Source organism: Phoxinus phoxinus, assembly GCF_949152265.1.
Source record: "Phoxinus phoxinus genome assembly, chromosome: 4".
In the NCBI taxonomy this organism is placed as follows: Eukaryota; Metazoa; Chordata; class Actinopteri; order Cypriniformes; family Leuciscidae; genus Phoxinus; species Phoxinus phoxinus.
In genome coordinates, this window is record NC_136879.1 from 34302465 (window position 1) to 34446643 (window position 144179).

Below are 144179 nucleotides of genomic sequence, written 5' to 3' on the forward strand. Positions count from 1 at the left end.
TAAGACACATTTTGAGAAGCAAGGCAATCTGGGGCACTTGCGTGTGTGTGTACTAGGAAAAAAGGATCGGGCTAACAAAAAGACTAAGAGATCATGAAATATATAGGATCTCGTGGCTCATGGTTTACACAAAACCAGAAGGCAGCACAATTCCATTGCTTAAGCTTTTTGTGCTTTGGGAATGTTTTAAAACCTGCTTGAAAGGGGAAATTGGTCAGCGTTATACTCATCATATGATGATGCACAAGAAAAGCTATTTATTTGGTGAGACATATTTAATGCACCCTCAACTAAACATTTCTAAAATTGACTCTAGTAACAGGGATTCTCAACATTTCCATGTGTATCAGTCGTACAAAGAAGAGAAAACTGTCATAGAAATTGGTGCCAATAAATGATGGAAAAGTGGGAATGTAGAAGATCATTATATGCCGTTACTTTGCAAATAGTCAAAGCTAATTTCTGATGCATTAAAAACAGACAGGGGAATTAGTAATAAAATTGCCCTTCAACGAGGAGGCAAAAACAAACATCACTAAATAATTAAGCACTTAGTGAAAAACAGCACTTTTAATTTAATGTCTCCTACGTCATGCTCTTTGTTGCTGTCACACATTCACAGACTCAATAGAGCATAGATCTTTTCTATTAATTTTGAGAATATATATATATATATATATATATATATATATATATATATATATATATATTAGCATGTTTTACCTAAGTTAAGTTGCTGAAGTTTAAATGTTTCGTGTTTGTTGTCGATTATGAATGAAGTAATCAGGTTTTAAAATAAAGTTTGTGAATATGAATGCACTTACGGCATACAATCATATTTTTGGAAAGTATTTTTGTTATTTTTTTCCAGTAAAAATATTCAAAAATATCCTTGAAGACCTTGTGTGTGTGTATGTGAACTAGAGCAAAGTAACTCAGTGTTAATGTCATTGGATGAACAACTCAGGCAGTTTTCAGTTTCACAGACAGATGTTAGATGTCACAGGGGAAGAAGAGTTTGAAATCTTAGGTGCTCAAGTACAATCCAGAAAGACACTATTGGTTGATGTTTTATTTTACCCATCCATAAAAGCCCAGGTTAAAGCCCCCATGGGCCAGCACTTAAGAAGCATTAACTGGCAGTTAAACAAATAAGTGGTCAGATATGGCACACTTCAGTTGATTAAATGTGTTTTGGCCGAGTCTGAATCATTGCCTTTGTACCGATCCTACAAACTAAGACTTTAGTAAGACTTATTTAGGAACAGTTTTCTATCTTCAAGTCCTGACAAATACAATTATTTGGGAGGGAGATGAAGTACGGAATCAGATTTGACTTACAAACGCACACAACATTTTGGAGGAAAATACTATTAATTTATTAAGATCATAATAAAATGGAATGCACTGTATTATGTGAAATGTCACATGTTTTGGATGAGTAAATCAAAAGAAGGGATGTACACAAAATTATAAAAACTTCAAGGAATAATCAAACCATTTTTTATTCTATGTTTTCATTTTAAAAGTAAACCTCTGTTGTGGAGGAATTGTTTACATTTAATTTGATTACATTTTAATAGATTAAATAAATTGTTCATGATTTAGTCCATATTATTATGATCATATGATTAACACACATAACTAAACTAATAAATGAACAAACAAATAAACAAACAAACATTTTTAAAAACAAACACTGTTTTTAAAGTTTTATGAATTCACTTGGTTAGACATGCTTTATGATTATTAAAGTAATTAAACCATTCAAATGGAATCCAGAAAAAAATCATTATAACCAAAAATATGGCATTTGAGAAAAAATAAAACGTATTTCACAGGGCCCTAAACATGTTATTTGTTAAACTATTAATAAATTGTTGTAAAATTGTGTAAGTTTCATGATTTTAATTAATTAGACATGCTATTTGATTACTAACATTTAATTTAAACCTTAAATCTGAGTCCAGAAAAAAAAAAATGTTATGGATATAATTCAATTAAAAAGAAGCATATCTTAAGGATAAATATGGCAGACCGTATATCTCATGCAGTTCTGAGGGGAAGTTCAACTCGGTGAATGTGACTGGTGAAAATGATATTGAAATTATAGCTAAGTTTAGTTTTGATGTGTATATATTTAATGCTATTCAGCAGAAAAAAAAAAAGAAAAAAAACATCCTGAGGCATCTGTTTACTCCTACTTCAAACATTTTGCTGAATGTTTCATAAGATACGACAGGTAAATCACAGGCTCCGAAAACAGCATCCCTAAATATGTATCTGCCCGAGTCGGGTCTGTCATTTCTAATGATGAACTCAATTAAATCTTCACCTTTGACTGGAAAAGTGAAGGGACAGCCTGAAAATGTAAAATTCAAATGAATATTTGGGTTAGTTAGTTATTGTTATGTGAACATCAGTGTGTAAACCAGGGAGTAACATAATCAAAGTTTTAAAAAATGGGTGCATATTTTGTGTACTATTGTTTAATGTGTGCTAATGCAATATATAAATACACGTGGAAAACAAATTGCTTTTGTATGTAATGTTGAGTGCTAGCACCGATTCATCTGTCTATTTAAATTCCTCCATATGCTCTATTCTAACCTGTATAGTGCATGTGGGATCCGGTAGAATCAGTGACACATCTTCACAGTTCTAGGCAAGGAAGAGCTTAAAGCAGGCAGTATACAGCACAAAACTGACTGCAACAGACTAAAAATAGCGCCTGAAGACTGCAGAAACTGTTATAAAGGGCAAACAGAGAAAAAGCAATTGCAGGGTGATGAGATATGTGGTGTAAACCTTGTGGTGTTAAATTCCCATTGGAGTTCGGCGTCATTCAGGGGAGATTAGGACGTTTTGCCACTGTTGCCTTATTCCCCAAAGCATTCAGGAAAAACTGTTTACCCTTCTATCCGGACAGAAGCAAGGTTTTTGTTATTATATACATGAAATTTCAACAACAACAAAACAAATTATAAAAAGGAAAAATTATAAATGAACAGGACTGGTCCTCGAATCTGATTGGCTGAGAGGTCTTTCCAGCCATGCAATATTCTAGCACAGGAACCGTCTCACCGTTGGTATCACTCCGCTTGCGTGAGTTTCATGGCGGAAGCGCAAACCCACCATCATTTTACAAATACTATGTTGTTGTGTCACATAATGTAGGTTTAAGAGTTTTTATAGGATTATGTAATAGTAAATGTACTTCAAATATGTGGTTTATTTATGAAGATAGCGCCCATTTGAACATTTGCTGGGATGTTTTCGGAGATGTGAGCTCCAGGCCATCAGCAACCGTTCAACGCTCATGTACTCGCTGAGAACAGCCTTACCTCCACCAGTTCTTCTGGAATTTACAGCTGGCTCTGACGCAAACTATAATAAAAGTAGGCTAGTATTTAATACTATGATTTGGTTTTGAGAAACGGTCCGTGTTAGTGATTTTGACTAGTGCAGGGTAAATTGTTACGCCATTAGATGGTGGCAAGAGACTATAGGTGAGTCAGTAACAAATACTTTTTTATTGAAAGGGACTGAAACAAGGATATAAACAAGGATTTTTTTTTTTACTTGTCATGGGAAATCCCCATAATCGTTGAAACGATACTACGACAAAGAAGCGTATTATGAATGACATTGACCTGAAGAATGAATGCTGTTTGTCAGATGCAGGTAATGTTCATTTGATCTCTTTCTCTACTCTACATAATAATTTTAGCATAGAGCTTATAGAATATAGCAGTTACATACCAGCTTTTAACTTCAATGAAGCAACTCAGCGTTCCTTCACATTCTAGTTCTAAAGTTCACTTAAACCGTTAACTTGAGATTTGAATCTATGGTGGAAGGAAGTAGTTCCACGCAGGGTTTTTTTAAGACACCCCATTGTCATTTCTTATTTATTTATTGTGCCGTCAAACTGATGAATAAACGCAATCACACTCGAAGCCATGCGACATGGTTCTATATCAGCTAGCTATCGGCCGAATCACAGCCGTGCTGATATAGAGCCACATCACACTCCTACTCTTGTGATATTGCTTATATAAATATATGTGTTTACGTATTTATTCTCAATTCATTAGATGTCAAAGCTGGGATAATCAAATAGGTATTTGGGTTAATGAAGGTTTAGTGAAGGTTTCCTCTATCTGCAGGCTGAAACTGTAGGGGGTTGTTAAGAACACCATGGCTAAGTGGTGTCTTGGGTACTCCGGCTATGAAGAGTATTAGGTTAGAGTAAAGGGTTTTAACACAGCGCAGCAAACATGAAGATGCCTTAGTGAAAGCAAAGGCAAAATCCATTAAGTTAAAAGTAAGTTGGCACCGAAGTCATTTTCCTCTGTGGGGAATAAGCCTCGGCTGAGTTAAATTGCTTTGCGCTGCCACCTTCATCCCTAATGCTGAGCCAGATATTGGCATGGTATTGATATCATGTCTCTTTGTAGATTTTAGTTCAAAAGCATGCTGTGGAGAGGGGCTATAATCTTCCTATTTGGTCTCAATAGTCAAAGATTCAATGCGAGTTGAAAGATTCAGGAAGAGAGACGTTTGACCACGTGAAAGGGATGATGCATTTTGAAGGATGGAAGAGGGTGGCACTTGCGGGTGGGATGTATTTGAGTTAAAAGATAAACCAGGAGAGAATGTCTGCTGGTTAAAAATAATAGTCGGTGGTGTAACCTAGTTTGAATTAAGAAGTAATATTAAATCATATTTTTGAGATTTTAAAACCAGTTGAAATGTTGAAGCACTTTTTGGTTACCTAATAAAAAAAATGTTAGTGTAGTCAAAAAAGCTTGGATCCATGTATTTTATCTTAAAGTGACAGCAGCCTAATATTCCTGCATGCTGTCTGTGTCTAATGTTAACTAATGTTAACCAAATAACAAAAGAAGAAGAAAATCACTCACTGCTCTTGACTGAATGACTTTTGTAACTTTAATTGTAAGGACTGCTCTGTATTAAGATTTTACAGTAAAGACTATCCAGTGTTATTTTACATTTTATGATTTATTACCTGAATACTACACTGTTGAGCTAAAAAACGTAAAGCTTAAAGTAAAGAAGCATTGCTACTTCTGCGGAGTGATTTTCTCGCAGCGCCTGAGAAGCCCCGTGGTGAGGAGCAGAGAGAGTGTTGCGCTAATCACTCCGCCCAAGTAGCAGTGCTTCGCCTTCTGAGAATATAGTTCTCAGTATGTATACGGTTAGAAGATGGCTGTGTCTCATGTGACCTTGTAATTTGTACACGATGTGACTATACAAATCACAACATGTAAATAGGAAAATGTTGGCGTTATTTTAGTCACTTACTGGGAGCAGTATGCTAGCTGGAACCGTTTACCTCCAGTCTTTGTGCTAAGCTAGGCTAGCGGTGGGTGCGTTACAGAGCGCAGACAGAGTTACGGTACGCACGGAGATGAGAAGGGTATGTATGGACTTATCTAACTCTGGGGGATACGGTGAATAAGCTAAAGTCCTAAAAAGTCGGCATTGTCCCTTTAAAGATACTTCTTTGTGATTTACATTATCAAATACATTTACATGATCACCTATCCCTATGGTAAATATCAAATAAGCAACTAAACACAACTACTTAGGCCTGTGTGTGATTGGCAGTTGCATGCACAATAAATTTTGTCAAAAAAAGATCCCAGACCCAATCTACACTGTAAAGGCAATGCCATTAAAATCAGTGTGTAGTGTTGTTTCTCTTCATCAAGTGTTTTGGGACCATTTAAAAGACTTTTAACCCAAATCAAAAAGTTTTCTTTTTGATGAACCTATCAAAAAGACATTTTGAATCAAAGAAAAATAGTGCAGAACAGATCCCACCCAACTGAACTATTAGGATAGTGCAACACAATTAAACGTCATTTCGGTGTGTCTAACAATAATTAAAATAATAAGCATTTCCTAATCTTAAATCTCTTCCCTTGATGCAGACAGTATTAACAGTTTAAATCAAGTCAGGCTTTATTTTAAGTACAAATTAGTTCGTTTTTCTGGTAGCCTGAAGCTGAGATTGCTTTTTCGACGTGCCTCGGATCACATTCTCCCCTCTTTCTCTCTATTACAGCGATGTTTGAAATAATGAAATAAATTAGCAACAAGATCCCGTGCGGCAAAGCCTCAGGAATAGGTATGTGTATAATGTGTTCCATGTCTTTTGGTTTCTCTTACTCCCTGTATGCTTCTTCTCATTGGGAAAACACTAAAGCTGAGAATGAGGTTAGACTGGTTTATAGTAGATCCACGACTCCTCGGAGAGATATTTTACTCCCCTCTCTGTCTGCTTCAATCTTTCCTCACCTCTAAATGAAAAAAAGTGTGACTATTTCTGTGGCAAGTTGCTGAGGGGATACATTTATAATTCAAGCTGCACTCTCGCAGCCGGCACAACAAGTTGAGAATACCGGTTTGGTTTCCTCATTGAACACTGAGCTAGAGCAACATGTTATTTCCGTCAGTGGGTCAATGACAGATCAGAATGTACAGGATAATGTAAAGGAAAATTGTACTCTTGGTATTCATGTTGGGTTCATTTGGTTTAAAAAAATAAATAAATAAACGTTTTGGTAATACAACTTTGGACACATTGGTTATGTAGATATAACCAATGTGGACAAAGAGAACAATCTTAATGTTAATTTCAACATTTGCTAATAAATTAACACAATCAAAAGTTGAATCTGTTAATATTATTGGACCCGATTTAACGTGAACTAACAATAAACGGCTGTAATTTAAATCATAATTAACCAAGATTAATAACTACTGTAACAAATGTAGCTATTGCTCATTGTTAGTTAATGTTAGTTCATGCATTAACTAAAGGTAACTAATGGAACCTTGTTGTAGTGTTACATTTTAATGAGTGTTTCAATTTAATGACTCTAAAAATGTCATGTGGTGTAACCATCATGTAAAAAATGTATAACATATTTTTCATAAACTTTTAATACATAAGTGTACTGTACAATTATCATTATATATATATGTGTGTGTGTGTGTGTGTGTGTGTGTGTGTGTGTGTGTGTGTGTGTGTGTGTGTGTGTGTGTGTGTGTGTGTGTGTACATACATAATAACACTAAAATGTAACTATTCTTGTAATGAAGCATCATCATGGGTCTTTTCTTTCTCCTCTATGTTAACGGGACCGTATATGTGTTATGATCGACATAAGAGTAAGTAAATGAAAATCTTTCCCTTTAATAAATGTACTGTATATGGGAGGTGAATACTTAAAAATTCGATATGAATCTCAATATCCAAGTACCATGTAGAACACATGTTTCATGATGCATAATAGTTGAAGTTGACAAGGCATTTAAAATGGAGTGGGTTTAATTTTTAAACAGTCTCTCGGCCAGCTCCTCCAACTCCAGGCTGGATCACATCTGTCAGAGAAGTGTATGTGGAAGGAGAAGTCTGTTTTCTTTTCATCTGACTTGAAGGTCACCCTTCTGGTGACCTTTAATATATCCCTCGAGTGACAAAAGCACAACTCTTTTACCCTCAGAGTTCATTCGTGTTTGTGGGACTCTCTGGCTATCAAATCTTCTGGATGCTATTCCCGCCAACGTTTCATCTTTCAGAAGTGTCATGTAAAATGAGACATGGGCCAGATGCTGGGAATGTTCAGAAGCCTTCTTGAAATCTACACTCTATAAAAATGTCATGTCAGTTAAAAAAGAAATGCTTAATTTGGTGTGTGTAACACCAAGTTAACTTCTTCTGGAAGATGTAGTTGTGAAAGTGTTTCCTCGTCTGCAGTGCTTGACTCTTTCCCTGCCGTTAACGGTATTTTACATCATTTATGACACAACGCTTCCCTGCCTTTGACAAAATTTTCAAACAATCCATGTTTTCACTGTTATATGGTTGAGGGTGCTTTTATAATAATGCGTATACGCATCTTCTGTAAGAGTACTGAATCTCCAGGACAATGCTTGAAAAACTTGATCCTTGGACAAAAACGCAATTTTCTCAGATAAAAAAAAAAAAAAAATTTTGCTTTTTATGAAACTTGCCCACATTCAAGTGTTAAAATATAAAGCTTTATATTTTCTTTATAAAAAAAAGAAAATATGAAGCTAAAATAAAAGTTGTTGTATTTTTTTTAAAGCAGAGGCTATGTTCTTTATTTTGATATAGTGCATGTTCAGATATTCAAACAAAAAAAAATATTCTGGAGGCCATGAAAGTTTAATGAAAACGATCAGTTAAAACTCTAAAGTACACTTGAATGCCCTTTAGTTCATTAATATTATATTCTCTGCAACCATTAAAACAATACTCGATACGATTTCATTTTAAGTGTCAGATAAAGTAGAAAAACAGACAGTGGTTTGTTAAGCTTGACTAACTTCTAAGCTAGAAGCATTGTTTGCTCTGACTCTAGTGTTGTATTCTGTCTAGTGCTTCATAAAGAGTGTTTTCACCTGACACAGCACTGTGATTATCAATAACATTAATTACATATATCATGTCTTCTGCACATGGCCCGACACAAACGACTACAACGCAGCAAGCGTTTCTCATCGAGTTGCACTCCTTGCCCTTTTCTGCTATTATATTCTTTTCTCTGTTTTCACAGGAATTAAATTGGAACTGACAGTCTGACAAGAACTGCTGTCCAATTGTCCATGTAGGCTACAGCAGAGACTGGGGATGTCTTTTTTTTTTTTTTTTTTGGTGCCAGTTTCTCAGTCTTTTTTGTCTTGTCATCTTTAAGTCTTGGTTTGGGATTACGGATTTTTGACTTTCCTAGCAGACTGCTTTAGCTTTAACCGGATACTGGTGCATATAGGCGAGTTTCACAGAGACAGACTTTTGGTCAGCATAAAGTCTGATCCACTTTGCAGCTTTATTTTGCTCAACAACAAGCCTATTCCAGGCACAAATGCACTGTCTGAAATGACTGATCATAGATTTAGTCTTTTGTTTGTTATTGTTTCAGACCAAGAGAGCCCTGATGAGCAATTACATTTATGTCTATTCATTTAGCTTTCATTCAAAGCAACTCACATATGTGAAATATATACACAGCAGATGTAATGTTACCATACCAAGTTCTCTTCAAACTACTAGTTGCTGTAAAAGTTGCTGTTGTTTGTTTGTTTGTTTATTTACGTGGTGAAGAAAAAGCTAGTTACTGTAGTTTATGGGTTTGCATGTATTTATGTTTTAGTTTGTTAGCATGTATTTTTTATTTTTTTGCATATTAGTTTATTTATATGTTATTGTTTGATTACTTTTTTAAGTGCAAAAAGCTTGGTTTATATAGGCGTTTTATGTATTTATTTAAGGCATAGCTTGTTAGTTAGTATGGGGATTTTTATGTAATTTTAATTCATTCATTCATTCATTCATTCATTCATTCATTCAGTCAGTCAGTCAGTCAGTCAGTCAGTCAGTCAGTCAGTCAGTCAGTCAGTCAGTCAGTCAGTCAGTCAGTCAGTCAGTCATTAATTAGTTCATTCTATCATTCGTTCATTCATTCATTCATTCAGTCATTTTTTTTGTTATTTATTCATTTACTTCAGATCAGTGCGTGCATCTTTCCAGAAAGTGCTTGCCGTCTTATGTGCAAACGAGTCTGATACTACACGCAGGCATGCTTTATATCTCATAGACCAATGATCATATTTCTGTCTCTTTCCTTTTCTTCATTAAGCCGCAACCAACACTGGAGATCTGAGTGCTTTCCAGCATGAAGAGTATAATTTTGTGGATTTTTCAACCCCATCTTTGCAGTATTACACTATTATGGACTTCTCAAGTGACTATTTAACCATTATCACACAGACGTCTCTGTGTGGCCACATGCTGCCTCATTAGCATGAACATGTTGATCTCAGCCCCTTTAAGCACTCGTGTTGGATCTCTATGCGAACGAGCAGCGCTACAGTGGTACGTGACAAAAGGGATTTGTGAATGATGGCTTCTAATAGGAGAGCCCATTAGGGGTGTACTGTGGTCTCCTCACAGTAATGATGAGGAGGCTTGCTGGGGGGTCCCGTCTCACGATCCCTCTTAGCCTCCATTAGCATGACGGCTCACAGCTCGTCTTAACACTCAGTCTACGCTGAGTTCCAAACATTGACGCTCATTGAGCACTGGCCTTTTCCCGTGGCTCTGTATAGAGACGTTTTGCATAAAGAGATGTGGCGGTACCTACTTGCCACGTATGTGTTATTATGCAGCATAAACAATACACTGAGTTGCATTTTTCTTTATGGATGCCCTGGGAAAGATGTGCACTTTAAAGGTAGACGTTTGAAAGATTTTGCAGTGCACAAGAATGTATTTCGTGAATGTTGTGCTCTCTTCTCTGTTTATCGTATGGAGGCCTTTAAGAGCATGGTGCCTTTTGGAGTCTATTTTTTTTACATTTATGAATATTATTTTTTCTTCTGAGTATAACAGCACATAAACACCAGAAGACAAAAATACACATTTCCAATGGTGTCACTCTAAAAATTCAAACAGTTGATGTAACCCATATAGGGCAACAAAAATACTATAGAAGTCAATGGGGTACATCAACTGCTGACATTCTTCAAAATATCTTCTTTTGTGTTCATACAGGTTTGGAACAATTTGAGGGAGAGTAAATGATGACAGAATTTTAATTTTTGGGTGAACAAGTCTTTTTAATCCGATGGTAAATGTGAGTGGTATATATTAGTATCAGGGGAAGATTTGTGTACATTTTGTTTGTGATTTCACTAGAACGGATGGAGAGCTGAGGATATAGATAGTGTGTGGGAAAGAACATTGCCTGCCAATTTTAGTGACTGATAATGATCACAAGGAACTCTCTGCAAAATATTATAAGATGCAATTTACAGTGCTCGATAGACTCTTAAAACCAGGGATTAGAAACTCAATGTTTTCATTTTGATTCGTTTTTCTGAGCAGATAGCTTTGGCTCCAGTATTCCTAACGGTAATCGGTCAGAGCATTTGTATTTATTTATATATATATTTTTCCCCCTAATTCTTTACTTTACGTTACGTTACGTTACGTTACGCTGCGTTGCGTTGTGTTGTGTTGCGTTACATTGTGTTGCGTTGCGTTACGTTACTTTTTGTTGTATTTGTTCTCCAAACTGCTTGCCCTATGTCGGATCGCTGAGATACTGGAGCCTATCCCAGCATCTCGGACCATAGTCTTTCCGTTTCGTTTCTCTAGACTCATCATCGTGGTCTCGAAGTTACAATAGGTCTAACAAACAACCATAACTAGAACAAAAGAGTAACCGAATCAGTTAAATATAGCAGAAAATCTGCAAAATGGTGCCTTCGAGTGCAAGACTGCAAAGATGATCAATAATAAAACATGTTTTGTTTCCTGGAAGCATGCTGGAAAATGATTTGGAGTCCCCAAGTCGCTTTTGTGTTTGTTTTGAATGCATTTTTAGTTCACATATACAAACATTAGGAGGGAAAATGCATTCTGGGAGATTGTGCTATCTGTTCTGAGAAGTTCTTGATTGTGGTGCAGAGAAACAGAGCCTTTGGCACTATGTGCTCAGTGAATTGGGACACAAATGCTGGTGGCATTGTTGTTGTTTTTTTAAATATTTCGACACACGTATTCTTTGAGTCATGCGGTAAGCCCCTCGCGGTGAGCTGAGGTGGCCTTGCACCGATTATCCCCGCGATTGCGAAACATGACCACCTGCTGGCATTTTGCCCTTAGTCAAAATCCCTACATTGCCGAAGGACTTGTTTATTTTTCCTCTGGTGGTGCTGTTTTTACGAAACAAGTTTCACAATTACCGTGTGCCCAGGGATAAGGCTAAACACGAAGACATGGGCAGGCAGGCACAACTCCAGCTAAATATAGCGCAAATGATTAGCTGTGCGAAGAGGGAGTTTGGGCTTGGATAGACTTGGAGGAAGGCAGATGCTCAATTAGAGGGAGAAACTGCATCCTCCGAGGTTACAAAAAGACAAAAACTACACAGAACACATGAAATCTTACTGATATTTAGTAGCCATTCTACTCTGGATTTTCTACCCGGGTAATTACTGACAATGTTTAAAGAGGCCATATTATGCACTTTTAAAATGTCTCGATTTTGTGTTTGGGGGTCTACTAGAATAGGCTTTTGTGCTTGATTTTTATTTTATTTTTTCCCCACAATTTTTACTTCCCAGTCTGTCAGTAACTCTGGTATGAGTTTCCTGTACAAGGACGTAACTTTCTGCTAAATGGGATAAGGGATTTACTTACCCTCAAGTTGTTCCTAACCTCTATGAATTTCATTCTTCTGCTGAACACAAAAAATATATTTTGAAGAATGTTGGTAACCAAACAGTTGATGGGTCCCATTGACTTCCATAGTAGGCTTTTTTTTCCATACTATGGAAGTCAATAGGGCCCATCAACTTGTTTGGTTTGGTTTGGTTACCCATTTTCTTCAAAATTACCAAAATTTGGAGTGCTAAACATTCAGTGTTGTTAAACTAAATAATAGTACTCTTGAAATTTTGCGTGGCCAAACCAGATTAGGATTGTGACAATGAGAATGAGTATTGTTTTACTCTTGCACTCTACTAATCTGTAATTTCCATCATTGATTATTATCATATTTATCGATTTGCTTTTTGTCGTCCCATTTACTATATCTAGCTGAATCTTCCACAGGTTACTAAGAAAAGGTTCTAATACCGGAAGTCTTTCCCCTCCTCTGCTTAAATGCCATTAAAGCCTCTCTTTCATAAAGCGGGCTTTCTTATCTGAACAACTTTATGCCTATTACAGGCAGCCTACATCTACTGGTTATCAACCACAGCCCATCTGCTGCCTGGAACCAAAATAAATGAGAAAGAATGGACTTTTCAAATGCTGTTCTGTTCATTATGAGTGCTTTTAGTGTGACCTATTTGAAGGATTTGCTGTATAAGTTAGTGAAGAACTTTTAAGCCGAGAACAAAATCATGAGCCTCGGCAAGAGCACTACATTTATTGCGGCAGTTTATGAAAAGAATTGTTCAAAAAATGTGCAACACAGCACTGCATTGCAAAACAGATTTACCTTTGTAAATACTGCTTTGTCAGATGGGCTTTTTTATGCCAGGTTCAGACTACACAATATTTGTGTCTGTTACGATAGGCATGATTATGTGATTTTGACTCCTAAATTGTTGTTGTGTCGTGGGCAAGAAACATGTTAGACTCCACATTGCTTCCCAATCAATCATCGCCAGCTGCCTTTAATGACGTGCATGATGTCATCAAGAAGGCGGAACTAGTGACTGGCTTCACAAGAGCATAAACAAACAGTAGTTGTACTAGCCTAATGCTAATTCCAGTACTAGTGTAATGCTAATTCCAGTACTAGCCTAATGCTAATTCCAGTACTAGCCTAATGCTAATTCCAGTACTAGCCTAATGCTAATTCCAGTACTAGCCTAATGCTAATTCCAGTACTAGCCTAATGCTAATTCCAGTACTGGTGTAATGCTAATTCCAGTACTAGCCTAATGCTAATTCCAGTACCAGCCTAATGCTAATTCCAGTACTAGCCTAATGCTAATTCCAGTACTAGCCTAATGCTAATTCCAGTACTAGCCTAATGCTAATTCCAGTACTAGCGTAATGCTAATTCCAGTACTAGTGTAATGCTAATTCGGACACTTAGTGCTTCCGCTTTTGTATATTTTGTGCTTGATGTTTAATAATCATTTGAAATTTAGCAAACTGGCAGCTCCAGTAGTAATGAAAAGAATATTGAACTCTGTCATGGAAACTAGCATGTATACACCTTAATTAAACTATTTAATCAATTTAAAATGAATTTATACCTGTATGATATTACGCTGTAGCCACAATGGACCAGCGGATGGATGATTGATGGATGATTTTGGAAAATGGATGGATGATTGACTCAGCTCTGTTATGGGTATTCTCTAGCCATTGAACATCCATCGTTTGCACACTCATTATTGTGGTGCATTATGGGATTGAATGAGTGCACTCGATAACGTCCACTATTGTTTTGGACACCACTACAAATGGCTGTCCCCTGAAATAGTGCCCTATTTCAGGGTATAGGGGGCAATTTCGGACTCAGCCCGGGTATTTATGTTGTGACGTCGTGAAGCATTGCAGACATGGCCATCAGTCGTCCATTATGACTCACTATACGAGATCAAACGATCGATTCTTGTGTCCCGACGCCAGTTGTCATTTACAAATCACCACGGCATATGATGTCAAACGGATCGTGCCAAATTCGGACTGATATTGTGTAGTCTGAACTCGCATTAGAAGTCTGAAGGAATATTCTATTCTATTCTGTTCTATGAACTGTATTTAGAAGTCTTTGCTAACAGGTTGCTTCATGAATGGTTATTCATACTCATTACCATGGGTTAGTTAATTAATCCTGAGTATTCTGGTTTTGAGATTTCACACTGTAAATTAAGAGATAAGAAACACTGACTGGATGAATACGCAACATATTTTTAAAAACAGCTTGTTTATTTGCAAAACTGTTGCCATGTAACTATCCACACTAGCTGTTTTCAGTTCAATGCTGGAGCTATTCAGTGTTCAGTGGAACTATTGGTTGCAAGTGTCTTAACTCTGTTTTTCAATGGCTCTGGCATCCCCCAAATAACCTTTCTGTAAGAAGTTCTTAAAATATATATTTTTTCTTTCCTTAGGGTTAGGTTTATTCTGATATTACCTTGCATGTGTGATATACTGTAGCTGTTTGTGAATGTAAAAGGTCTGCAAAGTTCAATTCTGAACTGCGATATACTGTAGCTGTTTGTGAATGTAAAAGGTCTGCAAAGTTCAATTCTGAACTGCGATATACTGTAGCTGTTTGTGAATGTAAAAGGTCTGCAAAGTTCAATTCTGAACTGTGATATACTGTAGCTGTTTGTGAATGTAAAAGGTCTGCAAAGTTCAATTCTGAACTGCCTGAAACAAGTCGTCAGTAATTCCAGTCTTTTCCAATTCTTTTTACCAGACACTGTGAGAAAAGAGGTAATGCTTCAATGCATATTATGGGAAAATTAAAGTGTTTTCTGACTCTAGATGTGTCATGAACTGCTCCGAGACACGAAGGTTGAGGATCCACATGCAGTATTTATTTGAAAGGGTAATCCAAAGACATAATCCAAAATAACAGGCAGGAGGTCATAAACTCAAAGTAAGCAGTCCAAACAAACAAACAAACAAACAAACAAACAAACAAGGAGGGAGGGAGCACAGGCAAATGGATAATCCAGAGGCCGACAAAAAAATCTAAACCCAAGCGTAGGGATGGCTGATGCAAAACTGACGTCCCGAAGCGTTTCGAGATCCCGAAGCGCAGATGTTTCGAAACACTGATCCGAAGCGTGATTCAAAACACCCATTTCACGTGACTACGGCTAAATGAAGCTTCAGAGTGTTTCACTAGTGTTTCGACAGGTGGCATGGTCCGCCGAATCAGCGTTTGATTGACAGGATCGGGAACAGACCACACAATCGCACATCTGTATAAAAGTGAATTCAACGCATCTTGACCTCGTGGGTTTTCGTGGGAGGAGTTTGATTTTGAGATGGTGATATACTAACATTTGTAGTGCGATTTGTTAGTTATATTTAGGCTTATATTTAAATTGACACATTGACTGATGCTAGAGACAGACAGAGTATACATATAGCCTACACTCTAAAAAATGCTGGGTTGTTTCAACCCAATTTTGGGTCAAATATGGACAAACCCAAATGTAATTAATGTAATTTGGTTAAAAATGTAATTAAAAAATGTAACCCAACAGATGGGTTTGTACAACCCAGCATTTTTGATAGATAGATAGATAGATAGATAGATAGATAGATAGATAGATAGATAGATAGATAGATAGATAGATAGATAGATAGATAGATAGATAGATAGATAGATAGATAGAAATAACATTATGCACAATGAGGAGCCTACAGGTTACAAGCTTCACATAGGCTATTAGAAAAATACAATAATAAAAAAAACAATAATAAACAAAAATTTGAATGGCTCGTTGTCAAGGTTGTTTCTGATCAACACCTGCAAGAGACCACTAGGTGTCACCGTTGAGACGGGTGTCGGATTTTTTCGAAGCCTCGACACAATATGGCACATTTGCTTCAACTGTTTCCCTGTTTCACGAAGCCTCGATCTGCCCACCACTACCCAAAAGACATAAGACCAGGGGCCTGTTTCAATAAGCAGGTTCGACCAACTCTGAGTTAAAACTTGAACTCTGAGTTGACTTACCCTGAGATGGGAAACTCTGAGTTTTCGGTTTCAGATCAGCTGAAATGAGTTAGTTCAATCAACTCTAAGTTGACTGACTCTGAGTTAAGCGCGTGCACCACAACTATAAAAAGCCATTATCAATGGAGCGCAGATATTATGAGTCACCATGGCAACAGCGCCAGACACAAAGAGGAATTACTGTTATACAGTGTTGGGTGTAATTAATTACCAAGTAATCTAAATATTGTAATTTAATTAAAGGGATTACTCTTAATTCTTCTGTAATTTAAAATAAAATATGATGTAATTACATTAAATAGGCTACTGCATAGACTATAGAACAATTCTGTATAAAACAACAGTGGATTTAACATACATTTTTAAAAGGTATATTTTGAATGTAACCTTCTCCCTCTACACACTTTGGTCAATTCAAGAATAATTCATGCAATTGTATATTGTTCATTTTAAAAAAGCATTAAAAGTGCAGTTTCTTGTCTCTCCTTGTATTGTTCAAGTGGTTGAGGTTGATATGGGACTTAATAATTAATAATAAGTAGACCAATACTTTCTAAAGATAGTAATTATTACATTAATCTAATTACACTGTTGAAGATGTCATTTGTAGTTAGTAATTAATAACTATTTTAGAGTAACTGCTATAATATCAGGTGAAACTGGAAGAACAGTTATTCAACCTAATTTTAATTTTCATGAAGGCTAGGTGCAATCCTTCAGGCATTAAAAGAACGTGGCAGCAGCTGAAAATAAAAAATATATAAAAACAATTCAATCAGGTAAGGCTTGAGCATATCATGGGTAGGCTATCTGACTTATATGTTAACATTTGACATATTACATAACTAAATAGCATCCAGTGTCTAGCAGTGCAGCAGCATTTTTGGCTGAGGGAATTCCTTCATCAGAGTCAGTCACTCCCGGAGATCCTTCATAAAATGTAAGAGGTCTTAGTGTTTTTTTTTTATAGGGTATTTTTGATATTTCCATTTATTTTACTTTGGGTTGGGTTTTTCGTTGGTCCCACTCCCAATAGATTCTGATATCTATTGGGACTAATATCTATCTAGAGACTAATATCTGTCTTTTGGAGCCTCATGTCCCAACAGAACCCCAGACAGTTGTAAGTAGCCTACTCAATACACCAGAAATTATGACAAATAGTGTTATAAAGTGTACAAATGCTCATCTTCACAGGATGATGGGTATGAAGAAACAGTTTCTGCGCCACAGAGAGGCCTACAGGGTAATGTTAATATTATGTGTCTACACATCAGACAATCTACACATTCACATTTGTATATGGCGTAGCCTATAGAATCTAAGTTTATATCTAAGTATAAAAGGACATTCTTATCCCCCAAGTGATTTTCAGTAAATGCCACAGTTTAATTCTGTAGAATTTGTTTAGAACTACATGATGTAACTCTAATGTACTGTATTTTCAGTTGCCAGTTAAGGAGTTAACGTTACTTCATCTTATTAATTTCTTTTTTAAAACAGCGGGAAAAACAGCAATAAATAAATGTACAGAAAGAATGAATGAAGTGTTTAAACACCGCTTCCTCTTTAAAAAAGGGGAGGAGACCGCAAGAAACTCTGGGTTTACCGAAGAAAACCTGCTCCCGACCAGGTTAGGTTCACAGAGTAAGTTGCCATGGTAACTGACTCTGAGTATAAGTTACCCCTCTTTCAGAAACGGGCTTGACTTACTCTGCTTTCTCGGGTTTGATATACCTCCCATTCTGAAACGGAAAACCCAGAGTTTCCCTCATTTCAGGGTTAACATACTCAGAGTTTTCACTTAACCTCCTTTCTGAAACAGGCCCCAGGAAAACACTCAGAGATCCAGTGTAAACAACTAACAAGAACTAGTGACGAGTGACTGAATTAACCAGGTTTATATAGGCAGAAACTAACAAGCAACAGCTGAATACAATCAAGTCTGGGCAGTGGGTTATGGGTAATGTAGTCTTTGCTAGAGTGATAAAAGTCTGAGGTGAAGTGTCCTCTGGTGGTTCTCAAGGTCACTCAAGTTGGTGACTGTAACAGTATGCATGTAAACCTATTTTAGGAGACACACAAAACAGAATTAGGAACCTTTAAAATAGCATAATAGTGGCACTTTAATCTTTTGTGCAGTGAAAGGTTCTTGATTGAACAATAGATTAAACCTTATTTTTAAGAGGGTAACACCCACTTTTCACCATCCAATCAATTCCTGATTGAAAATTCAAATCTTGTCCAGCTTTTTTTATAGTTGAATATCCTGTTTCATCCCCCCAAGTACCCCTTTCTAAGCTGAGAAGCGACATCTATCTTTTCAATAGCAATCGACAAATCAAATTGTTCATGTACAATATGTCAGCCGTACTTGTGATTGCTTTTAAAGGCAGCGCGCTGACATCGGGACACGCATGCGAGTGCACACATCCAGAAACACTCTCTGAGATGACACAAGCAGAAGCACGTTCACACCCCTTCATCCTCACCCACTGTGTGGTATTGACCCAACCTCTAATGGACTAGTTTGGAGGGAGGACCACGTCTCCACGGAACACTTAGAGAAAAACCGAACTCCACGCGCAAGTCACAGCAGAGCAGCTCAGCCGAGGCCTGAAGTGTGGGTGGGAACGATAAAGCCGGAATATCTAAGTCAAGCTGGGATCATTATCCCAGCTTAATGCACTCTCTGTTTGGCTTGGTGTGCTCCCACTTTTATTTCCTTCGAGAGGCTTGAGTGCCGTGTTTACTCGCCAATTACTGCTGCTCCCTATCGTTAGAGGATGGATCCTCTCAATTATATATTTTCTCTCATTTCATAAAGAGAGAGATGTAAATGGCGTGTGCCTGGATGCATATCGTAGGCTGAGTTAAGCGCAGTCTCCTCGAATCAAAGCAGTTTGGCATTTGAAATCACAAACTGAGCCCACGTTCAGTCGTACGGCAACCCCCACTGAGAGTGTTCGTGCGATTTCCAGACTCTGCCGGTTGGGCGTGAGCACATGTTCCAGCATGTTAGATTTAGCATTGTCGAGTGGGTTGAACGCAGCTTAGAGACTCCGTGAAATCTAAATCGGAATTTAGTCTGTGTCTGTAGCTTTGAGGCCATTTATAAACACTGCAAGTTGATAAAATTAACTTTAAGCAGATATACACATTTAAAATGAACAGTCTCTCTCATATTGGAAAACAGTCCATCCATCCATCCATCCATCCATCCATCGTCTATCTATTTGTCTGTCTGTCTATCTATCTATCATTATGTCTATCATCCTATCGTTCTGTCTCATTATATCGTTCTGTCTATCATCCTATCTGTCTGTCTAGCCTAGATAACTAGTCAGGAAAATCTTAATTTCATGTTGTCTAGAATGATTTGCATCAAGTAATTAGTAAAATTATATTTATGGCTCAGATGATTGGCTCAACACAACATGGCTGCAGAACTAAGAACTTATTAATAACGATAAACGGGAGTAAATTCACGTTCTTTGGTAGCCTGGCTAACGCCAGACCCAATTCTCGTTGAGACTTGGGTCTGGGAACTACATGTACATTTTCTCGTATTTGAGGCGTGGTTTACGAATGCCCGGCGCCGTTTATTGGGTGCTAAGAATGTCTATCAAATGCGTCTGTACGTAGCTCATAGCCAATCGTTTCCATTATACCAGATGACGTATGTAGAGCGACAGAAATTAGACAAGGAAGAAGACGATGGGTAAGATATTTTTATATACTTAGAACAATATCTAAGGCTGTATCAAAAGGTAGCATCGCGTCTGCTGCCATGTTGAATCCATAGATATAAACAAACAGCTTAGTTGTGTCGCATAGATGTCGTCATCGTCTTGCTGCTCCATTCCCCGTTCTGTGATTGGTTCCCTAGATGAGGCGAAAATCTGGTCCATGGTATCCAGACTGCCTTTCAGCGTGAATAAAATCGCGCTGCGCAAAGGCAGTATGGGGAAACCCAGGCTAGTTCTTTGGGGGAGTCTGACATTCTCATTAAAACACACAAATATGGTTTGGAGTCTTCTTGTTATATATTTTTTCTTATTTTATATATATATTATAAATTTGGATAATTTAGCAATTTGCAATAATTCCGTAATGCAAAATAGTGTGTTGTTAAACAAGACTATAATGCATTTTCAATGTATTTTCTGTTTAATACATTTTAAGTTTAGTGCTGAGTTAATATGTGTGGTGAAAATAGACTCAGTGTACTAGTTGCATCTATTATGTCCCTGCTCCACAGCATCACATATGCAGGCAATGTGAATGCTTTTTCCTGTTAATATGGCCATCAAAATGAATGTGCGATGCCTACACACGAAACTTGCTCCATGATGAAAGAAATCCTGAAATGTGTCCCAGTTGGCCAAATTGTGGTAAAAACTGCACAGTGTGTACTCAGCCTAAGATGCCAGGGCTTTTTGTGAAAGAAACTTTCACTTCAAAGCAAAAGAGAGGAACTAACAGGAAATAACGACAAAAACCCAATCTACGGCAGCCATTAATACATAAGTGCTGCGGTGTGTAATGGAACGATCAGAGGGTGCCGTGACACCCCACTAGTATACTGGATACAGCTCTTTGCTCCTCTGTCTTTTTAACCTTACTCTGGGGCTCAACAGAGCAGGCGGATAACACAGAGTCACTGAGCACAGGCCAAAAGTGAGTCAGAGTCTTGACAAAGAAACGCCTGTTCTCCCCCGGCAGCTGGGCTCATTCTGATGATGCACTGAGGAGAGAACGGCCATGTACATAGACACTAATCTGCACCCTGTGTCATACTCGATATAGGGAGGGGGAGCTCTGTGATCTAAAGCCGGTGTGATGAGAGGATATTGCATTGTTAAGCTGAGCTTCTGCCCTATCAACTTTGGAGTCAGCACATATTCCTCTTGCAGGAGACATATACATATTTTGCATGTATGAGATCAATAAAGGCACACATTTTAGATTATGCAATATGATTGTGTAGCACTTGATTTTACAGTCCGGTTTCCCATGTCTATACTATGTATTTATTATAGTTAACACAATTACCGGGTAATAACTAGGTACTAACCCTGAACCTACCCCTAAAACTAACCTGAACCCATGTTGTTACCTTATTGCCCAGGGCCAGTATAGGAATGAACACTGTAAGTACACGTAAGTGCACACACTGTAAAATAAAGTGCATCCATTGTATATTTCCCCAATATTTAAAATGTGTGTGTGGGTGGGTGGATCCTTGTGGGGACATTTTTTTGGTCCCCATGAGGAGAACATCTTATTTATCATGTTAAGTCATGCTTTTTGAAAATGTAAAAATGCAGAAAGATGGGTAGGTTTCGAGGTAGGGTTAGGGAATATAATACACCGTTTGTATTATGTCTATGGAATATCTCTCATATCTCATAAAACTTAAAAACCCAATGTGTGTGTGTGTGTGTGTGTGTGTGTGTGTGTGTGTCAAGTCAAGTCACCTTCATTTCTATAGCGCTACAGCGCTATAGCGCTTTTAACAATACAGATTGTTTCAAAGCAGCTTTACAGAGATAATAGGAAATGAATGGAACAGAGATTGTTTTGGCTTTGATTGGATTGATTAACTTCCGTTGTAAAAATCATTAGTTATTAACTTAGGGAGGGGCCGCTTACACTACACCCTTTTTAAGTGTGTGTGTGTGTGTGTGTGTGTGTGTGACTTGGTATACATTACATTGTGGGAACCATAATGTCCCCACAAGGATAGTAAAACCTGAGATCACCTCCATTGTGGGGACCAGCCAGCGGTCCCCATGAGGGGAATGGGTTAATAAACATACTAAATTATATATTTTTTAAAATGTAAAAATGCAGAATGTCTCCTGTGATGGGTAGGTTTAGGGATAGGGGCAGTGTAAGGGGATAGAATATACAGTTTTTTTTTTATGAAGACCTTGAGAAGAAAGTTTAAAACATGTGAAAGTAGTCCAAATAACATTTGGCCAATACAATACATTGTTTGACATATGAGGGAAATCACATTTGTATGTTCAGAAAAAAAAAGACAGAATTCCCCTGTGACTGTTTGTTCAGTGGACATTGTTACATAAGCTAGTGAGAGCATGAAAGTGTGTTTTAAGATAATATTTTGTGCACAAGGCCAAAACTGCCCATAGTTGAAGAAACGTTCAGTAATAGAAATAGTTATGTAGGAACAAAATCTGCAAAATCTGCACAAAATCAGAAGATATCTGAGTAAGAGGATTTTTTGGCTTGGCCTTCATCAAAGTAAGGGACAAAAAAATGTCTAATTAAGAAGTTTTAATTAAGTACATGGAGTTGAGAAATCGTCAGGGAGAGTGAAAACGAGATTAGGAGAGAGAGAGAGAGAGAGAGAGAGAGAGAGAGAGAGAGAGAGAGAGAGAGAGAGAGAGAGAGAGAGAGAGAGAGAGAGAGAGGTTGGGGGGGGGGGGGGGTGTATACAATAGCACACAGCCTCATTGACCCTTTTGTTTTTGTTTTATATATTTATTGTTGCCTCCAGACCAAACAGCATTTTGAAACCATTTGGAATCACCTGACAGCTTGAAGTCGACATGTAGAGAGTGAAGTTAATACAAAGTTCTGTCATGAAACTCTAGATATCGCAGACTAATAGGTCCTTAACTCAATCTGCTTGCAATCACATCATTCTCTATAGGACACAGCTGAATGAGCTCGTTGCTCAACCTTCAAATACTTGGTCAGCTTTTGCTGTAGCAGTTTGCAGCACACTTTCAGAAACCCTCCACCTTCCCCAGCTCCACCTGTATAGATCTGCTACGGATAATTCATGAATGCTATTGTACAGCAGCAGCATGTCTTGGCAGTAGTAAGTCAGCAATAACCAACAGAACACCAACCAAATATATGAACATGGTCATATCCATTACCATGCCAAACACTCCGAGAGTTGTCATGACAGAAGCGTTTTTGGGTTAAAGATTACGAGAACACATTAATAAAAGAATGTGCATGTGCACTGTACGTAAATAATTTATAATGAACACTGAAATATTTCATAAACATTGAAAATATGTTAAAAATATATTCTTAATATCATTATTGTTTGTTTTTTATGTTTCAACTCATATATCTCCATATTAATAACAGTCTGAGTAATTCTGAGTCTTAACTCTCAAGTGTTGACTTTCTAATAAAAAAAAAAAGAAGATATATGGTTATGTGTCTATTCAGAATGACTTATGAGCAGTAAACTTTTTTATTTTGTGTATGTCATTTTTGCCCCACTTGCCAAAATGTGGGAAAAGGGGTTAATATGATAGACACTTCAACTAACAGAATCCCACAAAAATATTGTATTTTCTTTTATTTGCATCGTGGCATTATTTTCATGACCAACAATCAGTTATTGCATAATGCAGTTCAATTGGAGTCATCAGATTAATCCGAATTATCACGAAAACCGTGTCACAAATGCTAATGGTCCTAAAATATGACTCATATTTTTTGAGATTTTGTGAGATTTACTCAACAAACACAAGCGAAATTGTACATCACACCCACCGTCAGTTCACCCTGAAAGAAGTAATTAAAATGGTGCAATCGACAGAGAGAGAGGAAAAAAAGTGCTGGTTTATGCAGCATTTGTTTGTGCAGTGGCATGAATTTAGAATAAAACAGAACAAACTGTAATTGTGCCAACTGTCCAGTGGGACAGATACAAACACCAGCAATGCTAGAGGCAGACAACTGTAAAAGAAACACTTGAAATAATAACAAGGATTTGTTTTAAAAGAGAATGGAGCTAAATATATTGCGTATGGCAGCTATTATCAAGAGTGATGGTAGGGACGTTCAAACAGCGTGACACTTCTGGGTCGTTATTAATGTCCTCGCTCTTGCCGCATTCCATTTTCTTTTCGTTCCATTTGTTTTCTGAGTTCTTGTTTTTGTCCTGGAAATGCATTGGCCTTCTTGTCCCGAGAGGCGAAAAATCCAGACAGACATGCTTTGTGTCTCGTGTAAATGTCCCTCCTCCCTTTCTCCTTTCACAGGTGGATGGAGCTCCAAAATCGGCGACGCTGTCAGTCGTGGCTCTGAGCGGCAGATACTCTCATGTTCCCGGGCCAATGCCTCGAGTCTCTGCTCTCTGCCAGCCTGTCCACATGTAGCAGCCCGAGTCTACAGCTATACTCCGAGCTAACGCTGCCAGTGGAGCCTTCATGAGCATCTCCAGCCTTTCTACGCTTCTCAGATAGAGGTACGCTTCAAATCTCACAGCAGGGAGGTGTTCAAGGAATAATGCAACCACAAATCTGTCATCATTTACTCACAAGCCTGCAAAACTATGACTTTCTTTCTTTCTTTGAACACAAGAGAAGACGTTATGCACTGCTCTTTTATGAAGAGTGAACACAGAATGTCAAGCACCATAAAGCAAAATAAAGGTATCTTTACAGCAGTTCAAATGACTTGTGCACTAAATAGTCTTCTGAAGACAAGCAAACTGAAATTTAGATTTTTAGTTATTTATAGAAAGTCTTCCCGTAGGCTCATTTTTTGAATATACAGAAATGTGAATTAGATTTGAGAGCTGCAGTGGAGATTATCAGTGTGAATAATTTACATTTAGGACTTTTCCTCAAACAAAACGGTTCAAACGGTTTCAAAATACAAATATAGTTCATTGTAGGGATCAGTTTTATAGTGACTCGGTCAATGTGTGGAAAAGATCAGCTTGGACATTCTTCTAAATATTGCCTTTTGTGATCTGTGCAGGAAAGAAAGTCATGTGGGTTTGGAACGAGATGACTTTATTTTTCATTTTTGGGTGAACTGTCCCTTTAAAATTGTCCTAGATATGGAATTTCACACCTAAAATGAAAAAGCAGTAGAGATGTTGATGTTGGCAGCTGTCATGCCGTAACTTGATGAGACTCTGAGAGAGGAATCTTTATCAACATTCTGTGAGACTTTTAGGTTTTATTCAGGTAAACAGTATTTTTTTTTTTACATATTTGACTCAAATGTTGTTCATAGTATGAACCGCAAAAATTGGGTGAGTATTAAAACAATTATTAAAACTTATATTCAGCAATGCAAATATTATTTCAACAATAATGCAAATTTATAATTTAATCTTTATCATCTTTTGTATGCATCAATGAACCCTGAAAAAATCACAGTTTCCACAAAAATATTGAGTACCACCATTTACAACATTGATACTAATGTTTCTTGAGCAGCAAAACGACATATTAGAATGATTCTGAAGGATCATGTGACACTGAAGACTGGAAGACTTGGAAATCCAGACCTAAATATGAAAGATTAATGGTGGTGTCTGATTCATGAAAATCGACCTGCTCGAGGGGCGGCACCAAGCATGCATTTGAAAATCTCACTGCACGGAATTGGCTAACACTACGACCAATCACAACAATACACGGGGTGACGCATCACTTATGGAGCCTTCACGTGCTATGGTAATTATGGTAAATACCAATAGCTGACGTGGAAAATGCACATGAACACCCCCTCATGTGGCATTTTCCACAGGGCAGCTCGTAGAATATTTTGATGCACGAGTTGCCGATATGAGATAACCTTTGACCTTTTCAAAATGGCGGAGAGCAACGCAAGAGTCGTGAATAAGCATTGTACACAACTTAGCGTTCTTTTTTTGCTACTATAAGCGGATAGTTTTTGTAGCCTATACCATGTTGTGTCATTACCAATTGTAATATAATGCGTTAACACTCAGTGTCAGTTTTAAAAATACCATTATATACCGAAAATATACAGCATATTATTTACTGTTTGAGTTTTGATAAGTCATCTTCTTGCTGTGGCAGATGACTTAAGCAATCTAAAATTGTTTTAGCCAAATATCAGGTCTGGATCTTTTCCCTAGGCCTACATTACGACAACAAAAGCACTTGAACACAACACACTGGTAAATACCAGTTCACAAGTGGAAAATGTCATCTTTTCCATAGCACGTGAAGGCTCCATTAGCCCCATGCGCTTAGCTACCAGTAGTAGTGGGAAGTTCGGTTCATTTTACTGACTCGGATCTTTGAATCTCGTTCAGCAAAATGAACGAATCTTTTTTCGAGTAATTTCGTTCATTCCATCATAATATAATTAAATTATTCAAATATCATGTTAAATAGCCTAACACATCTAGTACTTAGGAAAATGTTGATTACATTTGAAGAGTTGGGTCCAACTTAAGTCCAGGCTATTGCAGTCTGTTAATTCACCTCACCTCCAGATCCACGACGTTCTTTCTTTTGCAACTTCAAATTTATCACGTCTACTCTGTTCCCCGGCCTCTCGTGTCCGTCTTCGGGTTCGAACTTGAGTGGAGCTAACTGGTAGATTATACTTTTTAAACAGCGGTATACAGATAAGTACATTTTGTGAAAAATACTGTGTTTTTTACACGCGAAACATGAACACATGTTATATTGCACACTGTAAACACAATCAAAGCTTCAAAAATACAGGAAAAATGGGACCTTTAAAATAGAAAAAACATTTTTTTTCGAGTTTAGAAAATAACGCTATGTATCGTTTGGAATCAGATTCTTGTTTTTGCACACGTTTGGACTTTCAGCTCGGATTTCAAGTAGTTCTTTATATGCCCAATGTCATATAAGCTTCATACATTACAAAATGCAGCATCCATTACTATGTAAACCATGTACTGTAACGGATATTGACTTCACTGTCTGAACAAACCAATCTGATTTCATTACTTGCGAAATGACTCAAAAGATTAGAAAACAAATCAGAACTAGATCTACCTGAATGTTTTTTTCTCCTCATTTATCACTTCATATCCAAAAATAACAGATCTGTGATTCAAAACACATCCATGTCAAGCACTGCTTTCTATTGTCTAATCATCTGGATATGATGTGTTTACATAATCAAGTTGTAAGGCACACCAAGCTCTCCATACATGATTCAATTTAGATTTTATGCGGCGTATGATGTTGTTTTTGAGTGGCAATATAATGGACAAAAAGACAAAGATAAGCTGTTAGAGTTTACTTTTTCATTAAAATAGGAATCTGTAAGTTAATAATAAAAAAATATTCTCCTCAGCTCATACTCTTATACTTAATGTTTTCCATCTTTTATATTTGCATGTCACAGAACAGGCGTGTATTATATTCAACTCAAACTGCAAGCTAATTTTCATATTTCTGTTATTTAATATCCTCCCACAGCTGTTTCTAGCTGTTATTTTGCCTCAGTCATTAGTCATAACTCATACGTGGTGGCATAGGGATTAATATTTTTACTGTCATAGTTGTATAAGAAAAATAAATACAGTTCTTGCTGCCTAGTAGCATTCGTGAAAAAAACCTGCAACCAGCACAACAAAGTCACAGCTAAGGTCAGAGGTCAACTAAAGGAAAAAAAAATGAAATACAGAAGAAGTAAGTATGTTCCTTCTGGAAAACAGGCCTGCCACGGTCTGGCGCATACCCTACCTGGCCTAATTCAATGTGAAGGGTTCTTTAAAGCTCCAGAAACATGATGCTTTCAGAGCTGACTGGTGAGGCCCTCTGGGTAATAGCCTCAGTCCAAAGCATTTCAGTGGCAGCTGACTCTAAATGTCGCATCAATAGTCCGAAACATCATTTTTCTTTGGGTATAATATGACCGAAATGCCACAGACGCACGTGAAACCGATGCAGGTGCTCTGAATGCATTGAGTGAATGAAGTCAGCTAAATGGTGCTGTCAATGTACCGTACATAGAGCAGTTGATTGTGTCTGCATGTCCTTAAATTGTTTTGTATAGGGCAGAAATATGATGTTTTGTGAGTAATGGTGCTATACTTTTTGGTGCAGTGCCCAGCATTGTTTTGTGCATTCATACCTTAAGGGGTGGAATACATAACTGTTACAATCCAAGTGTGTAGTGTATATAGGGCTGTGAAACTATTACATAAAAAAAAAAACGTTATATGTTTCCAATATTAATTAATATTATATATTATTACAAATTAATTAAAATATCATTGTGTATAAAAAATAAACAAAAAACACACTCAGCCCTGTACTTAGTTGGAGCTATGTGTCCACCAAAGCGTTTTTTTCACGCGCTGGTGTGTTTTTTCAGTTGTTTTCAATGGGAGCACCGCATTTTTAAAACGCCATGAGCTCTAACGAGGCGCTGAGCTTTTTTTTTTTTACGCTGAAGCGCTGATCGCCGCGAGTTGAAGGCGATCAGCTCGCGCGACCACATTACAAAGACAGCTCGATCATGCAGGTTTGCACTGCACACAACATCAGGAAGATCAGGCCTTTCCTAACTGAGCATGCAACACAACTTCTCGCCCAGGCCTTGGTTATCTCTAGGCTTGATTACTGCAATGCTCTTCTGGCCGGTCTTCCATCATGTGCAATTAAACCTCTACAAATGATCCAGAATGCTGCAGCCCGTCTTGTCTTCAACGAGCCCAAAAGGGCCCACGTCACTCCTCTGTTCATCTCTCTGCACTGGCTACCACTCGCTGCTCGTATCAAGTTCAAGACATTGACGCTTGCTTACAGATCGACCACAGGCTCAGCTCCCTCCTACTTTCACTCGCTACTACGAGTCTACATCCCTACCAGAAGCCTGCGATCGGTCAATGAGCGACGGCTCGTGGTACCATCACAGAGAGCCACAAAATCACTCTCCAGAACATTCTCATTCACGGTTCCTTGCTGGTGGAATGATCTCCCTACCCTCGTCCGGAATGCAGAATCCCTGACCACATTCAAAAGACAACTGAAAACTCATCTCTTCCGTGAGCACTTGACATAAAAAAATTAATAAAAAAAAACTCTTCCTTTAACCCTCCCTTGTTTGGCTAATGTTACTCTGAGCAATGCCTGAACTTTGTATTTTGAGCACTTCTTGCGTTATTTTTGCCTCTTCACGATGACTCGCTTGCTGTAGTCCTCAGTTGTAAGTCGCTTTGGATAAAAGCGTCTGCTAAATGACTAAATGTAAATGTTGAAGAATGTTCAACTTTGGGGTAAAACTCATCACTGTCACTTTTTACCCAACCGTCCAATCACAGTGGAGGAGAGGCGGGACTAATACCACACTGACCAACCGTCACATTCTGCTTGTACAACGTCAACAGATGACAACAACAATCACAATAACGGAACAAAATCATTCAAAACAAGAGCCAGAGAAAATACGTTACATTGTATCAAGCAAAGTGTCTCAACTGCCGAAACGCTCTCAAGCGCCCACAGCTAGGCATTTTCAGCAGAGCGCCTAGCGGTTTCAGCTGGCTAAAAACGCCAGACCCAACACAAGAGAATAGGAGTTCTAGGTTTGGAGAATAGATTTATTTAGTTTTGAGAATGGATGTTTTGTTTTGTCCCTCTGCCTAAGACACTAAAGACCCTACATAGGACAAGCGATTTGGAGAATGGATGTTTTGTTTTGGTTTTGTTCTGTTCGTTTTTGTATTCCTCAAAAAGACACTGAAGACCTTACGTAGGACAAGCGGTTTAGAGAATGGATGTTGTGTTTGTTTGTTTAGTTATACGCACATATACAGTAGGAGTTTGAAACATGGCGAGTTAGGGCAGCAACAGCTGATATAACTAACTTATCACAGTGTGGGCAATGAATGAATAGCAGTAGGGGTCTGAAAGGTTGTCTATGCTAACCAGCGGTAATGTGTCAAGACCACATCTGTCTGGCTGACCTCATTCAGCGGTAGAGCTTCACATGCTCGCCCAGACACCACGGAAGAGAGTAGACGATGACAGTATCTGGAGAGGATGGGCCGCAGAGCGTTTCAGGGTCATTTGGGCTGTAGAGCAGGGAGCTGACTGATATTATATGTTCACTGACTGAGAGAGGTTATCTCAGAACCGAAACCCAGTCGCTTCTCTGCCAAGTCTATTTTCCTGAGGGTATCCAGGCGGCGCTGCGCTAATTAAAGCAAACATCAGCAGAACGCCTAGCAGAATTTAGTCATTCAAGGGCACCAAGTTTTTATGCGCTGGTTACATTTTCCTTATGTTGAATCTCACTATGAAACCGACACATCATGAAGCATCAGACAAACCGAGAGGACAACGGCTGAACGCTGAGCATGTTTGTAGGGCAGGATTAAGCATCTTATGATGGATTATTGACTTGAAAAATACATCTTGAGTTCAAGACCTAGAAAAATAAATCACACAAACTGGGTCAGATTAAATTATCTCAGCATTTTTGATGAAGCCGTCGAGTTGATATAATTATCAGTCGGTATAGAGGCTTGTTGTTTGAGCGCACTTATATAAGCGATCAATCATAACAATGATGCGCTTCATGCAGTGATTTTCTCACTGTGCGAAACCTCTTGAACTCATTTGACAGTGATTTCAAAATGGAGTTTGAATAGACAATAGGTTTTGATTCAGATGCATTAGTATAAATCACTGTGGTTAGAATACATCCATTCAGGCAGTCTGTTATGTCTGTCCAACAAAAACCTCATATCAGTTGAATAAAAGTGCTTTTGAAAGGCATTAATGGACTAAATGGACTGGTGTTCATTCCAGGGCATTGTACACCCTTTTTTAGGCAATTTATGTGTCAGTCCACTTGGTCCCTTTTGCCAGATAATACTTTTATTAGACAATTATTACTATTATTGTTGTTTTTGCTACTGTATTTGTCCACTTTAAACATCCAAGTGCACATTATGTGTCCGTGTTAGATATTGGTGCATGACCCTTACATGGCTGTAAACATCAGTGATTTGGTTTTTGTTTAGGGAAAGATTACTGTGTTGGAAGAGGGACCGTTTGGGGTTTAAATCAGCGTGGGCTCTGGAGTGTTGAATTACTGTCTCAAGAGCTGATAAGATCGTATTTGTGTGTTTGTGTGTGCAACGAAGTTTGACCTTCATGTTTAATGGCTGAGAAAATGCCATGACTCTAACAGTTTAGTTTTCATTGCTAACACTACATCATCATGCCCATATGATCATATTCATACTGCATTAATATAGCTACTTTATTACATTAACATAATGTCTAATCACAAGCTGTTCCACAAAATAAGTACTTATATCGCATATATGTGTGCACAAATGTGGGGCCTGCTTTGCTTTATTTCACCGTTCCATGTATTATCTATCAGGTTTATTTAACAATGATGGATTTGCAGATCACATGGCTACAGCATTTATTGTTTAGTTGAAAAGGATGGAATTGTATAATCTCCACAAAGAAGTGATTTGGAGGACAGAATGAGATATGACAGCTGCAAACTTCCTTTCCATTTTGCTGAGTTGTTGTTTGGAGCTCGATGATGTCAAATTGTGAATCTTGTGTTCAGTGGCAGTTTTAGGTTTGTTTCTAGTCTAAATAGGCCTCTGTCTTTATTTTGCTATTCAGAATAGTGAGCTGAGGGAACAAGTTAGACATCAATGACAGAAAAATGAGGGCACATGAAATGTGCAGTGAACAGGATGTGGAATATCACTCCAAAACAACTAAAAGAAACATATTACAGGCAGGCCGAGTCCCATTGTATTACATGTCGCATTTGGAAGTTTGTCTTCAGAAAGTTCTTTAGAATTGTTGCAATGCAATGGGGAAGGAATTTGCATGAATTCTACATATTTAAACGCTATAATTATAAATATATATATATATATATTTCCAAGTTAACATATTGGAATATATGTTTAGGGCCTGGGGATGCTAGGATTGGCAATCAATGAATGCAGCTGCTACTAAAACCTACAGTACAAAATGTTGCACAGTCACAGCTTTCCTTCATTTAGAATTCAAGTGGTTAGATTCAAGAATTAGATTCAGGTAAACAGTAGCTTTTTCTTAGAGATTTAAAGACAGTGTTTTAAAAGGGCAAAGTCAATCCTGGATATATGCAAAATAAATATTAAATCTGGAATTGATGATAATATCGAACATCAGTTTTGACCTTAGATATTGCTTTCTAAGCCAAAGTGGCCCAATTTTTTTAATAATTTTTTTGTGGTCTGTGCGTCCAGACAACAAACCTATCTACATGGGTTGCTTTGCAAATTATGTACTGTAGGCGTACCCATGAATCTGATGAGGCTTTCAAAACGCGTGCAGGAAAAATATGTCGAGCCGCAGTGCAGAACTCACAAGAAAAACTCACAAATATATTGTGATGTTCCATGCTGTAGACATGGCCAAAATCTTTGGACATAGTGTACCGTTTGAATACCGTATGAATAATTCCGGCATTTCCGTCACAAGTTTTGACTTGATTGTTGTGTGTCGCGTTAAGAGTGTCGCGTTAAAAGACGTTTTGCGTGTCGCGCAAAAATCCACCTGGATAAAATCTGAATATGCAAAGAATCTGAATTTTGCTGGCAGATTGAACAAAGCCTAAATCAGATAAAAGTCGGATTGTTTTGCAATGCAGTCATAATGGAATTCATGCGACTTTTATGTCACTCTATATTTACCTTTCATCACAATTCACCCTTCACAGGGAGTTTGATTGACAGGCAATCTGACCAATCCCAACCCGCCGAATCCGCCATTTTGTCTCACAAAGCAGTCAGGAGAGTTAGTAGATTAACGTCGGTGGATTTGAACTCAAAAAACGGTGTGTACTGACATCTTTCCACGGTTTAAACAACATTCCTTCTGATGTTCATTAATTTTTATTTGATGCTATAAATTAACAAATAAATAATGAATGATCGGTTCAGGAGCAGCTTTAACTGAGCCACTACAGCGATCTGTCTCGACACTTTAAAGAGCCACAAAAAGGTATTTATTGTTTAAAATTACCAAATCTGAAAGTTGATTCTTTGATTCATATCAAAATTAAGCTGCTCTGTTCTGTCTGTCAGTGTTCCCTTTGCTCCGCGATGTATTCACATCATGAGAACATGATGTATGGCGTGAGAGCGGCATGGCTTGTCGGACATAGCAACAGTAACTAAAGGGGAGTGGGTCTTTGCGAACGGGTCTTTGCAAACGCTGACAGGAGTCACTACAAAGACTTTACATACCGGTAGTTCTTTGGTCACTCAGACAGCCGTGACGGTAGTCAGTGGAGGAACAGTGAGGTCTAAGTATCACAATGACAGCTCTATACAAGCAAAAATAGAAAAAAATAATGTCTAAAAAAGGATTTGGACAAAAGTGATGCACGCTGATATGACAACAACAAACTCTACGATACAGGGTAAACATATATGAGCTTAGTCATGGTTATACAATTCTACCCACAAAATAGTCATACATTTTTTTTTATTACTTTCATTCATTTTATTTATTTTATTGACCCGCTCAAAAAATAACATCGCAATTTTAGCTTTCGCCACTAGAGGCGCAGTGTGCCCCCTGGACTCCCTAAATGATCAAACCCAGACAGTTACAGAATCTTACAGTCACTGTGGAAAGCAACAAGAATATCTCTAAATGGAAAATGGCAAGCTATCTTCAAAAGGCAGTGTATATCTTTAAATAATTTTTCTTATCACATCAAAGAAAGTGGCCTAGAGGGACAGCTGCATGTAGGGATGCTGAATAGAAGCTTGTCTCAAAGAGTATGCCACTGCTTTCCTTTCTCCTTGAAACCACTCTTTTGAAGAGCTGCCCAGTTCTGCAGGAGCCCTGCGCAAAGGTCACGGACAATTATGTGTTTCAGTATGTGTTGTTTGTGTTTCCTCTTCCTGCAGCACTTTGTGTATTAAAGCGCTCTTTAAGAATGCCCTCTGTAATTCACATTAGGTCATCAAACCAAACTGCCACTTTTCCTTTTTTCCTCTTTTGATCCAGCTTTACATTTCCATGGCTGTGTGTGTTTTGACATCTCTGAATTAATGGAGTTTAATTCAGAAAACCGCCAATATCAGCATATTTTGACAAATTCAATGGCCAAACTTTTTTATATAGGCTATGTTAATCAAGGACTTTTTCTTTGAATTTTGAATTTTTATGAATTGGTTAGACTGCAAAGATGGACATAAATACAGACTGACACTTTTTAAAAAGATATTTGCTATCGTCTACAAATGACTGTTTATGCGTTCACCTTACATGTCAAACATTTTGCCAGTTACTGATGGGTGTCGAGTGAAAAATAACATTTTTAACCAGGCAATCTATTGGTGCTCTTAGCATAATTTTGCTAATCAGGATCCCAGCAGGAAGTAAAGATTCTTCGATTTAAAAATAGTGTAAGTTTTGCCTCCTACTGTCATTTCATTCTGCACTGTTTATGTGCACCTGGTTCCATGCTCATTTATTCTGTGTCCTACAGTGTGACCTTTACCAAACACAAAGTAGAGATAGAGATTTTCAGCATTAATATGTATGAATAAAGTAGGTTCAAGCTGTACTTATGTGTGTGGACATTAGCATATGAGTGTGTAAGTGTTGGCAACAACATGTCAGAATAGTTTAGTGTGACTCTTGAACCTTGGCCCTCTCACCCCCTTCCCTCGTCAGGAAAAAGTAAACTCAGCATAATATGATGTCCTCTTCTTTTGCATTAGTTACTTTTGACTAGAAATGCAACAAGCAGTCAGCGAAGTGAGTTCGAGGGTTATCACCAAAATAAACCTATATGTAATAAAATGCAAATCCTCATTACAAATAATTGCATCGTCACACAATCTCAAAGTGCATTTAAGCTGAATATGGTGACAACATGGCCAGGTTTCAAAATGCATGACGCACAAAACAAAATTTTATTTAGCGCTCAGACCAAAGCATATTAATGACAGGCATCATAGACCTTGAACAGCGATCGTGGCATTTTGGAACCAATGTTGATCATTTATAATACCATTAGACAGCAGATGATTAAATGTATGTAACAGACCATAATAAACGTATGGTTTATTTTGGAAAAATTTAACTATTATGCAGAATTACAGCAATTGTGCATAATGATTGCCGAGTTGGTAAATTTACAGATTGACCGGTATAATTCTGCAAAATTACTTTTCTCAAATGAAGCTTAACATAAATAAAACAGTGGCAGCGGTGGCCAAAATTGTATATTTTGGCACGTGACCTGTTCTATTTTAAATAACTTCTTAAATATCCTTCTTGGTTGATGCTGCCATCCTGGGGTTTCGCTTAAAAGCCGAATTGCCGGGGCGTACATGCTTTCACATGGCTTTCCGCACCAAATTAAGCTCTGGTGTGGGTCTTCCTTTGCAGATTAAATCCAGCTTTTCTTTAAAAGTTAATCTTGAAAATGACATGGATAATAAATTAGCAACAATGTCCGCCTCACTAATGCTATTTGCTCTATAGCGAATAGCACTAGCTATTTATGTTTTTTCTCCGATCATGTTCCTCACAGCGGGCATAACTTGTGAAAACAAGCCCCACCCATATAGAGAGCTGATGTGATTGGTACATTTTCCTGTCATTTAAAATGTGTCTCTCATTGGCTTGCAATGGCTTGGCCCTCTGTAATTCGACAGCTGGACCACCAATCATAGAGCTGAAAGCGTTAGGTGGAAAAATCCTAATATGGAGAAAATAGGCATGCAGACAACACAACATAAATTGAATAGGCAGATTTGAAAGGTTTTTTCCTCAAAAATATTTATTGTCTAAGTTTTTAAATATTATTTTTAAACATAGTTTAGCCCTGACTGTTCCCCTCTGATATAATACTATAGTACTAAAATAAAGTACATAACAACTGCATATAGGCATATACTGTACACACACACACACACACACACACACACACACACACACGCACACACGCACACACACATATGTGTGTGTGTGTGTGTGTGTGTGTGCACTACACAATGCATATATATAAATATGTGCAGTGCAAAATGAGTCATCAATGAGAACCGATACATTTTATCAATTGTAATTTTAAATAGCATTTTCAAATGTTTAGGAATACATTTGCATATGAACGGGGCCTTTAATGTTTTATGAACCATTTGTAAATTGTCCCGTTACTAATTAAATACATGTTCAGGGTTAAATACATATTGAGCTCTGTGAAATTAATGCTATGAAGTACCACAAACGAAACAAATGATTTTGTAAAGGAGCCGTGGGTTTTGTAGACCACCTAAAGAACTGCTTTGAACATTTGAAACAAGTCTGGAAGTTACTCATGCTCCAGTGCCAAGGATATCCAGGGCATCGTCTCCCTCTGAGACTTAACACAGAACAAACAATTAACAACCCATCCTGCATGAGTGTGCGAGCGTACAACGTCTCCACATTCTTCAATGAGAAGACTTTCAAACTGTGAATATATGAATCCACTGGAAACTCGAGCCATGTTAAATGGACCAGGGAACATCTGCAGTCAAATGAGGCCTTCAGTAACTAGGAGGATTGTGATGGATTCAAAGGCCATGGAATCAGTGGAAATGGCTAACTGCTGTTATTTGAATGCGTTATGTATTCGAAGCATCTGTTTTGGCTCAGAAAAAAAACAAAAAAAAACGCCTGTTTCTGCAGGTTGTCATTGTGTTGATATAATTCAGATCAGCGTTCAATACTCAGAAGCAAACCACAGGCCCACTGTTAAAATAAAATGCCTGATAATGGGGTGTGATTAATGCACTCTCTGTTTTGGATTGTCATAGCAACATGAACTAATGGGCATAATTTTACCCGGGATGAATGAGTGCTGGAGACAGCTGCATATCCAGTGTAAAAAGCTCAGGTCTGTGCCTCTGCTGGTCGCAGAGTTGTATTTTTACATTTTAACTCGGTTTCGCGAGCTAATTTGGTGCACCCCAAAGGGGTCTCCGTCTTTGATGACACCCGACTGGGCCTCCATTGTGCCAAATTAAATCCTTTGAGAATTTTTAATTGAAAAGCTCTATACAGTAGCCTTCGTTCAATTCATAATTCGGCGCACACTGTGAGTGACAGACAAGTATGACATCCGCCCTGCGGGTCACGTCTCGAGTCCCGAGGCAGCATGTGATTACTGTGATTGCTTGATTCTAGAGCTCTCCACTGGATGACACTGATTGAAGCACAAAGGGGGTTGAGTCATATGATGATACACGATGCATTGCAGCAAAGCAGTTGCAACTAATATGCGCCCGCTTTTGAATGGACGGACAAAAACAAAACAAGCTAAAAATAATGGTGCATCTGGTCAGAGTTCTGAGAGTCTGCAAGGCTATTTTTTCTCCATGCCTTCCAGGAAAAGGAAGTTCATATCGATTCACCACACTTTTACCTCACAGGGCCCATGGGCACTCTGGTAGAAAGAAACATGGACTTGGTAATCCATCTCCATTGCATCAGAGCTCTCTGGGCTAGGAATTCTGTCAGTCGCAGAGGCACGGAACGGTAGAAAGACTCCGGAAATCACTTACCGCCTCTCACTTACATCAGAGTAAAGTGGAGAAGTGTCACTCTCTCCTTCTACTTCAGGTAGTTTTATCCACCATTCGTTCTTTAAATATAAGCTGCTTACAGATGGAGATGTTTACAGTAAGAAGAAGGACTGGTTACTGTTCTGCAGAGTATTTAGGTTTGTATCTGAATTGCCATTAACTAATATTTTACTAATTCCGAGTGAATATTACAGTATTTTGATATTTTGATATTCAGGATTATTTGTCTGAATCATGACCAATATATACATTATACAATAGTTTGTCTTTACCCTTGCATTTCAACAAGTGTTAATTTTTTTTAAACAATGTACACTATTGTTCAAATGTTTGAGGTTTGTAAGCTTTTTTAATGGTTTTGAAAGAAGTCTCTTGAGCAAATACAGTAAAAACTGTGTGTGTGTGTGTGTGTGTGTGTGTGTGTGTGTGTGTGTGTGTGTGTGTGTGTGTGTGTGTGTGTGCGTGTGTGTGTGTGTGTGCGTGTGTGTAGTGAAATATTATAAGAAATGTAAAGAACTATTTATTTTGACTGTTTATTTTAACTGTTCTTTTTATATATAATTTATAGAAATAATTATAATATGTTGATTTTGGTCCTCAATAAACATTTCTTAAAATCATGTAGAAAAAATGCTGAAGACTTTTTTTGTGTGGAGATTATGCTCAATTTTTTTAAAAGATTTTTCAGTGAATAGAGGGTTCGAGTTCAAAAGATTAATTTCAAGAGTTATTTGAAATATAAATATTTTGTAACTTTATAAATGTGTCACTTCGCCCCCGAATGTCACGCAGGTGTTGCAAACAGAGACGAAAACAAAAGAGCTTGATCAGTTTGCAAGCAGTTTCTCTTTGTAATCAAAATAAACCCAGGGACACACTTCTTATGCTAATAGGAAACAAAACTCGAGAAACAGAAAAAAAAAGAAAAAAAAACACTAACATATGAGGACATCAGAACAAGACTAAACCTGTGTTCGAAATTGTGTTCGGAAAATGGATGGATGGATGATTCAGCTGTGAGCGCAATCTTCTGGCAAGATGCAGGAATTCATTCGGCACAACCCTCACAGTGCCTTGTGGGTATTTTCTAGCCTTTGAGTATCCATCAGTCGTACACTCGTTATTGTGTTGCATTATGGGATTGAATGAGTGCACTTGATAACATCATATGGTTTCGGACACCACTACAAATGGCTGTCCCCTCAAATAGTGCCCTATTTAAGGGTATAGGGGGCAATTTTGGACACAGCCTGGGGCTAAACAAAATAATTACCAAGACACAGGTGGAACACATGAGGGCAAATAAAAAACCATGGCAACAGAAGAGAATGACCAAAGAACACACCAAAGTAAAGTCCAACTCAAGCAAAACACTAACACGGATCAGATGTGCACTAAACTTTGAATGGTAGTTTAAATTGTGTCTTTTATACTGTTTTTGAAGCTGCCATCGAATCGTGTTAGTTAAATAAACCTACTTCTGCTCAGTTTTGAGCTTACAGACCTGTTTTTATAACTGCAAATCCGAGAGGAGCTTTGAAGAACAATCCAGAATCATGTCACATCATCAACAATTAAATCCAGATAATTCAGCAATGAAGTACAAAGAACTTCAGGCTTTTTGCTGACGCCAGTGGTGCAGAAAAACACACATTTAACTGGATGCCAAATCAGATGGGTACATCAGAGATAACTTTCTATGAAACAAGTCTTCAAACAAGTCCAATGAGAGAATTTATCTGATTTATCCGATTTATTTTTTGAACATGGATGTTGTGTTGTATGAGATGCAAATCCGTTTGGCTCACTCAAGGCAACTATAATTAAATCCATGGTTACATTGGATTGAATCTGTGTTCTAAATACCTAAATAGAAAAAATAAAACAATTAACTTATTGAAGACAGTGGCATGATTTATTCATTCAGTGTGGATGATTCCTTTTTCCAAAGTCACACACAATGTAATGGCCGATAACGAGTCTCACACAGACCGTTATGTTGTAAAAACCAACGGCCATAGCAGCTGAAATTGTCATCAATATTGTCAACAAGAGGAGCAGCTGAATGATGTCATAGCATAACCACAATAAAAAAACTATACATATTAAAGAGTTCACACAAGATGCATCTCAGCAAAATACTTTTTTGTTTTAGCAGGACAGATTTGCTTCCGTAATGTTGTGGTTTCAGTCCTGTCGCGTGGCAGCTTAATACAGAAAGATTATCTCTATTATACGCTTACCTTAAGACCTGCCGAGATGCACACATTTCATGAAGTGCAGATATTTGATTGAACGTTATCTCTAAAATGAAAACTGGTTGTATTGTGATTGAGAGGAGAACACAATTAAATGTGTGATTTTTTTTTTTTCTTCTGATATTTCTATGTTTGTACTCAAAGCAATCTAGTTTGATATAGGAAAACATGCTGTATTTCTTTTTTTGTTGTTGTTCTTTTTTGCAGTGCAGACTTGCTAATGTAGTTTGAAGGACTTACATATTTCTGCCACCTTGCATCATCTCCACACAAACTTACTTATGAGTTGATTTTAAATGACTGTGTAACCATAACATTGGAAAGCCATATTCTGCTTTTGCAGTGGTGATAGGATTCTTTCTTTTGACATTGTATCTTGTAAGCTGTGATGCACGTCGAAAGAAATAACCTATTTTTGTAACCTTTATAATGTATTGATTTTTTTTTCTCTCTCTCAGAGGCCCCAAAAAATTATGTCTAAAAACAATGAGAGCAATTTAAATAACTTATTATTTTCCCTTCAACTTATTTTAATATGAATCTCTGACTTAATCAAAGCCCAGAGCCAGATATTATTGAAGCCTCACCTCTCAGTTTTACTAAAAAGAAGTAGTGCACTATTTTGGAAATGTGGTTGCCATTCATTCTAATCACTTTTTTTTCTGTTTGGGATCTATTTGATTGTTTTGACATGTTGCCAATTGAAATTAAAGCAGTACATGTTATAAAGCCTTTCACAATGATGGTTAAGCACTAGTTTAGATATGCTGCCAGGGTTGGAAGTATTCCTAAAATAGGTATCTAGTGTTCTTTTATGGGTGTATATATGTCTGCATACATATGTATATATGTATTTGCAATGCATATTTCTCAGCTTTTGGCTGAAATCATGTTTTATGTACTGTCCCTATTAAAATAAAGTATTTAGTACATTCGGTATTAATAGAGCCTTGGAATCTCTAAGATCCCAGTGACTAAAACATACTTTAAAAACTATTGCCTTTACCCTAGGCCAGTGTTAGCAACGTGATGTTGTTGATTAGGGCTATTCATCCAATACAGTGCCATTGCATTTTACAAAGTCATTGGCTTAGAACTTCAGCTGTAGATTTACATGTTGTCACACTGGCACACTGTGTTTGCTTGTCTTGCAGTTCCCCCCCGAGAGATGGAGTGGCTGATCTTCTCCCTACTGCTGCTGGCTGTGTCTGCTTCGGGGCAGCTGTGCCCCAAGCGTTGCATGTGCCAGAACCTGTCGCCATCTCTAGCCATCCTCTGTGCCAAGACTGGCCTGCTTTTTGTGCCAACAGTCATCGACCGGCGTACAGTGGAGCTGCGTCTCACAGAGAACTTTATCACCGCAGTAAGGAGGAGGGATTTCGCAAACATGACCAGTCTCTTGCACCTGACGCTGTCCCGCAATACCATCAGCCAGATTTTGCCTTATGCTTTTGCCGATCTTAAGCGGCTGCGTGCACTGCACCTGGACAGTAACCGCATAAGCGTCATCACGGACGACCACTTCCGTGGACTCACCAACCTACGGCACCTTATCCTTGCCAGCAATCAACTGCACAACATCTCGCCACATGCATTCGATGACTTCTTGGGGACTCTTGAGGACCTGGATCTTTCGTACAATAACCTGGTGGATATCCCATGGGACACTATAGGACGCCTCACCAATGTAAACACTCTCAACATGGACCATAACCTCATAGAGCATGTCCCTCTAGGAGTCTTTTCGAACCTACACAAACTAGCACGTCTGGATATGACATCCAACAAGCTAAAGAAAATACCCCCTGACCCATTGTTCCTTAGGATACCAGTTTATGCCAAGTCAAAAGGGTCACCCCTTTCCTCCCTCGTCCTAAGTTTTGGAGGAAACCCACTACATTGTAACTGTGAACTACTCTGGCTAAGAAGGGTAACGCGAGAGGATGACCTGGAAACGTGCGCGTCACCTCCCGACCTTATGGCAAAGTACTTCTGGACAATTCCAGAAGAGGAGTTCATCTGTGATCCCCCTGTGATTACAAGGAAATCTCCCAAAACCTTTGTCATGGAAGGTCAACCCACCAGCCTGAAATGCAAGGCCAATGGTGACCCAGACCCAGACGTTCACTGGATCTCCCCAGAGGGCCGTCTAATCGCCAACACCTCCCGTACTTTAAGCTTTAGCAACGGGAGCTTGGAGATCAACATCACTTCCTTGAAGGATACGGGAGTCTTTACCTGCATTGCGTCAAATGCTGCGGGGGAATCTACAGGCACGGTGGAATTGGTGGTCAGCCCGCTGCCACACTTAGCTAACAGCACTAACCGGATCCGAGAACCTGATCCAGGTCCATCCGATATTCTAACCTCTGCTAAGTCGACTTCATCAGTCAGCAATGAGACCAGGTCTCAGGAAAGGAAGGTGCTACTTGCTGAGCTTACGGCAAATTCTGCACTCATCAGGTGGCCTTCGCAACAACATTTCCCTGGAATCAGGATGTATCAGATTCAGTACAACAGCTCGGCAGATGACACCTTGGTCTACAGGTAAGGTGTCTCATTATTTTGTGAAATCTAATTACAGTTATAAAAGGCTAAATGCTTGTGTTAACATAGCAATGTTAGTGTGGTGCAATTGGGCATCTAATAACATATCTAGTCTTCTCCTATATAAGTGTATTACAATGATATGATGTTCATGTGTTGTTAAGTATCTCAATTGATTTCATTACTGGGACTCGCTTTAAATATTGTTGCTGTTTATTTACTGTATCATTTAATTTAATAATCAATGGCCTTCATCTCCACGGACCTGCCTTATGCTTCATTTTTCAGTGTGACAAAAGGTGCAACTTTATCTGTTTTGCACTGCAGGATGTCTTTGTCACGATAAAAGAGAAAATCTTTGCTTCATCTGTCAGAAGTTGCACTGTTTATGGGCCATGTATTCCCAGAGCACTTTCTAAAGCTGTGGGATATCCAAAATTCAAAGTGTTTGTGCACAATGTTCTTTGAGCCTCCGAAATCCCATTCATGAAAGAAGACAGACATATCAGAGAAGATGACTCTATGGTCAGACTAACAGATGATTCTTTTTGACGTGAAAGAGAAAACTAAATACGTGCTGGGAGAGGTGGGCACAAACCAGGCTAATTTGTCTTTTTTTTCTAATGTTTAGAATCCACACCAATTGTGATATCTTCTCATTCACAGCTGTTCTGTATGTTTAATTAGTCTGGGTGCTGGGGAAGACCGTGAATTAGCATCCATCTCACAACCTTGGGCAATATGCTACAGTGAAACGAATGGCCATAAAAGCTAAACACATTTCCTGGAAGAAAAGAAAAACTGAATGGATGAAAGATAGGCTACTTTGGCTTTATGAATCATTGATACTGGTAGCTGTATTGTTGGGTCAGGGATACAAGAACATTCCGTACATGCTGGATTTGAAGAAAAAGGCACGGGGCACTAATGAAAATTATACATTAATCCAAATTAATTATACCAATGACATTCCCTACATTGCTATCTCTATGCAGATAATATAAAGATGGCTTAAAATTATTCAAGGGCCCTAAAATATTAAACTACACCCAAAGTGAAAATGCTGTCATTATTTATTGGCCCTCCTTCCAAACCTATATTATTTTCTTTCTTCCCTGTAGCACAAAAGGAGTCCAGAGGGGACGATTTTAGAAAAGGGAATAACAAATTATAATTTTGATTCATATAAAGCTATCATATAACTTCACACTGCATGCGTAAGTAGAGCATAAGCAGCACATATATATATTTTTTAGCTGAACTATTCGTTTAAGAGTGGATTACTATGAAATTCTGAGAAACTGGGTCATCCCAAGGAGAAGTCCAGCTTGCCAAACCTCATGTGCATTAAAACCGAGCAATTGATTCTAAAAAAGGCATCCAGTCACTTTTGCTTAAGCTTTCTCTTTTCTTTTTTGACCTTTTAACCAAATCTCCACAATGCTCCTCCTTCTGATCGAATAAGCGTGTCGATAGGTTTGTCTAGGCCACATTGTACCATATATTTCTCTATTAAAGTCAGAGTCATGATACGGGTAAATAAATACAAAAACTGTTAAAAATCCATAAAGATGCTGGATTTGGACAGGCACTTGTGCTCTTTTATCAGTGATGATACTGGCCAGACTTCCCTCTGACAGCATGCCACAGGAAGTACATGTACCACTGACAGCTAAGAGTAACATCTTGAACAGCCTCTCCGAAAGAACAGACGAATAGAGACATATCAAAATAGGTTTCTGCTTTCTTTTCACACTAGAGAACAGCTGGAGGGGACAAGAACACTCTGAACCAGCACATGTTACTTTATGCATTTTTTTTATCCCATAAATGAAAGGCTGCCTGTTGTAAGGCTGGTGTTTGGTTGGGCTCTTTGTTTTCAAGTGTCACGTGATGCCCATGTTTCCCTTGTGTTCATGCCATTTGCTTTTGTTTTCATTTGTGTAACATTGAGCTTTCTGTAATGGTTCCACTAAAGCGGCGTCAATTTTCTGAGCCCAAATGCATGATTAAAAAAAAAGTGTACAAACAAAGCAACAACTTGAAATTAAACATAACTTAAACTTGACTAAAGCATGGTGTTGACATGAAACTCACAGGAGTTGACTCCATCAAAAGAGGATAAAGCTTGACAAAAACGCATGGCAAAATCAGGGCTATAAATACACAGACTACTAATGAGCAATTGAGGAACACCTGAATGTAATGAAACTAATGAGAATATAATACAAATAATAAGAAAAAAACACATGGCATGAACAAAAGGGAAATATGGGGATCACATGTCACATGAAAACAAAGAGCCCAACCAAACACCAGCCTTACACCAAAAAGACTGCAGGTATGCGAGTATGAATATGTATGTTATGAATAGGCAAACATAGAGGTAACAACACTTTAGTAATTTGTTAAATGCATGTGTTTGCCAAGGTTGTGCATCATTCAGAAATGAATTGATGACCTTGAAGTTTTAATTATATTTCTGAATTTGAAATGAATATGAATTGAAAGTAAAATAGAGAGTAAATGAAAAGGCAACGTTTATCAAGGCAAACTTTGAATTTTACAATCACAAAGCCAAGTTTAAAAAGTCTTGGGGACAGATGGCTTTAGTGTGAAGTGGCTGCAGTAGAAAAAACTTTATTCATCCAGGCCAGTAGATGTCAGAATAACATCCAAGAACATCGGAACGAAGTAGAGGCAAAATGTGAACAAAAACGTAAACATGCGGTGTATCTGAAATTGCATGCTGTCTGAGTAGGTATTTGAATCTGAATTTACTGACTGTTAAGTAAAAGTATGTTCTATATAGTATGAATAAGAATAGCTACAGGGTTCCTTCACATTTTCCATTTCAAAATTATTGACAAAAGACTTGCTAGACTCAAATTGCTTCACTGCCATTCATAAATCCTCTCACGTGGCCTCATGGGATAGTAAAGTTTCATCGGAAGTAGGACATTCGGGTATTTTTTGCTCACTTTTTTCCGGAAATATTTGGACATATTACTTTTTTGGTGTACTTCGAATACTATATAGTAGAAAAGTATTTTATTTTGTAAGCAGTGAAAAAATGCACATTTAGGTAGGCTCTTATCTAAGTAATCCAAATCACATTCAATGCTATCATTTGGTTGAAAGTATCATGGTGCTAGTATAGTCATAAGCTAATGTGTACAGGAGAGTTAACAAAAATGTGCCTTAATTGTCGTTGAAAATCGTTGAAAGTGGCTTTGCTTATAGAGGTGTCTGATGGGAAGAAAGCACACATCTATCAGCGATCACAAATTAAGTTCAGTTGCAATTTGTCATTGTTTCAAAAGAATGCTCTGAGCAGCAGCACACTGTAAAATCCGATTAGTTCCGCTTACTCAAAAAAAGCATGCAAACCGATTGCACTTAAAAAACTAAGTACAGTGGAATCGGTATTGCGTGTTGTATTAACAAATCCTTGTTTAGTATGGTAAACTTACGCTTGAGTTTAAGTTACTAAAATAAATGTGTGCGATGTACTCCTGACTTAGTATAGTCTACTCAGAATTACTATTTCAAACAACTAAGTAATGCCATGTGAACTTTACTTAAAGCGATTCTGATTTACTTGTTAAAACCATGCAAACCGAAGTAACTGTTACTTCTGTAAATGAAGTACTTCAAACATTAATTTTACAGTAATCAATTGACATTGTTATTCTGAAGATATTCTCAATCACCAAATGCTCACCTATATGTTAACTCTGTTCTGCGAACTCACTATACACTTGTCACAAATGTACCAGAGAATAAGTATAAAGTATCATAAAATAGAAATATTTAACACACAACCACATTATAGTTGAAAAACAGGTTTATTCTTTGAACATTAACCATTGGTATTTAATTTCCAATGTTAAAATCAAAGTCTTAAAACCTTTTGAATCTGATAAAGTATACATTACCTTGACATTTTTAATTTTATTCTGATTGTATTTTATCATATTTGTCCAGATAAACCTTGTTATTTCAATCAATCAAATTTTGGCACAGGATTTCACAATTTTGAGTTCTTGACTTGGCTGATAAGTTAACTTTTTTTAACCGGATTATATGTATTAATATGAATTTTTGAGAAATATACTTGTTTTTATGAGTGTATCCAGTACAGAGATGTGTACTGGGAAAACAGTCAAATCTGTACTTTAGACAGCTGATAGAGATACTAATTGGTTTCGAAGAGATTAAAATGTTAGTCATTACTATAAGTGATCAGTACCACTTGAAGACAAAATTCAGACTAAAATCATCAATGTCAAGGTATTAGCGCCAACCCCAGAATATGTCTTCTTACAGAACTAGAATGCGCACACACGCTTATTACACTGCCATAAAATATAAAAATAAAAACATTCTTCAAAGTACAGAGTGAAAGCAACACCCAGGGGTGTGAACAACGGAACGGACAGCGGAATGTTTGCCTATCTGCACATATACAACGGTACCAAAATTGTTTTTCAATAATCTCCCAGTAATATACAGTACACAACATTGTCATTTGTGGAAAAACATCCACTGTGTCAAGTTTGTTCTGTCCCAGGCCAAGCATCACTCGTTGAATGTGTTTTTCATAGCTTTAGGGTAGTCCAAGTGTAGCGCATAGCCCAAACAAGAGGCAAAGTGCTTGAGGTAGGTTCTGGAGAATGTCCATTACAATACCTCCTTCAAGAATGATGGCAGTAGACACTGGGTCGAGATGGAGATGATTTGGAGAGAGAGGCGCATCTTCACTGATGACAGTCAGCAACCCAACAGATACCTGGGCCCAGGCCTCATTACTGTCAGAATCCTGTATACAACCAACGAAAAACAACATTACAACAAGTAAATGTTGATAGGCATTATCAATTGTCATCAAGTCATCTGTCCTGCCAACACTTCCCTCCAGCCTATTTTTATTTTAGTTTTCACTTTACACCCATCTTAAGAACATGAAGGAAATTAAGCTCTGATGTCTGTCCTAATATACAATTTATTCAGATACTGTATATCACTCTGTGTGCTGCATGCTGTGACCGTTCAAGGGATACTCCCCTTTAAAATGAAAATTCTGTCATCATATACTCACCCTCATGTTGTTTCAAACCTGTATGAATTTATTTCTTCTGCTGAACAGAAAGGACGATATTTAGAAGAATATCAGCTAACCAGACAGTTTCTGGTCTCATTGACTTCCATAGTAGGAAAAATATATACTATGGAAGTCAATGAGACCAGAAACTGTCTGTTCAGCAGAAGAAAGAAATTCATACAGGTTTGAAACAACATGAGGGTGAGTATATGATGACAGAATTTTCATTTTAAAGTGGAGTATCCCTTGAACGGTCACAGCATGCAGCCCATCTCTGTTCTGAACACACAGTGACATACAGTATGTGCTCCTTTAAGATGTGAGAACTTACAAAGGAGGTGTTGTAGAAGTTACAGGGGTCATCACCAAGAAGAACAGAGATGCTTGGAGAACAAGGGTACGCACTGCTGTCACATCTGCTTTCTACAAGTGGATAGAACAAATAAAGTTCAAAAGTTACAATACAAACATTCAAAAGTTACAATACAAACCCATTTTTAAAAGTGTATATGAAAAAGGTGAAACCATGTATGCTTAACAGTGCAGAGAACAGCACAGACTAACACGTCTGTAGTTTACTGACCCTTGAATTAATTTGCTGCACAATTTCAGCCAGTTTCTCTCCAACAAAGTCATTCTCCAAGTTTGTCGTAGCTATCCGGTTGAACTCAGCAAACACCTACAAGACAAAAAAAATTTAAGTGAGTAGACTGGCTTGAGCCAGAGTGGAAATTTTGGAAAACCTTTGGTTACCAGTCCTAAAACCTAAATACACACTTTGTCATAGGAGAAAACAAACAAAAAAGCATAGCAATATCAATACGTACTTGTCTCTGTAAATAGGGCTGGCCAGCGCTCCAGGGTTTTCACTGGAAGTTCAGCCTCCACAATCTCCTGTCTCCGCAGTGGGAAGGTCTGGTCCATCTTAGATCCAATGACAGTTTCACTGAGGTTCCGTTTTTTCATTTCTTCAACCAGGAGCTTTCTTTCAGCCTCTAGTCTATCTTCATTCCTCTTTTGTCTGTAGAAAAAATACACTGCTTACAGCTCCACTGCACCTGCAAAAAAATTATTTTAAGTGGAAATTTTAGGTGCAAGCTGTAAGTCTTCGGTCATCTAATGTGCATGTGTTATATATATATATATATATCCTCCAAAATGTTGTCTACTGTTATCCTACCTCCAGTGTATTGAGACCAACACTGACAAAGCAGCTGTGAAGAGTCCTCAAGCCAGTCGCCACAAGCACTTCTGTAAAGGACAAAGAATGTCTTAGTTAAAACAAAGCTCCACTTACAGTGATGAGATTTGTAGATCATAGACACATGTGAATAATTTACAAGCATTACAGAATAATGCTTGTTTTCCAATATAAATATAAGTATATATATATATATATATATATCCTCTTATATTAATATTTAAAGATTCAGATTGAGTTTAAATAATTTAAAAAAATGAAGAGTATAAACAATCCTCACTTAAGTATAATTACAGAACAGCAACCACATTTACTTAAAAAAATAATAGTACTTATTTGAAAGAAAGTGTTGTTTTTTTACTAACTTTATTATAGTTCATTAACCCTTTGTACTAAAAGCACAAGTATGATCTCATTTGAAAGCTAACACCTGGCAGTTGATTGTAAATGTAGAATTAATTATTGTCATAATGAAAAATAATTGCTTGAAAGTTTTGTAAAGTTATTAGAAATGTATTTTTTTATTAAATATCTTCATGAAAATAAAAATGTAAGTTGGCATTGTATCAATCTAGAAATGCACTGCTGCTCAAATTTCTGTATTGTTAATACCCAACATTTGACCAATGACCAACATCCACTGTGTCAACTCGGGGAAAACACAAAATTCGCTGTAGCTACATTTAAATTGTCACTTTCAGTTAAAATAAGATTTTTTAGGTGAAACCAAGATTGCACCAAACATGTGCTCTGGCTGTTATTTTGCTAATGTTTAACAAATGTTAGCTAATGTTGAGGCAGCAGACAGAAACACAAATTCACACACAAATAAAACATAACTTGATTGAAAACTTACCTTAATATTCCACAAGCAATGAAATCGGTACATTTCCAGCAAATGCGTCAGCACAGTCCGACAGGCACCACTGTTGTCGCGAGGAAATTGAACGTTGGTGGCTTCTACTGAGCACATGCTCACACCCGAAAATGCGCACAGAATCTATTACGCATGCTCTCACAAGTGCCGCTTCTTCTTCTTTGTTTTTTCTGCACATTAGGCATTCTTTATTTCACTGCTGCCTCTCAATGGTTTAGTAACGTCATTGCATTCTTTGTTGCTACTTGCTTATTTCAAGTAAGCGTCACTCAAATGATTGAGTAACTTGTTATTTTCACGCTGCAATTGCCTTTAACTCAACAAAACCTAGTAAGAAGTATGTATTTTATATTACTGAGTAAAGTTTACTAAGTATAAGTGAGTCAGGAAAGCTATTGGATTTTACAGTGCATATGCTTGTCTTTGTCTTTAAAGCACATCTTGTGAGGGTAATACTTTCATTCTCTGAGAATGAGTGTTTTATTTTGAGGAAGAAAAGAGCACAGCTGTGTTCCCTAAATAACGATCCTTAAGAAAGCCTTGTGTAAGACTGCAGAAAATAAGCTTATCCATGTAGCGCACGGTAAAAGTGGTTAAAAGCAGCTCCTCATAAATCAGAGACTGAGCACTTTGTTATTTAACAGCCACGACGCTGGTTTTTGTTCTGTTTCCATTCCATCTTGTAATTCTGAAATCCGATAAGCACTCTTCGGATAGGATTAATTTTCCAAACAATGTTTAATTTACAATTATTATGTGATTTGATTCGGACAGGATCGAAACCCATTGAAATGTGCAATACTTACATATGTGATGTAATTACAGCATTATGTGTATAATTAAGGGAGGAATTGAATCAAATGAGCACCATACTTGACTTTTAAAGTTGTTCAGAAGAGTTTGTGATCAGACTTTCCTTATTTCCTTATTAATTACATTTTTGTACATTGGATACAAAAATAACCACCAACTGTTATTTTACCCTGTCAAAAAGGTTGAAATATATAATTAAGGTGCACCAGGTAGTGAACTTGACAAGGTCAACATATATTAAAAGTGAAGGAGTAAAGAGTTAGCCGGACATGTTCAATTCGGATGGGATTAAAGAGGATTTTCTAAAAAACACAAACTACTCAGGGAAAACCTGTCTGAATAGGGGATAATAAATACAGTGTGACAAGCAAATAGAGTGAATGACGTGCTGCAATTCACAGTTGTTGCCGAGTGACAGTATGAGTATTGTGGGTATGTTCATGTGCATTATTGGTTATTTCTGCACTGTTTAACTGTGAATCACACAGTGGTAATGTCACTGAACATGAGATGCATGGATGGATAATGGATTTGAAGAAGAAAAAAAAATCTATTAAATTAGATAAAGCAGCACTTTCACTAGTGGTGAATTGCCATTTTGAATTACCATTATCAAAACTGTGGCAAAAAAACAAACAAAACAAAAAAATCATTTAAAGTTGCACTTGAATGGAAGCAGTGCTGTGCTGTAATTCTTAAAGGGATAGCTCACTTTAAAATTGAAATTCTGTCATCATATACTCACCCTCAAGTTGCTTCAAACCTGTATGAACTTATTTCTTCTGCTGAACACAAAGGAAGATATTTTGAAGAATGTCAGTAACCAAACAGTTAACTGGTCCCATTGACTTCCATAGTATTTTTTTTTTCCTACTATGGAAGTCAAAGGGATCAGTTAACTGTTTGGTTACCGACATTCTTCAAAATATCTTCATTTGTGTTCAGCAGAAGAAAGAAAATCATACAGGTTTGAAACAACTTGAGGGTGAGTAGAATTTTCATTTTAAAGTGACCTATCCCTTTAACTAAAGCTTAAACTATTAAAATTGTTTAATGATACATATAAAGCTAAAATAATGAGGGAAATATATAAATAATAGATTTTGTTACTGACAAGACCGTATAGCTACTATTTTAAAAACAGCCGAGCTACAGTACTTTCATGTGACTGAAAAATGAATCTAAGTAAGTAGTGTTGCTACTTTTAATTGGGTAGATGGGTGTTCTGCTAATACAAATGGCAGAAAGGTTTTACTCTTAGCAATCTGCTAATTGCTTTCTTAATGGATATTAAACCAGCACCGAAAAATTCAGGGTTTTATTTTCATTGGGCCCCCAGCAGCTGCTTTTAAAGAAACACAGCAATTATCCACTTCACAGACAGACAAAAGCAAAGTCCAGAAATCTTAATTAGATCAGATCATGTGTGCTTTAAAATCAGGCAATGTAAATTGTGCCTTTGGATGAAAAGGTGGATATGCTTGTTATTGAAACACCGGGACAGATGGTTGGTGCAACCTGCCTGTCTGGCACCCACTTGTGTTCAATAGCTATGTGATTGTAACCAGCGAAAAGCTCTTTTTAGTGGTGAAAAGGACACATCTGTTTGGACTATTTTTACTCATGGTTATATGTATTTTGGTCTATAATTTTCATGAACCCATCATTACGTGTTATATAGCTCACCATTTATGGAACTTTTGGAACCGATGGAGCAAGTAGGATCCGTTTGCAACAATCTAACTTTATTAAACTGAATAAACAGAACAAAACACACTGTCATAGGAAAGCACATGAGAAGTACACAGGAGCAAATCTAACATTGAAGACACCAGACACCAAACTGACCTGAACAGAGGGTTTAAATACACAGGAGTGATCGGAACAAGTAACAGGTGCGCAAGTCAATAGAAACCATGGTAACAAGCAAGGCACACAAACTCAGGCAACCAGTAAACAGTGAAAACCAACCTAAATCCTTAACTGGATACTTCCCTACTATAGTAGGCGAAAATGTAACTAAAGAAGTATGTCCAAATTCACAGTACTCATACAGTACCCAGACGACCTACTACCTGCGATGAGATTCTGAAGTGTGCATACGATGGACACTTTACTATCCCATGAGGCCACGGGAGAGGATCACATGATAATGACATGGAGAATGAAGAACATCCAGATTACATTCACACTACGCACATTCATACTTTATAAAACACTTTTTTTAGCGATTACAAAGTAATTACTTTCCTAAGTACTTACTCTAGAGAGTATTTCAAAAGATTAATAATTCAAATGAAAATGTGCCATCTAAAAGTAGCCTATGCAGATATTTGACTGGACCCAGATGTCCTGTTTGTTAGAAATAATAAGGCATAACTGCACCACCTGCCATGATTACATAAATAGTGATGCACCTGTAAAAAACATGCACCTGGTATATGAATGTTTAAATATAGTGCCATGATATAGCAATATTATATCGAGCAGACTACAGCTATATGTTGTTTTGAGTGCTGGTCTTTAGCATGGGGTCTTCCTACCAGGCTTCTAACCAGCCATAGGATTCTTTGCAACCAAACGCAAACAAACAAAGCCCACATACCGGTAATGACGGGATGCCGGCTGTGATGGAAAGAGTATACGGAGAAGGAAAGTATATGTCGTGGTCATGTTTCCCTGGGTGAACTTAAGAGTAGCCGTGCCCAATTAGTCCTGATTAGCAGATGGTTAATGTGTGAACTGGGAGGCAGAAGGGCTAATGTTTCATTCATCAGGAATGACTGATGAGCTGATTAAAAAGACTCCCAGCAAGGGCATCACTGGACTGCAGGAGAGAGCGTGAAGTCTGTGTTATCTGCACCATTCCTTCCATTGCTGATGCCAAACTCTGCAAGTGTGATACCACTGCCTCATCGTGATGAAAGGCCATTATCTGGGTAGATTAAAGGCCGTAATCTAGATTACTGGTGGTGTACAAATCCCCATCCAAATACTATATTTGTGCATACAATATTAGCAACTTGTCAGTGATCTATTAATGCAATTTTGCTATTGTCAATCTTGCTGATAGAGTGTTGCTCACTATACAAATTCAAAGTGTGCATTAACATGTTCTTGCCTTTATTCATTGGACAGTAGTCACATGTTTAACTATTAAATCTGATGTTTATGAAGTGTTTGCAGATCTGGAGAGAGAGATTTCTGGAAGGTTTATTTAACATTCACTTATACATTTTGTGAAAGTTTCATGAAAGGCCTATTGTCGCTAAATATATTAAAGCTCATCAACCAAGTAGAATGTGATATTTTCACAATCATTTGTTAGTAAAATTCTTACAATAAATGCATGTAAATTTTCATAAAGATCATGTCATTGGACATCTATCGTTACATTTCGGTTCTCGAGTGTATAAGATCATTTCTGAACTTTTTTCAGAAAATCAAAGTTAGTTGGTAAGTTCGATTCATTTCTGTGAATCATTTCAGTTCAAATTGTGTCTTTTGATTTTGTTGTTGTTGTTGTAGTTGAACAATTAAAACTTTTATTCAGCAAGGATGCATGTAATTGGTCAAAAGACAATAAAATGTTGTTCATTTGAACTTTCCATTCATCGAAGAATCCTGAAAAATAGTATCATGTTTTCCATAAAGATATTAATTAGCCCATTAGCACATTGATAATATTCAGAAATGTGTCCTGAGCAGCAAATCAGAATATTAGAATTATTTCTGAAGGATCATGTGACACTGAAGACTTATGTATGAGTAATAATGCAAATAATTCAGCTTTGAATCACAGGAATACATTTCAATTTATAATATATGAAATTATTATAAATTGGAATAATATTTCAGAATATTACTGCAATTTTTTTTGTTGATAAAATAAATGCAGCCTTGGTGAGCATAAGAGACTGGTTTCAAAAACATATTTTCGACCAATATTTTTGAGCAGTATTGTGCGTTTGTGAAAAACAGTGCAGAACACATACAATTATTTTTTTCTATTACTTTTTTTTTCTATTTATAAAACAAGATTTGTACAGTTTATTTTCCACCCAGCCCTAGTGCAGTGCATACCTTATATACCACCTAAAGGTGCAGACTGTCAAAATGTTGAGTTTGCATTTCGATCAACCAATCCTCCTCTTTTCTTCCTCCCTCCCAGGAATTCCATCATTCCTGCAGTGTCCCAGATCAATTTTTAATTATGGACGTCACTACGACTCCCCTCCCTCTATACCGGAGCAAGACGACACGCTTTAATTAAAATGAGGTGCCATAGCCCTGCAGATAAAACATCTCTCCGACTCTCCCTGCCCTAGATAGTGATTTTAATGACAGCCGACAACAGGTAGCCTTAAAAAAAAAGATGCTAATCTAGCGAAACAAAATAACTCGGAATCATTGTTATGAAAGAGAAGGATTCTTTCTGCCTCAGACCATGTTTTCTTCTTGAATACAAAGTGGTTTAATAATTTAAAAATGAAATTGTAGAACAGAACACATTCTAACCTAACATAATGGCAAAAGGAATAATAATAATAATGACTGTTTTCAAAGCATAACGTTCAATTATATCTGCAGAATGCTAACAATTATTTAAAACTAACTGTTAGTTTTAATATTTGGTGCCTGATTACAATACTAAAGCACTTGGCTGTTATTATTCAATTTCTTAATCATGAAAATATGTTAATGTCTTCAAAATTACATCACAAAGCACATTTAATTAGTACTACTAAAACATTCCCCTTTCTTTGTGTTTTTGAAAGTGTTTTAGAGAGAATTACACATACTAAGTAGAAGAAGGTATTTTAACATTGAAACGCTTTACCTTTCAGTTGTACAGTTAAACATTTCTGCACCTCGTCTTCATGGATCGCATTTATTTACCATTTCTGGAGAATCAGCCACCTATTAAAGATTGATTTTGAAAAATCTTTTGCTTCATTTTTCATGTCTTTTCCATCCCGGATCCCGCCGTCGTTCTAAACGAAGCATAAAATTAATTTTCCTTGTGGGGGTGTAATTAGCATGCATTAGTAAGCTGCGACACTGGGGATTTTTTTTATCTACTGTAGATATTGGGTGTTCTGTGTTATAGAAGAATGTATTTTAACTCTAATGTTCTGTTTGCCTTTTTTGCCTTTTCCTAATCTAATCATAAAGTAAATTTCAATTAAATTTTCCTGAAACATTATACATTACTTGGGTTCATGGTCTCAGGATATAATTTTCCATTTGGTATTGACTTCTATTTGCTTCATTGCATTTTTCTAATATGGGTTCTTGCAGGGGTCACTCTCACCCCACAAACCATGTTGCTGGATTGGATAGCAGTCTCTAGAGCTGCTTGATTCATCAAAATAAAATAAAAATCGTGACGGCATAGTGCGATTATTATATTTTAAGGGCTGTGATTAATTAAATAAATGTATGCGCTGCGTGTTTCAGTGTGAACCGCAGCACTGTGTTTATTTACACGTCAGCAACTCATGATCTGCTGTTCTCAGTGTCTCAGAGCGGCTCTGTTCGCATGAAATGCTCCACATCTTCTCATCTCTGCAACTGCTCTGAGTTTGAGTTGCTTATAACATGCTTTTTGGGAGCACAACATTTTCCCCAAACTTGAAATGAGACTAAATTATTTTATTTATTTATTTTAGTCTTCAGCTCATTGTTCTTATCTGATTAGTATTCTTATAACATTGAACATATTGTAAATACATTTTGTATATTGTATACAAAGTTGTATGTCATAAATGTGTCATCTCTGTATGTTTTGCAAAAAAAATTAATAATAATTAATAAAATGAAAGTGGATGACAGCTATAAGCAGTAAGCACCAAGCACCATAGACATGTATAGAAAGGCTAGATGGCTCAAGGCGGAGTCAGCTGTGTCGTCACTTGGCGGCCATCTTAGGTCAGGAGACTGCGCTGCTGCTCCCTGCTGCTGTGGACGGAAGGTGAGTGACATACGCCAACTAAAATGCTCGTAACTTGCTGAATTCTTGACGGATTTACAAACGGTTTGGTTTATTACAAATCTTATTAACGTGGCTATGATTTGTGCTGATGCCGATGTTTAAATTGTAGCTTCACGTTTTGAGAAACGCTTAACATTGCAGCGTAGCTGTGTGTTTCATGGCATCCCTGACGTTTATGACACACCAAGCCGTTTGAAAATCGGTTGAAAATTGAGCAAAATATAGTTATTTCAGCACTACATGCACAATAGACTTTAATGTTATAACTGGACGAGCGGTCCTGTCCTAAGATGGCCGCCGTGTGATGTCGTCGGGTCCCATTGGCTCTCAGCGCCGGTAAGCCATCTAGCCTTTCTATACATGTCTATGCCAAGCACGTCCCAGCCGGGTCCGTCACTTATTGAGTTCCCCGGAAACATTTCCATTGTGTTCTGTTCTATTTGCAGCGCTTTTCTGTATTTGTCTGTATTGTGAACTTTTGCTGCGCGTTTCTGTATTTGGTTGTGTTGTGAACTTTTGCAGCGTGTTTCTGTATTTGGTTGTGTTGAGAGTATTTGGAGCACACATGTGTTGTGAAACTGATGAAGATGTTTTCTTAATTTGCAGGTGTTTTTCTATTTGCATGTGTTTTCTTCAGTTGCAGTGCATTGAGCTCTCTCGGCCACCGTACTAATTGCTTATAAACCAGCTGTTGTCAACAAAACAGAAGCTTAAAGTGCCGCACACAGTTTGGACCATCTTGTTTGCCGTGGGAGGGTAAATAAAGAACTGGTTCTTTGAATAAGTACAGCATTTTCTTTACCCAAGAAACATTATGTAAATAAAGGCTAATGTTTTATGCATTTGAGGAGTGGAGAAGAGTGTCTACTCTTAGTCTAGCATTTGTCAATGCATTCTGTCTTAAATAGTTTTCAATAGCATGATATTTTGGCCATGGCAGAAACATTTGAGCGCTACAGAAAACTTTATAACCTGTAAGTTGATGAAAATGTAATGTGATGCATTCTAATGACAGACAAAACACATATGTCTGAAAACGTCAGGAATTCGCTGGTCAAAAACCTCATAACTCAATATGATATTGATTTTGGTCAAATGTTTATAATGACACATGAAAGTCTCTGGCCATATATAAATCCACAATATCATTGACAACGTGGTGTTTAATTATTTGAAACAATACAGTTATAATGTATATTAGTCATATTGATTTAGTTTTGATTAGTGTTGTCAAAAAGTACCGATTTCTGTACCATTTCGGTACTGGAATTTAAAAAATGTGATGATACCAGCATTTCCCTATAGCTTTTTGAGCGCTGTTGAACGGATTATTCTTAACCAATCGCTTACACAGACATACACAGGAGCGTTTGAAAGCAGGCATCTATCAGTGGATGTGTCTATTATTGGATATATTAGTAATCCGCTGATTTACGCTTGCTTTCAAACGCTCCTGTGTGTATCTGTGTAAGCGTTCGGTGAAGACAACATGTTTTTGAAACGTTGATCATTGTAGCCAATCACAGACATGTATGTTGAGCTCGTCAACACATTGGCCAATCAGAGGTGTTTAAGAATCCGTTCAACAGCGCTCAAAATGCTAGAGGGAAATTTAGTACTTTTAGTACATTTAGACGAAGTCTGTACTTTTGAAAACACTAATTGAGATACAATCATAAACTATTTAGTCAAATTATGCAGCCCTACTAACAAACCTACAGCTTTTTTTTTTTTAAGTTTAAATCCTATTCACAGAAAAAAAAGCAATTTGATTTTTCCCCCAAATAGTGTGGCCCTTGTGGCCCTAGCAAATACCTTTCTCAAAGAGCTTGTCTAAAATTGAGGGATACAGCTTCAGTAATATCTGTCTGGGCTTTGACCCAGAGGAACATCTTAAAAGATTCTGAAGGGAAAATAACAGTTTAGTTTCAAAACAACCATGGGGTCTGTGACCTCAAACAAAAACCGTAAAGTGAATTTTAGGGTGAAACAAATTTGATTGAGCGGTCCGTTTCAGAATTTGCCATGAATAAACAAGGTTGCGTTTCAAGGGTCTCAATACCAAATCTTTCAAAATCATAGTGCAGTTCAGCGATCAAAAGAACGCTATGTGGGACGAAATGCATCCGTTGTAATGAAAGTACACCCCCTCCCTTAAGCAAGACAGCAAAGCCCTTTAGCTAGCATGTGTGACTGAGGTTTCACTTTAATGCAATAAAGGAATTTCTGAGCCAGACCATCTCCTCCTAGAGCTACTTAAAGTCCCTGTGCTTACAGTGAAACCAGGCAGATTTGAAGAAGTGACTAGCACCACCATATTTTTCCCCGTTTATCAAATCAATCGATCCTCAGAAGGAAAGAGGAGAGATTTATGAGGCCACGCTCTTCTGTTGAACCAGCTTTTTCCTCTTTGCTCTCTCTCTCTTTCTCTCTCTCGGACCATTTTTCTTTTCTTTTTTTTCTCAGCATTTTGTTTATTGTGCAACTTTGGCCAGCAAATCTTTTTTTTTTGGTTGTGGCAGAAGAAAAGCCAGTCAACGTTCTGAAGAAAAAAAAGAGAGAGAGAGAGGTTTCCTTTGAGGACATTCATATAAAAATGTTCAAGGTGCCTGGGAATCTTCTTTCGGACTGGAACTGATGGATTATCCGGGCAGTTTGCGAATGAGCCTAGTTTGTTGAGTGTTTGATCTTGACCTGGATCCAGTAGGCCATTTATTTTCACTATGCTGTGTAAAATTATAGCTATTGCTTTGGCAGATGTGACTATAAAACGATGAAGCATCCTGCACTGCCCACCTGAGGCCTACGCAAGGTCTGCGAGTTGAAAAGCCATATTGTGAGACTTAACGAGTTGATTGTTGGACAGCAGCTTTGCTACAAAAGCCCTATCTATCCATACCACTGGCATTGAAAGCTGTTTAGCCGGCCCGGTTATTGTGAAACACAATCCAATCCTCTTCTCCTCCAGCCTGTCAGGCAGTTACCGCAAACAGTTTCCTCCCCTGGCTGAGCGCGAGATAGCATTCAGAAGTACAGCGAGGAGTCAGCAGGACTGTTTAAGCATGTACCGATTTAATTGCGGGAATGCATCTTTCCCAGCGTGGCCAGATCGCCCACGGCATTTACACGGAAAGATGAGACTGCGGTTTGACTCCCTATGTTCTCGTAGCTTTCTGCTTCTTTGCCTCTGGTATATTTTCCAATTTTGGCCGGCTCAAATGTCCATGGCTGATAGAAAAAAAAATGGAGACTCATTAGAATCCAGTACTGAGATGTGAATATGAAGTAAATATGAACTCCTAATATTTAATTAAGACGGTTATGTGGGATTTAAATATGTTTTGGGAAATAAGAAGAAACCTCAGTTGGAAGCCTAGCCCTCTGGCGAGGTTTAGTTTGCATTGTGTTGGGATAATGTCCGAATGAAGTTACATTTGAGGATATTAGATTTATAACATTTACATCAATAACAGGATATATATATGTTCGGAGCCCGGCCCAAAGGGACACGGTGGTGGGAAAAAAAATGTGATGGTGGAAAAATAATAAGTCAACAGGGGCTTTTCATAGTTCCTAGAATGCGTTCATGTGTTTAACGTGTTCGCACCGCAGGAACTAGGAACGATTTTAGTTCTAGGAACTCCTTTTGGAGGAACTAATTTAGCTCCTAGTTCAGAGTAGGGTCTAAACCAGCACTATAGGAACTACCAGTGACTTTAGTGTACGCTGATTGGCTGAACGCACGGGTAACACCAGCACCCGCCATTAAAAAAAAAGAAAAAGCAGTGTAAACATACAGATTATAGCCTGTATATTTACTCCAGAAACTATACGAACATGTAAAACAATGATAGATGGGCCTCTCAACCTTTACGCTAAAGAGAAAATACAACGCAACTTTGAGGGGACCAATCCAAACATGATTATGTATTTCTGCTCAGCTGGCGACACTGGACATCAACCACACTGCATACGCTAATACCTTTTCATATACTGTCTACTTTCTATGTACATCAGTTCTATCTAATAACGTATTAGGACTGTTAGACAGATCGTAAACTAATGAACACTGAAAATGCGATCACTGTAAACTCAAAATAAAGGTCAGTCACACCTTAAAAAATAAAAGTCACAACAACATGCGCGGCTTACGTAACTTTAGAGTTCCTACTGGCGGTGTGAATGCAACCAGGAAAATTATCTTAACGGAACTATTTGTTCTCGGGGAACCACCCTGGTGGCTAGTTCCTAGAACTACCCAGTGCGAAAGCTCCTATTGCTTTTGTGTTCCCCCCCAAATATCTTTGCGTTCACTCGCAAAACCTTTTGAGCTCTTTGTGATCGAGTTTCTTGGCGGAACGCAAGCGGTTTTGCGAGGGAACGCAAAACATTTGCGAGAGAACACAAAACCATCTATTTTTTCCCACCATACTGCTGTAAGTAGTGTATAGCAGTAAATATATTTATTAACATTGTATTTTTACGTGTTGATCTTTATACATCTATTCAAACTTTATACATTTTTTTAACCTTTATACATTTCATATATTATTTAATGAATATATAATAATTTTATATAATATGTTTACCTGGACCTACCCATCTGAGCACTACCTTCCCTGCACGTGCCCCAGCTTAAAGGACAAGTTCGGTATTTTACACTTAAAGTCCTGTTTTCAGATCGTTTCTGATTAAATAGAACGGTTAAGATTGAAATTTGGACACATACTGCTGGCTGGAGAATTTTCGGTTTCGGTCTCCACAGTGGCATAGGTGCACTGGAACAATCCTTCCTAAACTTTCGTTTACAAAGACGTGAAACTCACCGAGTGGTCAGGGGTGTTCACTGATATGCTCACACAAAAATCGCTGCAAAAGATGCTTTCCAACTGGTTTTATCGTAGTTTTTACGATAGGGGTACTACCACAGAAACCGAAAGTTCTTGGGCCAGCAGCATGTGTCCAAATTTCAATCGTAACCGTTCTATTTCATCAGAAACAATCTTAAAACAGGGCTTTAAGTGTAAAATGCCGAACTTGTCCTTTAACGAGAACACCAGATCCCCTATTTATTTTGGACACTTTTACTCCCATAAACACTTTATTCCCCTTTTTGGACATTTTATGTTTATTTTTATGTTAATAAACTCCTCTCCGAGGCTTGACGCCGCACTTGCACAACACCAGAATGATTTGCTGCTTACTGATTGTAGACAGATGGTATTAGAGAGGTTCTCATTCTCAGAGTATTTTACGGAACAAAAATGTGTAAATGCCTGTGCCAGGATGCATCTCACACTTTATCTGATCACTTGCATAAGCAGATAGAAAATTAAACAGACAATTAAACAGACTCAAACACAAATGTGGCAGCTTAGTTTCAAAATCCGCCAGACTAATATAGCAGAATCTCTCATTTTCTTGACCCACTCTTTGATGACATCTTGGGTCTGTCGACTCCCATTTCGCCATGCTTTATTAGGCCCAGCTCACTTTACACCACATTAGCTCAGAGACAGCTCTAACTCAGACTAGCGCGGGCCGACCAGAAGACCGTGGGCCATGTGAGGATAGAATTGGCATTTCTCAGAGGAAAGCACTGGCATGTCACCGCCTCTTTCCTGGCAGGCACGCCTAAATGCAATTTCAACCGCATTCTCGTGTCAATATAGAGATATTCTCTCTGACTGGATGTAATCATACTCCAATCAGACATCTCCTTGAGCACGAGTTACCGTTATACCTTCATTTGCGGTGATTATTCGACTCCAGGGCGACTGTCAGACTGATGTCACACAAGCCACTGTTTACCTGCAGGAAACAAGCAGTCTCCGTCTTTCCTAATTAGTTGATGTTATTCAGATGACTGAAAAGGAAGAACGATTTGAACACTTCTATTCACTGTGGTCTGTGATGAGCAAGTGCGATGGTTTGCCGAAAATAGAACCGTGTGTTGCATTAAATGCAAATAAAGCTGTCGTTGAGTTTTTATGTTTAAATGGTAGGCCTACTGGCAAATAAGCATTTAGGGAAAGAAAGTGCACTTATTCGTGTTTTAAAATCTTCAGTAAGTTACTGTACTGAGTTAATCTTTGGTAGCACCACTTATAATTGGCTATGACATAACATGTCCTTTAATTTAAGTCTAAGCTCCTAAATGTTGGCACCCTACAATTCTTCATAATTATGATGCTCTGATGGAAACATTTAAAAGTTGGCCATGAAGCAGATTGACTGTATTTTATAGTATATTTAATTTATATTTTTAATGCTTAGTTGTGGCATGCATAACCTTCAAGTGTTCCTGTAGCTTTATGTTTTCATACACTACATGAAATACTATATTATATTGTGTGGGGCAAATATTAAGTGTGAAAGACAACAATTAATTAACTCTTTTTTTATTGCCATTTGTTTATTTATTTGTTATAGTACTTAAACCATATTGTAAATTTGCAATAAAGTATCATCTAGAAAATATTGACTTTTTTATTATGTTGACATCTGATATTAACATTGTCTAGGGCATTAATTTCTTCATAAAAATTCTTACTGATAAATCTATGGCTGTCGAAAATGAATAGTGTGTATTGTATATTGGAAAAAGCAGTCTCAAACAGATTAACATTTAAATATAGAATACAATGCATGGTTTCTAACCCGTCTATAGAGACCAGAATGAAATTATCATTATAAATGATAATGTATTATCAAACATGAACTACTGTGTACCTTTAAGTGCACATGTGACAGCTCTAAAAATACATTTTGTAACATATTTTAATATCCTCAGATCTCAGTTTGAAAATGATGTAGACTAAGCGTGGGAAAAAAAATTGTGTGGGATGAAATCCATGTATAAATGCATGTTATCTACAATACATGCAACCTATAAAACCTCTAATTCAAGAACGTCCAATTATCCATATTTAATTGGAAGGTAGATTTCAGACATTACAGAATCTCAATAACAACTTGCAGTCTCAAGGACATTCGTGTGTTGGCTGGTATTTATGCATGGATCTGCAGCACACACATGCTCCAGACATTTCACAGTTCACTGTACGGTCATTCAGCTTTCTGATAAAACCAACACAAGCCATTCATTTATACTCAGTAATGGGAGAGTGAAGTAGCGGTGTCCTTTTACAAGCAAAGTTGTGTCCGAGCAAAGTGGAAATGTATTGCATTAATTATTAACAAGGCTTTATATTTCCACCAACAATCACTTTTTCTCAGAGTAAATGTTTGCAGGCTTTTGGATGCACCCTTATGGAAAAGAAGTACATTTTAGCATACTTTTATTACACTTTTACAGAAATAATATACTTTAAACAAATATATACTTAAAGTCACCATGAAATCAAAATGGACAGTTTTTGACAATTTACTGACAATTGTTTGAAATTAAATGAAAATATAGTATAGTTTAAAAATGTTTTATTAAATACAATTAAATACAATGTTCTGTCATGAAACTTTAGATAGCGCAGGCTAATAGGTCCTTAACTCAATCTACTTGCAATCACATCATTCTCTATAGGGCACCGCTGATTGGTCCCTGCTGTATCAGTAGCCAATGAACTTGCTGCTCAACTTTCAAATGATAGCATTTGCTGTAGCTGTTTTCAGCGTGCTTTCAGAAACCCCTCCACCTTCCCCAGCTCCACCTGTATACAGTAGATCTGCCACGGGTATAATTCATGAATGCTATTGTACAGCAGCAGCATGTCTTGCTCACAGCAGCGTGTTGTGTATTTATTGGCAGTAGTGAATCTGTACTTGCTCTGCAGAAGCAATAACCAACAGCGTGGAAGATCTATTCCTCCAAAACCAAATATATCAACATTTACATATACATTACCATGCCAAACCACTTAAGTAGGACATAAGTACATATATTTGTAAATTCATTTATTTCTGTTGTCTTTGAAATATGGTTAAAGTGTACTGCTGAATGCACTGACAATAATTTATAGTAAACTAAAATACACTTTAATGTCATTTCTATTAAAACTTGTATGCCATATATTTAAATATCAGTAATTACGTGTTGCAATATTGCATTTGCAATTTAGTAAAACAAACTTTAACACAACAAAAGATTATATAAAAAATAAAAAAAATGATATCAAGGTAAAACGTCTCTGGTTACGTATGTAACCTTAGTTCCCTGAGAGGGAACGAAACGCTGCGTTTACGCTGTGGGAACACTTCCAAGTGTCTCGTCATGAAGCAAATGTATAATCAGTCCAATAAATGAGCGGGACGTCAGGTGACGTCATAGACCAGGAAACTATAAATCACCCCTGAACGCAGAGCGTGACAGCTTCTGAAAAGCCTGAAGCAAGTCGATCAGGGCATGCAGGAAGTATGGCAGGCGAACGCAGCGTTTCGTTCCCTCTCAGGGAACTAAGGTTACATACGTAACCAGAGACGTTCCCTATCAAGGGAACTCCCGCTGCGTTTACGCTGTGGGAACCCCAATACCCACTACGCCATAATGACAAGTGCCCGTTCTGTGTGAAGACCTTGCGCACACTAGAAGCAAGCAACCTCGCCCCAGGAGTGGAAGGCTGTCCGGCCGCTTCATAAGCAAGTGAGATAGCCTCAACTACTTGCTTGCTCATTATCTGTTTAGATGCAGGGCAACCTAACTAGTTAACCCAAAGCAAACAAATAATTGCTCTTATATACGCCACAGGGCAGCTCTGTGGACATAAGCATCCAAAGCCCGGAAAGGGCATAACAGATTAAGTTTTTCCTGATCTGGGGTATTAGGTGGAGGACAGAAGGCCTGCAGCACAAATGACCCGCAATTTTAGAAGGGACCTAGGAATACAACCCGGCCTGGGGTGAAGAAAGACTATCACCCTACCAGGTGCAAATCCAAGTATGTGCAGGCCTCAGCCTCATGTACCACGGAGAAATCGAAATTAAGGATCTCTCCTCAGAGATAACCCAGCAAAGAAACATTAATTGCAGAAATCAAGTATTGTACCATCAGGGCAGATAACAAGATTCAGAAGGTGTTCTCCGCACCAGGCAGAGAACAGTTTCTATTTCAATGCATATTCAGTATTCTCGTGGAGGGAGCTCTAGACTGGAGTATGGTCTCCACGACCTCGGTCGAGAGACCTGAATCTATGAGCTGGGCCCCCTCAGAGGCCGAGCCCACAGTATCCATAACTCCGGAAGAGGGTGAAATATTGTGTCCCTGATTGGGACGCCAAGTCCCTCCTGAACGGAATCTCCATGGGAGAGCCATCTAGAAGGGACAGTAGGTCTGAGAAACACTCTCGGGCCGGCCGGAATTGGGCTACTAATAATAGATGAGCCCCTACCAGGCAAACCCTCTCCAGAACTCCCGGGAGCAAAGATATCGGGAAATGCGTACAGGTGTAGCCTCAACCACACCTAGTACATCGTATCCAGTCCAAGCGGAGCTGGATGCATCAGGGAGAACCACAAAGGGCAATGCGTAGTATAAACGATGCAAAAAGGTAGACTGAGTTTACCGAAGTTCTCCCAAAGGAGCTCCACCACCTCAGGGTGAAGTGTCCATTCCCCGGGCCTCAGCCCCTGCCTCAACAGGATATCTGCTCTGATATACGAGACCATCAGTGTGTTGTCCGAAAGGACAGGCACATGGTGACCTCTCGGGTCTGACAGGAAGTATTGAGATAATCGGAATACCGCCATCACTTCTAGCCATTTATGTGCAAAAAGGAAGATGGTCCTGCCAAAGACCCTTCGCCGAGTGACCACTCATGATCACCCCCCACTTGTGAGGGAAACATCTGTCGATAGCATTATGCGTCGACAAGAAGCCCCCAACACTGGGCCTGGGCGAGGAACCAAGGTTCTTCCACATGACCGAGGCACGTAGGCATAGCCGTGTGACCTTGATCATGTGAAAACGGATTTCCCCTCGGAGAAAACCCCTTGGTCCTGAGCCACCACTGCAGGGGTCTCATGTACAGAAGGCCAAAAGTAATTACGTTGGACGCAGCTGCCATGAGACCCAACAGTCTGAAACTGCTTCACAGTGAGTGACTGGCCTAGTTTTACCCCATTTACGGCGAATCGTTATAGCACACCTAGAAAAGTGGTCCTCTGAGCTGGGAGGAGCACACTCTTCTTGGTGTTGTGTCGCAACCCCAACATCTTAAATAAAACAGGACGACATCTCGATACCGAACTGCCATATGCTCAGATTGAGCTAGGATCAACCAACCGTCTAAATAATATAATACGTGAATGCCCTGGGGTCTCAGAGGAGCCAGAGCTGCATCCACGCATATTGTAAAGATGCGGGGTGATAAACATAGGCCGAATGGAATAACCCGATACTGGTATGCTTCGCCCCTGAAAGCAAACCTCAGGAACCTCCTGTGATGAGGATGGATAGATAAGTAAGCGTCCTTCAAGTCTATTGTGACAAACCGGTCCTCGGACTGAATCTGTGCACCATCATATTAGCGTAAGCATACTGTGAACTTGAGATTCTGAAAACTGCCGTTTAATTGACGCAGATCTAGAATAGGACGCAACCCTTCATCCTCTTTCAGAACAATGAAGTAACGGCTGAAAAACCCTGACTGTCTGCTGGGAGGAGGAACCCCTTCTATAGCTCCTTTTGCAGAAGTGTCAGCACTTCCTGCTCCATAACCAGAGCCTGCTCGAGGTCCACCACTGTGGGGAGGACCCCTAGAAATCTGGGCGGACGAGAACCGAACTGAATTCTGAAACCCTTCTATAGTGAGCAGGACCCACTGAGAAATATGTGGCAGTAGTAACCACGCTGCCAGAAATTCTGCTAAGGGCACCAGTCTCTGGAGTCTGGCCTCTGGATTTGGTTGAACAGTCACTTCGGTGCCCTGAAGCGGCGAACCGGCAGGAAACAACCAAACTGACCGTTCTACGACCCTCCTCGGAGGATCGTATGGGGACGCTGACACCTCGGTGCCCTGAACGGCGAACCGGCAGGGAACAACCGAACTGGCAGCGCTGCGACCCTCCTCAAAGAGTCGCACCCCAGAGGTCGCCGAGGAGAAACGATTTCTCAAAACCGTCCCTGCCCCGGAGGAACCTTAAGAAGCCTGATAGCCTCAGCGTCAGGACTTCTTGTCCAAGTTTTATTAGAGATAACGACAGTCCTCAGATCTTGCCTACCTCTAACTCCTAGTTCCAACGACCCTCCTCGGAGGATCGTTGGAAAAAGCAGGCACCTCGGTACCCTGAAACGGCGAACCGGCAGGGAAACCGAACTGACCGCTCTACGACCCTCCTCGGAGGATCGTTTGGGGACGCTGACACCTCGGTGCCCTGAACGGAGGACCGGCAGGGAACAACCGAACTGGCAGCGCTGCGACCCTCCTCAGAGAGTTGCACCCCAGAGGGCGCCGAGGAGAAACGATTTCTCAAAACCGTCCTACCCCGGAGGGGACCATCCTCAGAAGCCTGCAGCCTCGGCGTCAGGCTTATTTTCTTTCTTTTTGCAGCACTTTATGCTGCGAGGAGCTTTAGTAGGTTGAGACTGCTTCCCAGCAGTCTCAGGAACATTAGATCGGTGAGGAAGAATCCTCTGGAACGCCGCTGAATAGTTTATTCCTTTGTTTATTTGAAAGCGCAGAGTTCAGAAGAACAGACATGTTTTATATTATTTTTCTTTACATCAGAAAACTTAATATATATCACTCCGTGGCCACCAGCAGGAAACAACCGAACTGGCAGCGCTGCAACCCTCCTCAGAGAGTCGCCCTCCAGAGGACGCCGAGGAAAAACGATTTCTCAAAACCGTCCCTCCCCGGTACAGTTTTGTCTGTTGCGCGACGCAATTCTGGAATAGCGTCAGCGCTGACATCCTCACATTCATCCATGCCCTTATATATAAATATATATATACTTTACCAACCAGCGCTGCTTAATAATATTGATCTATTATTTATGATGGCTGGTGGGTAGCGTCGGGGTTATAATGACGCCGACTCAGGAGAGAGATAGCTTGCAAGCGTCTCTTAACCCGAGGCTCTGTCATACCATGATACTAAATACCCATAACTATAGTAGAAGTTTGGGGATTTAAAACACATAAATAGAAACCGGTTTATTCCACGATCTCGACACCTCAGTGTGCAGATAGGGCGCTTTTTTTAAAACGGCAATCCCCGACGAGGAGGCTGAGATATAGAGTTTATATAAATTCATTATATCCTCACTCTCAGATTTTTTATCATTATATTCTCTTTTTACTCTCATGTTGGCTGGCCAGTAAATATTTATTTAACTTAGCAACAGCACTAGATAAAACCTCCTTTTATAAGCTCCTCTTTATTCAACAGAGTTATGAGCAAACTTATTTATTAGAAACTCATAAACATCTGCCTTATATATATATATATATATATATATATATATATATATATATATATATATATATATATATATATATATATATATATATAATATTCTTTATATATATTCTTTATTGTTTTGTTCTCTCTTTCTTAACAAAACATAAACGATACCAGTTCCTCGGAACTGGAAATCGCAGCATGAGTGTCTCATCGCGGGGAGGAGAAACGCAGCGCGTGCTTCTCCCCGAGAAAAGCCACTGGATCTGGCAGATGAGAGCCGAGATAGGGCGCGCCCGTCTCAACCCCCGCTGTCAGATCCGTTTGCGAACCCCACGAAACGAGTCCCCGCCGCGCCTCGGCAACAGCGGGACCCGCGCCTCGAGGAACGCGAACCGAACCGTCATCCTCGAAGAACGGCCGGCGGGAGCAGAGCGTCCTCACGGACAGCTTCTAGCAATGCTCACAGGCAGTCCCCTCGAGAACTGACTGTTAACATGCTCCACTCCCAAACAAGCTGATGTGTGTGTGTCCCCGCTCGTAAAATAACGTGGGCAGGGAACAACACAACGCTTGTTTGCTCTTTTTTTGCCATAAAATATATATTGCAACTTGACAGACAACAATAAATAAGACAGACAGAATCAGACCGATTCACACAGAGAGCGCTTCGCTGAAGAAACAGAAGCTGTCACGCTCTGCGTTCAGGGGTGATTTATAGTTTCCTGGTCTATGACGTCACCTGACGTCCCGCTCATTCATTGGACTGATTATACATTTGCTTCATGACGAGACACTTGGAAGTGTTCCCACAGCATAAACGCAGCGGGAGTTCCCTTGATAGGGAACTTGATATCATTACAAAGTGTGTTACAAAACAATGTAATTTAAGTGTACTCTCTTTAAATTGACTTTTTTCATTAATATCTACAATTATCTACAAGTACAGTTTTTCTTCAAATATACTTTTACGATTTGAAGTACAATACAAGTGCACATTCAGTACAAGTAAGTTTCCTTTTTTTCACAAGGTAAGACGGACTAGGTTAGCATTAAGCCATTTCTCTGGCTGTTCTGCTTACAAGGATCAATATTCAAGGACCTCCAAACTCAAGTGCAGACCTCTATTACTCAAATGATGTTTGCTAGGTACAGACCACTGATGTGAGCTTATGAATAAGTGATAAGTGAATCAGCAGTCGGTTATGCTTGGTGTCCTAGTGCAGAAGAAGAGGGACATTGAGGGCTTGGAGACGGGGGTTGTATTTGCCGCCCACCGGCTACCCTCTGCAAAGCTCTTTAGAAATTCACCGCACATCAATAATGCAAGTCCTGGCACAATGCACAAGGTAGACGCAGACACGCAGAAGCTCGCCCTTGTGTAATGTGTATTTGGGACGGAGGGCACTGGATCTACGTTACCGTGAGTTTGTAATGAGGAAGCTGTTATGCAACTGCATTCGATTATTATCACGGAATTCAAATGAGGAAGGAGCCAATGGTAATGAAGTATTATGAAAATCTGGAGAATTCATTACCTAGTGGCTCCATCTTTTGAAAAACGTATTTGTACATCACTCGGCTCCCAGGGATTTTCTGGGAACCCGAGACTTGCAAATGCATTGCGACTCTCCGTTTCGCATGCAAACTGGAAACAGACCTCCTCTATAGCCGGGAAAGGAGATAGAGAACATCTTGAGTTGCCTGAGGCTCATGGTCTCCTTGGCTCTCTTCTGGGAATGAGGAATGGGCCAAACCCCCATTCTTCCATCCTTGCACCCCCCACCCCCCTCTCCACAGGCCTGCCAGCAGTCTGACAACCCAATGTCAACTGCTTCTGAATATCTCTGATGATATACAGCTCCATGTAACATGAAGTTTCATATAGTCTGGGTTGACTTTTGTTGTCCTCCAACTTGTACTACAACTTTTACTGTCGTTCAAAAGTTTGGGGTCAGTACGATTTTTTTGTTTTGAGAGAACACAATACAACTGATCCAAAGTGACAGGAAAGATATTTATGATGTTACAGAAGATTTATATTTCCAATAAATGCGGTTCTTTGGAATTTCCTATTTCACATCAATCTTGAAAAACCTGTATCAGTTTCCAGAAAAGAAAATATTTTTTCATGATTAGAAATGTGTTTTGAGCATCAAATCAGCATATTCAAATTATTTCTGTAGAATCGTGACACTGAAGACTGGAGGAATGATGCTGAAAATTCCGAAATAAATGACATTTTGTAAAATAGAAAACAGCTATTTTAAATTGCAATAATATGTTTTACTGTATTTTAATCAAATAAATGCAGACTAGGTGAGCCTAATCTTTCAAAAACATAAAAAAAATGTAATGGTGTAAATAGTGTATTTATTCCATCCTTTGGTACTATTTTAAAGTTAAAGTAAAATGTTATTATTTTTTTACAAATATTCCTAGTCATATTGTGTATGATTTATCAGAGCACTTAATTCTAAAGGTGAAAAAGAAAACTTTTTTTTGTCTTCATATTATTTTATTAAAATGTAACTAGGCCTGTCATTTTCATTACTTAATCAGAATGTATTGTAATTAATTCAGTCAAATAATCACACAAGTCAACATCTGCTATAAAAATAAAACCCTTTTTTTTTGACAGAGACGTAAAGCATTGAATTAAACATTAATGTATTGAATTAAACATTAATGTCAATGTATTGTGTGTTTCATTTCTGTTTGTAATGTTAACCAATAGCCAAATCTATTCAGGCACTGTTTCAGACTGCAGTTGTAGATAATGTGGCCTTTCTGAAATTGTGTGGGTAGTCTACAATAGTAATTTAATGCTGGTTAACCTTCATGTGGTAAAGGTTACAGCAATAATAGCCATAATAATAGATTTGAAAAAAGAAGTGTCACCATTAGAATATGTCAAGATGCTCTCGAGGGTGAGCTTGACCTTCAGCCTTCATCTTCTGGTCAAAAGCCTCCTCAAATGTGGGTGTTAAAGACGTTTCTAACACTCACATTTCACAATTTTTTAAGATATATTTGACCTCCATAAAGTGTTGTGAATGGTGTTTTATGTTGAGTTTAACTGAAATATCTTTACGTCCAGCTGAGTTCAATGTCTTTTAGAGTTCCATGCTGGGCAGAAGAACGTTCTGTGTGTCTGTCTTGATGTCTGTGTGCTTCCACAGTCTTGAAGAAGATGAGTTGACCACTGAAACACTGCCCTGAATAATTTGCACCAAGTCCGTGTCTGGCATTTTAAGATATTTTGTACAATATTTTAATGTTACAAAATATTGAAATGAAAATTTCAAACTTATTTTAACTCTGATGTATAAATTAGGGTTACTGTAAATCAAAATACAGTAACTTGCTGGCAACCGTGCTCTCAGTAAGTTACTGTAAAACTACAAGAAAATCGTTAGCAAGCAGTGTGCTTTATAGTTGTATTTACTATACTACTATTTACTACTATTGTTTACTTTTAAAGGGGACCTCTTAAGCTCTTTTTCAAAATCTTGATTTTGTTTTGGGGACTACTACAATATTTTTTTCATGCTTGATTATAAAAAAAACAAAAAAAGAAAATTCACATATTTGACATTTGTTGCAGCACCTCTCTTCTCAGTCTGTCAATAACGCTCTGTTTAGTTCCTGTCTCCATGAAGCCGCTCCTTCTGAAAAGCGCAATGTGCTCTGGTTGGTCGGTTGGACCAGTGTGTTATGATTGGTCAACTGCTTCCAGTGTGTTTCAGAAATGTCACGCCCCTCACAATAACCACGATATTCAACACCCTACTAATACAACTCAACCAGGCCTTTTTGTGTATGCCTTGAGCGGGAATTATTTAAATTAGGAATATTGTGACGTGTACATTCCTAGAAGAAAACTACAATCAAGGTGTTCAGAAATAGTGCACACTGATATAGAGAATAACTCCCTTTGGGGTGTCTTTGTGATTTGTAACTAGACCTTTTTCATGCACAAACAGCAACATTGTACACTAAAGAAAGTTACAAATGTAAATACTATCACCCTAATTAAGATTTATGCATTTGTTATTTTTAAATGAACTTTTTGAATGGCTGTTAGCAGTTATTCTACCTTTTCTACCTTTTGTTAGTAGCATAGTGAGCTAACTGCTCTATCAAAAGATTAGCTTGACTGATTAATTACTTTTATGACCAGCTTGTAGCTTAATAAACTACAGGTTTAGTTTGTTTTGACAGCTGACTGTACATATCATTTTGAGAGCCTGCAGATTATATTGAAGCAATGAGAATAAAGCATTTTGTAACGAATGGCTTTTCAGCTGCTAGTTAGCAGGCGTGCTTTTAGCTGTGGCCTGATATGAGATAAATTGGTGTAATAAATTGGTCCCTGAAACTGAGCAGCATTGAGATCATAACCTGCGAGAGCCAATCTTGCTGTGGCAGGATTCTGCTCGCACGTACAGAAAGATTGAACTCGGCGATGCTCCCCGAGCAGACCCTTGTTAACAAACTGGTCAGGTACGCAGGAGACTACAGCGCTGCTAATTTTACAAATAAATAAGCTTAGTGGATGCTAACGTATGGAAAAAATGCACCCGTGTTGGAAAAATCTGCAATGCGTGCAATGTTTTTGGGTCACTACCTCTACTGTGTGGACTAATTCTCCCTTATTCTTAAAAACAGTTACTTTTATAAGTTGGTTTTATTTAGTGAATCAGAAACAAACGGTGGAAGCAGAGTAGCATTCCTGAAATAAATTACTCTTTTTTTTTTCTTTCCCTTTTTTTATTGAAAATCAACAACATACAGGGTGACCAATGTGGTGTTGTCTAATTGCAAAACAAATTACTCGTATGGGCCAGTTCTCTTGTGAGTAGATTCTTTTTAGTAAATCAAAAAAAAATAAAAAATAAAAATAATAATAATTCCAACAAGATAAGAGTAGCCCAATTCCTGAACAAATAAATCATATTAGTCTCCTTAAGTGATCAAAAACATACTGTACAGCGCATCCAATGTAGCGTAGTCCTATTCACGAACAAATGACTCGTATGAGTCAATTCTTTTTAATCAATTAAGTACACAGTGTGACCAATGTGGTTTAGTCTGATTCACAAACAAATGACTCATGAGCCAATTCTTTATAGTGAATCAAAAACATGCATCACAACCTGATTCCTGAACAAATGATTCATATGAGTATGTCGTTTTTAGTGATCAAAAACACACAGCGCATCCAATGTAACGTAATCTTATTCACGAACAAATTACTCTTATGAGTCAATTATTTATAACCAATCAAGAGCGTACAATGTGACCAGTATGATTTAGTCTGATTCACAAATTACTTTTATGAGCGAGTTATTTTTAGCGAATCAAAAGCATGCATGACCAGGGGTGCGTTTCCCATACAACTATATAGCTCACTGCTTAACTACCATAGTACGATGCATCGTTGGAGAAATCAACTAGCTCGTCACGACTGTTTCCCGAAACCGTATGTCGCAAAGTATCGTTCAACCACGTTGGTTTATGACGTCTCGCGCGTGGTGGACTAATAACTTATTTTAATTAATCAGTTTGAGATCGAATTAATGCTAGATTTTGTCATATAAGTTACAGACATGGCATCTGAAGACCATTTAAAATGTTTGTCAGTTATTTTGCTTTATTACCAGACTCAATATTTGGCTCGTTCTTACATAGTAGAGCACGTTCGCACATGCGCAGTCTTCAAAAACGGTGCTTTAAATGTCTTGGCAAACTAAAAGACGTAAATTACATTTGTATGTATTCTGAATAAATAACACGGGTTGTACTGAATGTCAGCTTGCTTATTTTGCTAAAGGTAAGGATTTATTCAGTCTACATCATGTAAACTAGAAACTATGCTTCTAACCACAGCTCGAGGGCTGTCCAACCACACAAGTTTGCGATGCTGTTTGCGAACGTTCGTTGGAACGATGGTTTCGGGAAACACCAAATCGTTGAACTATGCTGATAACAACGGAACTTGCGACCATAGTTGGCTAACGATGCTTTCGGGAAACGCACCCCATAGTAGCCCGATTCCTGAACAGATGATTCACTCAAGCAGTTCTTGTTAGGTAATCAGAAACACAGCGAGACCAGTTTTTTGATGCCTTTTGGGTTTACATGTTCGCTTATATTGCCTAATAAAAGCCTATACTGTGAAAAACTGCATTGATAAATAGGTTTACAGCACATTTTGTTAGATCTGTTTAGCCCGAACTGCTATAAAAAGCGGCGAAAGCTGTATTTTGTGCATCATTTGTCTGTAAGCATGACAAATGAGGCAGTTCCTTGCTAGCATCTAGGCGTTACTTAAAGTTCAATTTTTTATGATAATGTTTCACCTCGCCAATGAAATGAACTGCATTTTCCCCACAGCATATTAGTGTGATTTTTCTTTGAGAGCATAGATTTTTTTATATTTTCTTTTCAGTAAAGTTAATAAATGACTGATTGGTTTGTGGCAGGTGCGCACTAACAGTGTTATGCTTTGCAGCCGTGTTATTTACATGCCTCAGTGTTTTATTACTGTTGGTTGAATGCAGGGATTGGATGACGTGAATCCCTCAGGGACATTATTTTAATAACTTGTTTCGAAATGCAAGTTTCTGTTGAAGAATCAGCATTATAGAAGGAGTGACTCACTTCATAAGTGAGGTGTGTTTTAAAAACTCAAACTTATACAGTCTTTCAATACTGTTTTTTTTTCTTCTTTATTTCCAGCCTTTATCAGACAGGGAATGTTGATAAATCAACAGAATCGAGTATGACAACAATAAACCACTTTGCAAAAATGGAGAACGGCTTTGATTTGTGTGGCACCATAGAGAAAAGGATTCTCAGTTGTTCACCAAATGATGGCTGTTTTAATTTGAAATTTTTTATTTTGTCGCAGCTGCACACAGTCCTCTATTGTATTATCCTTCTCTTTCTTTATTAGCAGGTCTTTTCTTTTGAAAGCAATTTTAAATCGAGGGTCTTTGATGGCCTGGAATACCTCGGTAATAACTTGAGACTTTACTGGTGGCCCTAATATCATACAGCCCGACTGCATGCAAATGAAGCGAGCGTGTGTGAAGTGTGTTTGAGTAATGAATTAAGGTGCAGAGGGATCTGACGCATGTCATCTTCAATGGGAAAAACAAAGGCACAGTTTCTTGTTGAATGAACAGAAGGAAGGACGCAAATGAGAACACTTCAAAGAGGGCTTTAAAATCAATAACCAGAAGTTGCTTGTTTTTCCTTTGCCACGTTGTAGCATGATGCATATTTCTCAATTTATCATTGTTATTTTTATTTATAAAACTTGACATAGGCTTTAAAGTGTTAGTTTACCCCCCAAAAAAGGAGAATTTGTTTGGAATACAATGGATACAGAATACAGTGATCTGTCAAGCTCCAAAAAAACCCATAAAAACACCATAAGCGCCGGTTCACACAGAACACATTTTTGCTATTAAAAAACGTGAGACACAGGCACTGGAATGGGGGAAAAAACGCAAGGTTTCGAGGTGCTTTTTTATAAAAGTTTCACATTTTAACTTGAGCGCCATATTTTTAGAACACAGTGTCATGAACGAGACACTGCAAAAGACGCAAGACGTGAGCGCAAGGGTCAAACACATCAAACTATGGAAAAGTAGAGCAGTGGAATGGAAAACACATTCTGTGAACAGCCCCTAAAATGCACTTTATTTAGGTTACCTCAAAGGTTCTGCATAGGTTCTGTCAGGCACCTTTCAGGGATTCCCATGGGATCATTTGGTGGATTTAGTTTTAATTAATTCATTTTGTTTTAATTGTTTTTATATATATCATGAATTAAGCAGCTTGTAGAAAAAAAAATACATGAAAGTAATAATTTAAGACATTTACCCTTATATAGAACCTTTTTGGCATATAAAGGGTTATTTAAATTGAACCTTTTTCCCTATAAGAGTGTGGATCATTACTTAAATTTTCAGTCTTTTTTCACATAAAGCTATAATTATTGGCTTGCTTGGGGCTTTTATAGCAGGAGCTGCATAACATAGTTTTGTGTTCTAGAGAGAGAGAAAAAAAAAATCACAGCATAAAGGTTTGAAATAAACATGAGTTTTTCTTTTTTTGGCTGACCTATATGTGTAACACCACCATATTCTTATTCACCATCATACTCTTTGTGGAAATCTATGGGAGCAAAAAAAAGATCTTCTAACTTGACTTTCCAGTGACCTCTGTGGAATTAAAGGCTGGATATTTTTTTTCTGCTCTCGGGTTCAGCAGTTCAAATGTTGCATGCTTGCTCAATCAAAATATCCCTCAATGCAGAATCTTGTTTTTTTTTTTACAGTAGATTTCCAGTGTTGCCTCTGTTACATCAAACTTGTATGATTCCCACTTAATAATCAGCACGCTTATATTGTGCATGTTATGAGATTTGTTTATTATATATTAGGTTTAGTCTTGGCATTTGCTATGCTGCTGTTGCTGTTTCAGAGCATGTACTGGACATGCTACGTCCAATACACACACGGCAGATTGCTATGAGGAAGTAAGACATTCTGCTGTTGTACAATAGCATACATGAATTACCCGTAGCAGATCTATACAGGTGGAGCTGGGGAAGGTGGAGGGGTTCTGAAAGCTCTAACTGCTACAGCAAATGCTGACCAAGTATTTGAAAGTTGAGCAGCAAGCTCATTGGCTACTGATACAGTATGATCCAATCAGCTGTGTCCTACAGAGGACGATGTCAGTACAAGCATATTGAGTTAAGGATCAGCCTGTGCCATCTAAAGTTTCATGACATAACCTTGTTTTTTCAGACCGAGATGGTATGAGAAGCTCTCATAAAAGCAAGGGATTTCTTTTAACAAGCAGTACTGTGCAAGTAATCTGACATAAGATTATGAATTTAATACTAAAATATCCCACAATGTCATCATTTGTATTACACATGCAATGTACTGTATAAATGCAGCGTAATACAGATGTGTTATATTAATATCAATGAATTTACACTGAGATTAGCACTGGTCTACCACAACTTGTAATGGTCTTTTTGATGCTTAGTTATGATATGTGGGATTATTATGTACAGTATTAGTGCTTGGAAAATGCACAGATTAACAAGAACCAGGATTTCTCTGAACTGAATCTAATGACTGTTGAGTTCAGTGTTATGAGTACCATAGTCTTGAAAATCTCTCTAATCGTTGTAGTTGAGAGATTCACAGAAATGTTTGCTTTGATAAATGGTCAATTTTCAGTTACCCTCAATGAACTCTGATGACTTTTCAAATAGTCGATTGAAGCAATAGAATACTTAATGTAGGTTTAATTGTGTCAAGCTCTTACATTATTTATCCAAAAGAAAATCATTTCTCTTTCGATGTCAACGCCAAGGAGTGTCGCATGTAAAATGTAATTGTAATAATTGTAAAAGCAATACTAAGACCACACTGTCTGTAGTATATGCAAATCAGATCAATCCATGCCTCCAAATAATGCATTTTCCATACTGTCTCGGTAATTGCACAGTAAATAATAATAATAATAAAACATTAAAATCCAATCAACATTTGTCTGTTGTGAACTTAGTGCAGTGTCTGATCAAATTCTGTGCCACAATGAATACAATAAGATACAATATATATTCATATTGTATAGTTACCCCTCACCCCTCAAAAAAAAAAATATTCTAACATATTTATACTGTATATTGCTTAAATATGAACACTGCACCTATAGATTTTCATTGCACGTACAGCACACCTTATTCATGTTGTAAATTTCATTGGAAACTAATGTAATATCTTGGGTATTGATTTTGACTTTATGTTGATGGAGCCTTTTAATAAAGAGTAAATTTTTGCCTGCACTGTTTTTTATGATGGAAAGTAGTACTCATCATTGAGAATTAACATAATGTCCATAATATTCAGAATTATGATATAATTACTCAAGTTTCTCTACAGTGATCATGTGGCCGTAGATAATACATGCACATGCTGGCTAATCTTAATTATATTCATGTATTATCCGAGGAATACATGATGATGTTCAACTCTTCCCTGCCTCTCTTGCAGAATGATTCCCTCCACGAGTTACGACTTCCTGGTGCGAGACCTCGTATCTGGACGAGACTATGACCTGTGTGTTCTGGCCGTGTACGACGACGGCATGACCTCGCTGACCGCCACGCGCCAGGTGGGCTGCGTCTCGTTTGTCACGGAGACAGAGTACAGCCAGTGCCAGTCGCTCCGAAGCCATTTCCTGGGCGGCACCATGATCATCATCATCGGAGGAATCATCGTGGCCTCCGTCCTCGTTTTCATCATCATCCTCATGATCCGATATAAAGTCTATAGCCATCAGGGGGCAGATTCTGGAAAGGGAACCGCCATGACGAACGTACGCTCGCAAACGAACGGGGGTCAAGCGGCGGGGCAGGTCCCGCGCTCCAGCTCCAAAATCGTAGAGGGCCATGAGGCCTCGGGAGCGGGTTTAGGGGGGGCCGCCGGGGCCACCGCTAGTTTAAAAGACTCCACTGCCATGGTGCTGGTCACAGACTCTGAGACAGCTGTGCAGATTTCAGAGATGACCTGTGAGGACACAGTCTCCCCCACACAAAGGCACCATCCCAGAACTTGTATAGAGCTCAAGAGACGTCCTTCGCTTTCCTCAAAAGAGGGTACAAGCACAACGGACACACAAGGAGGTAAGTCAAAGAAAATGTGGGTAACACTTTACAAAAAGGTTACATTTGTTAAAGGGGTCATGCCATGAGAGATCAATTTTGCATTCATCTTTGACATATAAGAGATATCCCCTTTTGCCCCTTTTCGCAAGATGTAATATAAATCTATGGTGTCCCCTGAATGTGTCTATGAAATTTCAGCTCAAAATACCCCCTAGATCATTTTTGACCCTGGACCACAAAATCAGTCACATGGGTCAATTTTTGGAAATTGAGCTGTGTACATTATCTGAAAGCTGAATAAATAAGCTTTCCATTGATGTATGGTTTGTTAGGATAAGCCAATATTTGGCCGAGATACAACTATTTGAAAATCTTGAATCTGAGGGTGCAAAAAAAATCTAAACATTGAGAAAATCGCCTTTAAAGTTATCCATTTATGTTCAAGATTGTGCTGCATTCACTCACAAAAATAAATGGTTTATATATTTACGGTAGGAAATTTACAAATTATCTTCATGATACATAATCTTTACTTAATATCCTAATGATTTTTGGCATAAAATAAAAATCTATAATATTGACTCATACAATGTATTGTTGGCTATTGCCACCAATATACACGTGCAACTTGTGACTGGTTTTGTGATCCAGGGTCAAATTTATTATAGCTTGTCAATTTTGCCCCTTTTTGGGTGTGAGCAAAAACGCACAGTTTTTGTGTGTGTCCCTTCAAATGCAAATGAGCTGCTGCTCCCTATTACACGAGGCAATAACAAACACGCGAATAATGACACTCATCCAAAATCTCAGAAATAGCCAGTAGCGGAGTGCAGCCTTACGGAGAGACTCAGGAAGAGGATGCAACTTTTAGACTAAACCGGGATGTTTCTGAATGGTTAGTGGATACATTTATGTAGTAGTTGTGGATTTACATTGATTCAACTTTGAATCGCTTCCTGCTTTGTACTGTCCAAGGTTGTGAAAGCACTTAAAGTGATTAGCGCACACGAGCAGGTTTTTGCTTACTGTTTCTGGGGGATTTCTTTTGAAAATAAAATAAATCCACTGCTCTCTTGTCTCCTCTGAGGCTGGGACTCTAAATAGTGTTCTGTGCTCATCTGTGCAACCAACGACAGAACAGTTTGCGTGCTTTGCTTCGAACGTTTGCCATTGCATTAGAACTGGTTACACTGTTGTCGCTTGTGAAAACCAAACGGTGGCGCTGTGGGTGGAAACGTGCAGTTTAAGGGGCAGTACTATTATAATAAGATCCCTTTCCTACGTCAGACATATTTTTTTTAAATGCTTGCAGAGAAAGGCTTAACAAAACAAAGTTACTGAGTTGTCACTTTTTCACGTTTTCTAGTTTGGTAGATGCACCGGGGACTCGATTATGGCACTTAAACATGGAACATTTTCATGATATTTCCCCTATAAAACATACTCCATATTAAAAACAAAGCATTTATTTAATCAAGCTCCAAAAAGTGCTAATTTTAATATTGCGTGATCTGTGACGTCACACAGGACTTCAATGAATAATTGCAAGATAGAGCAAGACATAGGCGCCCTCCCACTGGCATCCAGTCGCTTGACGGCTGACACTTGCCTACACCGAATGCGAGCGTTGCGTCAAAAAGCTAATATATCCCATTATAATCACGGTCTACACTGGATACAGTATACAGATGCACGTTCAGTTTCTGACATACTCCTCCACGCACTTGAGTCTGTCGAGAACAGGACAAAAGGAAAAGTGAAAGAGCGTTAGCTTGGACACGTCTAGTTTAAACAGCTTGTTTACATCTCTTTATGGACTTCAGAAAGATTCCAGAGTCATGTACAAGTAAATGGTTTGTTTTAATGCCGTCCCAGATTGAGTTGGAGGGTTATATGTTTATTCGGAGCTTCATTATTTCCTGTCTCCGTTCTTGCTTGTGTTTGGTTGTGAAATGTAGTTTGTACACCAGACAGAGTTGTCAGTGATTGTAATAAAATGTTGTGTACTGTGCACACAAAAGCAACTAAATGGTAACCCAGACAGTTGAACAGCGATCCGATGAGAAAATCGTGCAGTGTGTACCCGGCATTAGTTATAGAGTTTTAGGTACCAGACAACAGCAAGCAAACCAAAACCAAAGGCAAATCGTTTGATTCAAAATGCTTAAGGTTGATTTCAGGTATAATTGCACATTCATATGACCCTTTGACAGTGTGTTTTTAACAATGCCTTGGCACTTTACAGCTGCTCGGAGTGCATATATATAGACTCCTGTAATTGCCAGAAATAGAGCTATTCACCTGATTCAATGGGCCACGTCCAGGTATTCCTTGAAGAGCTTTTCCTTTTGTGGAATTTGGATTTATGGGTCCAATCAGGTAATTGGAGTTTCTAGATGAATGCTCATGGAATTCAAGAGGACCTCATCCTTAAATTGTTAAATCGATAAAGTCCATTCAGTCGAGAGCGGGTGATGCAGAAGGATGAACTTCCATGATTCTCCTGATCCCGTCAGTCACTCAGACACCTAATGACCACGTATTAACTGCAATCATCAATCAACTAAGTTGGCACAGGATGTGAATTAAAATGTATTATGTCTGGAGGAGCATGATGACTCAGACAGGCTCTTTAGGATCGGGGGATTTTTTTGTGCCTTTTAAGAAAATTTAGAGGCTTAACCTACATAATATTCACAGGCAACTTCTGTAGATAGTTGAATACTATATACTAGTGCATAATATGTGCTGGTTCATTTATATGTGGTTTCTGATTATTAAAAAAAAATAGTTTTTACCACAGTGTGTGAATAGTATGAGCTGATTATGTCAAATAACTAAGTCATATGAATTGAATTACTTAAAACAAATGTACAATTAGATACTCATATTTCTTGTCATGCTAATTGTATGTGTGATAATAATTTACCTAACATATCGATACGTTTTCACAGCAAAACAAAACAAAACATTGGATTCAAAAGCGCCCTCACAGGATTGCATTTCTGTATCTACTGATCCAAAAATGGCATCCCACCAACACGGTCGATAAACAACATGGAGTGATACAAAATGGCTTTGTGCATTACATAATACATCAGAGGAATCCGTGTATGGAATAGTATGTTGCATTTACTTTCTGTTCTACATGTGCAACAAACAGTTTGCTGATTAGCAAGAGTAGTGACAGATCTTGACATCTGAAAGATGTTTCCTTGTTGTAAATCAAAAGACTCCGTACCAGCAGTCAATTTGTTTTGGCACTGCATTCGAGTCAAGATTACACAGCTCTCTGGAATATTTGATCTTGATTGGTCAATTGCAGCTGTTTATTTGACCCCTGTCCCTGTTCTGTGATTGCAGCTTTGCTAGTCTCATATCTCATCACTCAAATTAATATTTTCCCTTGGTAATAGGATATACACTTTAGCATACTTTTAAGAAGAGTACTTATTACGGAAATAATATAATTAAGTGCAAACTCAATGTAATGTTTTCTCTGACACTTCATTGCAATACAATGAAAATAATGTAGTTTAAACTTACATTAAATTCAATTATGTGAAATTACTATGGAACTATGGTACTATGGAAGTCAATGGGGACCAGAAACTGTCTGGTTACCAACATTCTTCAAAATATCTCCTCTTGTGTTCAGCAGAAGAAAGAAATGCATACAGGTTTGGAACAACTTGAGGGTGAGATGATGAATTTTCCTGTTTCGGTGAACTATGAACCCTTTAAGAAACAGACACGAAAGTGTACTCTCTTTAAGCACACTTAAGTGGCATTGTATTTCATTAATACTATATAATAAATAAATAAAAACATACTTTTAAGATTTGAAGGTATACATTTATTATAATTAAATGCCACAAAAAGTCTATTTATTTATTTATTGCGTATAGCCACATAAGTGGGATACAAATACAATTTACTAGTATCGGTATTACTACGATATTTTGGTATCATATTTCAGGGTTTATTTTGCTTCCTGATCAGCTTATCAGTGTGTATCTTGTTTTCACAATCAGCTGATATCATATTATCCTTTATTGTGTGACACATTATATTGTAGTTTTGGTAGTAGAGAAGATCTATACACCACTGTAGCCCTTCTGCCACCACAGACCGGCTGTTGTCCTTCACTTCCGCCAGCAGACTCCCATTGAGTGGTCTTCTGAGAGAGGCGCGTGAACACTCTGTCCTGTCACTACCCATCCCTCACAGCTCTTTTCTGTCTTCCCCAGACACCGCAAGCCCACAGGTCAGTGACGAGAAGAGGGTTCAACGAGATTGGAGCGACTTTAAAATTTGATGACTCCTTCCGCTGTCCCGCAAGAGACAGCCGTCATCCCTGAAGAGTAATGCCACCAATTATTTTTTACTTCTTCTTAAGTCATCTGCTATGTGGAATTTTATAAAGTTCATTTATTTTTGTAAATGGTCAAACCTTTGCTGTAAGAGACTGAAAACACCCTGGGATGAAGTTATAAAACTCAGATACTCTCCTTCGCATAACAAACACATTTTCTTTGTACACGGGTTCTGGCGTAGTTTCTGCAGTCCTGTCTGGTGCATATGACAGCTCTGTTTCATCTCTGTTCTGTGTAGTGTGACAGATGCACTTGTTCTCTATTCGGGTTTGTATTTCCAAAAAAAATCTGCACTACCAGCTGAGACATCTGCTCTTCATTTGGGTTTTGAAACTGTTTTGTTTATTGTTGGCCTCTCTCTCTCTCTATCTCTCTCTCTGTTTTCAACCCACCCCAGAGCTCGCCAGGTCATCTGATTATGGGGAGAGGAATATGGGATAATTTGTCTGAACCCCTACTGGACTTTCTCCCTTGAGTGTTCACTTCTCACACTGTATTCCAAGGACTATCCAACCGTTTCCTACCGGGACATATTTGAGGACTCAATCCACTACCGCAACGAATGGAAACGGAGCACAATAATTGTTCTCCATTGCTGGCTTTTGGAACATATTGCCTTTTACATCCCCGCGGCCGGGACTGTCTATGTGTTTGCTGCCGACTTCAGTATGCATTGTTTACTGGACGGTTTGGGTTCGAGAATAACACCTCACTGGAAGGGGTGAGTATACACTTGCTCTTTTGGAAAGTGAATATTCACCTTAAATGTGTCTCTACCTGCTAAACACTAGAAACATTTCCTTAAAGTTGAATAGGTTACATTTTACTTATGAAACAGATTCTATCAAGATGCAATACATCAAAATTCAATCAGTTCTCATAATTGTTCTCACTGGTTTAAAGGGATACTCCACTTTTTTTGGAAATAGGCTAATTTTACAACTCCCCCAGAGTTAAACAGTTAAGTTTTACCGTTTTCTAATCCATTCAGCCGAACTCCGGTTCTGACGGTACCAGTTTTATCATAGCTTAGCATAGATCATTGATTCTGATGAGTCCAGTAGCATTTCTTTCAAAATGACCAACGAGTTTCAATATTTTTCCTATTTAAAACTTGACTCTTCTGTAGTTAAACCGTGTACTAAGCGTAATGATATGACGAATGATTCTCGTCTCTCACAAATGTCTCCATGCTACAAGGCACGCTCCCTGTGCAAGCAAGTTGTCACGTTGGTTTGTTGACGGCAAGTGCTTCGTCATATCATTACGCCTGCACCCATGGTACGGCCGCACAGTTCCTTGATTCTTACGCCGGAATGAGAGTAGTTCCTAGCCATATAGGCTTGGAAAATTTTCATTTTCCGTCGATCTTAGTACACAGTTTAACTACAGAAGAGTCAAGTTTTAAATAGGAAAAATATTGAAACTCGTTGATCATTTTGAAAGAAATGCTACTGGACCCATCAATGATCTATGCTAAGCTATGCTAAAACTGGTACCGTCAGAACCGGAGTTCGGCTGAATGGATTCGAAAACGGTAAAACAACTGTTTAACTCTGGGGGAGTTGTAAAATGAGCCTATTTCCAAAAAAACTGGAGTATCCCTTTAACAACATAAAATGTTTTGTCAATAAAATTATGTAGAATGTTATTCTCAACAATGCTTTTTGTATGTGACATAGGGCTCATCTTACACAAACATAATAGAATTCAAAGTTATTGTAATTCTTCCAATTCCATCTAGTTATCCATCTAATAAAACAAATCAAAACAATTAAACCGACATATAAAAAGCCACTCCATATACCATTATATTTGTGTGCATGTGTATACATAAATACTGTCTACAGTATAGATGCAATTCACACTGGTACACTCAATGAGTGTACACTAGTGTTGATAAACATTCTATTATATCGGTTTAATATTATAAATATTATGTTATTAATAATTAAATATATTACTTAAGGCGACACTACAGGTGAATAGGGTACAATTAAATTAAACATTAAATATGCGCAATTTTGCATATATTTTCAGTAGATAGATCTGAACATATGATAAAGCCAGGTGCAAAATTCTTTTTTCATTTTGTGAGATTAAAGGAAGCAGAGAGAGATTGCGGAGCAGCGCGTTGATTTAAAACGCCAACTTTTGTTGAATTTCGGAGAAATCTACAGACGCAAATAGACAAAGTGTAGTAAAATAAAGACCTACATGTGTATTTTGGACTTTTTTTCACCACAAGTCTGAAAGAAGACATGTTATTGAAGACAAATATCCCAAAATCTCAAAATTGACCAGTGAAAAAACCCTGATGTTTTTGCCTGCCGTGTCTCGCCTTAAATATAATGGCAAGGATCTATCAAATCAGGTTTGCCATCACAGTAATACATTAATACATATTTTAAATATAAAAGCACCGATCGACTGACCAGGGACCGGAATCTGACAATTTTGGCATTATTGGCCCCGATGGGTGACCAGCCGGTCAGTCACATGTATTTCCTCTCACTCACTCCTCTCATTAGCTAACATCCCAAGTCTCCCGGAAGTTCCGGGATATTGTCTCCCGCATATTGATAGCAGCTCCCTGATGCCCACAAATTAGTTAAAATCTCCCGGAATCTAGAGCGAGCGAGCAAGAGCGCGCACGGCAGAGAGAGGGAGCGAGAGACCTTGCGTGTGTGCTAGTGTGCCTCACGTAGCGCATGTAAGGACCCAACCAATCAATTGTCAGTGCGGGCGGGGCTTTATCTCTACTCCCAAACCGAATTAATCAGAACTTGATTTGACTCCTGGAAATTTGCTAAAGTTAAATAATGTTTGTGTTGTGCATCATTTTAGTATTCCCGCAGGTTTCGTGTTCAGACAAAAAGCGCAAGCACCACTGATCTATATAAGTGAAGCCAACAAGCCGCCTCTCAGTCTCAAGCATCTTGTGTTATGATGTTGGAAGGGTGAAGAAGGGAATGAACCCAATCGCAGACAGTAGTCACAGCACATGGTTTACTATGTACAAAAAGGGAAAACAAAACCCACGAGGGGGCAAAACAAGACAGGACAATGGTGACTAACTAGACAATGATACTGACAGATAACTAGAAGACAAATAACTGATACAAGAAATAGCTCAACAAGACGATAACTCTATAGAGGTTACTCACAGACTTTGACAAGGATTGACAATGAACCGACACAGGACAGCAAACACGAGGGGATTAAATAGAGACAAACTAATGAAGAAAACAGGTGATAATGGGGAAGCAATAATGACTAAGCGAAGATAACAAGGAGGGCGGGGCTAGATGACGAGACAACACAAGCACATGGCCCAACAAGGCCATGTGTTTGCACATAAAACATGGGTCTGTCATGATCCTGCCTCAAGACTTAAAGAAAGACAAGAACTAGATGGCAGAATCATGACATCTTGTGAGTCGCAAAATGAGTGGTTTACACACACAATTATATCAAAATGCCCATCTTGGTCGGTGGCAATAGCCTCGTGGGCAGCACGCGGACATATAGAGCGGTTACGCTTCGGGCGTCCCGACTCATGGGCCTTTCCCGATCCCATCCACCTCTCTCTCTCCAACTTTGCTTCCTGTCAACTAACTGTCCTGTCATAATAAAGGCAAAAAACGGCAAAATAATATGTTTTTTTAAATGCCCACCTTGGCGAGTATTCAGTTAAACACAATCAGTTTTAGAATAGTTGAGAAAGGTAACGCATGTTGTGTAACAGTATATTGGATCCGTGCATAAACTCTTAAAGTGACAGCAGTCTAATATTCCTGCTGCTGTCTGTCATGTTAATCAAGAACAAAAAACAAACCACATCTCTGAGTGACAAATCACTCTAATCAAAAAAACAAAAATCAAATCACTCTCTGCTCTTTACTTAATAAGTTGTGTTACTTTAATTGTAAACATGAATCTGTATTTAACTTTTACAATGAAGACTATCCAGTGTTATTTTACATTTGATTACTTTCTTACCTGAATCATAACCTACTGAGACACACAAGAAAAATGTAATCGGTGCATCTCTCATTTTAAAATACAAAACAGTTCATTTAAATTGTAATGATATTTTGCAATATGAGCATAAGAGTCTAATATATATATATATATTATATATATATATATATATATATATATATATAATATATATATATATATATATATATATATATATATATATATATATATATATATATATATATATATATATATATATATACATATATACAGCTCACTAAGGTTTGCTCACTCAAAAGAGATCAGACTCAGTGATTATGAAGCTCTCAGCTCTTGTGTTAACATTGCGGTGTCTGTCCTGAGGTTATCAGTTAATGTCTTGCACCTCAGCTTCATGTATCAGAAGCTCTACCAAAACTCATGATCACTCATGTGGAAATATAATTAACTTGTTTGTGTTGCATAATCAGTACCTTTCATCTCCAAGTATCACCTCTGACTGCAAACAAATGCCAACATAAGGCCATAGTAAATGCCAAGTATGTACATTTTCCCCATTTAAGACTAGACGTCAAGCAGAGGTTATAATGGAGCCATTCACAATTTACAATTTACATTACGGTTAAGGTGACTTAACTATTAACAGCATAGTTGTTGCACGTTGGATTTGAGGATTGTATTCAAGCTCAGAAACAGTGCAGCAGCCTCATGAATTATTTGATCATACTGGTATTTTTATTTTAACTGTTGCTAAAAATTCATGCTTGGTGACGTCAGAACAGAGGTTTGACAGAGCATGTCAAAAGGAATATACAGGATGCTGCACGCAAACCAAATGCACCAGGGAATGTTACGCAGACACTGGACAATCCATCGAAATAGCACGTCAACAAAAAAATAAATAAATGGTTTATAATTTTCAGAAATAATTACAAAGAATTATTTGAAGGTTACAATGAATTAAACATGACATTTTGAAGTTATTAGAAATAACTAGTATTTTCTTGTAAAACGTAGCCTATTCTAGTTATCTCTCATTTTTGAGCTCTCTTTTATTTACAACTTCAAAAGTAATTTATTTACAATGTAAATGAAGAAATGGATGTTCCTGGAGGCACTTTCATGTTTGCTGCAAAATTATTTAAGATATTAAGGAAATAGGAGGATGTGTGTGTGTGTGTGTGTGTGTGTGTGTGTGTGTGTGTGTGTGTGTGTGTGTGTGTGTGTGTGTGTGTGTGTGTGTGTGTGTATACATAATACTTTTTTGTTTTAATACTTAATGGTTACATACTGTATTGTCAGAGAATAAACAGCACTCGAAAACCTTAGCTGTCGATTAAGTTGCAACTCTCTTGATGAAATATTGATTGCATTTGATGACACGTGGCCTGGCTGTCTGTGACCTCAGAAAGGTGTTTGATGCCGATGTCATACGCAATCAGTGGGATTCTGTTTAAAAGTCTTCCTGTTAAAGGAGCTGACAAGGATAAATTGACAGGCCAACGATTGGCGCTTCACGTGGCTATTGATCCCAAAATCAAAGCTTCTGCTTTCCATGACTTTGAGAAACGAGAGCAGTTAAAAGTTCGAAATGCAAAGTTAAGATGGATTGAGATGTTTATTCCCCTTTTTCAATGCTTAAAGCTGTGAATCAACCCTGGCTGTCAGGTGTCGACTGAGATTTGCCTCTGTGATACCATCTTGATTATGTAAAGAGGCCATTGATAAACTATTCACATATAGCTCTTCAGGCATCTAACAACAATAGCTGAGAGAAAAAATAGCAATCATTTCTAACTGTGACATATACAGTACACTACTGTTTAAATGTTAGTTGTTTTTTTAAAGAAAGTTATACTTTTATTCAGCAACAATGCATTGCATTTATCACAATGACAGTAAAGACATTTACATTGTTACAAAACATAACATTTCAAATAAATGCTGTTCTATTTAAAGAATCCTGAAGGACATGTATCACAACTTCCACAAAAATATCAAGCAGCACAACTGTTTTCAACATTGATAATAATAAATGTTACCTGAGCAGCAAATCAGCATAATAGAATGATGTCTGAACGATCATGTGACACTGAAGACTGGAGTAATGATGCTAACAAATATATACATGTTCTATGACTGAGCTTTCCAACCCTGTTATTTCAGACTTTCATCTCTCAGTGGTGCATCTAAGTTGTTATATCTAAAACAAATATATAGTCCAACTGAACTGCAATTACACAGTATTTTAGTTGTTGGCACCCCTTCGCCACACTTAGCATTTCGTTTTGACTTGTCAAGCCTCATTTCTTCGCCAATTAAAAAATCATTACATGACTAATCACTTCTCCATGCCGATGACACAGCGATAAGCTCACTGAACACATTTTGCTGCCACAGACGCTTATGCAGGTTGTCCGTTTTGATTACTTATTTGCCATTTAATCACAGAAATGCCATTAAAACAGAAATTACACTTACAAGAGCAGTTTTAAATATTGATATGTAATAATTAATTATCTCGGGATCGTAAATGCAATCTCACTTCTGGTGCAGACAGTTGGGCTCGTGGTAAAGACCTTGAAATGTCCTTTACCAATGTTGGATTGGATTGGAATTGGGAAAAGCATAGTTTCTGCTGTTTTAATTAGCCGTTCTTGTGATTTGTTGTTGTTGTTTTCTGTGAACACGGTGTTGATGGAGTTCACGGCGATGTTATCTGGTCTATGTCTGCTCACCCAGCGGGGATGTTTGCTGATACCTTAATTCTTTGTTCCACCTTCCACCTCTTTGAGATAAGTACTCCGCAATTAGTAATTACCACAACATTGTTAATCACATAGTACAGCCGCGTTCCTCGAAATTAACGGTTCGGTGCTGGTTTTGTTGCTAATGTTTTGTTTCTTGGAGACCCTTCAGCGTGCTAATTGAAATTAGGAATGAAACATATAATGACTCACGAATTTGCCCTTTCCATGAGCCCAGATGCTCCCCTCATAGGGTCAGAGAAAACGCGAATTTACTCACTGCTTAGATTAACCAGATGGATTAAAATGGTCGCCCACATTGACTTCTCCAAATGCATCTTGTTTCGTTCGGAGGTGGTCACACTGGGTTTTAAGGTTGTAAAATCCTTTCCGAATATTGCGACAGCCAGGATATAATGCCCACATTCCATGGCTTGAGATTTAAAGAAATACATTAACAAATGTCTAATCTAATTTTACAAAGGACACATGGTTTGGAATACTGATGGATTATTCACAATGTTAATGTTTGTTAATTCCCATTCCAGTAATATTGCAACACTTTCCTCGATTTAAGTTTTTGAAACATTCACCAAATTGAGAGTTTTCTCCAATTTGTATTTGAATGCACCAGGTTACTCTGATATTGATCAAGCATCTTTTCAAAATATGAAATTACAGCTGAGATATCCCCTAATTTCAGCTTTTTCGGGATGGCATATTGGCGCTATATTTTATAACCAGAAACATCAGTAAGTGTTATAATGTTAATATAACAAATTACTTGGACAAAATCTCCTTTTGTTTTTACCTAAACTGATAACCGTTTAAAATGTCAGTAAAATACCTGTAAAAATACATATAATGCAATGTTAAACAGTTTAGAATGTTTTTGCCATGTGAAAAGGTAACATAGAGTTCACCAATTAACAGGTTCCCTTTTGAGGGAACTCGAACTGCGTCTACTACAACACTTTGGGGAACGGCCCTTTTTTGAGGCGGCGAAAAAGGCTTCGGGGAAGAGATCCTAGCAGACGTTGGATCTTTTCGGGCTGGCCCACCCGTGGCGGAGTGATCGAGGTCACCTCCTCCGCGAAGCCCACAGGAAATCGATGTCGGCTTCCCGCAGCCAAGTGCGCTTCGGGACGCATTGGTTTCCAGCGAACCCACGCTGCACTGTCTGCCCCACAGGTCTGGGGCCAGGCAGCACTCGCGTTCGCACACCGAGAAACGTTTTCGATCGAACCCTGCCGGAGAGCCGCTTCAGGGGGTCGATAACGAATCTCAAACGATACCCGAAACCAGCTTCAAGAGGCTAATTCCCTTGGTAAAATATTTAGATGCATGGAAAAATCTAACAAATATTTCTCTTTGGGCCCTGCACACCATTCAAAAGGGGTACAGACCCACCGAAATTCAACTGGGTGGTCTGGACTGCAGTCGACCCAAAGCAGGGTCGTATATTGGAACAGGAAGTAAACTCCCTGCTGGTAAAGGAGGCCATAGAACGTGTTCCTCCGCCAGAAAAGGAGTCCTGCTTGGCAATGGAGACTCCACCACCTCGGGATATGTTAGAGTTTCGGCCCAGTGGAAGTGGATCTTTTCCCGTCTCAAGAGACGACACACTGTCCACTGTGGTTCTCACTCACACATCCAGCCCAGCTGGGGTTGGATGACTTGGTGCAGACGTGGCCGAGGCTGCGTCTGTATGCATTTCCCCCTATCACTCTGCTCCCGGGAGTTCTAGGGAGGGTCTGTCGCAACGGGGTAAGTCTACTGTTAGTAGCCCCATTGTGGCTGGCCCGAGTATGGTTCTCAGACATAGGGCCCTATTTTAACGATCTGAAACGCAAGTGTCAAAGTGCAAAGCGCAAGTAACTTTGTGGGCGGATCCCGGCGCTGTTGCTATTTTCCCGGCGGGAAAAATGACTCTTGCGCCCGACGCAAATCTAAAAGGGGTTGGTCTGAAGTAGCTTCATTATTCATAGGTGTGGTTTGGGCGTAACGTGAAATAAACCAATCAGAGCGTCCTCTCACATTCCCTTTAAGAGACGGCGCGCTTGTTCCATGGCGGATTGCTATTATAACGGCGGATTTGCCGGCGCACGACAGGAGCGGTTCACAGCCGAGGAAACCGACGTTCTCGTCAGGGCCGTAAAACACAGAGAAGTGACATTGGGGATGATGGGAGAAACCCACCCAAATTAGCTTCGGTTAAACAGGCGTACAATTTGGGTAGTAAATGTGTAGCCTAATCTAGATATATATATTTTTTTTATCTAGATAGATCTTTTTCACATCTTCACGGACACAATGATTTCCCTCGTGTGTTAATATTTTTCCTTGTAATAATGTATGATTTGCAAAAATTAAAACTGCTGCATCTGTTTATATTAGAGAATCAAAGTGGATGCGCGTTAACACACTACATTATGGACAAGCACGCGCCCTTAAAATACCATATCACTAACGCGCAACGCGCCACTGTCTTTAGACTGTTTTTTTCCTGGTCAATGGCGCAATTGCTTTCTAAAACTGGAAAATAGCACCATGGAAGTTTTGCGCCGGAACACGCCTCATCTTTGCGCTGAACCGCCCCCGCGGGCGCAAGTTCATTTCCTAATTTACCGACGTGCGTCTGTGGAGGGAAAAGTCCGCTGTGCGCGGGTGCAAAATAGGAATGATACATGCGTCGGTGTTCAAAGTCAATTGCGCTGGGTGCAAGATAGGGCCCATAATATCACTCCTGGATCGCTATGTGAGATTCCCATCAGGAGGGACCTGCTGATGCAGGCAGAGGGCTCAATATTTCACCCTCGGGCAGAACTATAGAAACTGTGGGTCTGGCCCCTGAGAAGGCACAGTACCGAGAGGATGGCCTGTCAGCAGGAGTAGTGGAAACCATAATCCACTCTAGAGCTCCCTCCACGTGAAAATTGTATGGCCTGAAATGGAATGTTTTCAATGGTGTAGAGAGCGTGAGGTGGACCCAGTTAACTGCCCGGTGGCTTCAGTGCTGGAGTTCCTCTAAGATTGCTTCTCAGCTTGTCTTACCCTGTCCACACTCAAGGTGTACATGGCTGCCATTGTGGCTTTCCATGCTCCTCTGGGTGATGGGCCTCTGGGGAGACATCCGCTGATCGAACATTTTCTTCGTGGGGCTTGGAGGATGAGACATGCGGCTCGTACCAGGTTTCCCACATGGGACCTGGCAGTGGTTCTCGAAGGGCTGGTCAAGGCTCCCTTCGAACCTCTGGAGTCGGCTGAGGCCAAGAACCTTTCAAGGTAGCTTTTTTACTAGCCATTACTTCTCTGAGGAGAGTAGAAGACCTTCGGGCACTCTCGATATAGGCTATCTTGCATCCCAGGCCTTCTTATGTGGCACGGCCTACGGTTTTGCAGGCTTTTCATCCTCCACCTCACGTGACGGCGATGAAGAGAGACTTAATTTGCTCTGCCCTGTCAGAGCTCTAAAGTTATATATTCAGAGCTCCTCTTCATGGCGGAAGTCAGACCAGTTGCTGGTGTGTTTCGGGTCGCCCAAGAAGGGGCTTCCCGCATCTAAACAGACCATCAGCAACTGGATCGTTCAGGCAACATCTATGGATTATCAGGTGCGCAGTTTGCTTTCACCTTTGGCCGTGAGGGCTCATTCATCGAGAGGCATGGTGTCCTTTAGCCCTCCTCTCAAGGGTCCCGATCCAAGAAGTGTGCGATGCAGCTGGATGGGCCACCCCACACACTTTTATTCGATTTTATAATCTGGACATCCATTCTATGCCTAGCACTCTCGTCCTAAGTTTGCCTGTGCGCAGCTTCACATTGGGACAGGCAGGGCTCGTTGTGGCATAGTGGGTACTCGTTCCCTAAAACCTTGAAAGGGAACGTCTCGGGTTACGACTGTAACCACTGTTCACTGAGAAAGGAACGAGACACTGCGTCCCTTCGCCACGCCTTTCCCTGCCTGGGAGCGACTTGCTTAATCACAGAAGCTGACGCTGTTGGGTGCTGGTATCCTTTTGTAGCTTCCGTGTCCTAACACGTTACGTCATGACGCAACACCAATCAAGATTGGCTTAGTTTCATTCATGCTTCAGAAGCGCTACTCTGGGGGGGCGTTCCCCAAAGTGTCGTAGTCGATGTAGTGTCTCGTTCCCTTATCAGGGAACAGGGGTTAGAGTCATAACCCGAGACGTTTTTACTGTAAATATTTTTTAGTAAAAAAAAACTATATATATTGTTAACACTCAGTGTATGCAGAAAAAGATGAACATTCTATGCATATACCTATTCTTCCATACACTTATGTGCAAGTGAATGCGTCGATTAAATAGGTTAGCATTAAAGTGATTAGATTTGAAATGGAGTTTACTTATCTCTCTCTTTTGGAAAGTGATGTGGCTGTCATTCCCCTGTGTGTCATTTGCATGACAGACTGCTGTTTTATTAAAGAGCTTCTGTGATTTATGCCCAGCTGTCATTCACTGTTTGCCCCTGGGTTTGCACAAAATCCATTGAAAGACTCCTTTATTTGATATCTAATGGTCAGGCTAGATTTAATTGCAGAATCAATAGTGCTGACGAGAAACAAGGTGTGCCAATATAACTCATAATGAAAGCTATAATGGCAGCCAAAACCAAGTAATAAGATTCTCTGAGTGCTGAATGCCGTCCTCGTTTTCTGATGAAAAAGATTGGACGTGTTTACGCTAAAGTTTTCATCTACGGGTTTAGTATATAGTTCTTCATCAATTTAATTTAAGCATGGGTTAGCCTTGAAAAAGTCCTCTCGATTGGCTGATTAAAAGAAATTGCACCACCAACAGAACAAAACAAAAAAACAATCTTTTAAATGTGTACTTTTGTACACACACACACACAAAAAAAAACGTCAAAAGTTTGGGGTGGGTATTTTATTTTTTTTGAATATTTTTGAAAGAAGTCCAAAGCTGCATGTATTAGATAAAAAAAAATACAGTAAAAACTGTAATATTGTGAAATATTACCGCAACGTAAAATCTCTGCCTTCTATTTCTCCATCCAGTCTTCAGTCACATGATCCTTCAGAAATAATTCTAATGCTGATTTGCTGCTGAAGAAACATGTATCACTATTATCAATGTTGAAAAAAAGTTGTGCTGTTTATTTATTTATTTGTGGAAACAGGATTATTTGATGAAAAGAACAGCATTTAATTGAAATATAAAACGTATGTTATATTATGAGGGTATTTACTGTCATTTTGATTAATTTGATGCATCCTTTTACAGACGCAAAACTGTTGAACAAGAGCATATTTGAATACACTGATGTTTACATATATATTAAAACAATTAAGAGATGCTTCAGTGCAACCGAAAGATATTAACAAATCTAGACTTAATTGCCGTGAATTATAAATAGATTTCAGGGCAAGCATTTGAAGAGCTGAGGGATCAAGCTTTTATGACACAATGGGATTGTAGTTTGAAGTTTAATTATCTTCTTTCTTATACTCAAAATAGTCTCTTCACCGGAACAACCGGCATATCTTTTCTCTTTGTATGAACTCCCATATATCTTAAGTAGTCTGTTTACGTCGTCACACTCCGCACTGAAAACATTCATTTTTCACCTAACAAGATTAAACACCGGAACCGCACGGCTTTTTCGGGGTAGGTGAGAGAAAAAAAACGGCTGAGATTAAAAACAAGAACAGAAACTTCACTTAATATGCAAATGCCCGTAGCTGTTGATCTTAGCTGTGTTTGGATGATGTTGGTTGTGTGTTCTTCTATCACATCTATGCCACGCGGCTCCAGACAGATCCATCACGGGGGCCACATGCGGTGTGAAACATCCAGAATCTGTCTCAGAGCTGAGCACGCTTGGCTGGAACATATGGCCGCTCTAGAGGCCAAATTCATGCCGATGAATTTTCTTTTGTCAGGGCCGAGCTAAGAATAAATCACTTGTGACATGCTTAGATCAATATTGATGGACGTTCATTTAGGTTTTGATATAAGACTGATTGTGGTGTTTGCTGAAACAGTGCATGGATGGAGGTCCTTGTCCAGGTCTGTTAAAGGTGGTGTCGGCGAATACATTATCTGAAAAAAGGCATGGGGTTGAGTCACTGGCAGAGATTTAGATTTGGTCTAATCCCGGCTTCTTTCATGGTCTCTCAAGCTTTCCAGAGTTTGGCGGCACCGTTTGCTGCTCCTGCCAACAAATTAACATTTATATCAGCTGTTCTCCCACCCAAAGGGTCCAGAAGCCCAAAGAAGAGACCACCATCATAGATTTGAGAGAATGCCAGCACTGCTGTTGATTCCTTTTGTTTCTTTATGCATATAAGATCAATATAATTTTAGATGTCACAATCACCACTTATGAAAGCCAATTTTACCCGCTCCCTCTGGTCTTTGAAGACTTCAGACTATGGAGTTAAGCTCAGTCGACAGCATTTGAGGCATAATGTTGGTCATGGGATAAATTAGTTTGACTATGCCCTTTTATTTTGAACGTATGTATTTATGTATGGTATGCATGCAAGTTGAAGTATAAGTTACAATGTTACAGTAATCCACCATGGATTTATGGAATAAAGATTCAAATACACAGTCATATATATATATATATATATATATGTCAAAGAATCACGTTTCTAAAAAAAATCTTAAGTAGCACAGGTGTTTTTTTTTAAATTATATTAATAATAATAAATGTTTCTTGAGGACCAAATCAGCATATTTTTTTTGAAGGATCATGTGATCCTGGAGTAAATGATATGTATTGAAATGAAAACAGTTATTTTAAATTGTAGTAATATTTCTGTTATTACGGTTTTTACTGTGTTATTGATCAAACGAATGTTTGGTGAGCAGGAGATTCTATAGAGACGCATTTAGTGTGATCGGGTTGGACAGACAGACAGACAGACAGACAGACAGATTTCTCTATATTTTTTCATTCAAATAAATTCACTCTGGTAACCATCGTGCCACAAATGCTGTCGATAGAGCTTAAATTGTATCGAACTGGATCGTTCTTCTAAATTGTATGTTAGCTGACCTCCGAGCAGCTCCACGATGACTAGGCAAGGGCTGCAGTCTTTTCTTATCTCTTCAGATGCTTCACACTTTCTGCCAAGGGCTCTGATCTCGTTTCTCTCTCTTGTTTCCTCTAGATATTCATCATCCTCCTCCCATTCAATCATGCAAACTGCACCAGTGAGAGAAAACTCAGATGGGACAAAGTAAACAGCATGTCTGTGCTTCCTGCACTTTCATCAATTTGCCCTTCTCCTCCTCCTCCTCCTCCATCTCAACTGGATTTACAGTGTCATCCATGACCCTCCTGCCCAGTGAGAACTGAAACTCAAAGGACTCAAAGCAACAAACAGACGGCGGCAGCAGTCTTTAAAATGGGAGCACAAGTATACATGTTAATTTGAGTTGTTTGGTCACTTTTTATTTTGCGATTTTCTTTTGTAACTGTACATAAATCAATTTAAGATCTTATAGTTTTGTACATGTAATTTTTATGGTGTGTGATTTTTTTTATAAAATAAAAGACTAGATCAATTCTAATGGTTTCATTTTAACGTGTGACCTTCCCTTCAGGAATTTTCTTTTTCAATGGATTCACGCTCCTAACTGTTCATTTCCTCTTCCCTTTATAAACAATAAAGTTGCAGGCAGTGCAATTATCACTAAAGATGCTAAATTATTTTCACATGTGCTAAATTTGTCAAAGCTGTTAAAATTGAACAGGATTCTGTTTTGTCAGGTCGAGGAAGAAAACACCCACATAAATGAACAATAAAGAGCTGTACTGTAAATACATTCAAAATCACATACTGCCCTACTATATAGTAGGCGTAAAACAGTATGTGACAAAATAAATATGTCAGAACTCACAGTACTCATAAAAGAGTATGCAAAAAGTACCCGGATGACTTTCTACTTCCAGCGAGATTCTGAAGTGTGCACGATGGACATAAATACTATTGGTCACCCTTTACACAGCGTAGACTGTCTCTGCTTGTTTGCAGTACAACGGACGGTAAATAAAGAACTGGTTATGAATAAGCACAGCACTTCCAAAAAAAAAAAAAAAACTAGTCTAATAAAGACTAATGTTTTATGTATTTGAGGAGTGGAGAAGAGTGTCTCAGTCTAGCATTTGTCGTTCGAGTCATAGCGTGTTAAATAGCCTGTGTGAAACACTTTGTCTTTAATAACATGAGATTTAGATTTTGGTAAAATGTTAACAATATAATGACACATGCAAGTGTCTGACCATATATAAACCCACAATATCAACCTTGACAATGTAGTGTTTAATTATTTAAAAAAAAATACAGTGATTTTTCCATTTCCTGAAAAGTAGCATTTTTGAAGATAAGAGGCTTCCACACACATTAGTATACTGTATAATGTGTATATACATGAAAAATTGGGTTAATTTATACAATTATAATAGGTTTTTATGTTTAATTTCAATAAATAGTCTGAGTACATAGCTTCGTTTGCATTATCATCAATGAATACAGTATGATGGTGTGCAGGTGAGAGTTAATCCAGTTTGCCGTATACTTCTGTTGTGGCAAAACAATTTTTAACAAACGCAGCATTCCCAGGCAAAAGAGACGTCAATATTCAAATTGTATTTAAAAGAAAATATACATTTATTCTGCAGAATAGTTCCCATTCTAGCCACACAGGCCAGCTGCAGGGTGAGGGTGAAAACCCACCAACCCTAACAGCCCAGTTTGCAGGCAGAGTGAGACCAAGATAGGTGTTCTTTCTGGAGTCGTATAATGTTCTCATCAAAGGCATTCTTTAAACACCCACCCCAAAAGGCAGGAACTCAGGACCCCCTATGGTTGCATTAACCCCTCCCTAGCCTCGGGTCTTCTCAGCAACGTTACAACAGGAGAATTCCAAATACAGAACACGTCATTCATATGTTAAATCATTGAGAAAACAAAATAAGAAATAAAAGATTAAAATTGCTACTACACTTCTAAAGTCCTTCCAGTGAGTTTCAGAAATAAGATGTCCTCCATCTCCCGCTTCCGCTAAAACAATTTATCTATCTGAACCTGGGATGATGTCATAATGTTGGCCCCTCCCACAGGTTCCTATAGCATTGGCATTCAGCGTGAATGCCGTGAAAAACACACATTATAAACACTATATTGAGTCCAACCTTTAAATTGATAATCGTTCGTTTTACTCACATTTTTTGCAGTTTCCCCTATTAAATCCAGTCACGAAACTCTTTTGCCACTCAGGGACGTGTTCTGGCGGGAAAGTGATGTCATGCATTCCCTCTATACCGAAAACTCCCCTTCTGTTAAAAAAATTAAGTTTAAATGATTTTATAATTTTACCATAGCTAATATGTTTTGTTTCTGATAAAATTGGTGCCTAGTGTTTATTATTATTATTATTATTATTATTGATTTAAATAATACACTTGAGACATTATATATGAGTCTTGCTACAGTAAAAGCTGCTCTGCTGTTGTATAATGTCTTGGATTTGGGATGGCCACCATCAACAGCGGTGCTGCATTCATTACACCCAATTTCCCTTAACTCAGACATAGACATTTTTAGTCTTAAATGTCAATTCTTTCTTCCGACGAAACTTGCACCTCAGAGTTCAGACTCATCTTTTTTAGTCTAGCTGACATAAATTGTCCATTAGAAACTGAGTGGCTGAATGTGGTCAACCTTATGCACCCCTGTTTCTGTGCGTCTGGAAATCTCACTCCATTTGTATTTTTCAGCACAGAATCTGGAGACATGTAATGTCACAACCTACTCAAAGGTGTTTCTGCAAAATGTTCTCACACTCCTACGCCGCACAATCACTCAGGGGAAACCTCACTTTGTCAAACCATATGGCCAATTTTCCAGGGCAGTGTTTCCAGACCCATGCAGTCACGAATTAAACTCCACAACCGATGAGCATTTTACTGTGAAAATCTGTATTAGTCAACATCTGCATCTGTTCAGGAGACATTATTTAGAGAAATTGTTATTTTGTTCCTCACAGAAAATGACCATGATGATTCTAAGATAATTTACTAGTCAAGTCAATGGCTCTGTTCCAAAACCTACTAAACTGCCTTCTGCTACAGAAGTGGCTAATTTAACCATTACTCTTGCACAATCGAGTGTTGCAGGTTAAAGGATGGATACTCGACCCGAGCCCGACGGGATCCGACGGGCCGGGTTCGGACAGATAATTAGAAATGTTGTTCGGGTTCGGATCGGTCACATCAGCGCAATAAGGCATTGAACATTTTAAATTTAAAAAAGCTTAGGTAGTCAAGGGTCCTGTTTTACTTGATGCAAAGGTTCGTTTTTGTGATAAAAATAAATTAAAAATATTACCAGTCTTCCTGCATGCGGAAATTTGTTTATGTAGCTGTGACAACGAAACACGTGCATAATGCTCGCTCGCCTGTGTTATCGTGCGCGTGTTGCCCCGTGTGCGCTGATGCGCTCATCTGTTGTACATTTCCGAATGCCTTCCTACAGCTGCAGTCGGTAGGTCTGGCACATTGAGTGGACTAGGTCAAATTTTGAATGTTTACTACTCTCATGCCCCTCCCCCACTATCACCGAGCACCCTCCCATCGAGTTTGTGCTCGTCAGTGCGTGTGCACCAGATTTTCTGCGAACGCGCCCGTCTCATCAGCATCGATCAACACCATGGAGGACTCGGAGGTATGATTCCCTGGCTAATCTACCCATAGATAGCAATTGCTAACGTCGTTTATACTCTAAATTTGATTTGTTAGAGTATTGAAAGGATGTGATATTGTAATGTGCGCGAGGGGGGAGGGGGATCTGTGGCGTGTGCACGAACTGTGATTGGCAGTCATATCTCACACCCCCCTGCGCTGACTGGACCAGAAGAACCGGGAGTGGTGGATTTTTGCAAACCAAATAACAGGCTCCAGGTGGAGGTAGAAGCGTGTTTTTTTTTCTAAAACTGGTTGATTTATGTTGTTCTGTCGGAGCATAGTGTCGGTTGCAGTGAATATGATAAAACAAATTATTGCCGACTGCAGCTTTAATAAAAGCTGGCTTTCCACATAAACAAGCGTACATGTGTCATTAGAATGAGAAAATGAGATTTTAACTGTATCGGGCTCATACAAAAATATCTTAATGCCTGTCGGGTCGGGTTCGGTTACTACTCTGTCTGACGCGGGCTCGGACAGAAAAATGCGGCCCAATCCACACTCTATAGCAGGTATGAAGTCACTTTGTAGGCCAAGCGACAGTTAGCATCACGCTGGCTCCCTCGATAAAAACCCAATAGGATTTTCCCATAGGCTTTTAGATTATTGCAAAAAAACAAGCTCTGTGATCAACAAAAGTTTATGATACTTTCACGTTTTGTCCATAAAGATAATTAGAACTTTTATCAACTTTGAAGCCCAAATGCAGTTGCCATAAGTAAAAAGCTAAACGGACTATACGCTACCATGGTTGCTCGACTTCAACGTCACCATCACTAAGCTTCTGACAACTCAGTTTTTATCTAAAAACATTTCCCCGGAACGTTTGAGTTAAAATAGTTTATAAAGTTTAAAAGAGCACAATTATGAGCATAATGAGGCTGTAAAAACAAACGGACTGAGCTCATTCAGCGTGATGATGTTTAATATCCCCAACTGCCTCTGTAGTCCCATTTAGCCACTTGTTAGCAACCACCTTTTTCAAAACACGTTACACCTTCAAAATAAATCACATATGGGATAATTACTGATGGATTTGATGTCGTAGAATAAAACGTGAAAGTGTCTTAAGCTTGTGTTCACCACAAACCTTATTTCAGCCAAAAACAAAACAATATCCCATTAAAAACATTGACTTCGGGACGACGGAACCGGAAGTGCTAAAATGCTAACACGATTCTGCGTTTTGACCTACAAAGAGATGTAATACCTGCACCACTCTATTAGCAATCCTCTTGTTAAACACGTAAGATACGCTTAATTTGAGTTAGCATCAGTAGCATGAATGGCTGGCATTTCTCTCTTACTATTTCTGCCATATATGGAAATACGTATTAGAGTAGCAGCCTATGCTAATATGCTGTTACGAATTCAGAGAGCTTACAAACAAGTTTTGTGTTTGCACATGTTCCTAAGCTAACATTGCAAATAATACTCTAATAAGCACTAAAAATATAGCAAACGCAAATAGCCGTTTCAATTCCTTTATTGAAACTGGCAGTCCCAGAATGCACTGTCACAAGTTTAGTGAAAAAATGAATCCAGGATGGTTGATATGTGCCATTCATGCGCATGCTATGTTCTCTGCTTTGTGACTGACAGGCTGATGATCATTAGCATGCTAATGTCACTTTATATTGAGATCAATTCTGAGGAAACTCTCCCATTCAGAGCCCAGAGTTGCTTTCGGTTACTTGTGATGTTTCTCTGTTAGGATGCTTTCTCTAGTAAAAAGAGTCAAATTACGAGTGCTCAATTGAATGTTCAGTTTGAATAAAACAAATCTACTTGCAGATAATAGAATATTAATGAAATAAAAGGCACCTTAAAGTATATTATTTATGTTATAAGATCTCTTTTTAGAAGTATAACATGTCCTTTGTCATAAGGGTCTTTAAGGCAAAAGGCAGCTTACTATTTTTACGTTTTCTGATGTCTCTAATGCCATTGAAAGCTCTCTTAAAGGTAGCTCACTATGGTTTTGGAACATATGTGTGGATTGTCTCTACTGAGATATGATTTGTCATTGAGTTTCACAACTAAAATTGGCTAGTTTTAAGAATGAGCATTTGCTTGTCTAGATTCAGAATGAGGTTTTATAAATATTTGAACCTTTAATGAAGCTCTTTTTACATGTTCATTTCTGAGAATTCAGTCTCGTTCATCCAATAAAAAGTGAAATAAAAATAACAAAGCAAATAGGGGCAGCGAAGGAAGATTCAGGGCAAAGGAAATCCATAATTTAAGAGGCTGAGATGCATCCATAAACAGCCCTGCCTGTCCCAGTGCGTTTTTCCATGAACAATTGCTGGAATAATCGCACCTCACAAGCCAAGATCACAGAGGAGGCTGATGCAAACCAGACAACTGCATATCAATAATTAGTGTTGGTTGGGAAGTCCAGCCGAGACAGACCAGTAGGCTGCTTTTATCTAGGAGCAGAAGGAGGGGCACTTAAATGATAGTCATGCGGGGTTTGTGACACGCACGGCATACTGAATGGTTGAATGAAGGGTTGTCAGATCATAATAATGGCAATTTATCATTCAGTATATTATTATTATTATTATAAATGTATTTTAGTGTGTTTAAAATTAACTATATTTATTCTTTTAAAAATAAAAAATAAGAATTTTACATAAAATGTATTTTATTTATTATTTATAAACCTGTCTGGTTTTACAGACAGGGCTTAGATTGAGCCAGGATTAGGCCTTAGTTAAATTAGGTCATTTAAGTGTTTTTTATAAACATGCCTTAGGAAAAAAAAAATATTGGTATGCATCTTGAGACAAAACAATGGCACTGACATATTATAAGATATGCCAGTGAAAGTTGCTTTCAGTTACAGGTCAAACATGCATTTTAGATTCATTTAGTTAAGCTTTTTCAGTTAATTAAATGTCATCTCTCCTATAAAAAAAAAAGACATTGGCGGGATATCTCTTCTGCTTTTGAATTGGTTAAATTCCCACAGTGCTAGACACAACCGAAAACATGCTAACTCCATCTTGTGAAGCGTGGATGCTGACAAAATCTGTCCACGGAAAGGAGACGTTTTCATTTTTCTGGCCTCCGTTTCATCCTCTTTTCCTATGTTCAGCTCTTCTAAGCCTACCCTTGGGTCTCAGTCACAGCAAACTGACCATCAAAGCCGAATGTCCGCACTTGAGGAAACAATCCAAGCCGTGGTCTGTGAAGGCAGAAGCCTGTCTCTGGAGCCAAAGCTGAAGGGTAGCATCGCCAAAGTAGCTGGACCAGCACAGAGAGAGCGTGAGGCTTTGATCTGTCGTCTGAACGGTTCCAGGAGACTCAGCCACTGTAGAGAACATGGATAATGTGGTTACCGAATTCCCTCCCAGACACCTCTCCCTCACAAGCTGACACCAGGATCAGGGACGAAATGTGTTGGGAAGGCAAACAGACGAAGGGATTTTCTTTTCTGAATGTGTCAGCAGCAGCAGCAGCCAGAGATGGGAGGAATTTAGAACCGTAGTCCTGGAGAAATTACTAATTAATTACAAAAATGTAATCAGCAACCTTTTCCAAAACACACAATAAAGCCCATTTCACACTCATCGCATGCATAAGCAGCACATAAGTGGCGCTGGAGAGAAAAAGCCACAGCTTTCATGTTGTTTATATTGGGTGAGTAGCATTTATCCAATATTTTATATTGCTGTTTGAAGATCTATAATTACAATAGAGAAATAAATGGATTAATAGAGCATTTTAAATAGTATTTTCTGTCATATTTTTCAGCTTACATGTGGAAACATACGTCTCGCGCATGACACAGCGGTCTAAAAACATCGGCATGAAATGGAAGTTACAACTGTCTTTTATTCTCTATTGTGATGTATATTTGAGTAAACTGGCTCTCGAGCAATAAAATGTGGAGCTGGTTAAGTGATGCAAACTCCAAAATATATTTGTTTACAATCATGCACTATGGAAGAAAAAAAAATTGTTTTGAGGTCATAACATGAAAAAGTCTTTATGCATAATCTGGCCCTGTAATCATAATTGTGTGTGTTTTACTGCCTCTAGTGTTCATTTCTGTTAGAAACCGCAGTGATATGTATGTATTGGTGTGTATTTTGCGTTTTGACATTTTTTGTAACCATGTACGTTTTTCCAATGAGCCTTTTTTGGCATGTTTTCTTGGTTGAGAAGCAATTCAACTCGAATATACATAACAATAAAGAAGATTTTTTTTTTTTTTTTTTTTAATTCTGTTGCATGTCGACTTTAAATCAATACCTACTGTTGTACAGTGTTTTAACACTCAAAAAGGATCCACCTACTGGTGTAAAGATGCACCCACAGAAAATAAAATCACAGAATGAATCTGTAAATGAGTCTTTTGGTGAACTGAATCAAATGTCAACATCTTGAAAGATGCTCGGAAAAGGTCACAAAATGGTCTCCTATTCCATCCTTCTCTGGTGATAGTGGGTTACTATATTTCTTTATACAATAAAACAAAGATACAATATAGTTTTTACTAAATGATCTGATTATTTTGTCACCATATGTATATAGATATTTGTGTATCCTGATTATGCAACAATTCAATCAAATCTGATGGTAGCATATTCCCTACACACTTAATACCTGTTTTGATAACCTGAGTTCTTTATATAAGATAAATTACTTGCTTTCCTACTTTCTTGATTAGGGATTTATTAAATAATCTTATTTTAATGTTGCCATGGACATACAGGGTCTGTTTTGAAACGCGGTATCCTCTCTCAGGCCTCATCCCGCAGTGGCTCATTCGCTACTCGGTTTCACAGGATGCATTATCGGTGAAATGCTGGACCACACAGATGTCTGCTGATGGAGAATGATTCATTCATACTTGAACTGGGACATAATGCAAAGAGCACTTCCTTGATTATACGGCCATCAGGGAACACATCCCAGCAAAGGCTGGTGGCTAATGCAGCCCAGCTTTATTATTGAATCAATTACATGTGCAGGTTTGAGAGAATCTAATGGTGTCCTCTTGGAAATGTGGGTAGTGATCCACTTTTTCATAAGCAGATATGTTGTGTGAACTTGTGTTAGCTCAAGAACAAGTGTTTTTTGTTTTTTTTTATCTAAATGAAGCATCAACTGGTTCATTAAAAAAAAGGACAGGCTTGTTTGTTCTCGAATCAGCCTGATCAGGGGTGAGTTTCACATACAACAACATAACTGGAGAAAATCAACTAGCTAGTCACGACTGTTTTCCCGAAACAGTATAGGCCATTATCACGCTGATACGTATTACTTCCGCATTCAGTGATCTTTGTGCACTGCCACTTCCGGTGAACCACTCATTACTCTGGCGAACCCATGATGGACGACCCTAAATTTACCACACGGTGGATAATACGGTGTAGGCAACACCGATTTTTGTCGTTGTTCTCTGTATTGACAGCACTCCAAATTTACTAAAAATTGAGCTCAATGTTAAAATTGACCGGAGTTCTCCTTTAAACTGCATCCCTGGTAAATTTACCCAAAATAACTTTTTCTGACGTACATCAACCAACTGAACAACACTCCATCACAGCCCGCTCCAAAGTGGACAAGCGATACAGTTTATTTTTTCAATAACTTCATCTACGACTACGAAGCTGAGTGGCTACTAGCTCCATGCATTACACATAACATTAGCTAGGTAGGTTAGTTTATGCTAACGTCAGTTTGGCGTCAGCTCAGATGTTTGTATGGTTATAAGGTGTTTAAACCCTCTGGGGTCGACAAACGCGCCGGCGCGTTTTGCTTGAATTTTTTCACATAGCAGCAAAATAGACTTAAAATACTCCGTCATTTGTGGTTATACAGACTTAAGAAATATGAAAAAATAAACTGTTAAATGTTATGTGTCCACTTACAAGCGAAAAAAAAAACCCATTGTGCTTTTGTAAAATAAAGAAAATAAACAGGGTGTGCTTTCTGCCTCTCCGTGAACTTTTTTTTTTTTTTTAAATCTTCATTTGTGTTCCGAAGATGAACGAAAGTCTCGACGGACGAAAGAGGGTGAGTAATTGATGACAGAATTCTCATTTTTGGGTGAACTAACACTTTCAATAAAATACTGCTGACTGGTCATTTAAGGTTCATGAAAGAACAACCTCAAGGTCAGTACTGACACATGCACATAGTTTTATAGTGCATCTCATAATGCCACACAATACCGCAGCAGCAAGGATCAATAAAACAATAAATACAGAAAATATTGTGCACTTGGCTGCTTTGTGATGCCTGACACATTTTTTTCTATCCATTGATTGACTTTCTGGCCTCTGTGTTTAAACACACCGTGACCCCCAGCATGCTCTCTATCATTTGTCTACCTGCTGACCCATGACAGCAGACACAGACGCAGATGTCTGCAGAATTCCTCCATCCTTATTCACAGTCATGGAGCAAGGTTGACTGTAGGCAAGAATGAGACGTTTTAACCTTCATGGCTGGGTGAGCAGGGAGGCTATCACCGCGAGACTCCGTTTATTTCCAGGCATGTGTCCCTGTCCCGTTGCTGCGCCCTCCAAACATGCCCCAGATAAGCTGGCAGGAGCTTGGCGGAGACAGGGAGAGACCTAATCCGATTCAACAACAGGGTGGTGAGCAGGTCGCTCTGGGAGTTAATTGTGGTGCTGGCAAGTTATATGAACTCAAATATCCTCAAAAGGACAAGGAGGGAGAGTGGGAGTGAAGGATGTTTGTATATGCACCAGTGCACCAGCACATACATGCTTGGTTTGCAGGGAAAGAAATCTACACCAGATGCAAATGAAAGTGCAGTTAGAAACAAAAGGTATATTCAAACCATAACTCCTGTAAAATATGTGGTGCTAATCGACAGACAAATTGACTACGGTACAACGGCACACCTTTCAGCTTAGGGATGTTAACGTTAATGCGTTTACCTAATGTTGCAGAACTGTTTCATTCTATTCATTTTATTTCATTCTATGCTGTATGATTGATATAGACTAAAAAAAACATAACCATACAAAAAAAAGTAGCCAGAAAAAATATTTTTATTATATAATATATGTTATTATTAAATGAATAATTAAAATGAATTAAGTAATAATTATTAAATGAAAGGTAATTAGCATAAATGCAAAACTATACAAATATTAGTAAACATTAGTATTATTATTATTGAATAATCATAATCAATATATTTTTGTTGTTGTTTGTAAGGGGTGAGCAACAAAACGCCTTTGGTATATGCAAGATTACGTCCATAAAGTGTAGGGAAATTATAATTGTTTCCGTAATTTATGGTGCGCTTTGATGTAATCGGAGATAACATTCACTCACAATAAATGTTTGGTCTTAGTGTGAATCAAACCTGATCCAGCCATGAGGGACAATTTATTTTTGTTTATATTAATCAGTTTAATGGATTTGTTGGAGTTTGGGTCAAGTATATATATATATATATATATATATATATATATATATATATACTTATACTATACTATATATATATATAGTGGGTGTATATATATTATAAATATATATTATATATTTTTCAAGTGGTGAATTATATTAATTCATTGTTTTTGATATAAAATTAATTTAGCCATTACTGTGCAATATATAAGTTAACTGGGCAGAAGAGGGAATCTCAGATCACACTCAATTTAACACATTTTCCACTAGAACAGATTTGGGAGTTCATATAAAATCTATATTTTGCAAATGATTGCAAATTTGCAATGAGAAAGACAAGAGTAAAGCAGTATAATTATATATATTTACTTTATTTGTGTATTTATTAAATACTATAATTACACAAATACTACACATAAATACATAAATACTAACTAGCCATTGTGGTATAATGGTATAATGTTTTCAGCTATATGCTTCCAGATTTGTTTTTGTTGTTGTCACATTTTTTTATGCTTAGCTCATGTTGAGCATCAATCAAAGAAAAGAAAATTGAGTGGACATGTGATTTTTGATTGCGTTCTCTTTGGTGCAGTTTGGAAGGCGGGGAGGGGGTAATCAAGAACGGACTGAGAAAAGTCATTAGGAACTTCAACAAAATCTATTTGTATTTTTGAAAGGAAAAACAGAGCGGCACGCACAACAGGCCCAGAACATTTGTGCTTCAATGCTACAAATATAAACTATTTTGAGTTACTCATGCTAATATATACAGTAGTGGCCAAAAGTGATTTCTGGCATAGGAACATGTATTCAAATATTATAGTGAAATAATATAATATAAGTATATATATAATATACATATATACATATACATATAATAACTTATAATAATATAATTGTTTATTTGTGATAACGCAATGAACCATGCCAAGTAATTTTTGGCTAGGCTGTCATATAAAAAAATTAAGAACCAATGAAATATTATTAACTGGTTATGTTGTAGTCAATGTATGTTTTTTTGTATGACAATGTATGTCAATGTAGAATTGTTTTTCTATGCATTTTTTATATTAAATTAAACCGTATCTAATTTTTGTGTTTTGTTCTTGCATCATATTTAATTTTTTTTTCTCTCATATTTTGATGGTTTAATCGAATTTTGATGGTTTAATCGAATCAATTGACACATTCAATTGATGTTACAGTAAAGTATAATGTTACAAAAATGTTTACATTTGAAATAAATGTGGCTCTTTAAAACTTTCTCTTTTCTATTCATCAAAGAATCCTGAAAGAAAAAAATGTATCATGGTTGTCACAAAATATTAAGCAGTAAAACTGTTTTCAACATTGATAATTATAAGAAATGTTTCTTGAGGACCAAATCAGAATACTGTATTAGAATGACTCCTGAAAGAGTTATTTTAAAGGTACACTGTGTAACTTTAGGCCCTCTAGCTATTAAAAAAAACTAAACTTCATGCATTTTGCAGAAGAACATTGTTTTGATTGTGCTTTGTGCTTTTTGATGTAATCTATTGTAGTAATTAAATATTTGCTTAGTTATCACCAAAGCTCTCTCTATTTTGCTGTAGATCATTAAACCGTAACGCTGCCTCAGTAGTCTGTCAGAAATCAGTTTTGTGAGGTCATTTCGTGCCTGCAAAGTCATTGGCTGACAGGGTAGCGAAGCTACTGCGTACGTTGTCAGATGTCTACGTTGTCGGATGCAGCCAACCAGTTTAAATGGAAAGGATCTCAAGCTGACTATGTTGAAGTTGTTACTGTAGCTACACCCATTAAATCTTTCCCCGCCATTGACGGATTTTTTTCTGGCTTTCCGTGTTTTCACTGTTATACGGTAAGGGTGTTACCGTTATTACGCATCTTCTGAAAGAGTACAGAATCTCCGGTTCAAAACACAGGTGAAAAAGAAGCAGAAACAAGTGATAGCATACTATATGTAAGCAGATGCGTAAGTGTACATAGCAGGCTCAGATATAGCCTAAGCCTACATACAACAAAATATTCTGGGTGGCCCTGAAAGTTTTGTGAACATTATCAAAAGGGCTTGCGGTGGCTGGCTAACTTTTTTTTTTTTTTTTTATGCTGGCGGAGAAAGAGTAAATAAACAGGGTACTTCCTTGAAAATAAAATCCAGCAAAGCGCCTGTTGGGTAATAAAATCACCATCTCCGCGTCACTTTTACAACATTTCAAATCCCTCAGTTCTCGGCATCCTCTGAAAAGCCAAGCCAATGTTGATTCTTGTTTTATTACAAGCTCTGTCGCATTCTCTCTGCCAGCAGACTCTCTTCTGTTTGGTGTTTGTTTTAAAAGGGTGATTCGCCAGAGCCGAGATTTAGCGGCTCCATGTCGACCTTTCTCACTCGCTGTGACAAGTAAACTCTACTCACACACCATACACGCATCAAGAGCAACTTTTCTCCGTTTACTGATATGACGAGACACACGGGCGAGTGACAGAAAAAAAGGTAATGCTAATTCTAAAATATAAACACTTAAAATAGGCTTACCATAGCGGATCAGGCTGAGACAAAACAAGTTTTTGAAGAAGGATTAATTGAGAAATTTTTAATTTTGAACCCAAAAAAGTTGCATGTACCATTAAATTGCAATTATATTTAATGTTTTTACTGTATGCATCAAATAAATGCTGCCTTGGTAAGCATAAGAGATTTCTATCTATTTATATAAAAAAATATATTATCTAAACTCTACGCTACAGTATATGTTGGCCTGACATTTTAATAAGCTCTGCAGTGCGGGATGTCGAGTATCTGAACTAATACTTAGTATTGTTTCTCACGCTATTCCACCAGGAACCGTAAAGCACTGATTGTTTATGTCGAAAAGGAAAAGCATCATGTTGCTGATTGAGGAAATCTTGAAAACATGCAAATGGTAAACACACAACCTGGAGGAGGCAGAGTCACAGTAGCAGATGTGTGGGCGGCAGTGGAAGGCCTCCTGATGAACAGAAATAAAACAAACATATTTTCTTGTGTGAGGATCATTTTGGAGATGCCATAAATGTACTGTTGGGGAAGAACCTACGCTGTGGTTGCCATGCCAACAGGTTAAGAGAAGCACCTGCTACCTTGCGGTTGCCGTCAAAATCCCCACAGACCCAGGCTATCATTTTCAGCCTGCCTTTCCCATTTGATTAAAGGCTGTTACGGCCCTAACACGGCACGGCTTGCATCTCCCTCTTGTTGTGGTTGCGAAATTACCCTGGACTTCATTAAGTGGCTCATTACCTGCTGTCAAAGCTATCAGAGAGCCGTATTCTGTTCCAGTCCCTGTTCCTTTCTCTTTCCAGCCTAATCAGACGCTTCACATGACAGGAACATGAGCTCCTGCTCGGCCCGGCTTTGTGGAGGTTGTGTAAGACAGCGGGATGACTGCAGTGATGCTAAACCCACAAACAATAAACACAAAAATAAATTGAAAAAAAACTGTGTTGTTGATTTTAAAACTGGAAGAAGAAAAAACTGTTGTCTGAAAAAGGAAAAACACAACAGGCATGTCCTACTTTGCTGTATATTCATGTTCTCTTTATATATTTTTTTAGCATTCTGAATTGAATATTAATATCACTTTTTAAAAAAAAGATGGAAATCATATTAGTTTTATTTTTCTTATATCATAACTAAGCAAACATAAGGATACATTTTTGCCATGCTGGGTGCTATGTGAACTAACTTCTACAATAAAAAGTATTATATTATATTATATTATATTATATTATATTATATAATATTATATTATATTATATTATATTATATTATATTATATTATATTGTATTGTATTATCCTCCAGGAAAGGACATAATTTTGGACAGAAAACAATAGAAAACTCCATTAAATGGATTTGATCAATTCGGTGATATTCTGTGGTATTGCCTGTAATTAGTAACTGTATTATTAGCAAAATGACAAAAAATATAATTTTTATTTTATTTTATTTTTTAAACCTAGCTGGCGGTTTCCCAGATTGTGAGTAGCAGGTGTCGTGCAGCTTTTACCAGTTCCCATCTAGTTAAGTGTACTGGAGACTTGCATGGTAAAGTTTTGATATGTTGTGGACAAATGGTAGTATTGTTGGGGTTATTATGTTTGCAAGACATTGCAAGTTTTTGTTTGAGGAACAAAAAAAACAAAAAACTTGACATCTACCTTTTCCGTGCTGTGTTCGTGAGGGAAGCACTGGTTATTTTAATCCTATATGTTCAAAGGCTCAGAATGGTTTGCAAAAAACATTTACAATTGTACTTGACTGATGTAATTTAGTTAAAGCTAGTGTAGGCAGTTTTAGAGAGGCTAACAATAGCAAAGTTTAAGATCCTACCCTGCCTTGAGCGTCTCCAAAGCCACGCTTCCTTCATAACACATGAACGCGTACAGCCAGATATAGTCTGCAAAGTGTCACGAGAGACGGCGTTTAATTACCTCATGTATCAAAGCACATAACATTAGAATAATAATGAGCGTAAACAACTTAAAGAGTTCTGACTTGTACCGCCTGACTGCTGCAGATACATTTCAGCATTAATAGCGTTGCCATAGAAACACATCCAAGTCTGAGGACGTGAACATCTCCGAGTAGAACATCACGGGCTGGCGTCTCCTAATTACGGTAATTACGACATGGTGTGAACGCAGAATAAGCTCGTTGTCTTGGTTCAGGAGGAACTGTAAAGGGTGTTTGTTTGAGGCGCTTGGTGACTCAGTCTACAGCTCTGCGTATAACCGAATGCAATGATTGGACGAATATTGTTTGGTCATGCAACTTCCACAGCAGATATATGTACATACTGCATCATATATCATCATTATCAGTGAATAATGACTTAAATGTTGTCGCTTCCTCACACAAAGTGTTGCATTGACAGTTCTGTTATACATTCTTAAAAATAAATGTTCTTTATTGGCATCGGTACCCCCTGCGCAAAGTTACCTCCAGATGACGTTTCAACGGTGTGCTTGTCCGTCCTATGTCTGTATCAGGAGGGTGCAGACTGTGACGCCAGATAACGTATTTTTTTGACGTCTACCGCACATCTAATGTTGACATCCGTGGGACCTCCGTGTAAGGGTTATTTATAGTCCAAATGTGGTCGTTTGTGGACGTCTTTTCAACATCAAATTTAGACAAATTTTACGTCGTTTTTATACAACTTCTATAACTGTCCCATGTTTCAAAAGGGTGGGGGACGTGTTTTCTGTACCATTGTATTTACATTTATGCATTTGGCAGATGCTTTTTATACGAAGTGACATTGCATTACACATTTATATTCCTATCAGTTCTTGCTTTCCACAGGAATCGAACCCATGATCTTGCGTTGCAAGCACCAACGCTCCACTGTTTGAGCTACAGGAAAACTATATTAAACTGCGTCTCCAGCTATCATCTGGTGATGAGACAATCAAATGGAGTTTTTGGAAAACGATCTTAAATAATTATTAATAATCTGTATTCATATGTATTAATCATGTTGATAACAACAATGTTGAAATTTGTAAATAAAAAAATATTATATATTAATCGTGTAAATTTCCTGCACCTGTCATAGACGTCCAAATGACGTCCAAAAAATTATCCATTTCAAAGGTCAAATGTTGAATGTCAATATGACGTCCAAGTTAGGTCATGGTTGGACGTCCAAATTGTGGACCTAGTTTGGACGTTGAATAGATGTCCAGAATTGGTAATGGACCGACGGACCCAATATAGACATGATCTGCACGTCTATCCGACATCCAATGTTTAGTGGGTAGTTCCATGAAGAACATTTAACATACATGGAACATTTCCATTGGACAACATTTTATATATTTCTTTAGATTATTGAAAGGTTCTTCCCACTAAAAACTTTTTTCAGAACTTTGGGAACCAATAATGGTTCTTCTATGGCCTTTTGGCACTTTTATTTTTGTGTTAGTGGTGCATTTGTGACTTTTAATTGAAGCTTAAAAGCTTCAGTCCCAATGCACTGTAAACGCATAAAAAATAATGACCAACACAGTCTTACAAATGTATCTTTTTGTGTTCCACAGAAGAAGAAACAAAAGCAGTATTCTTTTTAATGGGTATGACCTGAATAAACAAAACCACAGATCAGAAAGGATGCCCTTACAGAACAAAAATATATGGTAATATACTGCAAAATATTATGCGATATATTACATAATACATTTCCATATCTGGGAAACTAGTGCTTATATTTGTCAATATACTGCAATATATGCATTGACCATGTATGGCTATATATTAATACATATTTAATATTTATAAATTAAGACAAAATAGCATTACATGTAATATTCACAAAGTTTGATTCATTATTATGTTTATTTTGCACATACATGTTGCCATATAAATGAAAATGTATGTTCACACTTATATACACACACTTATATATACCTCTTAATTGTGCTGAAGAGTAGAGCCTGTGGTTCGGTTGATGATTGGCCGATAAGTATTAACACTATAATTATTATAACTATTTAGTAATGGCTGTGCACTCCTCGGCACTGTGATAGACTCTTGGCTAAATACTTAAATACATGCAGGTGTGCTTGTGCTTTTGTTAACTAGCTTGAAAATAAGAAACATTTATAATGTAAATAATTAAAAAATAAAATGAATATATTATATTAAATATTTATCTATGTATGTGTCCTTATGCTGCATGAGAAAATATGCAATACATTACACATGCATTACCATAACTGATCACATATACATCTATATATTATGAGGTGTATTACTGAATACTAAAATTAAATACATTATGATTAGTGCTGGGCAAAGATTAAATAAATACACAGACATGCATGAATATATTTAAGAAAAATGTGTTATATGTTGTATATTTATATATAATATAATGTATGTATGTATGTATATATATATATATATATATATATATATATACAGTGTATATATATATACAGTGTATATGCAAATATTTATTAAATATATACATGCATATGTGTGTATTTATATATACAAAATAATTATACACAGTACACACACATTTTATGTAAACACAAACTTTTATTTTGGATGCGATTCATTGCGATTAATCTTTGCTCAGGACTAATTATGATATATTAGTAAATATATTGTCACATATGTTTCAATATATGAAAAGGGACAATTCCTTATGTGTTATTCAATATATTGTAATATATTAACACAATATATTATTCCAACCCGATCTCACGGCAATTCGTACGAATTTTACGAGCTGGCTAATTTGTACGAATTCATTTGACCTCACTCATACAAATTTGTCAAATTTTTGCTAAACCGTACATATTTTACGAGTTGCCCAATTCGTACGAATTCGTACGATTGACCTACCCCTGACCCCACCCCTAAACCTAACCATCACATGGGTTTAGACCAATCCGAAGTGAGTGAAGTGAGGTCGTACGAATTCGTACGAATTAGCCACATTTTAATCACTTGTACGAATACGTACGAGTTGGTCGTGAGATAGCGTTGATTATTCTGCATATTTTCAAATATACTGTTAAACTATATTGATCATTCATACTGTATATAGGGGAAATATATTTTCTTTTCACAAGGGTGGCCACTCACTCTTGGCGATGCAGTGTATATTGTTGTTTTTTCCCCATTCAAAACCAATATTTTCATATACTAACAAGCTGCGAGAACTACCAGAAGTGGCCAAAAACAAACAATATACACTAGGGGCAAAACCCCCCTAAATGAGTGTAGCAGGCCTGGCTTTCATTGGGTTATCTTCAGCTCTGTTCTAACACACACAGTTATCACGAGAGAGCATAAGGAGGCAACTTTCCTAGCCTGCAGCTATCTTCCAGTCTCACACTTAAACAGAGCCTTCTGTACAAACTCAGATCTTTCACTGGTGCGTGGAACGAGTTTAGAGTCTGTACACATGCTTTCTGCAGAGATGTCACTTAAACATACAAATGCAGTGTTAAGCTTACCAGTGGTGTATTGCACCTGGAGATAAGGCAGTGCTTCGTTTGTGGAATTGATTGGTTAGACGGCGGGATCTAAACGACTCTGCACATGGATCACTTTACATGCACTCAGCAACACAGCAGTTTTTTGCAGGCCTGATGTCATGCCTACTGACTGTATCTCAACCTTTACCTATATTTCCACAATTTCAAACATTCTAAATAAAGCGTGAGAGATAAATGCTAAGAATGACCCCTTTTAAGAGGACTCTTAAGTCTCAGTTAACCTTATTTGCATAAATGTAGGCTACACTTGTGATCTAGTGGTTTGATTAGAACTAAACTATTCACCTCAACTGGTGCACTCATCTAAACACTTGGTAACAAACAGATGAACAGTCACTCTCCATAAATTCTAGTTGTTATTTAAAGAAAAAAAAAATGGTGGGGACCAGACCGATCCTGGCAAAAAGTGGGGATATGTCCAACCTGCAAATTATGCATATGCATATAGTGTTGGTGCTTGCTTCTTCAAGTAACAATTAGCCCTTTCGGTAACACTTTATAATAACTGCACACTATTAATCATTAGTTAAGCATTAGTAAACAGTTAATTCAAAATGTATAAAGCATTAATAGACAATAATAAGTAGTTTATAAATACAGTTAAAAATGCTTTATTCTTGATTTAAAAGCATATCTATAATGTGTTTAATAATTATATTTTCATATGTTATTAATGATCAATTTATCATTTCTAAATGAAGTACTGCATTATTTACAAACCAGTTATTTAAGAGTTGTCAGTGGTTCATAATATTACTTAGAAAGTGTATGTAAATGATTAATAAACTATTTAAATGTACATTCATACATCTTATTATTCAGACATGTAGTAATAGTTACTTAGTGTGTTAGTAAATGCTTTATTAACATGTATTTCTACTGTAATTCATGGTTAATTCAGGTAGTTATAAAGCATTTAGTAGTGGTCAGTTAACTATTTTTGTGAGCTCATCTAAAGTGAGGACTATTTATGCACTGTAACGCATTTACAAAGGAGATTTAAAGGCTGTTAATATTTCTATGTTCTGTATCACTGTGTAGTGTTTGTTTCTTTTTTTCTGTTTAGAAGACAAATGAGCCTTTAAATCTCCTTTGTAAATGCTTTACAAGGCATGAATAGTCCTCACTTTAGATGAGCTCACAAAAATAGTTAACTCACCACTACTAAATGCTTTATAACTACCTGCAAATACAGGTTTGTTTTTCTGTTGCATATCACACAGTCAGCTAGTTTAACAATAAATCAATAATAATAAAAAAAGTTATTTTGTAGAATCTGACAGATGAACCATATTTATGATGAGCGGATGCTGTGCATTACAAAAACAAATGATGGTGTTTAAGTGCTTTTAAAATGCCAGCCCTCTGACAGAGTCTGGATCATAATATGTCAGGAAATATTGACATTTATATATGCATAACAATAATTGCAACAAAACAAAAATTAGATGCATTCTTAAGCTTTCGCATATACTTCGACTGGTGCTGAATCACTGTTATTTGAACCATATATTTAAACTTAACCTTTTTGTATTAGCATATTCATAATCTATTGACAGTACTGCATGAGCAGTTATCATATCAAGGGTACGTTAGCTACATGATGTTGTGAATGCTATTTACATAATCCACATGAGCAGTGAACTGTAAAGAGTAGTACAGAGGTGAAATATTATCCGCCAGGTTTGGATCTTTTGCTGTCACTGGATAACATAACAAACCTTTACGTCATCTGTATTACCGCAAACGCAACAGACCGCAACAATACAAGAATATACGCTCACCTCAACAAATCCGGGGTGCGTTTCCCAAAAGCCTTGTAGCCAACCAAGTCACAAGTTCCGTCATTACCAACGTAGTCCAATTCACCGTTTCCCAAAACCATAGTTCCAATGAACATTTGAAAACAGCATCGCAAAATTACGTGGTTGGCGAAGAAGTAAATAGCAAAGAAGACAGATGCCATGTTCGTCTTTTGATCTTGAAGTGATTCATTTGCAGAAAATCCGTTTACTTCGGCTTTTGTGATTCTCCTAATGCCATAAAATCAATGGACTATAAAATGATGTCGTAGACCTCCAATATACACTGTTAATTGGGTAAAATAACATTAACAGGCCAGCCTTGGCACAGATGCATTGCTTTTGGGGTAATGCTAGTTCTAGCAAGATGCAGACATTAAATAGCTTAAAAACAGCTCACACTATGCTAGGGATTCACCTCGACTTCTCCAGCTGACTTTTGTGTGGATTAAGGCAGATTTTGGTCATAGACTCTCTGTGTCTGTGCTGCTCCTGTATCTGATGAGGTTAATAGCTTTTACTGATTATATTGACTGTGTCTGGATATTACTCATTCATACCCCACAGTCACTGGTGGGTGTTTTCAAAATGGTAGAATATATATATATATATATATATATATTCATCTCTTTATTTGGAGTCCCAAAAGGATCCAGAGAGAATTCTGTAGATATTGTGTGTCTCAGTTCTGAAGTAGTGCATTATAAATGTATAATTCTGAGTAAGGCTATAAATGAACCTCTCAGTCTGTTAAAAAATATTACATAAATCCAGAGGAAATGTCTGTGAATAGAGTGTACTTAGGGTAAAATGCTTCTACAGTCAGAAAACTGTCTGTTTAATTTGATTTAGAATACATTAGGCTGTGCAATATGCCAGCTCTGATAAATCTTGAAATGATTATTACAGAGATCCATTAAAAAACTAAGCAGCTAGATTGCAATTGTTCCAGTGCAGTTGATCACATAATCAGTGGTGAGTTAAGACTTTTTTTGTTTGGGGTAAGACAAAGCGTATCCTAATAATAACATATGTCTTATAATAATAACCATTTCAATTTATAATATAATTGTATTACATCCAATACATTTTGCAGTTTATTTGCTAGATGATGTCCTGTAGGCAACATTACGTTTCCCTGACAAATACAAATTTTCCCTTGCCCTTTCCCACCATTTACAGTCGTATTGTAACATTTGCTGCCACACACCGACTGCCATGTCCTGGGTATCTGAAGACATTGGAGAGAAAGTCACATGGTCCAAAAGTGGAAAGTCCACTTTTTTTGGCACTCCAACACATTTTTTCCATTTCCGATTAAATTTGATTCAGATGATCTCCAGATATACACTGTAATAGATTTTATCAAAATTGTACATAACACAGATCACTAGAGTATGTTTGTCACGTACTGCTCCAAGGCACGAAGGTTGAGGATCCAAATGCTATTTTTTTTAATGGGTAATCCACAATCGTAGTCGGAAACATGCAAAGGTCATAAACACCGGGCAATCAGTCCAAACAATAACAGGGTCAATGGGGCAACAGGCAAAAACAGAGGAAACCAAGAAAACCAGACAGAAGATCAAAAACCAGGAGAATGCTTGGAATTGCAGTGTGACACTAAACAAGACTTCGTAGGGAATGACAGAAAGAACCAGGCGTGAGCAAACAAGAAGATGAGACACAGGTGAAAACAATGAGTGCTAATGAGTCCAGGCAGAGAATTATGGGAGGGAATGACAATAGTCTGTTGTGGAGTGCCCTCTGGCGGCTCTCAATGGCACCACATATTTTCAATCTTTCTACTTCAAAATTACATAAATAATTCAATGTTACTTTTTGTTTTTATATAATTATTTGTGAAATTTACTAGCAGTTTCTGTGTGAAAATTATTTCAAAGTAAATGCTTAAATGGTTAGTTAACTGAACTAGCCCTTTTATTTGTACCAAACAAAATGATCAAACTATTTTTTTTTTTCAAAAACATTTAGCAACAGCATTTCCAATGGCAATTGTGGCAGTTTGCTGAGATGACTTAAGATTTGGGTTAAAGTATCTTGATTTAAACTCGTTTGCAACGTAATATCCCTTTGAGACTCGGCACCATAATTAGGGGAGAGCGGGGCACAACCTAACGCATTTTGGTTTTGGCTCAATTATTTAAAAAAATAATTAGGTTAGATTAATTTTTCTTTTACACAAGAAACATACACATCTCTGCTACAAATGAACACTTAAAGTTTTTTTCTAGGACCTTCCATTTTCGTACAGTTGCACTGAAAGTGACAGAAGTGCAAATGTTACAACTTACCCCATATGCGGGGTTAGTTGTAACACTTGTGTGTAACACATAATTCAGTACTATTTTATCTGTATAGTTTGATATTGTTTGTACATCTGTATAGATAGATATCCATACATCCATCCCTCATCCAAACATACTTCAATTATGGATCAATATCATGGATAGAGATATAGTAAAAGGGCTGAACAGTTTTGCATGCAAAATTATTATTATTATTAATAGTAACAGTAATAATAATAAAAACAAGCTTAAAATCACATTTTAAAGTGTTTATTACATGAAAACAGGCAATATTTTTAATAAATAAACAAGTGATCAATATAGTAAACAAATCCCATAGCCTACAATATTGTGAACACTTGGCGGCTTAGTTGTAACACTGTGTTACAACTAACCCCGCTGTGTAAAAAATATTTTAAACCTAGCTAGGAGTTGCTGACATGTTTCAAAATGGTGCCATGTTTTAGCCAACAAGACAGTGATTAAGGCAATATAAAGTTAGAACAACTCAGAAACTGAAAAATATGTATGATGAAAAAAAATACTTAGATGGTGTCAAAACACTCTTTGTCCCGTATCTTCACAAAATATTACCAAAACTTTTCACAAATCCACGGGAGACCGTCTTCTGGCAGCGAGAGAAAAAGAGCGTAAACACAACCCGCGTGACCCTGAGTAACAACGTAAAAGGTCCGTGTTACATTTAGCCCCGCGTTAGGTTGTGCCCCGCGCTCCCCTACTGCTTGCAGTTACTGTATGTTTTTATAAATACTGAATGGTATGCTATATTAATACTTATACAATTTTGTAAATAAATACTGGAATGTTAAATTATTTTGAATAATTATTGTAAAAAAAATACAACAAACACGAAACAAAACAATCTCAGAGGCAAGTTTTACGCCTTTAAGTTGGTATTTTTAATGATTTTCTAAGGTAGGCAACAGTTCCTTTGACCCTGTCAATAAAACGCTCTATTTTAATAGTCAGACCTGGAATTCGTGTATATATATATTTTTTTCTTTAGCTAAATTGGCTCTGTTTTCACCTGTGACCAACCCTGAAAGTACATTGGCATTCATTACTGACTCAACAATGGTCTGAAAAAAAACCTAATATTGTTGAATTCACAGGCAATCAGAATTGATTGACATGCGGTAAGTTAAAGGGTGGTCTGATGTCAGAGAGCTCTGGCGAGAGTCACAGGGATCTGTTGTTTGTTGCGTTATTATACTACATGACTGACGACTTCATTCTGAATGGCCTGTGATTAACAGCAATTATGAATTGAGCGTTTTAATAAGATCAATGCATGTCTGCTGGCCTGAAGAGTTACCTTTTAGAGAACTCTGAAGAGAACTCTTTTATGACCAAAGCTGTCAGGTTATCTATGCTTCAGTGAATAATATGTAAATTGAATGAACAGTTTTAAATTGGTTTTACAATTAGCCTACATAATGTTCATAATGGGAATATTCAGTTGCATTAAATTTTACAGTATGTGCACTTATAGAAAACTTACCTGAGTAATATAACTACATGGATTAAGGTAGGTTCATGGATATTAAAGTTATTACCCTGTTGTTATAATTACTACAAAAAACTACATATGTACACAACCTTACACAATATAGATTTTTTTTATTCATCAAGGATGCATTAACTTGATCAAAAGTGAGAGTAAAATACATTACTAATAAACATTTAAATTTCAAATACATGCTATTCTTTTGAATTTTCTATTAGTTCATCCTGACATTTTTTTTTATCATGATTTCCACAAAATTTCCACGATTTCTGAAGGATCATGTGACACTAAAGACTGGAGTAATGATGCTGAAAATTCAGCTTTGCATCATATGAATAAATTGCATTTTAAAATACAAACAGTTATTTGAAACATTTAACAATACTAGTGTTTTTACTGATCAAAGAAGTGCAGCCTTGGTGAGCAGCAGAGACTTCTTTCAAAAACATTTCAAAATCTTACTCACCCCATACCTTTGAACAGTAATTGTAACTGTAAAATGCGGAACAGGACTGTAAAAGAAAGTGCTACCGCAATTTCAATTACAAAAACGTGCACAGTAAGTACAGTTTTATATATACATGTTCTATTAAAAGTTGAGCTGCAGATTTACATTTGAGGTTTCCAAATAATATCATCACGATAAAAGCAAAAAAGAGATAACATTGAACAATCAATCTATTCATTTAAAAGTCCAGGCAAACTTTTCTTTTAGGCTATATTTCTAATCTAAATAACAAAGACACTGCAACAGATGTTAGTTTTATCATCGGTATGACACCCGACCCAAAACAACAAAGAGAACAGATATGGAAAATAAGAGAAACTAACCTAATCATAACCTGAAGGCAGCAGACTGATTTCATAATCTCATTATTAGAAGGAAAAATACACGGTTGGTCTGGAAGCTACTGGGAGGCATGGAGAAGAACGACTGGCTCGCCGTCACTGCAACTTACCATTATCAACCACCTTATCAAACATGTGGACGGGGGCAGGAGAAACTCTGTTGATCCTGGAACAACATTAGAATCAACCAATCAGATTTGAGCAAGTTTACAGTTTGTCATGGTTTAGGCTTACAACCAAGTTTAAGTGCTTCTACATCAGTGTTATTCATCATTTTTCTATCTTTCTAAACATTTTGACTGATTTAAACTTTTGAACGGTAGTATGTTATGGCCAATAATTGTTAAAAGACCAATAATTACAATTGTATACTATTTTGATTAAATAAATAAAAATCAAACACTGAAATCCACAATTTGAAACGCTAAAATGGAATTTACACATCACAATTATAATGTAGAGTATACAAAATATATTCATTTTGACATGATAAATGTTATATATGTTTATTATATTATACGCACACACACACACACACACACGCACGCACGCACGCACGCACGCACGCACGCACACACACATAATCGTCCATGATTCAAGATTCTTTATTGTCACTATACAAAGGTATAGCGAAATTTAATCCAGTTGAACTCTATATCCATTTACATCAAAAAAAGTCAAGATCTTAATCTAAATACTTTATTTTGATAATAACATAATAATAAAAGAACAAAAATAGAATAAAATCAAAAATAAAACTTACATTTTGTTGACCATATGCATTCATAATTCATCTTTGAATTATCTATTCTATAATAACACAGCTGACATCTGAAAATATCACATCAATAAAGTTTAAAAAAAGAGCCATGTCATACAGTACCCCATGCCAAAGGGGGGAAAAGATGCTATTAATAATGACGGTGGAACCTTTCACGGCCTCAGAAACTCATTGCCTCTTTTTCCTGCCACCCCGCTGAGCGTGCTGCTTATTCCTAAAGCAATCTGTGCCTCTCCATGCAGCAGCCTAATCTCAGCCTGACGGAACCCCACAGACCACCTTCACATGCCCTCAATGTGTCTTCCCCAAAATACAGCTGTTTAGTCCCCTCCCAGACTTCCACAGTCTCACTGGAATAATTACTGGCCCAAAGGTACAGCGCTCTTCTGTTCCATTTATACGTCTCTCATCATTTGCACGGCAAGCAGTTTTGTGACGCTGGGATGTGTTGACAGTCCGCGAAAAGGAAAGAAAGGTGCGCTCCTAAAACAGAAATCAAATCCTGGATGATCCCATTTTAGCATTAATCTCAGCACAAAACAGAGATGCAAGCAAATAATGTGATTAAGAGGCACTTTGATTAGAATTGGCATCTGATGAATTGCTCTCAGCACTCTACACCCCTAAAGACGGATATATATGTTGCTAAAGAGAATCCAATTACTCAGAAATTGTTGTCCGTGGATAGGATAAGAAATTGATATCAAACGTTTCGGTCATGATTAATGTCGCACCTTGGATGGGCCAACAAGAGGCGCTTTCAGCGATGCTGTTTGATGTAGTACGGGTTATTGACTGATCGCGGGCCTTCATCGCAAAAAAAGTGTGTACTTTTAATCATTGAGGCTCAGGCCTTCGTGGTTGTGGATTGTGCATTTCTTGCAGCCCATAGAAATGTGTCTAAATCAAGGCAGTGATGAAAAAAAAGTCAGATAAATGATAATGGCAATGCGAGAAGATATTGAGAGGGTAATGTAACACAAGTGTCACGGCGCAGACATTATCGGTTAAGGCTGAGGTTATTTGTGGCTCACTGAAGATAAAAGCACCATTAAAGCGGGGTGATAGAACTTCCCTCCTTTTCCCTGGGCTGTGAATGTGACAGGGCACCAGACTGTAGAAATCCTTGGATTTGCATTTTAAAAAATGTGAGCAGGGAAACTGCAGGAAAGCAGCAAAAACATTGGGTGAAGAATATCCTGAGTTCAACATGAAGTCATTTTAAGATCTTTTACCTTTCCGGAGACCTGATGTTCCTGCTGAAAAAAATGAAGACCACAAATCTGCATGAATCTGGTTCGGTGCTGGTCTAGCTGGTTGGACACTTGATGGTTAAAATAGTCAAAGGGATAGTTCACAGAAAAATGAAAATTTTGCCAGTTGTTTCATGTTGCAACATAGTGTCGGCCCAGATCCGGGCCATATCTGGTACATGTGAATTCAACGAAAAGTAATATACCCTATCCCTACCCCTAAACCTAATCCTAACTATAACGTATCCCTAAAATCAGATGATAACACTGACGTAGAAGCACTTAAACCTGATTGTAAGCCTAAACCTGACAAACTGTAAACTTGAATTGTAATATTGGCCAATCATGAAGTATTAGTCGTAACATAAAACAATTTGCTTATCGAAATATAATTTTAGTACACATCCCAATATACTGTAAGCCTAAAGTAGATAGTACCGCCTTACTGTGCATTCACACCGGACGCGAATAGCGCGTCAAATTCGCGCCTGCCGCGTCTAGTTATACGCTTGACCACTTTGTGTCCATTCGTGCGTCAAGAGCGAAATTGAGGCGAAAGTTTCAAAAGTTTCGAAACCCGTTGGCGGCCATCTTTTTACAAGATGTGTGATGTTGATAGATCATTTATCGAGAGAGTCACCGCTCTGTATTTGCTCTGGAGAGCAGAGCGCTGACGTAGGGATCATCGTCGCTGTATTTGGGTCCACCAGACGCTTCGGAGGCGAACCCAGTTTGGCGAGTTTTTCACCATTTGCTCCAGGAGCTGCGCCTGGATGACGGCCGCTTTCAGCGGTACTTTCGCCTGTCCCGTACCCAGTTTGATGACCTGCTGTCCCGCATCGGATCAATCATAATCCTATGCCACTTGAAGCAAGCAGGCTCCTGATTGGTTAACGCGGCGCGAATTATCGCAGAAGTTTTTCAACTTGGGCGGCAGACGCGAATTCGCGTCAAACGCGTGAATGCACAAAAAGCACTATAAAATAATTTGCTCAATTCGAGCCCTTCGCAGGAACTTGACGTGCGAATGAGGTGTATTCGCGTCTACCGCGCCGCACTCTACGCCTTATTAGTGCTGCAGGATTTTTTACGTGCGTAACGCGTCTTTGCATTGACTTAACATTGCAAGTTAACATTGCGTCTGACGCGCTATTCGCGTCCGGTGTGAACGCACCATTAGTCATCTATTGAAAATCCCCCCAAATTTTTATTCACATTTTTTTGGTTAACTTTATTAATGTGCCACTAGACGTGTGAAAATGTGCACTTTCTAATAATTTCTGCACCCGTTATTATTTGATCTATATTTAACTGTAAAGATCATGTCTGTACCACACTTGTGCTTCCTAAAACATCTATAATCTCATCTCATCTAGTCTTCTATCCATCATTAATACCTTTGATTTGAGCATCTGTCCTGGACTTGGCTAGTCAAACACAGATTCTGATCAAAACTGATCTGGGATTTCTGGATTTATAGAATCTTCTTTTTCATTAAAAAGGAGAAGAGATTCCCGTGAGACGTCATGTTTTGAGGTAAAGCCAGCTGTGTGGATGTCTGATGGGCTTCTCCATGGAGGAGTTGTTAGACTGAGATCAGCTTTGATGGGCGACGGCGTGCCTAACTCAGAGTGGGCTGATTATTGGATTTACTTCACTGTGGTCGGTGAAAACCCCCCTGGGGCACGGTCGCACAGAAAAACACCGGTCTTCTCCCACTTTCTCTATATCTCGCTCTTTCTCCTTGCTTGCCTCGATGTCTATCCTGAAAACCAATCTATATACTGCAATGGACTACAACACACCATGCTGTGAATAGTTTCCCCTCAAGAAATCTCTGACTTTTTTGATGCCACATTGCTTCCCGTCCTTTCCTCTTATGTCTATTCACAATGATGGTGATTCTATCGCTCTAGGTCACCAGAGGCCTGAGTAGTTACTGCAGCTGAATGGGACATATTGTTCGTAAAAAAAAAGAAAAAAAGATGGCATTCTATTTTGACAAGAAAACTGTCTGCCTCTGCTAAACATTGTCATTCCATGAGGGAAAGTTTTGGTATATTAACTGAAGCAGTGTATAATGCATCATTTCTAATGAAGATGAACAATTTTCAATCCATGAATCAAACTCAACTGAAATGTTGACGATTTCAACAATCTCACTGTTCCTTATATTGCATCTCCAATCTCTATTAAAGCCGTTCCTTTGCGTGATGCTACAAATACGTTGAACAAGAAAACAAAATGGCAATACTACCATTTTCTTTGCAGGTGTTCAAATGCTAATAAAGTAACAAAAATATCTTTGGTAATCAATTTGGGGTAATGCCACCAGGTGTACAATTATCAAGAGAAAAGATTATTTACTGTGATCGCGTACATCTGCAAAAGTTTGCTAAACACGTTTTATTAGCATGTTCAATCAGATTTTTACTTATTGATGATTTTCATTTGCGTAGAAGTGAATGATTAGCATTAGAATTAGTGCTTCATGTCTATCACTCTTCGCGTGACATTGTACGCCCTCATCTTGGCAAAATCAGATTTCCACATGAGTTTCATATTTGGAAGTCTGACCATTGCTAAAGTTTTATTAGTATGTTATCTAGGACTCATTCATGTATTTTATCTGCGTAGACGTTTGTTTAGGATTAGCTTTAGTGTTCCATAGGCATCACTATGTTTGTGTGACATTCCATATCTTCATTTTGTTTCCAAGTTTCCAATTTGAAAATACAATCACCGGCCTGTTCACACCAAGACGAAGGTAAGTGTGGTAAAGGTAAATGGCGTACATTTCGAATTTTGAATGGCTGTTAACGCATCTCTTCAGACCAACACGAACATTCCCTTATCGTCCATTTTCATAGAGAAATCTCTTTTGCCATCGCATTGCGAAAAACTCTTGCCAACCAATAAGATCCATTGATCATATGCTCCATATATCACAGTCATTGATGTTATATAAAACTATGACTTGGTGGCAGTAACATTGCTAAACGACAGTGAATAGCAGAGTAAGAATCCGAAACCAGACATCTAGTCTTTGTACTCTTGTATTTGGTGTTCTTGCGAATACACAACTTATTGTCTTCTCTATTACAAGCAGAAACGGAAAGTCACGCAGTTCCCTTTGTGCGCCAGGGTAACCGAGTTATGTCTGCTTCTCTATACGCGCCACCTAATGTCAGAGAGTGAATTTGCATTTTCATTCAGCTGTCTGCTGTTTTTACAAGTTGGTTTTAACAGATAATTCATGTAGAAAATTGTAATAAAAGTTTGTGAATTTTTTTGAAAAACATTTTGTAAAGTGCCGTTCTAATGCTTTTTTCGAAGTAGGAATTTGGACAGTGTGACTTTAGGGGTTGATTGAAATGTAGCATTAGTCATAGTGAAAGTACAGGCCATCACTGATTAACTTCGGTCTTATCTCATCAAGACGCTGACTTTTCAACTGAATGATAAAAACTCTGTGCAGTATTGAGGGTCAAAATAACAAAAAAAGGAAATTGCAGAGCTTTTACTGTAATGGTTAGAGGCTAGAGTGATTAATTTCCAACTCGCTGCACTCCGCATATGCAGCAGCTAATTCTCTTCTGGAGTGAAATGCAAATGAACATCTCAAAAGTGCACGACTCATAAAAAGCTCACCAGTCTATTAGCGTTCAGGATCCAAGAATGAGGTCAAACAATAAAATGAACTCAACAGGGACTTCAGGTCCGACTGAGTGAAGCCTCTCTGTAATATAAACAGCATTTTTGCAGCATATTCAGAAGATAACTCCCACCGCCTGTGATGTGTAGCGCTCCAGGACACATGTGAAACATGGAAATTAGAGGTGGGATTGAGGGTTTTCTGTCCAAAGCTCTTCCTTTTTATGTCCATGCAGCTTTCAGAAATAACACCGCTGAGGATTCAATGACGTCATTTTAGCATATCATTTCACATTGTGAGTTGCTGTGTAATGGGTAAAGCATAATGGATTTTTGGCTGATGGCTAAAGGTTGTAAATTCAAATTTTGCTGTGGAAACATCACAGTTGTGCTTTTGGCCAAGACACGTTAAAGTTACTCCAGTGTTACGGTGCATGAAATAAGATGCTCTCACTGAGGTTTTGTTAAGGAGTTTCAGATCCAACCCTGATCCAACACACCTGTCAGTAATTATCAAGTGCTCCTGAAGATATGAATTACATGGGTCAGTTATGTTGGATCAGGGTTGCAGCTGAACTTTCCAAGAAGGTAGATCTCCGGGAACAGGATTGGGGAACTCCGTTATGTTTATTATATTGTTTGGTATGTTTCCCTTGTGAAAAAAAGAATTGTGCTTAATTGTATTGAATGTATACTTCAATATATATATTTGTAAATGTTCTTGTAGATAATATAATATAATGAATGAAATAAAAGGCCACATAAGTTTACTTAAAGAGAGTAGCCTACCCTTCATGGCTATATTGCTATACACTTAAGTACTCTTTTAAAAAGTGCAGTTTGTAACAATGTCAAGTAAAAAGTTTCACTTTAAACCGTATTTTAAATCACTGTTTTAATAATCTTTCGTCGTGCTTTAATAAAGTTCACTCATTTTGATGTGCTGAATATCATAAAAAATCCCAGATAAACCCTACATTATGGGGCAAAATGTCTCCACAAAGATGTCTGAAATCCTTGTCCTTGTGGGGAAATGTTTTGGTCCCCATGAAGGAAACAGCTTATAAAGCATATAAGCTTACTGATGTTTTTTGAAAGTGTGAAGATACAGGGTAGTATCTAAACCTGGGTAGGTCTAGGTTTAGTAGATTATACAGTTTGTTCACAATAAAAATCAGCATGTCTACACTCTAAAAAAATGCTGGGCTGTTTTAACCCAATTTTGGGTCAAATATGGACAAACCCAGCCATTGGGTTACATTTTTTAATTGCATTTTTGATCCAATGTTTGGGTTGTCCATATTTGACCCAAAATTGGGTTAAAACAACCAAGCTTTTGCAGAGTGTATGGAATGTCCCCATAAAACATTTAAACCCAACGTGTAAACACAAATCTGTATAATGACGTGTATTACACTGGTATTACAACTTAAACGTGATTTTTGAGGACATTTCATGAGTCCTCATAATTAAAATTAAAATGTAAAAATGCAGCATGTTTCCTGTGATGGGTAGGTTTAGGGATAGGGGCAGTGTAAGGGGATATAATATACAGTTTGTACAGTATAGAGGGTCAGTGTGTGTGTTGTACAATGCATTGAATTAGCTAAAGAGCTTTGTAAAGTAATCTCATTGTTATTATTATTATTATTAGTAGTAGTAGTAGTAGTAGTATGAACTTGTGTAACATGGCTGGTCATGTGATCTCAAAGCACCAATGTGAGGATTTTTTTATTAGACTGATATGAATGCGTCTCTTCATCGCATGTGAGTGCACCACATCTTAATGACATTTCTCAAAAACCACGTTTCTTTTTTCTTTGTGTATTTTTAATTAGCACAAAATTACTGAGTGCACCTTTAGTTAAAAGCATTAGCTAAATAACTAATTAGATCACGGCAACATCCATTAACCCTGGAAAGCTAACTCCCCCTCTAGACAGCATGTGATACAGGATACAATTAGATACGCATGCTTTATCACACCTCATGTTCTGTGTATAACATGAAAATAAATTGTAATGATAATTTAGATTATGTGTGTTTGTACCTAACCTCAGGTTACTCCAAGGGGACTTTTACTGTAATGTGACTATACTGTAAAAGCATCCGCTAAATGCTAAATTAAATTAAGCTAAATAATTTTCAAGGAAGTACTGTGTCTATTAATAGGTAAAGTGACAGTAACGTCTTCAGCTAATCAGCTTAATATCCTTTCCATCTAAACTGGTTATATATCTTAAGCCTAGTAGTGAATGTTTTATGAGCAGTATAACCATATTCATTCAGCCGAAGCACAACCAAAACAATGTTCTTCCGCAAAATTAATGCAGTTTTGTTTTTTAAACACTAGAGGGCCAAAAGTTGCATGGTGTATCTTTAAAATAATTAATTCACATGATGAGAGACACCTTACTTGAAGAATCCATGGAAGACCACTTCATGTAAAAAATATAGTAAAATAATTGCCTACTTATCTAATTCAAGGTTGAGTATCTCTTGTACATTTGTAAAGTATGTACTGTAGGCCTACTGTTGGTCTTAGATTACTTTAAGGCGCAATTTGGATGCATAAGCTTGTAAATAAACAGGAACTAAAACATTTTATCCTCACGACCAGCCCCCTCATACTAACGCCACTTCTAAACAAATCCACAACCAGCCATTATGTCAATATCATGCAAAGGCAGTTCTGCTGTGTGTGACAATGTGTACAGTAGCTGTCAGTAAGTCCTTGGATAAGACCCCGAGTCAAGTGAGCATGTTAGCACGATAAGAGGGCTCTTTCAAGCAGAAAAATGTATACAGATAATGGAAGAAAAGATATGCAGCTCGAAGGGAGATTGAAAACCCACTCAGTCCCATCCTCATATATAACATATGTTTGACATACATAATGAAGACAATTCCAAGAACATTTGATGGTAGTTGCATGAGTAAATTAATAATGACATGTAAAAACGGAAAAATTAACAGATATCAGCGCAAGGTACTGAAAAGCTAACTGAAAGATGACGGGTTGAAACAGGTGATGGCAGTGAGTGTGGGAGATGAACAGAGGGGATGCTGGGAAATGTAGTTTTTGACCGGATGACTATTATCAAAGATGGGCAGATGGAGACGTATGTGACTATATATATATATATATGAGGGCAGACCTACCACCAGCAGACACAACATGTAATACACCAAGCAAAATTGCTCCTGCATATCAGTAGATGTGTATCAGCAACATATATTGACTGAGTATATTTTCTAAATGAAGCTGTAACATGTGTATACTGGATTACCTGGACTGGAATATAGACTACAGGAAATGGACTGGACTGACAAATAAACAGGAATTTTATTTATAAATTTTAAATCAAATTTGCAGGAATATTGTTCTAAGTCATTCTGCCCCAATGTCACTTATTGCTTATCGGACACTGAAAATATGCACCGCAACAAGGCTAGAGCACTCCGGTTATAATGCCGTGCAGCGTTGCAACACTTGGACAGTTCATTGATTCCAATGGATCACGTCACTACTTTCCAGTATGCAAACGGGTTCAGACGCCCATGGCCAAAATCATAATCCTTGGATGAGCCCTTCGTCTATTTCCAGACGGTCAGAAATTATTCTATCTAAAAAGTACACCTCTCACCTAATTTATTATGTGAGTAAATGTAGTTACGGTAATAACAATTTCGGAGCCGGCAGTTTTGAACTTAGCACTGACAGCTACATAATTGAATACAGCTTGAAATGTGGTACTTCAAATGTAATTATGGAGCCGGTTTCTCTCTTTCTCTCTCACTATGACACTCTCAGCTATGACAGGAAACCCATTAATGGGTTGAAAGAATTGCAAACGCTATTACTCCCTTTGCAGTGTTTTAAACCAGCTCGACAGAAGCTGAATAGACAGTGTTTGTTCTTCTTTGATATACTGGAGCGTTCTGAAAGTTAGTGAGTTCTGCAAATGAGAGCACGCTCCATTTTACCGTGACTGTGAATTAAAGCCTTATCATAGTGGGATGGAGTGACTAAAATGAATAGGAACTAAGAAAAAAAGCCATCATTTCAAGTTTTGTTAACCACTGGCTTACGAATGCGGGGCGACATCAAAATGACATTAGTGCAGCATATTGCTGTGAAACCACATGGCACGTGGCCTGGGAAAGAGAAGAAATTTTGGCAAAGGCGAAGCGGCACATACTAAAACCATAAAACTCCCAGAATGGCACAGGCTGATGGAGTGTGAAAAATATATAATGCTTACTGAATGTTTAGAGGTTCTTCTCCTCAGGGAGAGCAATTAATAACAGCAGTCTGCTGCCTCACTGTTAATCCTGTCAGTTTGGCCCGAGAGGGGATGGAAAGATGCCCCTGTGATGAGAGATCTACGCTGGTTATGGTTGAACTAGCGTGAGGGGAAGGATGGGCCAACACACACACACACACACACACACACACACACACACACACACACACACACACACACACACACACACAACACACACACACACACACACACACACACACACCACTAATTGCCCTGTAGCCCAATGACATGTCTTATGTCTATAAAGACATCTTGCACTCAAACAGATTAAAGCAGAGGGAAATAAGGCCTATTTTTTCTTGATTTGTTGCTTTTTTAATGTTAAATTAGATAAATATGTTGTTAAAATCTACAAACTATATGAGCATGATATGGTTTGTGGTTAGTAACACATTTAAAAAAAAAAAAAAAAAATATATATATATATATATATATATATATATATATATATATATATTTTTTTTTTTTTTTTTTTTTTTGTCAGCCAGCATCCATTAAATTGATTAAAAGTCACACTAAAATTTTCACTTTAATATACAACGATTTCTATTTTTTAAATGAAATGTTGTTCTTTTGATCTTTCTGTCCTGAATAATCAAAAAAGAAAAGAAATGTGTCACAAATATTTCAACATAAATATTTAGAAGGAACTTTCATGATAATAATAATAAATATTTTGTGAGCACCAAATCAGAACATTAATAATAGCTGCAATAGCTCCTGAAAATTCAGCTTTGCCAGCATAATTTCCATTTTATATTTAGAAAACTCTTCAGTTAAAATGCAATAATATTTGACATTTTTATTACAGTTTTGATCAACTATATGGAGCCTGAATTTGCAGCACTGATACAATTTGAAATGTATTAAATGCAAAAAAAAAAAAAAAATTTGGAATGCAAAATCCACTTGGCTCTTGAAAACCACTCTTTAAAAACATTAAAGTGAAATGTAGGTAAATTATATAATTTATTTGTATCTTTGCATGCTCCCGGTCACATTCAGCTCACATTCTTCACAACTCTTGTAGTGCGGAGAGAAACAAGCACTATTCTTCATGTTTTGTGTTCCATCCAAAGGGAAAATACTTCAATAACAGTGAAGCTAGCGTCTTCTCCTGAGAAATCACCCAGTTAATGATAAACAGCTGCCGCTAGTAATCACACCGGTATTCATGCACCGTGATTCAGACCCAAACATGTAATGTGAAAAGATGTTTCAAACCAAGTGTCAAAGCAGTTTAACTAAGGTAATAATTATGCCAGTCAAATGAAAAACATTACCGTATGTTGTTACAGCTTTATTTCGAAAGTCAAAAACAACGCAAAGTATTTCAACACCCATCTGGCTGAGCTCTGGCCCAAAGTCTTCGGTGAACATCCCGCTTACGGGAAGCTGAGGGAGGCTCTTATTTTAACAGTCAAATAACCTTTCTTTGAGCGTTAATTAGTCTTTGGAGAACTCAACGTTTAATTATTTTGCCAGATTGTTGGACAGGATTTGGGGAAACATGACAGAAACTATCACAAACACAGATAACACGTTGTCCAAGAATTAATGAAAGTGTCTTATTTAATTCACACAGCCTTTCTGGAAAAGATAATGACCTTTACAAATAATTGCACAGTCACTCATTTTCAGGTCTGTGGAAACAAAATAAGGAAATCCACAATCAGCTAGTCATTAAAAAGACTGCAAAGTGTTGTAACACATTTTGATTAAACTATTATTTTTCAAATTTCCATTATTTTTTATATATTTTTTTGCACTATGTAACCTTTATATTTCCATATTTAAATGCTACAATAAAAAATAAAAAAAACATGGGAACTATAAGGTTATCCAGACCACACGTGTGTTGTTTAGTCCTGTATTGTCCGTATAGTCATCCCTGATTGGTTTTAACCCCAGTGACAGGTAGGTTTAGGGGTGGGGTTAGGGGTAGGCCATCGTATGATTGGTCTTAACCCCAGTGACGGGTAGGTTTAGGGGTGGGGTTAGGGGTAGGCCATCGTATGATTGGTCTTAACCCCAGTGACGGGTAGGTTTAGGGGTGGGGTTAGGGGTAGGCCATCGTATGATTGGTCTTAACCCCAGTGACGGGTAGGTTTAGGGGTGGGGTTAGGGGTAGGCCATCGTATGATTGGTCTTAACCCCAGTGACGGGTAGGTTTAGGGGTGGGGTTAGGGGTAGGCCATCGTATAATTGGTCTTAACCCCAGTGACGGGTAGGTTTAGGGGTGGGGTTGGGGGTAGGCCATCGTATGACTGGTCTTAACCCCAGTGACGGGTAGGTTTAGGGGCGGGGTTAGGGGTAGGCCATCGTATTATTGGTCTTAATCCCAGTGACGGGTATAGGTTTAGGGGTAGGCCATAGCATGGTCCGGATAACCGTATAGTACCAAAGCATGGTTTAAAGAAGACCCACAAGTGTTGTACCACATTTTAATTATTTTTTTAAATGTCATTATTATTATTATTATTAATATTAATATTAATATCATTATTATGTGTATTAACCTTTATATTTCTATGATTTAATGCAGTTCAATAAAACTAACAAAAGTTCGGAATGTATGATTTTTGAGTGGATTTTTGAGAATATTACAGTAATAAAATGTAGTTATTTACTCTATAATTATTTATTTTTATTATTAGTATTATTATTAGTAGTAGTATTAGTAGTAGTAACTGATTTCGAAATAGCAAACATATGAATAATTTAGATTTAAGCCTGTATTATATTTACATTTGACTTTTACTCCATTCTTTTATTATTATTAAAAAAAAATTTTTTTTTTTACTCTCTCTTTCTTTAGAACAGACCTGCAACCAATTTTTGGGTGATATCAATGAGCTGAGAATTACTGCTGTATTACTGTAGATGTCTGGTTGTAACAGTAATTTATCACCACATTCAGTATTTATTTGAAGCCATCATTTGTGAAATGAGAGGAGGTTTGTAATGGCAGATTTTAGTGAAATGACTGTGTTTTAGCGCTGTCTCCATTCTGTGCTGTCACTGTGAGCAATGTCTGCCTCTTTCAGAGTGACCTTGCTGTAAAGCCGGACTATTTCTCAAAGTCTTGAGAGACTCCAGCAGTCTCTCATTTAGGGACGAGTGAAGTCCCCAATGTCAGAAAGGTTGTATTGGATACACAGCGGAGACCTGGATGCATTGTATTGGTTCCAGTTCATCTACTATTACAGATCTTACACTCTGGAGTCCAATAGACGAATGAAAGGGTAATTTAAAAACTTCTAAACCCAGCACACTTAATGGACCAGACTTTGTAAATTCTTCACGCTGTGTTACTTTTAATGACCTGCAAGGTTAATCACTATCTTGTGTCAGGCCACAACTCAGCCTGTTCTGGAGGAAAATAAATGCAAACTGTTTAGAAGTGAAACCCAGGCAGGCAGATGAGGTTTTGGACATGTGGCTGCACCTTTTCCTGTGTTGTAATGGTTAATTGAACTAAAATAGGTAATTGATGTTAGATTATATAGGACTCTTGCTCCAGAGAGCATTACTCTCAAACATCTTGCATGGTGAGTCATTAAAGTTGATTAGCGAGAGCTAATTATACACCATAAACATTTGTGGCTTGCAGTATCTGCCTTCTAACATCTGTAAACTGTAGAATATAAAAAAAATATAATTTATAATAACCTGAATGATCAGTTACATCAAACGGGAATTTAGTTCAAGTAAGTAGAACTAAAACACTTCTATTTTGCACTCATACATTTTAATTGCACTTAATTTTACATATTTGAGTAAGCTAATTCATACATTCAACTTAAAATTATCATGTAATCTTAACTTAAATATTTTTAGTAGTGAACACTAGTGATGGGTTGATCATGAACCATTTGTTGATTTTGAATAAATCTTTAATATGACTTGACAACGAGTTGTCTTAGAGAGTGATTAGTTATTTTGTGTGTGTGTGTGTGTGTGTGTGTGTGTGTGTGTTGTTGACCATGCATGTTCAACATCCTATAGATTCTGTTCAGGAAACAGAAATGATTAGTTCACTTCTTGAGTAATCAGGTCTGAGCCGTTCTTTCATCCCGTGATAGGCTAAGGCTATGCCGTCGGTACCGGAAACAGAAATGATTAGTTCACCTCCCGAGGCTTCGGGTCTGGGTCGTTTGTTTGTTTATTGCGTGACAGCCATATGTGATGGGACAGAACAAAAGTAGATGAACATAAGTCCAACCTTTGGAAACAAGGACAATAACAAGACAGAACTGATGAAACAAGAACCAATGAGAAGATGACACATTTAATAATGCTGCATTCACGCCATTTCGTAATTACCGTAATTTCGAGATAACAACGCGTGACATTCTAAACCACGTCCTCGGACTGAGAATTATGCATGTTCATGGCAACATTATCAACGCCAAAACGAATCTGCAGTGGTCAGGTGGTACATCTGTCCAGTGTGGTGCAAGTAAGAGCTATCCAAAAAAGTTGTAACTACAATATCTGCGAGGAAGTGAATGTTTTTTACAAGTAAAGATTTTGTAAATATGGTAATTACGAAATTTGCGTGAACGCACCATAAATGGATCAAATGACAAGAGTTTATTTTATAGTTGAGTTTTTTTGTAATTCCTATAAATAAATAAATACTTGTCATTTGATTCTCATTTATGAAATAACAATACCTTTTAACAAATGTTCATATTTCATAAATGTTCATATTCTTTAGGCTGCATTTATTTATTGTTAAGAATTTTATTATCACTTTAATACATTGCTAAACATTTTTTAACTGAAATTAATTTCATATAACATGTTACACACATTTATAATTAAAACAACTACGGGTAACAATTTACAATACGGTAGCACTATGCATTAATTCATGCCTAACTAATGCACAAATAAACTTGAGTTGAATTTTTGTTATTATAACTTTTAATCAGTTTTTAGTAATTTATTTAGTAATTTAGTAATTATTATCTTTGTGATACACTTTGCTGTTCCAACATTCTGAAAAAAAATCTATATTTTTTTTTACAGCAAATTGTGATTGCTGAAGTGCTTTATTCTCACCGTGCCTGGGTGAAACCGTAGATTGAGCTGGCTCTAGCTGTCGGACCAAAATGGGATTTGAAGTGATCGTCACGCCACAACTGTTGTGAGTGAGATAATAGGAAATGGATTTTTAGGGAGTGGCAATCTCTGGTGTTTCATGTTCATGTTGTCTTTGGGAATTATTAAACAATAGATGACCTCAACATGTTGAAAATATCACACTGTTTTTTGTTCCATATACTTAAAAGAATAGTTTACACTAAAAGTGAAAAATGTCAAGCTTGTTCCAAGAAGTTATAATTTAAACTAAATATTTTACACTTCTAAATAGGACCCAAAAGAACCATAAAACTGTACTCCATGCCATTTGTGCGCACTGTTCTAATTCCTATGAAGCCATTAGATAGCTTTGTGTGAGAAACAGACAAAATGAATATATGAAATTATAACATTATAACATTGAGCTGTCAATCCAGATCAGTTGACCTAGTAAAATAAACATTTTGAACCAGTTTTCATCATGACATATCTTGAAGTGAATTATTCAACCATAATTTATTGGCATGGGGCATGACATGTACATATGCTTGATTTTGGTAGATGAAATATGCTATTCTACTGCTGAGCAAATATACAAATTTATTCAGCATAGTTGAATAACATACATAAAGGTTATGGTGCAGCAAGAATATATTAAACCCCAGTAGCAGATCTCGCAGGTGGTGCTGGGGAGGAGGAGGGGTAAACATGCAGGATGATTGCCGGCAAGTGAACAAACATGGTTACGTGGATTTGGAAGTATCTGGTTGGCTAATGCCATAGTGTTAGATAAACCAATCAGAGCTATATAAGAGTTTCATGACAGAACTGTGTATTTTTTTCATCGCTAAATCTCCCATGAATGCACCGAATAATGACTAACATTTTGATATATTCACACCTAGACCTATCATTTACTTCAGATGACTTGCACAAGTCGGACCACTTTTATGAAACGTTATAGCATCTGTTTTGAAGCATGGAAACTTTTAAAATCATTTAAAAAAAGAAAAATTATTAAATCATGACAAAGTTTTCATTTTGAGGTGAAATATTCCTTTAAAAAAATGTTCCAGGTCTAAAAAGGTATATGGAAACATGATATATTACTCTAATATAGTTCTGGAAAATGATAGTGGTGTGGGATCTGGCCTTTTGGAGATGCTGCTTTAATCATGTGGTTCTATGAATTTCTCCATATACCATCTTCCATCAAAACCTTTTCCCCTTTTACACAGTAATTCACTGGAGATCTTATTTACTCAGCTTTATTTATGCCCCTTGCTAAGAAAAACACTTAGCCCATCCACAAGGAAACCTATGTGTGTGTTACTTGCAGAACATACCCACACAGTCAGTTTAATACTTCTACATTAAGACACACAAACTAGTCCAACTTCTCCTACCAGCATCCTGTTCACTTCTCGCTACATGTTAAGCGATGCGACTGTAAGGTTAGTGCGCAAACGGCCGCGATGAATGCGACAAATAGAGCTGAGATCTGCCCTGTAGTTCGTTTTAATGGGATTATGAGTGTGTCTCCGTCACCATAAACAATCTCTATCATCCAGAGCTGAACTGCAACACAAATCCTCTTATTCTACAAAGACTATTCCAGAGAACACCAGTTCTGCTGATTTGTGTGATTAAGCTTCTCGTTTTAATCCCAGGGTATATGAGCCTTGTGTGAGTACACATCACAATAAAGTGAGTAAAAAATAGAAAACATGCACTTTGAAAAATTTCTAAAGCATAAAGATTCTAAAAAATAAAAAAAAACAGTATTGACTATATTATCAAAAGAAGCTAGAGAAAAGAAGAGCAGCATTGTGTGCTCTGGCTTTTGGAAATGGATACATTCATTATGTAGATGATCATAATCGCGTTATGTTTTAATTTCCATGACAATGTTTCACCAAACAAGTTGTGTGTGTTGTGGTGTTCAGAATCAGAACTTGTGATGCCTGATTAACTGAATGAAATAAGTTTTATTGAACGGGTCAAATGATTGGCAAAACAGCCTAAATTGGTTCGTGATTTAGTGTGAATATAATGATTTGTATTTAGAATTTTAAACTTTAAAAGACTATATGCAAGTACAAACTGAATGTAATGTTTTCAGATACTAAACACTACATGTTATTTGCAATTAAACGAAAAATCTATTGTAGGTTATATAACATATACCTGAACATTATGTGCTCTTTGACTCACTTAAGTAGGATTTAAGTACATCTTTAAAAAAATTTTTACATACTTTTTTTGTGAAATATGGTTTATATGATCTGTAGAGCAGTTTGTCCGTTTAGGGCCACTGTAGAAACATGGCGCCGCAAAATGGCTATTTCAATGTAAGGGGACCAGCGGTGTATGTAGATAGAAATGCCTCATTCTAAGGTTATAAAAACACAACGGTTCATTATGTAAGGTCTTTATACACCACTGAAAACATAGTTATGTATAACGATATTGCATTTCTTTCAACAGATCCTCCAAAATATTACACAATGCACCTTTAAAAGATCAATAACAAACTAAACTTTTCCGAAAAAGCTATGCAAAATATTAAAAGTATTAGTATTTCTTTGATGAACTTCCTTTATTGGTTGCATACAAAATAATAATAATATATATTTTCATTAAAAACACTATTTCGAGATAGTTTTGTTATTGAAAACATTATAGGCCAGCATTTACACCCTGTTGGAGCAGGGGCATACAATCCCTTGTGAGTGTGTGATAAATAGCCTACCTGTGAGTTTCCAATCACAGTTCAGTGGTCCTGCGTAAATACAGAATTCTGCTGAAGCCCCTTGTAATGCCAGACCTTCACTTACCGCAGTGCTTTACAGGGCTTGTAAACTTGTAGAAATCAAGTGCTCTAAAGAGCATCTGTTTTTAGGTTCTGTGCTGTAAGCTATAAATCACTGGCTGGGCTCAGTGATTACACTAGCTCATCATCACAGGACACTCCAGCAGCCCGTTGGGCATAGCAGAAATGGCGAAAGTATAAATAAACATTGCTGCGCTGTTAATGAAAGGAACATTCAGCTTGCGTAAACATCTCCTGGGCCACCTTTACCTGCGTGCTTTCCACCACAGTCATTTCACCAGTCGATACAGTCGCACAGCGTTCAAATCAAACGGTTTCCCCACAAGCTTAGATGATTTGCTTCTTAAATACATCAGATCTGCCTTGCATCCTTGAAATGTCTGTAGACAGAGGCAAAAAGATGATCTGAAATCTATTAAATCCAAACTTGCAGTGCTTAAAGGAATAGTTCACACCGTAAATGAAAATCCTGTCACCGTGAACTCGCTGTTCCAAACCCGTGTGATTTTGGGCAACGCAAGAGAAGTTTAGCTGTACGGAAGGCAGGAGAATTTATTTTCCATTTAAAAAAAATGTAATAACAAATGTGACCCTGGATCACAAAACCAGTCACATGTCGGATGGGTATCTTTGTGGCAATAGCCACCAATACATTGTATGGGTCAAAATTATGAATTTTTCTTTTATGCCAAAAATCATTAGGATATTAAGTAAAGATCATGTTTCATGAAGATATTTAGTTAATTTTCTTACCGTAAATAAATAAAACATTTATTTTTGTGAGTGAACGCAGCACAGTCTTGAACATAAAGTGAACATAAATGGACAACTTTAAAGGAGATTTTCTCAATGTTTACATTTTTTGCACCCTCAGATTCCAGATTTTCAAATAGTTGTATCTCGGCCAAAAACGGCCCTATCCTAACAAACCATACATCAATGAAAAGCTTATTTATTCAGCTTTCGGATTATTTTAAAAATTGACCCATGTGACTGGTTTTGTGGTCCAGGGTCACAAATGTTCATGCTATTCCATGTGTTTCCATTAACGTTCTCACATTTGCATGCTTCCACCGATAAGCACTGACCTCCAAACCACTCTGGAAGTGCAAAACACAGTCATTCCCTTAGGAATCTGTGCGATCATGAGTTAAATGTGAGGGCCAAAATGTTCGGATGCAGATTGTGCTTGTGTCCAAGATGGTTTTGTGATTTCGCCACATTTTCCAACATAAAGCCACTCGGTGTGAAAGTGACTTCATGCATCGCCGCACTATTAGTGAATCGTGTATCTAGTGAATCACAATCAGAGCATCACATTTGAATTCCCAGCTGATGAATGAGCGTTTCCCAAAAGCATTGTAAGTGCAAACAGATCGTAGAGACCATTGGTGCTAATGGTTTCAACAATCTACTTACAATACCTTTGGGAAATGCAGTCCAGTTCTTTTTAGCAAATCAAAAACAAATAGCACGACCAGTGATGAATGCTAATGACTCTTATGAACCAGTTTGTTTTCAGTGAATCACAAATACTGTGTTATGTTACAGCATGTGAAACCTAAATCGTTGTAGTTATTGACGGCACGTTATTATTGACTGCAATCACATATTTTATTCTTTAATGTTTTACATTTATTATAGAAATGGTACCTTTAACAAAATTAAATTTGCCTTGTTTTCCAAATATATTTTCCTCATATAATTAAGGAACTGGAATCACCAAATTCCTTTCAATTCCTTCCCTAATGGAAAGAGCCTGCCATAGTCACCATTTACTTCAATGGTAAGTAGAAAAGAAGCTTGGACGTTCTGTTAAATATTGTATCTTATTTTGTGTTCAACAGAACTGATAAGAGTTTGAAACACCACAAGGGCCAGCAAATTATGACATAATTTTTATTTTTTTAGATGAACTCCAAATCTCTTAGTTTGTTAGTAACCAGATATATTTCCTGACATGATTGTGATGTGGCTGGTCTTAGTGACAGTCCGACAGTTAGTGCTCGCTTGGTGGGCTTGCAGTAAATAGCTGAAGAGTTGATTTATACACTTTATGAATAATATCTCCCACGTCTAGAAGATGAAAGCTGAAGTGTTAGCAAGCCTGCACCCAGGCTGAGGAACGTGGGTAGAGAAGGTGATATATTGTTTCATTAGAAGCTTAGAAAATGCATGGCAGAATTTGCCGGAAAGGCACGATACATGCAACTCATTCGAATGCATTATCTAACAATTTAGATAAGCCCCAACTCTGCCTGTCTCTTTCGCCTTATCTTCACATTATATGTTTTTTATCATTTGCATCTTCTCCTAGGCGATAGCTTATAGTTAGCTGGGAGTGCATTGGATTGGTTGACAACTGAGCTTTGCTGAATTCATATTAAGCGCAAATGACAACGGAAGTGTTGCGGGTTGCACTCGCTCTAGGCTACCAGGTGAAATTATTTACAGGACAGGGCAGCTACATTAATCATTGCATCATCTTGCAGGGAGAAAACATTTGTTATTCACTGGCTTACTATACTGGAAAGCCTCATAACTGTACCTGCCAATGAAACGGCCGGTGTATTGCAAATTGATCGTTTGTTTCCCTGTATGAGGGAGTCACACAAACAGTAAGGGAGGCATCGGTCAAAGTCCGTGAGGGAGTCGGCGATGTACATTGTGTTTCCTGATTTCCCTGCCAATGTCAAAGCAGTGCAGAGGCATCACAAGCCAAGCGGTTGGGAATAAACAAAGCCGAGTGGGCTGAGGGGAAACACTGGCCCACGATGCACTGCTGCTGCCAGTCTGTATTTATAGGCCTGCGCATCATCGGCTCCGCTGTTACACAACCGACTGTTCGCTAGATGTTTTTTTTTTCATCTTCCTTTCCTTTGTCTTCTCAAGGACTCCAATTAAAGTCAAGGGAATGTACAG

The 144179-nt window shown here is 37.8% G+C and overlaps 1 protein-coding gene and 1 long non-coding RNA gene across 3 annotated transcripts; one reads left to right on the forward strand and one right to left on the reverse strand.

The window, feature by feature from the left end:
* Window positions 1-41077: 41077 nt before the first annotated feature.
* On the forward strand, window positions 41078-98185 carry LOC306997766 (leucine-rich repeat and fibronectin type III domain-containing protein 1-like protein). The gene is made up of 5 exons (XM_079611235.1): window positions 41078-42464; window positions 78902-79533; window positions 83766-83879; window positions 84289-84612; window positions 97791-98185. The coding sequence occupies exons 1-3, from the start codon at window positions 41086-41088 to the stop codon at window positions 83831-83833; spliced, it is 2079 nt and encodes a 692-aa protein (XP_079467361.1). The 5' UTR covers window positions 41078-41085; the 3' UTR covers window positions 83834-83879; window positions 84289-84612; window positions 97791-98185.
* LOC306997767 lies at window positions 46286-50033 on the reverse strand. 2 transcript variants are annotated; one of them, XR_013797445.1, is made up of 6 exons: window positions 49626-50033; window positions 48749-48819; window positions 48396-48626; window positions 48152-48247; window positions 47900-47991; window positions 46286-47286 (listed from the first exon to the last, which is right to left on the reverse strand). It is a non-coding gene; the product is annotated as an uncharacterized lncRNA (long non-coding RNA). The 2 variants fall into 2 exon arrangements; XR_013797446.1 differs by having other exon boundaries at window positions 46289-47286; window positions 48396-48589.
* Window positions 98186-144179: the final 45994 nt, after the last annotated feature.

Bases quoted from the DNA above. Each gene is read 5' to 3' on its own strand.
- LOC306997766 (XM_079611235.1), top strand. From the start codon at position 41,086: ATGGAGTGGCTGATCTTCTCCCTACTGCTGCTGGCTGTGTCTGCTTCG. The intron at 42,465-78,901 runs GTAAGGTGTCTC...CCTCTCTTGCAG, and splicing joins GATGACACCTTGGTCTACAG to AATGATTCCCTCCACGAGTT. The intron at 79,534-83,765 runs GTAAGTCAAAGA...TGTCTTCCCCAG, and splicing joins CACAACGGACACACAAGGAG to ACACCGCAAGCCCACAGGTC.